The sequence below is a fragment of the Thunnus albacares genome, chromosome 22, assembly GCF_914725855.1.
Source record: "Thunnus albacares chromosome 22, fThuAlb1.1, whole genome shotgun sequence".
NCBI lineage: Eukaryota > Metazoa > Chordata > Actinopteri > Scombriformes > Scombridae > Thunnus > Thunnus albacares.
Window position 1 is genome coordinate 14,470,741 of NC_058127.1, and position 139,251 is coordinate 14,609,991.

General features: G+C 39.0%; 15 protein-coding genes and 1 long non-coding RNA gene across 33 annotated transcripts in view; 8 read left to right on the forward strand and 8 right to left on the reverse strand.

Annotated features, from left to right (window-relative positions):
- Positions 1-893, forward strand: part of polr2a (RNA polymerase II subunit A) — a 14,096-nt gene extending 13,203 nt beyond the window's left edge. The window contains exon 28 of the mRNA XM_044341001.1: positions 1-893. This exon is cut by the window's left edge and continues 3,019 nt beyond it. The gene's annotated coding sequence lies outside the window, so the exon portion shown is untranslated.
- A 3,393-nt stretch (positions 894-4,286) lies between these two features.
- On the forward strand, positions 4,287-19,036 carry capgb (capping protein (actin filament), gelsolin-like b). 4 transcript variants are annotated; one of them, XM_044341810.1, is made up of 10 exons: positions 4,287-4,394; positions 6,808-6,867; positions 9,890-10,083; positions 14,225-14,379; positions 15,011-15,169; positions 15,361-15,510; positions 16,287-16,373; positions 16,467-16,599; positions 18,298-18,389; positions 18,625-19,036. In XM_044341810.1, exons 3-10 carry the CDS (start codon positions 9,891-9,893, stop codon positions 18,688-18,690), a joined length of 1,035 nt encoding a protein of 344 aa, XP_044197745.1. In that variant the 5' UTR covers positions 4,287-4,394; positions 6,808-6,867; position 9,890; the 3' UTR covers positions 18,691-19,036. The 4 variants fall into 4 exon arrangements, with proteins under 4 accessions (XP_044197745.1, XP_044197746.1, XP_044197743.1 ...); XM_044341811.1 differs by lacking the exon at positions 6,808-6,867 and having other exon boundaries at positions 4,292-4,394; XM_044341808.1 differs by lacking the exons at positions 4,287-4,394; positions 6,808-6,867 and adding an exon at positions 6,911-7,095.
- Positions 19,037-21,805: 2,769 nt separating this feature from the next.
- Positions 21,806-28,533, forward strand: si:dkey-219e21.2 (nuclear factor 7, brain). The gene is made up of 10 exons (XM_044340551.1): positions 21,806-22,140; positions 22,763-22,812; positions 23,139-23,287; positions 23,468-23,566; positions 25,112-25,243; positions 25,329-25,454; positions 25,604-25,732; positions 26,613-26,691; positions 27,090-27,116; positions 27,230-28,533. The coding sequence occupies exons 2-10, from the start codon at positions 22,785-22,787 to the stop codon at positions 27,760-27,762; spliced, it is 1,302 nt and encodes a 433-aa protein (XP_044196486.1). The 5' UTR covers positions 21,806-22,140; positions 22,763-22,784; the 3' UTR covers positions 27,763-28,533.
- Positions 28,534-28,540: 7 nt separating this feature from the next.
- Positions 28,541-33,686, reverse strand: LOC122973214 (CD209 antigen-like protein C). Its single transcript, XM_044340552.1, has 6 exons — positions 33,319-33,686; positions 32,212-32,307; positions 31,152-31,274; positions 30,793-30,953; positions 29,688-29,812; positions 28,541-28,775 (listed from the first exon to the last, which is right to left on the reverse strand). The coding sequence occupies exons 1-6, from the start codon at positions 33,368-33,370 to the stop codon at positions 28,658-28,660; spliced, it is 675 nt and encodes a 224-aa protein (XP_044196487.1). The 5' UTR covers positions 33,371-33,686; the 3' UTR covers positions 28,541-28,657.
- An 811-nt stretch (positions 33,687-34,497) lies between these two features.
- Positions 34,498-45,425, reverse strand: LOC122974359 (fibronectin). The gene is made up of 12 exons (XM_044342323.1): positions 43,778-45,425; positions 43,579-43,672; positions 42,771-42,859; positions 41,351-42,053; positions 40,153-40,401; positions 39,278-39,529; positions 38,984-39,107; positions 37,573-37,703; positions 37,182-37,436; positions 36,484-36,747; positions 35,478-35,575; positions 34,498-35,375 (listed from the first exon to the last, which is right to left on the reverse strand). The coding sequence occupies exons 2-12, from the start codon at positions 43,625-43,627 to the stop codon at positions 35,286-35,288; spliced, it is 2,304 nt and encodes a 767-aa protein (XP_044198258.1). The 5' UTR covers positions 43,628-43,672; positions 43,778-45,425; the 3' UTR covers positions 34,498-35,285.
- A 316-nt stretch (positions 45,426-45,741) lies between these two features.
- tp53 (tumor protein p53) lies at positions 45,742-51,404 on the reverse strand. The gene is made up of 11 exons (XM_044340808.1): positions 51,256-51,404; positions 49,967-50,113; positions 49,768-49,873; positions 49,439-49,627; positions 47,992-48,166; positions 47,779-47,891; positions 47,218-47,327; positions 46,850-46,974; positions 46,675-46,766; positions 46,509-46,579; positions 45,742-45,956 (listed from the first exon to the last, which is right to left on the reverse strand). Exons 2-11 carry the CDS (start codon positions 50,053-50,055, stop codon positions 45,860-45,862), a joined length of 1,167 nt encoding a protein of 388 aa, XP_044196743.1. The 5' UTR covers positions 50,056-50,113; positions 51,256-51,404; the 3' UTR covers positions 45,742-45,859.
- Positions 48,173-53,265, forward strand: LOC122973363. Its single transcript, XR_006400001.1, has 3 exons — positions 48,173-48,640; positions 48,714-48,794; positions 53,127-53,265. It is a non-coding gene; the product is annotated as an uncharacterized LOC122973363 (long non-coding RNA).
- Positions 53,266-57,070: 3,805 nt separating this feature from the next.
- LOC122973360 (solute carrier family 2, facilitated glucose transporter member 4-like) lies at positions 57,071-69,474 on the forward strand. 2 transcript variants are annotated; one of them, XM_044340806.1, is made up of 12 exons: positions 57,071-57,694; positions 58,256-58,400; positions 59,766-59,861; positions 61,702-61,862; positions 63,904-64,028; positions 64,237-64,352; positions 64,859-65,021; positions 66,493-66,680; positions 66,834-66,938; positions 67,415-67,516; positions 67,611-67,814; positions 68,404-69,474. In XM_044340806.1, exons 2-12 carry the CDS (start codon positions 58,278-58,280, stop codon positions 68,620-68,622), a joined length of 1,602 nt encoding a protein of 533 aa, XP_044196741.1. In that variant the 5' UTR covers positions 57,071-57,694; positions 58,256-58,277; the 3' UTR covers positions 68,623-69,474. The 2 variants fall into 2 exon arrangements, with proteins under 2 accessions (XP_044196741.1, XP_044196742.1); XM_044340807.1 differs by lacking the exon at positions 58,256-58,400 and having other exon boundaries at positions 57,075-57,694.
- Positions 69,475-70,180: 706 nt separating this feature from the next.
- Positions 70,181-74,705, reverse strand: LOC122973362 (Y-box-binding protein 2-A-like). Of its 4 annotated transcripts, none has more exons than XM_044340811.1 (10): positions 74,540-74,705; positions 73,493-73,556; positions 73,319-73,352; positions 73,152-73,241; positions 72,811-73,053; positions 72,604-72,692; positions 72,316-72,514; positions 71,407-71,538; positions 71,230-71,303; positions 70,181-70,808 (listed from the first exon to the last, which is right to left on the reverse strand). In XM_044340811.1, the coding sequence occupies exons 1-9, from the start codon at positions 74,616-74,618 to the stop codon at positions 71,268-71,270; spliced, it is 966 nt and encodes a 321-aa protein (XP_044196746.1). In that variant the 5' UTR covers positions 74,619-74,705; the 3' UTR covers positions 70,181-70,808; positions 71,230-71,267. The 4 variants fall into 4 exon arrangements, with proteins under 4 accessions (XP_044196746.1, XP_044196744.1, XP_044196747.1 ...); XM_044340809.1 differs by having other exon boundaries at positions 71,230-71,306; positions 74,540-74,702; XM_044340812.1 differs by lacking the exon at positions 70,181-70,808 and adding an exon at positions 70,825-70,973.
- Positions 74,706-78,963: 4,258 nt separating this feature from the next.
- Positions 78,964-85,683, forward strand: LOC122973626 (eukaryotic translation initiation factor 5A-1). 5 transcript variants are annotated; one of them, XM_044341304.1, is made up of 6 exons: positions 78,964-79,390; positions 81,405-81,574; positions 81,718-81,822; positions 83,483-83,614; positions 83,931-84,003; positions 84,661-85,683. In XM_044341304.1, exons 2-5 carry the CDS (start codon positions 81,407-81,409, stop codon positions 83,991-83,993), a joined length of 468 nt encoding a protein of 155 aa, XP_044197239.1. In that variant the 5' UTR covers positions 78,964-79,390; positions 81,405-81,406; the 3' UTR covers positions 83,994-84,003; positions 84,661-85,683. The 5 variants fall into 5 exon arrangements, with proteins under 5 accessions (XP_044197239.1, XP_044197237.1, XP_044197236.1 ...); XM_044341302.1 differs by having other exon boundaries at positions 78,965-79,390; positions 81,402-81,574; XM_044341301.1 differs by having other exon boundaries at positions 78,965-79,390; positions 81,402-81,574; positions 84,986-85,683.
- gps2 (G protein pathway suppressor 2) lies at positions 85,616-91,041 on the reverse strand. Its single transcript, XM_044341300.1, has 11 exons — positions 90,862-91,041; positions 90,298-90,415; positions 88,811-88,920; positions 88,563-88,675; positions 88,393-88,472; positions 88,203-88,282; positions 87,697-87,868; positions 87,471-87,554; positions 87,304-87,380; positions 87,049-87,144; positions 85,616-86,790 (listed from the first exon to the last, which is right to left on the reverse strand). The coding sequence occupies exons 2-11, from the start codon at positions 90,389-90,391 to the stop codon at positions 86,698-86,700; spliced, it is 999 nt and encodes a 332-aa protein (XP_044197235.1). The 5' UTR covers positions 90,392-90,415; positions 90,862-91,041; the 3' UTR covers positions 85,616-86,697.
- An 839-nt stretch (positions 91,042-91,880) lies between these two features.
- gabarapa (GABA(A) receptor-associated protein a) lies at positions 91,881-95,050 on the reverse strand. Its single transcript, XM_044341671.1, has 4 exons — positions 94,798-95,050; positions 93,282-93,360; positions 93,043-93,161; positions 91,881-92,901 (listed from the first exon to the last, which is right to left on the reverse strand). The coding sequence occupies exons 1-4, from the start codon at positions 94,885-94,887 to the stop codon at positions 92,821-92,823; spliced, it is 369 nt and encodes a 122-aa protein (XP_044197606.1). The 5' UTR covers positions 94,888-95,050; the 3' UTR covers positions 91,881-92,820.
- Positions 95,051-98,314: 3,264 nt separating this feature from the next.
- On the reverse strand, positions 98,315-111,150 carry ctdnep1a (CTD nuclear envelope phosphatase 1a). Its single transcript, XM_044341812.1, has 8 exons — positions 110,172-111,150; positions 107,028-107,094; positions 104,997-105,115; positions 104,819-104,890; positions 104,154-104,270; positions 103,874-103,985; positions 101,886-101,970; positions 98,315-99,702 (listed from the first exon to the last, which is right to left on the reverse strand). Exons 1-8 carry the CDS (start codon positions 110,274-110,276, stop codon positions 99,642-99,644), a joined length of 738 nt encoding a protein of 245 aa, XP_044197747.1. The 5' UTR covers positions 110,277-111,150; the 3' UTR covers positions 98,315-99,641.
- Positions 111,151-112,487: 1,337 nt separating this feature from the next.
- elp5 (elongator acetyltransferase complex subunit 5) lies at positions 112,488-115,110 on the reverse strand. 2 transcript variants are annotated; one of them, XM_044340723.1, is made up of 9 exons: positions 115,028-115,107; positions 114,783-114,903; positions 114,532-114,592; positions 114,347-114,427; positions 113,746-113,957; positions 113,326-113,501; positions 113,151-113,246; positions 112,954-113,054; positions 112,488-112,845 (listed from the first exon to the last, which is right to left on the reverse strand). In XM_044340723.1, the coding sequence occupies exons 2-9, from the start codon at positions 114,835-114,837 to the stop codon at positions 112,737-112,739; spliced, it is 891 nt and encodes a 296-aa protein (XP_044196658.1). In that variant the 5' UTR covers positions 114,838-114,903; positions 115,028-115,107; the 3' UTR covers positions 112,488-112,736. The 2 variants fall into 2 exon arrangements, with proteins under 2 accessions (XP_044196658.1, XP_044196657.1); XM_044340722.1 differs by having other exon boundaries at positions 114,783-115,110.
- A 162-nt stretch (positions 115,111-115,272) lies between these two features.
- Positions 115,273-119,741, forward strand: phf23b (PHD finger protein 23b). Its single transcript, XM_044340721.1, has 5 exons — positions 115,273-115,800; positions 116,895-116,926; positions 117,045-117,137; positions 117,238-117,853; positions 117,970-119,741. The coding sequence occupies exons 1-5, from the start codon at positions 115,773-115,775 to the stop codon at positions 118,161-118,163; spliced, it is 963 nt and encodes a 320-aa protein (XP_044196656.1). The 5' UTR covers positions 115,273-115,772; the 3' UTR covers positions 118,164-119,741.
- Positions 119,742-126,528: 6,787 nt separating this feature from the next.
- LOC122973314 (phospholipid scramblase 2-like) overlaps positions 126,529-139,251 on the forward strand; it is a 15,982-nt gene continuing 3,259 nt past the window's right edge. The window contains exons 1-6 of one of the 6 annotated variants that reach the window (XM_044340717.1): positions 132,394-132,480; positions 132,655-132,881; positions 133,560-133,657; positions 136,084-136,400; positions 137,380-137,422; positions 137,631-137,851. In XM_044340717.1, the coding sequence (XP_044196652.1) occupies positions 133,645-133,657; positions 136,084-136,400; positions 137,380-137,422; positions 137,631-137,851 (594 nt within the window). In that variant the 5' untranslated portion in view covers positions 132,394-132,480; positions 132,655-132,881; positions 133,560-133,644. Of the gene's footprint in view, positions 126,612-129,351; positions 129,456-129,673; positions 129,698-132,385; positions 132,882-133,559; positions 133,658-136,083; positions 136,401-137,379; positions 137,423-137,630; positions 137,852-139,251 lie in introns of those variants that run through there. The other 5 variants (XM_044340718.1, XM_044340716.1, XM_044340720.1 and 2 more) reach the window with 5 other exon arrangements.

Sequence of the window (139,251 nt, forward strand, 5' to 3'; positions counted from 1 at the left end):
TGGCCTCTCGATTTAAAAAATAATAATAATAATAATCTTACCCACTACATTAGTGTGAACTTTGTTTTGAGTATGGGTGCTTTCTGACATGACTCTACCTAGTTGGACTGATTTTAGGGAACCGTCTGTCCGCCTGATGATGACAATGGAAACATGTTTTTCTCTCCTCGTTCCATTTGATCATTCGACACAGTTTTTTCAAAATTCTTGGACTAGCTGGGTCTCCTCCCTCCTCCCTTCTTCATCCACAAGTGATCCTCATTTCTGAAATCAGTGTTTCTTTTTTTTTTTTTTTTTTCTACCAGTGTATGTACCTGTGACTATGGGAATCATGGGGAGGGGGGGAGGGCGGGGTGTGTTGGATCTGACTGGGAGTCCTGATTGGATTAAAAAATACCACCGGTAATCTTTTGGGTTATGTTCTGAAAATGTTCAAACTATTTGTCGAGATTTTTTGTGAAACAAATGTCGCTTCCGAAATGGTCTTGAATTGAACAGACTGCCATCTTCTGGCCTTTTGAGATGAAGCAGGTTTGGGATTTGCACTTCAGTAAATATTGTGGTGGACTTCAAGCCCCCAGATATTGTGATATTTTGTCCACTTCGGTTGCATCCAATCCTCTTGTCTTAACTGTGCGCTGTCCAGTCAATTCAAGACAATCAGGACTCCCAGGTTGGTATGAATGTCTTGAGTGTGTGTACGTGTGTGCGGTCAGTGTGTGCGTCCGAGGGCGAGACAGGGTTTTCAAGCTGAGGAAGACTTCATGTGTCTGGGCAAAGGAAGGTTTAACTTAAAATTGCCACTGTATAGAAATCAATTCATTATCTCATTCTCTGTATCTTTGTTCTGTTTGTTTTTTGACTTGGAAAAAATGAATAAAAGTTTTACTACATTTCTGTCTTGTTTTTGTGTGCAACAACTAATTTTACAGTATTCGGGAAAAGGAAAACGCTACATTTAGTTATTGAGGTAATAACGAGTAGCCTCAAGCTTGTTTTATATTTTGGGCAAATTTGGACAATGTTGGAAAGTTCACACTGATGGTATTTCAAAACCCAGCTGGTACAAACGCAGGTGCACAAAGCTTGTAAATGAAAGATTTCAGTCTTTGATTTTCTGAAAACATCAGTTTTTGTGAGCAGACTAATGTCCAAAAAGGTAAATTTAATCAATTTAAAATAAAATCTACAACACAATTAAGTGCATAAAGTGAAGGGAGCTGAATATATGTTGGTTTACTCCAGTATTGGACTAGTATTGTAGTTTACTTGAGTATTACCATTTTAAACTACTTTATATTTCTACTGCACTACATTTATACTATTCACTCCACTACATTTATTTATAGTTACTGTGTAGATTCAGATTTTATATACAAAATATGTGATCATCTTTAAAACGATATGACACATTAACATGGATTTAAAGTGTTAAATTAAAGACTTAAACTATTCAACAGCTTATAAAACAGCTCAAATTAGCTGCACTTTACAAAATACTCCTTACATGACGATAAATCAGAAATAATAATCCAATATCATATTTGATAATATAACATAAACTTGTAGTTAATTTTTACATGTGTAAAATACACAAAATGTTTAATACTGGATTAGCAAAGTAGCATTAACTCTTTTCATGAACTACTAGACTAACAGACTTTTCTTAATTAATTAAACAGATATAATTAATCACACTGATCGTGCGTCATTCTTCCTACGTGTGATTGTAATTTTCTATAATGATACTAAAAGCATCCACACATTAAATACTCGTTTATTGAAGCAACAGCAGTATATTTACTGAAGTACCACTGTACCATAATGCGAGCGCTGCAGGTAAACACACTTTTCCTCTTGATGGCGCTCTCACCTAAAGCTAAACTGTCCATCAGACACAAACTGGCAGAGAAACAGGAACATGAAATCTCAAGACAGTTTGTTGAGAACAGATACTGAACATTTTCACACTGAGAGGCGAGTTTGACTGCTGAATCACCTGTTTTTCAGATTTAACTTGAACTCATTCTGGAAACTGAATTTAAGGTGAAACATGGTTTTTTGATTTTTTTTTATTGCAGTTGGTCTTTACTGTACTCTACTTTGGTATCTCTGTTTTATGCTACTTTGTACTTTTACTGCAATACATTTCAGAGGAAAATATTTACTTTTTACTCCACTTGCCACATTTTTGTCACAGTTCAGCTACTTTTCATATTTATATGTTACATTTAAAAGTTAATATACAATCCAGCCAACTAGCTAACCAACAGTATAAGTTGTTAAAATGAGCTCTACCTTGACAACAATAAAATGCTGCTTACATGTACACATCAATGAATCATCATTGATATTACAATAATAAATATAACACTCTAAAAGGTGCCATTTTGTATAGAGTGTACGTTTACTTTTGACAGAATGCTTCTAAATGTACTTTTATTTAAATTTGTGTCAGGATTACTTGTAAAGGAGAAGTTTTTTCTTTGTGGCTTTGACACATTTACTTCACTTTGCTTGAATTTTGTTATATCACAGATCGTTCAAGATAAATAACTCAAACCCACTGAATTTGCAGACATGCTGTTTGGTAGGCATCTAAAAACATCACAGCAGAACTGTAAAATAACAAAACAGTTGCTATATCGCCACCACTTAATATAATATTTATTTATGCCGGTCTGGTTGCTTACAATGAACCCTAAAAGGTTGTGGCTGTTCAAAGACGATGAGGACAAACATACAAACTCTGCATATATTTGAAATATAGATGATCCTAAATGTGTTTTAATATTCACGGAGAGGTTTTTCATTGTAGGAGAATTTATGACATCACTCTCCTCCAGCAGGAAGTGAACTGTCGTCACATTGCCCCTCCCTGTCCAAAAGTTTGGACTTGACTTTGGTGTGTTTGTTTCTTCACAAGAGGCCTTTCAGAGTCTGAGTCAGAGAACACATCAACGGTTTTCCCCGTTTTCCCCTTTAAGTTGATTAAACTTTCTGTTTCATCTTGTTCCAACTTTTCATCGTAGTTATAAGAAGAGCATGACGTTTACATGGAGGGGGAAAAAAAACAAAGATTCCATGTTTTTTAAGGCTGTACTTCCATTAAATCCAAATATTCTTGATGTTTTGTTCATAGTTTTCCCCAAAATGCAGGCTGACATATTTGGTATCTTTAGAAAGTTTGAGATTTTCACCAGAATTTTGAATTAAGTTTTGTAAGTTTGACAAATGTTTGCATTCACAACATGAGTTTAAATGACCGACTCATGCCGGTCCAGTGAGGTTTAAAGGGTATGTTGAGGTGAAGTTGAACTGTCTGTCTGTCAAAACCGCAACACAGAATAAACTCAAAACACTCAAAACTTCTGTGGAAACTGATTACCTACAACTATTTGTCTTCATTAATCGTCAACTATGACTTTTTTTCTCAGTTTGCTTAACATTTTAAAGAATTTCTTGTTGTTAAAATTGAATCCCAGCTAAAAAAAAGTTCACTTCTAGTCCATCCACACCCTGACATAGAGGTCTTTCCTAATTTGTAAGTGCACTTTTAAGGTGGGTAATCTCATAAACCTGTGGAAATGTTGAATCACAGGTTTCACACTGACCACACAGGATAAAAACCTGTGGGAGTACGTCATATACTGATCACAGCCTCCACTGTGCTTCAGGTAAGGGTGTGTTTAACTGGGAGAACCCATGTATGACGAATAAGTGTGTTTGAGCTTGTTACCGTGGTGATATTTACTGACTGTGGAGTCCTCGTGATTGAGTCATTAATGAGTGAATGATTGTTGAAAGGAGAAGCATTATCTATAAGTAGTAAATAATGATTTATTTAAAGCCTTGTGTTGATTGTTATGATCAAACAGATATTAGAAAAGAACTTTTAGCAGAAATATGCACGTTACAAAACTCAAGAAAGCAACAATCTCTTATGTTTTTGTAATTTTGTGTTTTTTAATACATCATTTTTATATTTCTGATTAAAAAAAACAATCTAATGAAGGTTTAAATATTAACAAATCAAGTTTAAGATGAGCTGTTGCATCGGTTTCACACGATAGACGATGATTTTCTCAACCAAGTCTAGTTTGCATTTCAAGTTTCCCTCCACTCGAGTTCTGATTCAATCAAGTTTCCGCACTTTTGGCGTCTTTTGTGAGTGAGTCAGAGGGGCTGGGCTTGGACCGCCGCAGACAGAGGCAGGAAATATTTTGTGTGCGTGTGTGTGTGTGTGTGTATGAGAGAGAGAGAGAGAAAGAGAGAGAGAGAGAGAGAGAGAAAAAAAATTTGTGTGTTTAGGACATGTTTCTCCTTGCATGAGCACTTTTCTCTCCACTCTTTGCTCCGACGTGTTGCGTCCCAACGCTACTTCACTCTCCAAGGTAAGCCTTAACAACTTGAATTATCCTTTTTTTCTTTGTTTTTCCTCTTTTTTTCCTTCCTCTGCCTTTTACCCAGCATTTGTTTGTTTTTTCCCCTATTTTTCCTCTCCTGCACTCTTTTCCTATTCACACATCACATTCCTTCTCCTGAAATCAGCTGAGCAGGACAATGACTCCTCAGAGAAACTCCACTTCTCTCTGAGATGCATCTCTCTATTCAAACTTTGCGCTTATCCTCTGCTCCACATTTCTGTTATCAGTAGGGAAAGTCCAACCTTTCATTTCCTTTCCTACTCTTTTCCCCATCTCACCTCCTACACACCTCCTCCTGGTCTTATTTACCGGTGTTTCACAACTTCCTCTAAGTTAGGGTGGGGTACTAAATCAACCCCTGAGCGGCCTCAGAAGAATAAGCTCAGTATTGATATCAGTTATAGGTTAAAAACATATTTTCCTTCAGCTGGAGAAGTGTAATTTAACATTTATAATATACTGTATTTCCATTCTCGTTCGCCTTTGTTCTCTGGTCCTCTCAGTTTCTCCCCGTCTGCATCAGTCTGTCTTGATTTCAGTGTCCTAATCTCATAATCATACAGTGCATCCAGCCATACAAACACACACAAACACACACACACACACACTCACTGTCAATTGACCGATTGCTCTCCAATCACTCCACGCCTGCTGCTCTGTCCGCCCGCATATTGTCTCCTCTCATATTTCTGTCTGCTTAACAACGCATGAATGACTGATTGACTCAGTGACCCCTGCAGCCTATCTGTGACCCTGTGTCTCCATCTAAAGCCCTCTGTCCAAACTCTGTCTCTCTCTTTCTCTCTCTCGGTGTCTCCATCTAACCAGGCGCCAAAGGTCGCTTCAGTTGCCAAAAAGGCCAAAAGGTCAAGTTTCTATCTTCTAACCTCTCTGGCTGCTTTGTTTTCTTTTTGGTGACATTATCAAGACTCACATTTGACTTTATTCATCACTTGTTTCCTCTCTTTGTTACCCTGCTTTAAATCACGAGATTGGATTATAGAGATTAATGAGATTAATTGCATTTTACCTGAATGCATATACCTCACATTTGCTTCAATATGGAAAACCAGTATTTATGTGCGGCTGAGGTAACCAGGCATATAAATATAGATGCATATCAGCAGTGTTGACACAGACGTAACATGTTGCTGTTTTTCACATGACTCTGACTCACCAGAAGCTCAAAATATGAAACACAAAACTGAGAGTAGAGAGTTTAAAACCTCCGGATGGCTCTGTCTGGCAATGACAGTAGATTAGAAGTAACAACGATGTACCTAGATTTACATAAAAGCTCCTTTGTCACCTCTATGAATTTTTTTCACAACAGATTATGAGGAAAAGTCACACTTCTCAGGATACAATCTTGTGGATGTCTGAAATATCATCATGGCCCAAATATTGTTCCTATTCAAAGTCTGCAATGAGGTCACTTATGTCTCTATAGTGTTTAAAGAGGACATATCATGCATATTTCCAGGTCTGTTTTTTTTATTCTGGCACAACTTTGCATGATTTACAGTTTAAAAAACTCCTTATTTATCTTATATCGACCCTTTATGAAGCCCATCAGTTCAGCCTCTGTCTTTAACAGGCCGTTTTAGCTCCTGTCTCTTTAAGGCTGCCCCTCGGCAGGCTATGTTTTGTCGTTCTTTACTCAAAATAGAAACTTCTCACATACATCCATACATGTTTGAGCCTGAATCTGATATGAAATATGCCAGTGAACATTGGCTACAATCTTATCAACAGACGGCCATCTGTGAGCATCACACGATCTTACAATCTGACATCATTTCGAGGAGGTAACGTTGCAGACGGAGCACTCAGAGCAGGCTGAAGCCCTGGATTTTGACTTTCAGGGAGCATTTTAAAATATGTTCACCTCAAGTTTTTGAACTTTAACCATGTTTAACGTAGGTGTCCAACATCATAACAGTATATAAATGACACAAGATCACAAAAAGCACATGTCCCCCTTAACAAATAAGTCCAAATTCCTTTTTTGCGTCTTTTTAAATTCTTTCAATTTCTAATATTTGTTGCTGGAAAAATAAGTTTGGCCTTTCTTCAGTTAAAGTTAAATATGTAAAAATGAAAACAGAGACAGTGTAGTGTATGATATTTGATTTCATTTTATTCATATACACATTACAGTGAAGATGATAGTTGACTGCATCTCATAGTTGATGCCGTTGTAATCCTCAGAGTCTGAAAATCATTGAGAATCTGTGTAGAAGGAGGAAAGACAGTCAAGACTGTGAGACAAAGACGAGGGAAAAGGAGGAGGAGGAGGAGATGGGAAGAAGGGGAAAGATGAAGGAGCCAGCGTCTTGCTCTCCCAGTAATTATCCGCTTGGTTTTTATCTTTAACCAGGAACCAGGAATCCGACTCTACTTCCCCCTCCCCACACGGCGTCCTATCCACAGGCTGCAGGTAGGCTTTCATCACACCGGCTCCAGTTACCTCTCACATATAAGCTAACCAGGCCAGGTGAGCGCAAACACTCCTCCTCGCCAGACCTCTCGATCTCTTACAACCACACGCACACACACACACATACACCTACACACACACATACACAGGTTCACACACACTTCAGTGGACACGCAGAATGGAGCCGGAGTCAGACAGCATGCCGGAGGTACCAGGGGAGATCATACAGTTAAGTGGACCGGGGCTTTTTCTCTGCCTCCTTACTTACTCTTGGAGCGGCTGTCCAAGCATTGTAACCCTAACCCCCGGGGGCCCCTGCATGTGCTCCCTCAAGCCCTTTCTCCCTCTTCCTTGCACCCTCACTTCCTCTCCTCCTCTATCTGGCATGTTCTGATCAGTAAACAGCAACTGTTTATTCATGACAGAGTTGTGAAAGTATTAACTGATATTAGATATCAAGGGAGGAAGTCGTACGAGTTGTCTGTAAATGGAAAACTTTAAAAACGGAAAGGGGCGGAGATGCTGTTGACATCCTGTTCGGTTGACCACAATGCTGACAGTTTGCGGTAACAGTTTCAGCTTTTTTTCCTACTGCCTACAGAGTCATTTTAACACACAGTACAGGAGCAGTCGGCAGCAGTTTCTGAGATAGTGGATTAGTGTCCTTAGTTGGCTCTAATCACTATAATCATGTTAATTGTTTGTTTTCCCGTCCTACTTTATCAGTTATAGTCACTGCCTGGCGCCTGTGGGACCAAAAATGAAACATAAACTGCTGACTTGTATGAAAGCTCTCTCACTAAGTGTAGTAAACGCTCCACCCAAGTTTATGTCAAGATTGTTATATTTATTTGTTTATAATACCCTGACAGAGTTTATGTAACCATAAGGCCCAGCGCTTTTCTTATCAAAATAAGCTAAACTTCGGGAAGATGTTATTTGATGTCACTACAACACGAGTATGATAAGGCTTTAAATGTTTATGCGTTATCCCCCAGTGAAAGGTTTTTGATTGTCTATAGAAGCATGTAATCTAAATTTAACAAGTTTTTTTTTTTTTTTTACAGCAGATATTTTGAGAAGATTTTTGAGTGAGAAACATCTAAACAAAGAGCTTTAAAAATGATAGTCGCCATTTTTCACAGCAGACATTTGACTTGTCACAGGAGGAAAAGCGCAGGTGTTACTAATATCATTAACGATGGCTCCACTCTAATCAATTGTCCCAGTAAGTCATGACAGTGTGACAGTTGTAACATGAAATTGAAGCAGCTAAATGCAAATCAGCCTTCATTTAATCTGATTATTTACAGCTGTGCTTTTCCTGCTGTGACATGTCAAAAAGGCCCATTGCGTCAAATATTTTAATATGAAGTATTGACAACAGTTGCTCAGGTCATTTAAGTCACATGATAAATACTGAGATGTGACTGAGAGCTTTGGACAGAGCTGGAAATTTTTTGTCATTCAGCAACAATTTTGATAGTTGATTAGCTGTTTATTAATCACTTGTTCCTGCTTCCCAAATGAAAGGATTTGCTCATTGTATTTGTTTTATATCATTATAAATTTAATATTTTTGTGTTTTGGACATAAGATACAGTATAACAAGTAATTTGAAGATGTCAGCTTTGGCTCTAGGATTATGATGAGCATATGTCACAACTTTTAGATGTTTTACAGACTAAAAATGGTTAATCCGCTGAGTCTGAAATGTAACCTGGTGATTATTCATGAAAATAATACCCAGATTTACACTCAGTTGCAGCTCAGTTACAACACAGTTGCCAATTTATTAGGTGCACCTAGTTAATACAACAGCCCTGCAATAAATTCAACCTTCATAAAGGTTACAATCTAGATTATAGAGAGATGTTTCCAATTTTTTTGTATCAGTAAGGGTAGAGACTTTGGGGTGGGTTTTGATGTTTGTTTTTGGTAGTAGCTTGTCTTGTGTATCTTTCCAGTCCCTGTTCCCAAGTTATTTGAGCAAAAAGTGTGATTATGATTCTTGAAAGTTTGATTCTTACCAGAAATTCAGTAAATGTATCTCAATTCTAGCACCTGTGGCCACATCACAATATAGTGGGACAGAGTGAGAAACCGAAAGAAATGAAGCATGCAAGTGACTCGTGTATCTCTACAAACCTCACTCAGCTAAACCTCAAAGATAGCAAAGCGAAGACAGGAAGAGAGAGATGTGTGGTTGGGTGACGCAATTGGTACACTGTTGTCCTTCTTCCTGTGTGATTGTGTAAGAGATAAATAAATGAATATATATATATATAAAAATAAAAAGAGGGTGTACATTAGAGTGACTCAAACAAGTCCATACTTGGCCTGTTCTCTAACTGTGACATGATCCAGCCTGCATATAGCCACACCTTGTTTTGTGCAGTGACACTAGTGTTTTGTTGGTGAGCCCACTTGGTGTTTAGTTGCATAACAGTGATGTAATGTAGCTTTAAGCTGCAACACAAGCTCTTATTTTGTGTCAAGTCATGGTGTAATAACGCTCATCACATCAACCACATCATTATCTCTGTCTTTTTTAAAGTGATTCTGGTCTTTGCAGCTAAACTGATTTTCTTCCATTTACACCTCAAGACTAACTCTCCTCAGTCAGTTGACCTTCACACATGGTGAGAAGTTTAATTTAAAAACATGTCTCTGACTTCCGTTGCTTGTCTTCTGACTGTGACTAGTTGTGGGCACTTCCCTCATTTGTCAGAACTGTGTGGGTTTAACTTCTGCTTTTAATTCACCTTACACTCACCAAAAAGCAGGCATCTTCTCCCAAATGGAAACGGTGACAAAATGCTATTTATTCATACATCCTCTTTCAGTCCAACTTCTCTTTGTGTGGTAGAGGAATTAGTGTAACCCACCAGAAAAATGTAAAATGTTTCAAACAGTCTGTGGTGACTGTAGGAATCCATCCCCCGCTATGTTCTTCCTTCTCCACACATTTGTCTTAGTTCCTTTTGTCTTATCAATCCTTCCCCTCTTCCTCTTTCCACAGCATGCTCCCCTTCAAAGCAGCACCAGGTCAGTTCAGTCCAGAGGTCCGGGAGCCGGGCCTGCGGGTGTGGAGGGTGGAGAAGATGAAGGCCGTGCTGTTGGATCCCTCTGAGGTGGGAGCCTTTTATAACGGGGACTCCTACCTGGTGCTGGAGCACCGTGGACAACTGGGAGCCGACCTCCACATGTGGATAGGTGAGAGACTGAGAGTAGCCACTGAGCAGAGAAACATCTGGATGATGTAATGTGTATCTGCTGTCGACAAAATAATTCTACCCAACGTGATTCAAAGGGATCACTGAGGGATCATAGGCTAAAAGCAAATCTGATAAATAGGTAGGACCAAGACCATTAAAAGCTTTATAAACCAATAAAAGGATCCTAAAATCAATTCAGAGCTGAGTTTTGAAGTAATTGTAATTGAGCTATATTCTTTTTAGGGAGACCAAAAAGTAGAGCATTACAGTAGTCAAACCTGCGGGTAATAAAAGCGTGCATTAGTGTCTCTGTGTTGGCTTCAGAGAAACAATTGCACTCTGTCAATGTTCTTGAGGAGATAAAATACATTCTTATTCATGTGTCTAATGTGAGGTTTAAAACTGAGGTCTGAATCAAAGATAACTCCTAAGTTTTTAACTTGTTGACGGGTTTAATGCCAGTGCTTGCAGTTTTGCATTGAGTTTGTCTCTTTGAGCTTCAGGACTAATAACCAAGACTTCACTTCCTGATTGAGCTGTAGAAAATTCACTGTCATCCATAGCTTGATATGTAAAATACAGTTAAAAAGGGCATCTATTGGCCCAGAGTCATCAGGAGACATGGCAATGTAAAGCTGTGTGTCATCAGCATAGCTATGCGGAAATTTCTGCCGGGCCACCTGATGATTTTTCCAAGTGGCAGCATGTAAAGGTTGAAAAGTGTAGGGCCTAAAATTGAACCTTGAGGAACACCACAATTCATTTTATAACTTTTAGATGAATATTCATCCATGCTTACAAAAAATTCTCAATGGGCAAGATAGGATTTTAACCAATTAAAAACAGTACCAGAAATGCCAATCAGACTATGGATGCTGGTCTGAAGTTATTAAGAATTGAGGGACCTAAATTGTTTTGCTTCAGAAAAGGTTTAACTATGGTGGTCTTAAGAGCAGTGGGGAAAACACCCATCTAAAGAGAATAGTTTACAATGTTGAGTAAATCTTCATCAAAAAAAGCTATAAAATGTTTTAAAAAAGGATGTGGGAATGAGATCTAAAAAGCAGGTTGCAGGTTTTAATTGGGAAATAACTTTGCCAAGCATCTCAGCATCAACCAGGACACATTTCTCCAGTGTTTCCTCACATAAAAACAAGGTTCTGGGGTATTAAGATTCATAGGCTGACATTGACATAAATTTGATCTAATAGTGTCTATTTGATCTTTGAAGTGGACTACAAATTTTTCACATTTGGAGTTGGTAGACACACTGCTATTAATTTATTCTTTCTCCACTTTCTTTCTGCTGTTCATCAGATTATCTTTAGTTTAATTTCAGATTAGATGTTATCCTTTGCCGTTTTAGTGGGGGCACTGTGTCAAGGGTTGACCGTAGTTTACTGTTATCAACTATCTACAATAAAATCACAAGAGGAGTGCCAAATATCTGCAGGGAATGTTACGTAAGAGATCAATAAAACTCGCAGTCTACATAGTAAGATAGCGTTTGCTGACAGCTCTTTCTGATATATCACGTTGTATAAAACACTTGACCGTAAGATAGACACAGAAATGATCAATCATACATCCACAGCTAAAGAGATGTTGGCAGACAGGCCGTGGATGATTACAAAGTCTAAAATGTGGCCTCTGAGAAGGCTGAGTAACATGTTGGATAAAATTCCTACAGTTCAGAAATTTCAAAAGAGTCTGCTTGTCCACATGCAAATTAAAAAATCAACCAGTATTGGGAGGCCACTGATATTTAATCAACTTATTTATTTATTTTTTTTACAAAAGAAAAAGCACAATGAAGACTAGTTTTCACTGAAGACTTACTTTTTCTTTTATAAATCAGAGAAGAAGAGAATCAGAAAAAAAAAGAGAATAGATAATCAAAATAATGCAAATATTTCAGAAGAGATAATTGGAGATAGTCTGATTAACTGAAGAGATAATCAGCATAACTAAGAAAGGATAATTGGAATAAAATAAGAGAGGAGATCATCAGAATCAGAGAATAGAGATAATCTAAATAATTGAGAAAAGGTTATCAGAATTATTGACGAGAGATTATCTGAATCAGAGTAGAAGAAATGATTGGAATAATTGAGAAGCAATCATCAGATTCAGCAAAGGAGAGATAATCAGTATAATGAGAAGAGGTATTGGGAATAACAGAGAAGATATAATCGGAATCAGAAAATAAGAGATAATCAAAATAATTGAGAAGAGACTTTATTCACCAAAGAGAGATTGAAATTTGACTTGCAGAAATTTACATCAACCTCAACTCACAGGACGCCACGAGAGCTAATAGACAAATGAAATGCTGCAAGAACAACACGCAGCTGGACATACATGTACACCAGAACGAGCAGTGTACATGATACATCACGTGATATACTTTGTATAATAATCTGTGAATTTTAAGCCCTTGACAGGACATGAGTGGAAACTTTGCTGCTCGTTGTGAACCATGTAGTTATGACTCTGCTGGACGGAGTAAAGTAGAAATAGGACAAGTATCGTATCCTTCTCTCCAAGTAAACAAGCTAACCAATGTCCGCTGCTTACTACACACCTAATCCTGGCCCTGCGCTGCGGTTGAAAAGCTAATAACCCTGCCACTAATGGTGATGACACACGAGACACAGCGCTGACCTGCTGCATCATTGTGCGAGGAGAGAGAGGCTGGATAGAAGAGGGACGATGAGAGAAAGAGGGGAAAGAGCTCCCGAGGGAAACGGGGATGGTTTTTGAGCAGGGCCCATTAAATATGCAGGAATACTGTTACAGTACTCAAATGTGGCTGTTGTTTCCAGCATGTATCCGGTGCTTAGGTAACACTAAGCTGATTGTCACAGCTTGGAGAGGGTTCTCTTTGCCCAAGCATGCGTCTCTCCGAAACAATCCCTCCCTCCTCCGCTTGTTTACAACCCGTGACCACCTTGTTGTCTTTGTATGTTTACTGGACGACACGCTTTTCATCTCTTTGTCTCTGTGACCGATCACTTCTGTCAGCAGCTCTTTGTCCTCTCCTTTTTTGACATTTTTAACTTCCTCATTCTCTCTCAGGTGTCTCTTCTCTCATTTTTTTTCTGTATTTCTATTTTCTGTCTTTACTTCATCTCCCTCTACCATGGAAAGAATCACAGGGTGCTAAAAATAAAGTCACAAAAGGCCACTTGACTTTCATTTTCAACAGTTTTTTGTTTGACAAAATAATCCCAACTCAAGGTCCACTTACTACCTCTTTCCAGAGCTTTAACCATATCGCACACACTTCACTCTTCATCAAGTTAATTCACAAGCTCAGTTATGATTTCATCCAGAGAAGGACTAATTGTCTGTGTTGGCTTAAGAGTTAAGCATATAAATTTATTCTTGATCTTGGAAGTATAAGTTTGACAAAACAAATCCAACTCAGAGTCCACTCACTAGCTTTTTTCCCCGGAGCTTTTAAGCATATCACATGGCCCCCATCATTTTTGTTGTATTTTATATAAAAAGCAAATGTCTGGCTCTGTCAAAGTTTACAAAAAATCTTTTATCAGTAGGTTAGTCATGAGAAAATTTTAAAAAACTACACGGTTTTGACCGTTTTTAAGTTGTCACCCAGGATCAAAGAAAGAGATAACACCTTGGTTTTACCTTTTTTGTACAAGTCAATTTATTTATATAGCACAACACATCACAACAGAAGTTATCTCAGGGCGCTTTTCCCATAGAGCAGGTCTAGACCATACTCTTTAGTTTTCAGAGATCCAACATTTACCCCGTGAGCAAGCACTTGGCAACAGCGGCAAGGAAAAACACTCCTTTTAACAGGAAGAAACCTCAAGCAGAACTGGGCTTTAGGTGGGCGAGAGAGAGACACAATAGCTCATAGACAAATATCTATACTGGATAATTAGGACAGCAGGGGAAACTCACAAAACAAAAGTTTTGCAGAAAACAATGGCAACAGAAAAGAATAAATCAGAAACAATGAACAAAAAGAAATCAAAAGTTATCTGCCTAAATGTCACCAATATGTTTTATGCTAAAGTAAAAAGGTTAGAAAATAATTTCTTTGCATGGATGTACTGTTGCATCAAGTTATATCAAAAGGTTTCTCGTCCCTTTCGCTGTTACAGGTGAGAAGTCGTCTCGGGATGAGCAGGTGGCGTGCGCCATGCTGGCCACCACGCTGGACAACTTTCTGGGTGGTGACCCCGTTCAGCACAGGCAGGTTCAAGGCTATGAGTCCCCTGAGTTTATGGCGCTCTTCCCCAGAGGAGTCAGCTACAAGGTGAGGACCAGGGATAGACCTGATCGTAGAAGCTACTTGAACCGGCAAGATGCTCAGATACCTGAAAAGTAGAAATGCCTGGCAAAACCCTATTATTAATCACTGTTAGAATTAATGAATCGTAGGTGTACAAATTGTACTGTTTTTTTTGTTTTTTTTTAATTAAGTACTGAAATCTTTCCAGGAAAGTTTTGGAAATTATTCAGAAATTACAGATATGTAAAGTAAAGTATTACCATCTAAAAACAAGTATGTACATGTGATACATTGATTGTGATTTATACTTGATCCACTTGCAAAGTCAATTCAAAAATGTCAATATTTTAATAATTTTTCTCATGTTTTAATCATAAGTGGGAAACTGAAAGCAAAAATTTTGTTTAGTCATAGCTCTCATTTTATTTAGCATCTTTTTATTGCTAGATTATCATTTTACAGCACCCAGGATATTATTGCCTCTGTACCAAAGTGCCTTCATGTTAATGAGTTTACAGAGATGCCGAGTCAAGATTGTTAAACCAGATAAAGCTAAAATCGCAGTGTCATTTAACAACAAGTCAACTGACCTAAAACATTAAAAAAACATATAAAAACCCAGTGTTTTTAAATGAATATCCCTCTTTCCTCACAGGACGGTGGTGTGGAGTCAGGCTTCAGAAGGGCTCAGGACTCTGGGACGGTGCAACGTTTGTACCAGATCAAAGGGAAACGCAACATCCGTGCCAAGGAGGTGGAGCTTTCCTGGAGCAGCTTTAACAAGGGAGACTGCTTCATCCTCGACCTCGGAGAGGTGAGGACACCCACAATCCAGCATATTTAGTATAGCTAAAAAAAGTTATGTGATCTAAAATCCATCTGTGCACAACAAAATAAACAGCTTGTCGTGAAACTGAAGCACATTTAAAACTGCAAACTACATTAAAAAAAAAGTGCAAATTTCTCATCGTTGTGCTGACCCGCTGCCGCCTCTCCGCTCTCCAGATCATCGTGTCGTGGATCGGATCGCAGGCCAACATCTTCGAGAAGCAGAAAGTGCGTGAGATCGCTTCACTGATCCGTGACACGGACAGACATGGAAAAGCCCGAATCGTAGACGCCAACGAGGGGGAGGAGCCAGAGGAGATGCTCAAGGTAAACTCACACTTTTAAAGGTATACTATGCAGGGTTTTCCTAAAAAAAAAAAAAAAAAAAAAAAAAAAAAAACAATGTATAGACTCATACAAACATAATCCCTCTCAATCATCACTTATGACCCACTACAAGTGTGTGGCAGTGTATTCATCTGCCCTGTCCTCTGCTTGTATTTTCTTATTATTTTGCTGTGTTCGGGACACTTCTGGGCGTCAACCTTTGGGCAGTGGGTGTGTAGGCCACAGCCAATAACAGTGTGCAGGGTGTGAGGTCGGGGTTCGTACCAGTTTTGTCTCCGTCTCTCTCTCTCCTCTGCTCCGCTCTACGTCTGTGTGTCTGTTTGACCAAGGGTGGGGCTGAGCTACACACACGCAGAGCAGAGAGGTCACAGCGGACAGCTATGCGGAGGTGTGGGCGTGTTTATTTGTGCTTTAGAACACAACCGCTGTGAAAAGAATCTGAAAAGAACATTTTATTTATCTCATTCACGGCTTTGTTGTCGCTACTGTCGCTCCCTCTCTCTGAGCTGGGGAGGAGGGGCCAACTTTGAATGGTGTGTTTACAAACAGCAACTGACAAATCCTGCATAGAGTGCCTTTAAGAACTATCCTCTCATGTCAAAGTATTTTATTCAGGTGACATTTGAAATTTACTTGTAGTGGACATAATTTGTGTTTCTCGAGCAAGGCATACTGCCAAAAATGATTTGAAATTAAGTTAAGTTAGTTGCTTTTTTTTGTAGTGTTTTCATGTTTACTGTTTTGTTGATGAGCAGGTCTTGGGGCAGATGCCAGAGCTGGCAGAAAGCACGCCAGAAGAGGACACCAAAGCAGACGCCTCCAACTCTGCCTCCCTCTACAAGGTAACTTCAGTGATTTATCAAACTATGATATGATTGTTTTGTTTTTTTTAAGTGAAATGCAAAATAAAACCTGTGTACCTTTTTACTCCACAGGTGTCTGATGCGACAGGTTCCATGACGATGACCAAAGTGTCAGAGAAGAGCCCGTTTGCCAAGGAGCTGCTGGTCCGTGACGACTGCTTCATTCTGGACAACGGTGCCAACGGAAAGATCTTCGTCTGGAAAGGTGAGGAAATACGACTTGACCCCAAACCAGCAGACTTCTGCCGCCTGAAATGCATACCGAGGGAAAGTGATAGTTGTTAGATGCCAGCGATATTCAGTATCTAATTGGATGAAATTTTAATGACTGTTGTGAAAAATAATGATTGACAGTTTCACAGCGAGGTAAGTTTGAGGACACAGTTGGATATGTGTACTTTAAAGTGTCCACAAATGTTTCACTATTCATTGTGCAGTACATACTATATGTTTTTATATTTTCTATATATTTCATCATTTTCAAAATTAAAAAACATACAGTCGTCAAATCTAACTTTACATTAGCTGCTGTTACTGCAAACAAAGACACATGAACTCACCTGAAAAAGACAGAAATGTCGGTTAGGATTTATTTTCTTTCGGAGACTTCAGTTTCAAAGGAGAATGTAACATAATAACATATAAGAACAACAAAACAGAGCAGCAAAGGTATCCAGGAGGCCTTAAACCCAGAGTGACTGTTATAAACACTTTTTGTGAGAGCAAAAGAGCTTCGACACATGTAGAAAAGTCCTGATCATGTTCTGGTGCTCCTGATCAATGGGGGTATTTTTTAATATTGAGTATCTGCTGATGCAAAGTCTCATTTGATATTATATATCATAATACAGCTGTGCATACTTGCGCTGCAGTAAACCCATATATAATATTTTGTATTATGTCCTGTAGCAGTGACTTTCAAACTTTTGACTTGTGACTTAAGACACTGCTTCTTAAAGAGCCTCCCACCCTGAACCAATGGATCGATATCGTAAACAGCATATATTGCACAATATGACATTCAGTTTAAGATTACAGAAAGAAAAGGGAGAAGAGTATTGGACTAAATGGGATACATACCTGACTAATGAAGAGTCTGACAACTGAAACTATAGAAAATGCAATTGTGAAACATAAAAGTGCACGTTAATTAAAGTGTACCATGCTGTGACTAATAACTCCAAATTATATCATCCATTATAACCGAGTGATGTCAAGTTTATTGTGTTCATAAAACAGAACTATAAAAAAACTTTTTCTGTCATTGAAAAAAGATATGCCTCCCTGCCCATTAATATTTTTTTTAATTAACAACAAGTAAATTAATGTAGAAATGAAAAATGCAAGAAAAATAGCACATGACTGCCAGAGTTTTTAGACACAAAAGGCATAAATCTCTCACTCTATAATGATAGTAAACATGACAGCAAGACAGGTTTCATCATATTTCAAATATGCCGTGTTTTACCTTCTTCCCTGTCAATCATCTGTCCATCTTGTACATGTCGTGCTGTCGGAATAAATCTTTACAACCCTGAATATCGCATCATTAGAGCACATTTGTTTGGTAATTGTCCCTTCATGAATCATTTAATCCTTTAACTTTACATGCTCTCCACATTCGTCTCCCTGGTCATGTGCACCCCCATTTAGTATTTTTGTAATATTTGTGGAGAGCAGAGTTAGACCGAACAGAATACCTGAAGTCCATGTGCATTTTTCAACCAACGGGAGCACTTTACAGCTGTGGTTCACCTGCAGAATGTTGCTGAAAATGATGCAAAATGTCCACTTGTCAAGGATATCTCCAACTATATAAAGAGTGTACATACTGCAGCAGGAACACAAACTTGGAGATTTGATTTAACTGCCAGTATTAACACCGTTCATTGTTACATGTCAGGTAACGGAGCAAATGCGGAGGAGAAGCGGGTGGCCCTTCAGATGGCGGATAACTTCATCGAACAAATGAAGTACCCCAAGATGAAAACACAGGTACTAACTCTTTCTAAAAATTAACCTGAGGTTTTCTTCCTGTCCTCATAAAGGAAACACTGATTCCATTCTTACTGTAAATGTTTTCATAGCAGTTATATCTCACTATAAACACCAGCTTGTTAAATGATCATTTACAGGTTTTTTTATTATCACCTCCTGTGTGTTTATTGTAGTTTCTTTATGTATACAGTAAAGCTGTAAAAGTTAATATGAGCTCTTTGTTGTTCTTCAGGTGGAGATACTGCCGCAGGGGAAAGAAACCATCATCTTCAAGCAGTTTTTCAAGAACTGGAACTAAAACATTTCATGGAAACATTTGACAAATCCTGCACTTGAGGAGGGAATACCTTCAACAGCCGACTGTATATCTGAAAACAGACAGCAGCATCCGATACAAACACAACATTTTTTATATGCATTTACTGATATGTACATATTTGTAAGGTACCATGCGGACAGAACACACTGTAGTTTGTTTTGGTAGAATCAGAGATGTGATGCCACTTTTATAAATGATGAGAGTATAAAGACATGAAGAGATTAAAAAAAAGAACCTTAAGTCAATGAGTTGAGATGTTTTTTACATTTGTTCTAGTGTCACAGATTTGCCTGCATTTGAAAAATAAATCTGAAACTAACTTGTAGAGGAAGTGGATTGTGTTGGTTTTTTTTCCTGCGTCATTGCAAGATGGTCTCAGCTTTGGTGTCGAGACTCTCGGCCATGCATGAAAGTAGACCAAAGGTATCAGTGAGCCCTTTTTATGTAACTTTGTTTCAAAGTATGCTCTCTCTGTTGCCATGGCTGTATGATTATTACCTGCACACAGTAATCTAATAAGATAACACATGGCAGTCAAGGTCGGTGGTGGTTTGTACAGTAACAATTTGAGGTGCTTTACTTGAGTATTTCCTTTTTCTTATGCTTCTACTCGATTCAAGGTATTATGGAAAACATCTATTACATTAATCTGCAGATTCAAAACCTTTTTTCAGTTTATAAAATGTTTGATAGATTAAACAAGCCAATGGTATTTAAAATATTTTAAACCAGCTCCACCTCAACCAGCTAAAACAGTATAATGCTGCTTATATATTAGGTAATAATAATAATCAAATAATATATAATATACCAATCACAGAGGCCATTTTTGTGAAAAATTAGTAAGTTTTCCTAATAATATTTAGGTACTTTTTGAATACTGCATTACTTTTGCTTGTAATGCAGTATTTTTACACTTTTGTATTGCTAGTTAATGTCTGTGTGCTTCTTTCAACATCGCCTGTAATTTTAATCGCACACTGTATAGAGTCTGGATAACATTTTTATATCAGTAGTATATGTTTAGAGCTGCACGACTAGTCAATGAATCGATTAGTCCGTCGAAAATAGTTGCCGAAAATTAATTGGCAACTATTTTTATAAGCAAATAATCATACAAGTAATTTTTTAAAGCAAAAATACCACAAGTTTGCTGATTTCAGCCTCTCAGATGTGATGATTAGATAGTTCTCTGTGTCATATATGACAGTAAACTGAATATCTTTGGACTTTGACTTTGAATCTTCCAGATTCGGTCCAGGGTGCAGACACTCTCTCTATGTTTAAGAGTAGGCGTAAAACTTTCCTTTTTGACAAAGCTTATAGTTGGGGCCGACCAGGCTCACCTTGGATCAGCCCTTAGTTATGCTGCTATAGGCCTAGACTGCTGGGGGACTTCCCATGATGCACTGAGCTCCTCTGTCCTCCTCCTCCTCTCCATCTGTATGCATTCATGTAACATCAATGCATGTCAATAACTTGGCTTCTTCCCTGGAGTTTTTTGTGCTTTCTCATTTCGCAGGAAACCTGTGGTTGCAGGCCGAGCCATCAATCCTGTTGGCATCTTTCCCTGGCTATTGACCCCCTCCCCCACCCCTTCCCTCTTTCTTTCTCTCTCTCACCCCAACCGGCCTGCTCTATGTGAAAAGTGCCCTGAGTTGACTTTTGTTGTGATTTGGCGCTATATAAATAAAAACTGATTGATTGATTGATTGACTTTTACAAAACAAGACATGTAAAGACATCACCTGGGATTTTAAGAAATTATAAAAGATATTTTTCACTACTTGAAAATAATGCATCAGTTCCCCAAACTTTACATCAATGTTCCTTTTACATTCAGTGTTTTACTTGTGGCATGTTAATGTAACCTACATTGATATAAATCCACACCTCACATGCCCATGATGATTTTGGCAAAATCAACTCAAAGAATAACTGCATTTTTTTCCAGCAGTTTCTGAGAAATTTTGACGAATTGTTCCATGATACAGAATTACCTTTAATTGAGTAAAGTTTGGGACTCTTCTGTCATATCTAGCACTGCACCGTAACTGCTCCGTAATTTCAATCTCTTGTTTATTCTGTTTTACTCCATTTTACCTTATTTTTATATTCTATTTTGCTCTTTTAAAATCCCATTTATATGAAGTGCCACACAAATAAACAACAGCAGGTACATCCAAGCTTACATGTTTATCTTACTGCAGCTCAGTTGACCCCCCACAGGTCATAAATAATGTCTACTGCAGTGTAACGTATTTATGGCCTAATAGGCTGTTGACTGCAGGTTAAGAGGGTAGAGAGATGATAAATGAAGGGAGGGCATGTTTCTTTGACGTTACTTCCCATAGAGAGGCAGTATGGTCAAAGGTTAATAGCTGGCATTCAGCATTTTTATGTAAAATGTGACGTAACTGTACTTTTTTTTTTAGCTGAGTAAATTTTTAGGATTTTGCATTGTACTTAACACACAATTGTATGTGTGCAACAGAGAGGTTTTTTCTATTTTATTTTAATTGACATTTATCGAACCAGGATGGTCTCGTTCATTGTGAAATGTCTTTTTTTATACAGTGTTTGCCAAAAATATCAGCATGAAATTAGGGAAAAGCATTCAAGATAAGGAATTAAAACACACAACGTCTGGGAAAAAAGTGTAATTACAGTCTGAAGAATCACATTAAGATTTATTTATACATGATAAAAGTAAAAGTTTTATGATAGTTTAGTCTGGCACAATATCAGTCTGAAAATATCCTTCCAAGATCCAAAATGGAAAAACTCCAAATCTATCTTTTATGGCAGTTTTGTTGGGGAGGAGATATGACTGATTAAATTACAGTAAACAACAACTGCCGACAACCATTAATATTACGGTTGTCAAGGCGGATACAGTGTTGTTACTGGAATTTAATGTGTCATAACTTTACTGGCACAATAAAATATTGAAAATAGATATACTTTATAGAACATATTTAGACCAACAATTTAAAAGTAAAAAAAAATTACTTTTGTTGTCAAATGTATATTTTTTACTTATTTTTAAAATTTTGACACATTTTGTTATTCAGTTTTTTAAAGACCCTCACATTGCCAATTATATCTTAGCTCCAGCTTTGAAGAATACCATTATTACATTTACAATAAATCAAAGCAGGTGTGTCACTGTAATATCCAGACACTTATCACTGTTATAAAAAAAATCATGCCCGCTTCACGTTCACTGGTAAACGTGCCAGCAGCCACCAGGAAACTGGAAAGACTTCGTATCAGAGATTGGTGAGTTTCATCATGCCATGTCACACAGGCCATAAAAGAAAAGTCCAAAGATCAGGAAGATGCTGAACAAATAGGCTGGACGAGTAGCGGTAGCTGCCCAGTCTTCACCACCAGCAGAGCTGCACCAACGCTCACCTCAGACGACAGGTAAGACATGATGAATATCAGGTTATGTATGATATACTGTATATATCTATGGTTCATATGACTGGACATATTTAAATATTTATGATACTTTATACATTTTTAATAGAAATTAAATAATTATTGAATTACCTTCTCTGTTTTTTTTGACCCAGTGTTAGTGTTTTATTTTATTTATTTTTTTATTTATTTAATTTTTTACTTTTTAATATTAACTCTGGGTTATTTATAATTTTAATAGTTTCATTTTAAAATAAAACATGGTTGTTTTAACGCAGTGTTTGACACAAGATGCTCAAGTTTTACCATGAAATTCTTCTTATTAAAGTTATTATTACATGTATACATTTAAAAAGTGTAAATTATAACAGTTTGCAAATATATTTTAGTTTGACTGAATAACCCAACAGTAATATCAATATTACACTGATACTGTCAGAACAAACCCTTTAATGTTAACCCATTATTGAACAGTTGCTATATTAACCCAAATTAACCAAAAAATCCAGTGCTTTATAGTGTGTAGTTACTTTATATTTCCACTTTTTATTGCTAGAGAAAATGTATTGTAAATGTGTTTAGTTATCAAACATGTCATCTTTTTCATGCGTTCTCTTCACCACAGACGTGAGGACGCCACCGTGGAGATGAAGAGTATCCTGAAAACCAACAAAAGTAGGTTTTTATTCAATCACTGTCATCCATTGCCACTTTTCTAGTGGAGGGAGATAATGTGGCATCATGGAGCTTCAATCAAACTTTCATAAATGTTTATATATATCATTCATGGATGAAGTCCAAGCTGATATTTCACCTTAATAATGGCTTTGAATGTGGTTTAAAGCCTTATGATCAAATGAAGCATCAGTAACTTATTGCTTTGATTTACTTCCTCTGTTGGAAAAGTAAATCTTCCGCTTTCCCCTCATCTTTTGGAAACTAACCATGAGAAGTGATATCAACTGTGACTCAAAAGACGTTGCTCTCTCCTGAATCTGCAGCGGCGAAATCGCTGCTGAAGTCGGAGGACGGCAGCACCACCCAGAGCAGCTCCATCGGGGCCGTACGCTGGAACCTGCCCGACGAGGACGTCCAGGCCCACAGCTCAGCCCCCACCATACCCACCAACAACGTCACCAAACACTCACAGGTACGCTACAAATCCTTGATTTTGTTGACACTTCCCTTTTGTTATTCAGTGTTTTGCCTTGAGGCTTGTGAGTATGATCAATTTCACATTTGGCTGTTTTACTTTCACAAAAACCCACTTAATGAAAAAAACATTTAAATATATCTCTCTATATATTTAATACTTGTTATGTTCCGGCAGCAACACCCTCGTCAGAATGGCCTCAAAGATCTGCGCAGCCTGCAGGAGTGTGTGCAGTTCATCCATCACTGGAAGGAGCAAGTCGACCAAGTTTGCAAGGTAAGACATGGTAGGGAAGAAGAAAAAAATGTGAGTCAGTGGCTCAGCAGGTACATATTGTTATTACTCATAAACAGCAGTCCGATAGTCCGATTCAGAGGGGAAAGAGCAAATAGGTTGTATAAGTGCCTGTGCACTGATATTGAGGGCTTTTAACTCTTAATTTCCTTTACCAAGATGGCGAAATGCCATGATTCTTTACCAAAATGGTGTTGCCAAGATGGAGCTCCCAACAGTGCGACATTGCGGTACTCTCTCAGTCACTTTTTACCTAGTTTTGTTGTTTTGTGGGTTTGATGGGGAGGAAAACAGTCTTCCCCTCAACACTGATACGACCAAGGAGCTAATCCCGGATTTCAGGAAGAAAGCTCCCCCTCTGAAACCTCTGTGGATTAAAGGTACCGAAGTGGAACGGGTCGACAGCTTCAGGTTTCTGGGCCTGCACATCACCAACATCCTGAGCTGGAGTAAATACCTCGGGCGCAAGAAGGCGCAGCAGCGGCTCTATTTCATCCCTCAGCCTCTCAACCAGGCCTACAGAGGTCTCACCAAAGGTATAACTGTGCGGTATGGAAACACCACACTTAAGGAAAGGAAGGCCCTCAAGAGGACTATTAACACCACAGTGAGGATCACAGGAACACAGCTCCCCTCCATGGACACTCACCACTACAGGAACAAACTGCGGGCCATTCTCAGAGACCCACATCATCCTGGACAATCTCTGTTTAGGTGGAAAAGCTCCAGACACCAGCTAAGAAACCACTGACCAGAGAGCATCAGAATAAACAGGAAGCAGTTTCTTTTTATTTCTTTTTCTATTTTTTTTAATTACTTGACTGAGAGATCCGCACAAGTATTCCAGTGCTGTGGTATACCTGTACCTGAGCAAATGGCAAATAAAGTTTTAAATCTTGAATATGGAGGCTACTGTAGGCTTGTCAGCGCAGAAAAAAAGAATAGTTTTTTGATTTTGAGAAAAAAATGACAATAGAAGGCGGTACAGCCCAATATGGTTGATCATTCCACCCTGTTAAAGTTAATGGCTGCAGATCAATAGTGCAAATGTGCAAAGTTTCACTGTGACATGCACAGTTACAGGTCATTGCTTTTCTTCTCAGATATGAAGCCTTATTTGGTGTTCATGTTCAGGTGAAGCAGAATTTATGACGGTAGAGATTGGATAAGCATTGCTAGGGGGAATGATTATTTTGCTTGTTCATACAGGATAATGAATCGGTCAACTGATAGGACGTGTTTATTGGCTCTTTTACAGCTACATGACTCTCTGCCCTGTAGCGCTGAAGCACAGGGCTGGGACATGTAGAGTGGGTGTCAGGAGTTTTTACAAGGGGCTCATATGACTTCATCCTAGCCCTTTGGACATCTGTCAATGGAAAGCTTCCCACATGCGCCCCATTTAATGCAGATTTGGCCTGAAAATCAGCTGTAGATCTTTTCTTTAAATTAGAATCACCTAATGTCAGGTGGTGGTAATGTCATAATGAAACACCATTATGATGTGTTTGTATTGTTTTGTAAAAGGGTGAAAGTGATCCAGATGAAGGTACCAGTAAGAAAGAAGCCCAGAGTTCAGACCGGCGTACCGAGCGCAGTCTGGAGGAGAGCAGGAAACTGATCCAGGAATGGGCCAGCGAACTCCACCATGTCGACAAGGTCAGTGCTCACACCGACTGATGTGTAATCGAGTGGTAATGTCCTTAAATATATCATATCTTACTTATTGATTTTGAATCCTTAGCTCCTGTGGGAAACCCCATGGAAATCAGAGTGTCAGGAACAAGAAGATAAGAAAGATTTGGATGCCAACGAGGAAACACAGATGAGGATAATGGAGTGGGCGAAGGAGCTGCAGTCGGCCTCTGAGGTGAGGAGTCCTAAACCTAGAACTGAAAGCCCAAAGCTCATTGAAAGATTTGAGTACTCTTAACTGTTAGCAGAAACCAACACCTGCAGAGGAAATGCTTGCTGCTGTCATGGGAATTTAAGTGATTATCGGTGCATTCGTGTATACAGAGCTGTGGCGTGCATAGCGAGGAACTGGGCAAAGTGTTGCGTCTGCTGGGCCTGAAGAAGAAACGCCTTTTCAATCTGCTGCCTCTGCTGGAGCTCATCACCTGGTGTCTGCTCAAGGAAGACAGCACGGTGAGTCCCAGAGACTAACATTTTTACAGTTTCTTTAAAAGAAAAACAGAAAATAAGAAAAGAAAATGTATTTAGCAGAACTACACATTCAGGAAATTCATATCTTTAAGAAAAACAATAATTAGCAAGTTTCTTCTGTAAAATTGTGAAAAAAAATTGATTCATTGGAAGGTCAGAATGAAACAAAAATGGTGGGAGGAGACTTGAAAGAAAAACATTTTAATTTCTCAGAAAGCCATAAAAAACAAAATTGGCTTCAGCTCAAAAACCAAAACCAAGCAGTTGTTAACGTTCAATGTCACGCCGTGCAGGCATGACCAGGTTATGAACAGCCTTTACGTAACGTCATTTGAGTGAACCCTGCTCTCCGAATGCGTGCTAAGCATCCATAAATGAACTCCTTGATCCAGTTTATGACCCTGATCTATCAACGTGCTGATAACCTACAACAATCAACGTTCTTTAGCAGATGATAGTGCGGTTTACATGAAGAAGTTCTTGAATCAAATCTGGAGGAATATTTTGTGGTTAAAACCCTGATTTGACTTAATTCAGTTTGAGATCGGGCATGAGTACTTCACGTGACTTTCCGCAACTCCTGCACTAATAACCTGCTCCTTTTTGGCTTTCAGAGCACAATGAGCCTATTGTTCTGCATTATTGCCCTAATAAAGCCACAGGTCACCACAGCCACCTAAATTTAGCCATACACTAGCAGTGAGGGAAAGAGTTTCCTGGTTCAAACAGTTCAAGAATTTGCTGTTTAAGACTAATGGTTATATCTGTAAACAACTCGGTCATAAGGAAATGCAGGAATTAATATATGAGAGTGCTGCTCCTGTGAAACACATTTTTTATCTTTCGTTTCTGTCCCTTTTAGGCGATGATTCCACAGTTATGGTTACTGGCAAAGCAACGCACCTGGAAAGCAGGACTTCCAAGATACATCCCCAACTCAGGTGTGCATTTTTAATATCTGTTTATTTGAATTTGACATCTGAATCTTAGCTTTCAAAATGACACTGATTAGCCAGAGGAGGAAGTACCATTAAAACTCATAACAGGGTGACATACTGTTGTTTAGACCACTTGTTCTCAACTGTTTTGGCTGGTGATGCCTACTTGTGAGCCCTTTTCACAGGTTTCATGTAATCTTGTGCTCCTCAGGAGGTAAAACGCTCCAGGATTTGAGAAAAATCAGAAAAAAAGAAACTTAAGTGTAATCTTGTTAATAATCTTCCTCTTGACAGGGCCCCAATGCCCAGGTTGGGAACTAGTGGTTTAAACAAAGAAAATAAAATATTTCCCTCATTTAACACCTTTAGCTATATTAAAATGTATGTTTATCTATTTTCAGTTTGGAGTTGGATTTGCAAAGCAGCAGGTAAGATAAAAAAAAAACCTAATCTTTTCTCACATGCAACAGAAAAACAGCAAAAATCACATTCACAGTATGACACGCTCACTTGTGCCATCTGTCTCTCTTTCTCTTGATAGCCGATGTGATTCTTGACCCCATGACCAACCACGCCTGGCTGCAGCTGTCAGATGACCAGCGTCAAGTCCAGGAGGGCCGGTCAGAGTCCGACCTGCCTTACAGCTCGCAGCGCTTTGACAGCTGGCACGGCGTGCTGGGCTGGGAGGGCTACAGTAGCGGCCGCCACTACTGGGAGGTAGACATAGCCAACCATGGCTACTGGCGCGTGGGAGTGACCACCACCGACTCCAAGCGGCATGGCCGGTTCCCCATGACCCCAAAGATGGGTTACTGGGTCCTGTGGCGCAGCACACAGAACTTCTACGCCTGTACCAAGCCGGAGACGCCACTGCCTGTCAGCCTCGTACCAAGAAGGATGGGGATCTACTTAGACTACGAAGAAGGCCAGATCTCCTTCTACAACGCAGAAACAAAGTCTCACATCTACACCTTCAGTGGAAACTTCAGAGGGAAGCTGTACCCTCTGTTCGCCCCGCTGGATGGACGCACGCTCATGAGTATCATCCCGCCACACAAAATCTCAGTAAACTGAGAGAGATGGACCCTCATAACTGGACACTTGAAAGAATTCAATTTCAATTTAGGAACTGAGGATAAAATTGTTAAAAAAAAAGAAAATACAAAAAACAATTCTGCAGGAAGTTAAAGATGATATTTTTGAAAAGCGAAGTAGTGTCATCAGTTAAATTAAGTGTTTAAAATCTATTTACAATCTCTTCATCTTTAGTTACAAATTGACTGTTGACACGTAGATAAAGGCTGAACTATATCAAAGTGCTGGTGATAGTGGTAGTAAATAAAAACATATCCAAATACAATCATAGCACTTTAAAATATATATGCATTTCCTCAGAACAATGTTAACAATGAGAAAAACCCAAACTTTGAAGAATTGACCTTAGGTTAATCTAAAAATATTTATTTTTAAAAGTAGATTTAAATGAATAAGCTAGCCTTTAAGTATTTTAATGCCTCACCAGAAATGAATATGTTGAGTAAATTCCTACAATATCTAAACTTGTATGTGTAGACATGAAAGCGTAAACATACTGCATTTACATACATGCATGCACCTTACAATGCACTCTCAGATATACACATAATAAATGTTTTATGCACGTATCTTATATTGTCTTATTTACCTTTACCTATTTTTTTCTGACTTCTTGTTACATGCACATTTCACAGTCTGAAAGAAAAATCTTAACTTAGTCAGCTATTTTTTTTTACCAAATATCAAAAAAACTCTTTGGACACACATTTCCTCAATGTTTGCCTTTTGCAAAGCTGACTTTCATGCAAGAAAATACATAACTGTGCATCACAAAGTGTAGCTGGAGTGCAAAATTATGTAACAGATTTTTTTTTGGGGGGGGATATTGTACCATGACAGCATGAGCGGACTGGGATGGTGAGTTGTATTTACATCAGGACTCCCTCTTACAAACCCAGGGTCCGTACGCTTCACAGTCAGCAGCAAAGAGTCTCCCACCCCCCCTCAGGTCTGCACAGTCCCTGTGATCAGCATCCCACTCCACCGTCACCCTGCAAAACACACACACACACACACAGAGTTAGGTTCACTTAGCTGTTGGCAGTTCAGCATCTGAATCTAAATAAAACTCATTTGTATTGACATATTTAGAGTAAATGGTGATTGGTGTATAAAATACTGCTATAAAAATACATTATGACAAAGATTAAAGTTGCATGTATGTATCTGCATGTCACTGTATATATGTGTGTATATGGACCATAATAGTTGTATTAAAAGCAAATTAAACTCAATTTTATGAGGGTTGTGTGTTAATATAAACTTCGAGATTAAATATTTAATGTGTTTTCTGTCATTATGTACTTGACTCACACTACTAAAGTACAGTATATTACTGGGAACTACTGCATGTATATATACAATATATATTAGAGGTAAAGATTATAATCCTGCTTTTATTCTCTTGTCTCAGATTTTATTCCATTCTATTTATGTCACTATTTTTAGATTATGTGGCTTTTTTTTATTGTTGTTGTATTGTTGTTGTATTGTTGTTATTTGTTTCTAACCTATGTCATTTGTTTTTTGTGTTTTTTGTGATGTGGATGCTTCAGTACTGCTAAAGTACTCTATCTATCTATCTACAAATAAAATTACTGCTTCAAAAACACTGGATAAATAAGTACTTTGATCACTTGTTGTATTAAACGCTGTAATGGGCTCGAATAATGTGCATGTTACCAAAATGATGTCTTAAAATCTTAAAAATAAAAGAAAAAATGAAGAAATCGTTTTGTGAGCAGATTTCTTTCTTCAGCAGAGCTTTTTTCTTTCTGTTTGTTGACCTGCAGAAGGTTCTCCTCTGATTGTCTTCTCCGGTGTACTTCTCACCTCACATTCAGGTGTGCTACCCTTCTGATCTTGCATTTTAAAGACTAATGTGTCAGTGGATGTAAACTTACGGCATGTAGTGATGGACGTCGGCCCCGTCCGACCACAGCCACTGACCCTCCTGCTTGGAGTCGGTCAGTCCCACCCACAGGAAGGAGAACTGACGGAACTTCTGCAGCACTCCTAGAATAAATTCCTGAGGAGGAAACGACATTTAGAGGACATTATTTTAATGTTTCTGTCTTTTCTGTACATACGACTTCTATTGCATGTTTCTCCATCCCAAAAGACGTCTCCTCTAAAGTTTCTCTTCCTGATGTTTATTCCCTTTTTTTTTGGTTAAGGGTAATTTTGTGGAGTTTTTCCTTATCAAAATCAAGGGTTTAAAGATATAAGATGTTGTATGTTGTACAAATTGTAAAGCTACTTTGTGATTCTGGGCCATACAAATAAAACTGACTTGACTTGATTGCAAGATTATATTCAAGATGAAACTGAGAAAGGTTTTAATTGAGGACCACAGAGAGCTTGTGACTATCAGGGCTGCAAGTGTGAGCTCTTCAGATCCCTTTTCTGATGCCTTGGACTTGGACTTATGGAGTGAAACCTATAGAGTGTAACGATCTTCAAACTTGGAGGTGCTGATTAGTAAAAATGTCCACGTGAAACTTCATCTTTTTAAACATTATTTTTCTATATTTTGAAAAACATTAGGGCTGCAACTAGTGATTTTCATCATTATTGATAATTGTTTGGTCTATGAAATGTCAGAAAATAGTGAAAAATTACCATCACAATTCCTCGGAGTAAAAGATGACATCTTCAGATGTTTTGTTTTTTCCAACCAACAGTCAAAAACTCAAAGATATTCAGTTTAATATCATAAATGACAAAGAAAAGCATGAAATCCTCACATTTGAGAAGTTAAAAACAGCAAAAGTTTGGAATTTTTGCTTAAAAGATGACCAAAATGATTATTTGATCATCAAAATACTTCCCGTCAATCAACTAATCATTGCAGCTCTAAAACATATGTATGCTGTTTCCTAATCTTAACTTGAGCTCCATTTGATCTGGTCTTGGACTCTTAGGTGGTGTTTACTAGTAGCCCTAATGCTTCCCACAGGGTGTCACCATTAAGAAAAGTACATCTCCCCCTGCTGTGCACTGTGTTACCATCTCTGCAGAGTCTTTGATCACCACCAGGCTGCTGTTGTGTCGCTGGCAAAACTCGGCGCTCTCATTCCACTGACGATTCTCCTCAAGTCCCCTTGAGAGGAAGTAGCAGTGACCCCTCCACCACCGCCAGCCGTCGGGACACAAATTACACCTGGAGTCTACACACAGCAGGATAGGAACACTGATGAGAGCTAATACTCCAGCTCTTTGTTGTTTTAAACAGATGAAAGTGGGATACAGTAGGTTTTTGGTAAGATAATAAGTGAAGAATATGTCTTACTGACAAAATCCAGTGGGCTTGAGACGGTAAAATGTTATATTTAGCAGATGTGTGTGTGAGAGAAAATATAAATCACCTTGAGTAGCAGCGTGGAGCATCAGGTTCAGATCACTTTGTTCTTGCTGGCACTGCTGTAGTTGCTCCATCAGTTCTGCAGCTTTAGAGGTCTGATCCACTTCTGGTGACGCTGTCCACTGGACTGATAAAGGAATTTTATTACACAGGTTTTACAAAGTCAGACTGATGGTTCATTTTTAGGATTAAGTTTGTGTGATTTCAACAAGAAATGTCTGACAATGACAGGAAATGATGTTAGATGGAACTACAGACGAACGTGACTTAAAGGAGCCCGCACGTGCACACGGGTGTTTTCACTTATTTTGATGAATTTGATTTTTGCTCAGTTAGAGGTTGAGCTTATAGCTCCCCTGAAATAATGTGAAACCACCAAACTACATGGACCAATATGGTGCAGTCAGACTGAAATTTGTAGAGAGACTGACCTCTCATTGAGGAAATTATGTTTGTTTATATTCATGTTTTATAACTGCGAGGCAAAGTAATACAAGAAGCAGAGAAGAAGAGGTGATCTGTGACTGGATACTAACAGTGAAATGTCTGATAAACGCTGGTTTCATATTATTATCGTGCTAGTAATTCTGCCGGAGTTTAGATTTACAACCCTAACCATGCTATTTCCTGTCCCTGTTCCTCTTGGCCACGCCGCAGAATGTTAATGTCTAACTTCTCCCGCCCTATTAGGTGCAATAAAACTAATAAGAGGGTCAATCAATCACATTTTGAACACGACCGCACAGTCCTGAGAAGAGGTGTAATCAGGCAACAGATGTGAAAACACTTGTGTGGGTGAACTTTGACTTAAATTGAGATGTGAACAAAGACGGTCATGAGATGAACATACAACTACATGCAAAAGTGATAAAACATGTTCACACTTAGAAGACATTAGAGGATGCAGTGAAACTTAACGGTGTGTAAAAACATTTTAAAAGGCATATTGAGGTTAAACTAGTTTTATAAAGCTTCATATAAATACACTGAAAACATATACATACTGTATATAACATGTTATATGTTTAGGTCTGCATGTTTTTCTATTTCACATTTATACTCACCAAATAACATCAAAGACAAAATAAGTCCCATGACCAGGATTATTGTTGTTATAGCAACAGCCACTCCAGTGGTCCGATGACAAGTGTGACAGGATCCTGCATGTGGTAAAAAAAAAAAAAAAAAAAAAATTAAAAAAGGTTTTCTGGGACATATTTCAACCTGATGTCTCTTTGATCAACATGCATTCATTTTTAAAGTGAAGTTTCCAATAAAATGATCATTTACGCCGTCATCATTGCAACCTTTTTTAACTTTCAACTTATATAAAATATTATCTATGTATCCTTGTTAAGAATCAGATCAAAAATATTAGTTTTTGTATAATTTTTGAATCTTCGATGCCTCTGAAAGAACCTCAACATCTTACAGTAGGTTTATTATTCAAATTCTCTAAAATGCTAAGAATGTAATCAGTGTTTATTGCCTATATACAGTAAATACTGTATGTAGACCATCACCTTTTAACCTCTGATGACTCCTTAAGATAAAACTGACATTTTTTCAGAGGAGGAAAAGTAAAGTTGGACTTTGAAACCAGAGAAACTATAGTTTTGCTTGTTATTGCTGCGCAGTCAGATGATGAATCTTCTACTTACATCACTGTCACTTTAATCCCTGCTGATCCGAAAAGTGTCCCATTTTTCTAAAGCTTCATCTTTCTGCCTCATATAGTGATGAATAATTAGAGCTGCTCAGAACTGTTGATTTGAAAGAGACAGGATTGGCCAAAAAGTTGGCGAAGATGGAAATATTCGAAGACGATACCCTCTCCGTGTGGAAACTGTTCTTGTTTTTTAAGCTTGTTTGATCATTTTTATTGGATTTATGTTACTGTTGTTGCAAAACAACATGTATCAAACAAGTATCAAAGTTATTTTCATTGTAAGTAAATCTACCGATTGTTTTCTCACTCAATCAATTAGTCTAAATTGCCCGTCACAAGTCCCTAGATGTCATGGTTGCTTTTCAGAATTTCTTGTTTTGTCTGCTCAACAGTTCAAAAAGTTAAGTAGCTTATTATCATAGAGTGTTAAACCTCAAAATATTCACACAAAAGTACAGTTTATTTACAGTAGTCGTGTTATGATATGCTGTTAATAACTAACCTCCAGATGTTTCCCTCTTGGTATCATCTTCCTGGCTCAGAGACAAATCCATCCTGCTGCTTGATGCTCTTTGCTCTTTTTACTTCGACTGTTTAACAGTTTTTGACTCGTGATTACATTTTCACGCATCTAGTTGATCAAAATGTGACCAGTCCACCCCTTCCTCATATTATAGCCGCTCTCCTCAACATGGGAGCTAAAATAAGCCCCGAATTGACTTATGAGCACTTAACAGAGGAAGCTGGCAGGGTGTGCTGAAACATAGCACATTTAGTTATTATGCTACCATCGGACGCTCGAGCGGTTATACGCGTCACATTTGCATGCATGTTGTGTTATTGCAGAAATGCTTCACTGGAAGCAGTGGTGGAAAGTAACAAGTATTTCCATTTGATGCTACTTTATACTTCCTCTCCACTTTATTTCAGAGGGAAATATTGTACTTTCTACTCCACTACATTTATCTGACAACTTTAGTTACTTTCAGATGAAGATTTGACATAATGGATAATATAACAAGCTTTTAAAATACAATATAGTGTTAAAGATGAAACCAGTGGTTTCCAACATTTTTGGCTTTTGACTTCTTACAAAAAGCAGTGTGTAGTTGGGGTCACATTTCAGATGTCTATAAGTTAACAGCTCCACCAAATAGTGATTTTTCCCTCTAAACTTCTCACATGGTTTCATTTCAATAAATGTTAAAAGGATCCAATATTTCACCAAAAATCAAAGATTAGAGAAAAAGTCCAAAAACTGAAAACAGATTTGTTTATCAGAACTTTGTTTTTTCTTCTTCTCTCTCCCATTAATCATCTCACGACCCCTCAGGTTTATCTGGTGACCCTTTGGAGGGGCCCAACCCCTAGGTTGGGAACCGCTGGACTGAACTAGCTAACAAGCTACAACAATAACATGCTGCTCTAACACTGACGCTTCAGTATTAATAATCTAAAGATGTCATATATATTGATATATCAATCAGAGGGACCAACCCACTGCAATAATTTAACTAGATAACTTCCGTATGTGTTTATCTGCTGACCTGACCTGCTCTGTCTGCTGCTTATCTATTGATTATCTTCATAATCAAACAAAGCCATCAGGTCAATCTGATTCTCATTTTGAGGTGTAATAAAGTTGGTTTCTTTTTGATTTAACAAAAAAAGCTAAAACTGCAACTGTTAAGACTTTATTTAAGCATAGTTGATGAAAAATATTTTCTCATTTACAGCTTGGAAGAAGCAGGAGAGTTAGTGTAAAACATACATAAACACAGTTTTTAGTGTGTTAGTATTGTTATTCTATCAAATGAACGTTCAACGACTTTTATAAGGACTGTGTGATGTAAAATCAGCTAGAAAAATAAATGATTTCCAACAAAGAAACAATCCCTCAAAAAAACTTGACTTTTTAATTGTTTAATTGTTTCTTTAGTCAGATAAGATGCATATATGGAAGCCCATTTCTGCCTGGAAAATTTAAAAAACTTAAAGGTAGACATGATGAAAATACAAATGCTCATGGTTTATTATCTTATAAATTTATTTAGTTTCATAATTTTGGACTTATTGAATCAAACTGTTGACCTACTAACTATTAATTTTGACTTTTACGTGTGTATTTTTACTTTGTCATGACTTTCTTTTTTTTTTTTTTCTTCCTGATATGGGCTCCCATACACAAAAACCAACAAGAAAAAAAAAGTAATAAAGTAAATGTAAAGAAGCAATAGTATTAAATATATTGTAAACAGTACTTCTGAAAAATGTTTATGATTATAATTTTGAATATGAAACACAGTCAGTTGATGCATATTTGATGAACTGTAACTAGATTTAAAACCACACCAAACAAAATGATAACTCTTATTCCTACTGACTAAATATCACACACACAGCTGCTTGATATTCTATTTTCTGAGCAGCAGCACGCTGCCAAAAGCTTTTAGCATGAACATGTTGACATTATGTTTCTATTGTCCCTGAGTTTCCAGTCATCCGCGCCAGGGTCCAGTTAATATTGTCCCCCAACACACTATGGAAATGTTGTGTCAACTGCATCAAAACACACACAAAAACACAAAAATGAAGAAATCTGTTAATAGACAATGGAAGATATCTGTTAAAACACATTTCCCCAAGTGGTGACTGACATACCTCTTCAAACACATGTTTCTTTGTGCCGTTTCTATCACAGAGCAGAGACTCTTTTGAAGAGCACATCATAGACAGAGTGATCTCCCTAAAGTCAGCGACTGGGGAACAAACAGAGTGTTAGATGTGTGATGAGGAAGCTAGAACAAGCTATGCTCATGCTGTAAAATTTGCAAATGGAGGAATGAATAATAGTTACCAGTTATATTTAGTACAAACTGTATAAATACTTCCAAAGAACATCTCACAGTTGTCATAAAAGACCACAGTGGTGAATTTGCATGTTTGGCTCGTTAACTCCAAGTATACCGCAAACATGAATATAAGAGTTTATATGAAGATAATGTGAAGCTTCGGCCAACCAAATGAGTCAAATCAAGTAGATATCTTTTAAGGTTACTGTCTTTTTAGTGCCAAATTCCCCGTTTGTGTTACAATCCTTTCACTGCAGCCGAACATAAGCAGTCTGTCATTTGTTTTTTACTGTAAAAAAGACTGTAAATGTGCCAGATGTCCACTTTATTTGACTAACTTAGACTGCTGAAGCTTCAGATAAACTTTTACGTACATTTTTGCTAAAAATTACTGTTCCTCATCCCTTACATTGAAAGCACATTTGAAGTGGATCTTTTAATAGCCAGATTTCCATATCAAAGTCGGACTCAAAACACTAGTATCTAGTAGCTGTTTTGAAAATTCTTGTTGCATAAACGCAAGTTTCAACACTCAAGAATGGAGAGTTGGTGCCAAACTACAACCTTTTCAATAAATAACCACCAAATTCTTTTTCATGTTGGCTTATTGTTTGTCGTCTCAGTTGATTTCCCAACAACAGAGTGTGTGAATGTAACGTTTTTGAATAGCTGACTCTCGAACCTCAGATGTTGGAGTTTCTCAAGAACATCTCTACCAGTTTGTTTTAACTTAACTGACACTAATGAAGAAAATCAGTCTGGAAACTTATGGAAAGCTCTGGAAAATGTAATGTTTGTAGGTCAGAGTGTCTCACCTGTATAATGTATCTTAGATGCAGGCTCGCTTAGACTTTCAGCGCTTGTTCGTACTTTGAAGTCATACTTGGTCCCTGACTTTAAAGGACCTAATATGATGCTGGTTTCGTCTTTCACAGAAACAGTCCAATTCTGGCCCCAGAAGCTGGAGGTGACAATGACACTGTAGTTGGCAGTCGCTGTGTTATTAGGGGCCGTCCACGTGAAGTTCACATGGGTTGCATTGAGATTTGTGACATTGGGGTTAGTAGGCGGCTGCGGCACTAAACAAAGACAAGAGAGAGAAAATGAGGCAGTGATTTATCATATTATCTTGCAGTTTAAAGACTTTCGTGGTAAAAATGTTTTCAATCAGGGAAAATAATGAGAATGACTCATTTTAAAGTTATGATCTGTACATTTTTTTCATGAAATCAAGCCCTGTTTTTGACACTATTCATTTTGGTATCTTTTTAGCAAGAGCCATTTGAAGTATTTACATTCTGTAATTACTTTACACTTTATTAGACCAGATGCTTATATTTTTATTTATGTATTTCTGACAAAGTAGCTGGTCAAGGAGTGCTTACTGTAGTATTAAACTGCACTTGCTGCGAACACGGTATTTGCAGGTGTTACCAAATCAGTCATGACCGAAATCTGAAGAGTTATTTCGTTAAAACACACAAGTGGGGGAAATACAATGAAAGTGACTCACAGGTGGAGACAGTCTTTGACACTGGTGAGCTGCTGATATGTCCGCTAATACTGGAGACCGTCACTGTGTACTTGCCTGCGCTCTTCAATGTGTCAAAGTTCGTGTATTGTTGTGTTACGTTGCCCACGTGTTGATTTTGGCCATCAAGACAGAGCTTAACATTGAAAAATGAACAACTGCCCGAAGGATATTTCCAACTGGCATTGATGTAGTCAAATCCTGCCTTCAATTTCAGGTTTGAAATCGGTTCAGGTTCTATGAGGGAGTCACAAAGTCAGATTATTGATATTCAGCAAAGCAGGAGAGAGTGTTTGTTCTCTTTCTGTCAATTATGGATTTCTCTCCCCACCAACATAAGCAGTAAATGTCAAGAGCATGAATCCAAAGTTACCAGTGTAGTTGACCACCGTCACTTCGTCTCCCTTCACAGTGTCATTGGCCAGTGCCACCACGCTGAGCGTTATTTCTGTGCACGTCGGCAGCCCAGTTACATTAATTTCGTTCTTATCCGTAAGTAATGGTCTGTTTGGAAGAGAAACAGTTAGTGATTCAAACTGCTGCTGGCAAAGCCAACCATGCATCTCCAGAGTGACATGTTTTCAGAAATTAAAAGATTTATTACAAGTTGTTACAACAATTTGTGTTGTATCAGTCTCATATGTACATCGCTGTGGATAAAAGCGTCTGCTAAATGAAAAATGTAAATGTAATGTAATGTAACTCGTGTCTGATTTTCATAGTTCGGGTCATCATTCCTATTGCATTTCCAAGCATTGCTCAAATTAAGTTGATCATACCAGTTTTAAATAAACTCAAAGTTAGACATATTTGGAAGAGAAAATAAAGGCGAACAGTAAAGTTATAACCCAAACCGTGCGCTTTGAACATCCATCACGGTTTACAGATTACCAACTTCTGGTTCAACTTTGATCCACTGTAGCTGTACACATTTTTGGTGCACTCACTTTCAGTTTTACCTCCAAATGAAGTGGATTATAGATAATCATGTTCATCTTTTTGCCTTGTTTACAATCTGCATGATCGTCTGAGTGCTCATGATTCTTCCCATTGGATTTTGTTTTAGCTGTATCATCATGTTCCCACACCTCAGGAACTACTTTGGTGAGTATTATTATCACTGATAGAAATTATAGCAAATACAAATAAACTGTAAGGCCATCTGAGGTCAGGAAAAAGACTTTTTATAAGGGAAGGAACAAGTGTTTTGTGAGTCCAACACAACCAGAATGCAGCGCTGAACCAGTTGAATTCCAGTGCTTGTGAAACGGATGTAGTGATGTGTGATTTAGGTTAAACTTTGTTTATACAAATCTTAGATAGACTTAGTGTCTAGAGCCATGTGGCGGCTATTTGAGCTAAATGCTAATGTCAGCATACTAACAGGCTCACAACGAAAATGATAACATGCTAATGTTTAGTAAATATAATTCTAACTAAGTTCACCAGCTTAGTTATCATGTTAGCATGCTAATTAGCATTTAACACAACATACGGCTGAATCTGGTTATGAGTTTTGTAGGTATTTGGACATAAATCAAAGTATTTGATTATAGTAAAAGTCAAGGTATCACCAAAGTTAATGAGATTTATCCTGAGTGGAACCAAATTTCATGGCAATCCATCTGATAGTTGTTAAGATATTTCAGTCTCGACCAAAGCGATGGACTGAATGACAGGCCTACAGCCATGCTGCCAGCATGCGTAAAAACAAACATCACTGTAAATATACCTGAATTTAATTAAGTAAATAAAGTCTGGACTATTCATCTACAAACACATACTTTTCAGTGTGATTCACAGCCATCACCCGGAAACCTGTGTAATTTCCTTTGGGCGGATCCCACTGAAGCAGCATTGAGTGTTTGGTACTGTCAGACACTTTCAGGTTGGTCACTTTCCCGGGCTCTGAGAGAGAGAACAAACAGACAAATGAGAAACGGTTGCGACATCATTTTGCACACTGCTTTCGCTGCTCTGTAGTCTGTAGAGAAAAGTGCAAGAGGTGTAACATACAGCTTACTTAGCTACATCTCTCCTGTCAGGCATTATAACCATTTTATGTAATATCAACTCACTGGTATATGTTGCTCTGTCAGTTGCTTTGCTCAGTTTAGGATTGTCTTTGTCGATTCCTGAGTAGACTTTGAATGTGTAGCGGCTTCCAGGTATCAAGTTGGTGATGTTTGTGGGTGCTGTGGAAATGTTCAAATGCTTATCCTCGTACTCGACTTGATAGAATTCCACGTTTCCATCTGGTTTGCTCCAGTTCAGGAAGACAGAGGTTTCTGTCACCTTGACGACGTCAATGGATTTGATTTTGTTAGGTACTGAAAAAAAAAAGAGAGATGTAATCAGGGTTTATAAGCGTGTTATATTATTTTCTGCTTTTCATAAAAAGCAAATAAAGTATCTGGGAATTTATCAGTGCATATTTTGATTTTTAAAATAGGAGTGAACATCTGATCGATAAGACAGGAATCAATTAGAAAATGTATTAATTTATAGATAAAAAACGATTTGCAGTGAAATCTTCTCTCCTCACCTGCTATTATTGAAAGGATTTTCTGAACTTTGCTTGTTTCTAGAAACTGTGTTGATCAGTTTTCTCTTGCAGTGCGAAAAATCTGGATGTTTGAACTCATCTACATCAGTAAATCCCATAAATATCACTGTGTAATGAGTCTGATGAATATGTGGTATTAAAATTATGAATAAATTATATCCCTTGAGCCAATAAGATTTAGTCAATTGGGCGGAAAAAAATAATTTATGCTTGAAACATTCGTGAAGAAAAAAGATGGAAAATGGTCATGTGGCCTTCAGACATGTTGTGCGCTCATGTTGATGTTTTGGCTCAGAGTATAAATAAGCAACTTACTTATCTTGCTCTAGTTGAATCTGAATAACTGTAATCTTAACAGCTAAAACGATTGTCAGCTGCCGAACTCACAGGTGTGGATGTGGCGCTGCTGTGGGTTGAGGTCTCTCCCACACTTCACAGGGAACACCTTGATTACGTAGGGGGTGCCTTCTGTCAGGTTTTCAAAGACATGCATCATATCAGTTGCGTTGGCTGTCAGATTCTTGTCACCTTGGATTTCTACACGGTAATGGCTGATGTCACCAGGCGCTTCCAGCCATGTGAAGCTGACGCTGGTGGAAGTCAAGTCGGTCACGTTGACTTTACCAATGAAAAGATCTGTGTTTGGAAATAAGACAACGATTGTGACGGGGAAGTAGAAATACACAGAAAAGGAGTAAAAAAAGCTGCAAAACTTGAGTATATAATACTGAATAAAACGGAGCACATCATGGATTAGATGATAAATCAATACAAGTTGTACATTTATCCTCTAATTTATAAATTAGTGTGGACAACTTCAGTAATAAGGTCATTTTTCATATTGCCCTGCATGTAAAAGCAAAAAATAGACATGTATCCCTTTTTTTTTTTTTTTTTTTTTTGGCAGGCTGAAAATTGAGCCATATTTAAATCAGTGTTAGATTTAATGGTTAATTTTAATCCTAGATAGCAGACAATGCAGGATACTACTTATGATTACTTATCTCATAGTCATATATAAAGTATATATAAATGAAGGCTGTGTTGCAAACTCGAGAGCTGTGGTTGCCGGGTCCGTTTTGATGTTGTATCTCTTGATGTATGGAGGATGAAATATGTCGTATTCATAAATAAACAAGTGGCAAGAAAAAAACAAAACAAAAAAAAACAACAGAACCAATTTGGCTGAAATTGAAGTGCTGCCTTAAAAAAATGGGTGACTTCCTTTAAATCGAACAAAGTTACTGCATCATCACCAAAACTAGGTGATGATATCTGTAGAGAGATGCGCCATTTTGAAAAACCCAAACAATATCTTTGTGAAACTGTGGAATTATCTTATAATAAATCTAAGAAAAATAGATGTAAAGAACAATGGGATTTACATTTGCATGTATGGTTGTATTTTAGAATACCGTTTTAACATTAAAGTAGGGAAAATTAATATAAATAAAGGTAGATTTAATTTAAAAGATACTGTTTGGGTGCAGTGCTGAGACTGGTGCAACCTCACCGTCACATATTTTGGTTATTTTTGAACTGTGTGAGATAAACTAAACTCAAAGTGGCTTTAAATGAGTCCTACCTTCATAACAAATAAAACGCAGAGGTTCTGAGCAGTTTCTTACAACCCAAGCCCCAAAGCTGAGCATGGCCACACAAGAGTCTTCATCGTTGTCCTCATCGATGTTGAGTACCAGTGGTATTATATCTGAATTACAAGTTGCTTCTTCTGACGTCTGTGTGCTCATCGGGGGTGGAGCTGAGGTTTTATCAGAGGTTGTCATTTCTGAGCGCGGCGTCTCCGAAGTCATGGTGGATGGAGCTGAGGTGTCATAAGAGGTTGTCATTTCTGAGTACGGCGCCTCCGAGGTTATCGCAAATGGAGCTGAGGGGTCATCAGAGGTTGTCATTTCTGAGTACGGCGCCTCCGAGGTCATCGTGGATGGAGCTGAGGTGGCATAAGAGGTCGTCACTTCTGAGTATGGCGTCCTCGTGGTCATCGTGGATGGAGCTGAGGTCATATGAGAGGTTGTCATTTTTGAGTAGATGCAGGAGCATCTGCACCCATAGACTCTGGCTATCTTTGGCCAACCAGGGTACCAGTTCTGGAAGGTGAGGGGATCCTTGTTGGCCCAGTGGGTCCAGTGCATACTGGAGTTGCTGGTGGAGTTGCCGGTGGAGTTGCTGAAGCTCTTGCGGAGGCCGATCCAGTAGTCAGAGGTGAGATCCTTGGCGATGGTCTGGATGTTATCAGGGGTCAGTGTTACCAGGTCTTTGAAACAGACCTGACAGGATGTGAAAGGCTACAGTTAATCTCTTATGTTTAATACGCTTAAAGAATTTGAATCTTTTCAGATTCTTTATTGGATCTACTTGGGTTTAGCTTTTGAACAAGAGCTTTAAGTAGTTTTAGTCAGACCAGACAGACATTCATGGTTCCCAGAAGATGAATCCACCTGTCCCCTGACTTGGTTCAAAGTGAAATATCTATAGGATGATATTTGGTCCAGACAATTAAAGTTCCCCACAGGATGTATTGTTATTATTTTAGTGAGAAGTAACTTCCTGGAGTCTAGTTGTCACCTTGATGTTGCCAGACAACCAGGAGAGACTCAAGAAAGTCCTGGTCAAGAGATAGTCCTACTCGTAACCCCCTACTGTCATTTTTAAACTTTTTACATTTTTAAAACTGTTTTTTGTACGGATTTAAGGAGATACAACATCATAATTGTTTTTTGAGCTTTTGAGGTGCTGGTAGCTGGAATTTGTTACCTTTGGACAAATCCAGGCTAGGGCCCCACCCCAGCCCAAACCCCCTAATCCTGACCCTCAATTCAGTACGATATCAGTTTTTACTGTACTGTATAATTAAACGCAGCCCCCCCAACCACACACACACACCTTAAAGATAAAAAATCATGACCTCATCAGCTTTTTTTTTTTACATTCTGGCCTCAAGTTTCAACATCCTCGTGTACATTAACCCGCCACCCATGTTTTACCTGGCAGTGATTCCTGGCATTATCCCAGGGGAGAGTTTGGTCCTGGTGGAAGTACTCTCGACTTGCGACACTGCACATCAACAGCAGAACTGAAGTGAAACATACAGACAGGAGTCAAAAGTTATTCTATAGTTTTCTCTAATCTGTCAGCAACTGAACAAATTTCTACCATTAACCAACAAACAGATTATTTACTATACTCAACAGTGAGAATTTGAGTTTTTCAAAACTGGCAGTAATATTTTAGACATAGCTTCAAATTAACTGTATCTTGCACCCTAATTAAATTATCCATGATATTCTTTTATGTTTGACTTGCAGACAATTTTACGGAGCCCCTGACATTCCTCAGTCTGGACTCAAACGGATGACCCCAGTGTTTGAATTACTAGAATAATTTAGTGAGAATGTTTACATAGTTAACAAATCTGCTAGACTGCCAAATTAGCTTCAATTTTTGAGTAAGGGCCCTTTAATTCCAAAATCTTACAGTACTTTAAGATTGTTGGTTCGGACAAAATAATTGATCTAATCTCTACATATTCGTAATGTGACAGGCGCATCAGAAGAAAGCTTGAATAAAAAAAATGTAAAAACTCCTGAAATGTGTCTTGATTTCTGCTGGTATGATTATTATTCATGTTTCAGTTTGCTCAATTTTCATCAAGTATACCGAAGACGTCACCTGGAGACATTTTCTGCACCAAATAAGTAGATTAAATGAAAAAACCCAAAAACAACTAGATGAACTTTGACCTTAAAAAGTGCTGCATACAAAATGACAACAATCACCATTAAGAAAACTCACCCCAACAACTTAAAATACAGATTTTAACCTGGAAAGATAACTTTCCCATGTTGGTTTCCAGTGGATCCTACACAATTTCACCAGATCACAGCTACTGTATTGACAAGAAACAACAGGTATCAAACAATATAAATATATTTCAACCAAATCCAAAAATATTTTTAGAAAATTGTGCTGAAGTTGACATGTCACTACTCACCGAGGCTACAGGTGCATCCTCTGATCTGTTGCTCTCAACAGAAGGAAATGATCTCTCGGTATAAGATGAGATCATATAAAACACAAAACACACCTGTTCCAATAACAGGTAATAAAACAGCACATTTGACTAGCAGCACAAGGCTCCATTCAACTCAGGTCAGATGACTACCCATCAACCTGGTTTTGCAGAAATGTAAAGGCAAAATAAACAACATTTGCATATGTTGTATTAACAGAGGACAAGGAACAGTTTCACTTTACGCATTTATTTTTTCCTTAGAGCTTTAATTAACAAAATGAAAAATTAGTACAAAAAAAATCCATGAAAAAAAAAAAAGACAATGAAAAATAGAAATACCTCTTTTAAAAAACTAAGTTCCCATAATAATCTATACGGATACAGAAATAAAAACAAAGAAATGCCTTAAAGTAGTTTTTTTTTTTTTTTTTTTTTGGCAGTGTAAAAAAAAAAAAAGAAAGTGGTTATATTAAAATGACAGAGGGGTCACAACAAAATGAATTGCTGGGGCAAACTAATTAATGACACAGTGATTTCTTTTTAAGGCCTGATAAGAACTAAACTACGTCCCTCCTTTAAAAGAACAGGGGATTTAGCTTGTGGGGTGATCCAGCCAGCCCCTCGGCCACCAAATCTAGTGTTGATTTTAACAAAAATAACAACAGTAATTGTTCCCTGCGAACAGCATCACTGCAATGGAAGAAGTGACACTAATGAGTTTCAGTATCCTTGGAAATAAAAAAAGAAATAAACTTACAGCTTTGTGATGAAAATAAAATTTTAAAAAATGGGAGTAAGAAAAAAAAAAAAAAAAAAAGCCCCACTGACAACGTGTGATTTCTGTTAAACCTGCATTTTTCACTACATTTGTTCTTCTGTTTTTATCTTTAATTTCGCTTGCATAGCAACTCTGATCAGAGCTGGACAGAAACATTTAGGGCCTATGGATCTTACCGACAGACATGCAAATAAAAACGTCTGAATTTGCATGAGCTATGGCAGAGTAATACAGCAACATTAATGGAGGTAAAATACCATTCAAGTTTCACAAATTTTGTTTTTTAAACAAATGAATGGCAGTGACTTGTGTTAAAAGACATGGTCCTTGGTAATAACGTCTTCCTTAATTATTGCTAACAACCAACCAAACTGGAGCTCGTTTTAACCCAATTAAAATCAGAATTACTATTCAGACAAAACATAAAAATAAATGTCGTTGAAAACCAAGAAACAAATTTCAGTTTTTGTCAACAATTTGGCAGCATGACTGACATCAAGTTTAAAAATTAAACCATTAAAAAAATCAAAATGAACACTGATTAAAATGCAGTCCCTCTCAATTTTAGGCTCCACTGCAGCCACAGAACAGATGATCTCAAAACCATTTTTACAGGACTTTTAAATGCAACAAGAGCACTGAGGAGGATGCAAAACCGCTAACAGCTGCTCTACTCTGCATAAGCCCCTTTATTCATTTGCATCAGTCAAAAACAAAGAACACTGTACAGTACTTTCAAAAGGACCAGGATGTAGGATTTAGGGGATTTGAGCAGTGAGGTTGCAAATTTCAACCAATTGACAACCCCTCCCCTCCCCTCCCTTCCCTCCCCTCCCAAGCATGTAGGAGAAACTATGGTGGCTGCAAAACTCATGAAAACCGCAAAAGGCCCTCTCTAGAGCCAGTTTGATTTGTCCATTCCAGGCTACTGTAGAAACATGGCAGTACAACATGGCAGGCTCCCCATGTAGATATAAAGGGCTCATTCTAAGGTAACGAAAACACAACAGTTCTTATTTTCAGGTGATTAGACACTAATGAAAACATACTTCTGAATATTATATTCCATTTCTGCCGATTGATCCCCTTAAATCATACACATTGGTCCTTTAAGAGCAGTAACCGGTCAGGCAGTACAGTGATGGATCAAGTTTTTTTTCGAACATACTCAGGCAGGACGTGATTTTGGGGTTCGAATGACGAGTAAGAACCTGAAATAAACGTGATGGTTTGGAAGGGGTACGAGATTGAGTTTGCTCGCATGATCAAGGCAACAAAGCTTCTCAGTCGCTGTCACTCCTCTCTCCTCTTTGCAGGAGTCTCTTGCCGCTGGAGGGCAGAGGAACCTCTTGTTTCACAGACGCGCTGCTCTTGGTTTTGCTGTGGAGACATTAAAGCACATGTGACTCATTCGTAACAATAATAAATGTTTTAAAATTGTTTAATCCGCATCCTGATGTACATCAAAATATACACAGACTGAGACTGGGACGATGGATTCATGTTTCATATCGACTTTTTCTTTATATAAGAGCAGCAGCAGTTCATGAGAAACTAAACTGGATTAACAATCAATAATCCAAACATATCTTACTAGTGATTATTTTCACAGTGATGTTACAATAATATGCACAACACCTCTGTTGATCGGTGTGCAGCAGGTTTAACTTAAACACACACAGCGACCTCTAGTGGCAAATGATTTCTACAAGACACAGCAGTGAAATTCAGACAAACATGCTGCTGCGCAACAAGCTGCAGCTTCTGACGTCACGTCATTCTGGGACTTTGGGTTCAAACTCTCAATAATGTGGCCAAACTAACGACAGAGGGTCTGTAATATGTGAGCCAAGTTGAGATGTTTTGAATATTTTGCAAAGTTAGAAGTTGTTAGGGTCGTTTTTAAAGGACGGTTTCTGTTGTACTTCTTACTTCTCTTTCTCAAGCAGGTCCTGGCCGTCGTTGATTCTCTTCAAAAACTCATAACGCTCACGTCCACGAACCTGCAGATGAGATCAACAGGAAAATTTTAGCCTAGTAAATTTTGTGATAGTATCCTGCTTTATAATAACAGATGTGTGTGTGTGTGTTTACTTACATATAGAACAAACACCTCCTTGTCGTCCTCCTCTGCACTGGAGGCAGGTTTGGACTTCTTCACAGAAGTGGTGTCAGAAGCAGGAGCGCTCTCTGCAGGGACGAAAAGGAGGTTAACTGGGATCAGCGAGCAGGGACAGAAAATTGAATCTACTAAAATCGCAGCAAAAACCTACTTCGCTTTTTGGTTTGTTTGGTGCCGTTCTGCGTCTTGGTGCTGTTCTCCTCCTCAGTTTTGCGGTCCCTGCCTGGACAAGCGCAGACACGCACCTCAAAACACCTCCGCCCCAAAACCAGTCCCCTAGAAAGTAGATGAATATTAGTAAAGGTCTCAGAGCTTTCCTGGGCAAATACAAACTGTAAGACTTATGTGGAGCATCCTTAAAGAAATAAACCCAAGACCATTTTCAACAAAACGTTAACCAAGATATCCAGTTACTCCACATCCCCCCACCTCCACCTCTTCTCTATACCTAAAAAAAAATGCAACAACTCTCCACCCTCCCCCCGTCACATCAATTAAAAAGAAAAAAACAGGACGTACTCTGGAGTCTCGAGGGTCAGGATGGTGAGGATGGGTCTGCGGTTCATTCCTCCCATGCATGAGCTGTTGCACATAAAGCTCAACAGGATGGTTGTCATCTCAGAGCCCAACTGAAAAAAGGAAAAGCGCAATTATTTTAATTATTGCAGGCTGAAGTTCATATGTGGAGAAACAGTCTGACCACCTCTTGCTAAATTGTGTCATGTTGAAAAATGTTTTTTAAGCATGACTTTTTTGGTTGTTTTTTTTTTTTTAATTCTTTGTCTCCTAATTGACTCTTCTGGACGTCCAGTATGCAGCTGCTTTAAGGCCACATCTTAATTTGGGGGACGTTATTTAAGGATTTCAGAATTGCTGTAGTAGATGTGTAGTTTGTGTTCACGTTATGATTTTTTTCAAGCTAAAATATGATGTGGTTGGTTTAAATACTCACATAGAAAATCTTGTAAGATCTGACATCACAGGACATGTGAATGACAGGTAAAAAATAACAGCGCTGTAAAAAGTAGAACTGTGAGTAGAAACATTCGCCTTCAGACAGATCACGTGTGACTGGTGTACCTGCGGAGGCTCGTACGGGACGGTCACACTCTGCCTCTTTGTGTGCAGATCTTCGAAATACAGAGCTCTCTGGCTGCCCTCCACTCTGATCAGATGGCTGCGATGCTCCGCGTCTATATGGGTGAGAAAAATAAAAAACATGTTATGCTGACAATCGGATTCTTCTAATAACCACCTTACGTACAAAGTCACTCTTCAATGAAACTTTCTTACTGTCTTCATTCTGGTGGTGGGGACATCTGCGGACCACATCGGCCACGTGCTCAGTCTTCTTGTAAACCGCTGTGGCCCTGAGTATAGCACCCTGAGGAGGCTCCTTGCTCACCAGCACTTCGACAGGGCTGGTCTTCGCCAGCTGGCAGTACAGTTTGTTGAGAAGCTCCGAATACTGAGAGGAAGCACAGGTAGAAATCCGACAGCTATTATCAGTGTGTTTATGGAGCAACAGAGCTGTGAGGATTCAAAAGTGAAGCACTGGTCTGAGATCAGTCTCAGGAAAACACGAGCGCACCAGTTCTAAAACTCAAAATACTAAAAAGGCTTTAAGTCTTTAAGTCTCTTTCTTCACCAAAGAACCAAAAATAAACAACTTAATTTTAAACTAAATCTTCAAAATCATCAGTATGACCAGATTTATCAAACTAAAAGATGATTTTTACCTTCCTCTGTTTCATTTTTAACCCTTTGGGTGCTGCCCAAAGACAGGAAGACAGTGCAGGAACATGTCCCGTCATGTCAGAGCTGTGCCTTATAACCAGACTGCTCCTCTCCCACAGTCCGGAGCACAAGTCGCAGCGGGCGGGAGTTTGAGTGCAGACCACCCTAACATCAACTAAACTGGCCAACTGCAGAGCGCTGCTGGGTGAGTCATCGTAGACGCATTAATATGATTGGTTGTTGAAATGCAGCGACTGACTCTAGACCTTAAAATTTAGCAAATCGCCACAAAAGAATAAGATTCCACTTGAACGCCAACATGAGAGCTACGAAAGAACAGATTTCTAACGCACACCAAGGTAAGAGATTTTATTTTACTTGAATTAAAAAAGTTTTCAAACTTCTACACACTGTTGTGGTTGATAAAAACTTCGGAGGCCGGCGAGTGAATTTACTAAATAGTAACAACTTTACATTTAAAAACGTCCAATTTGAAAATTCTGTGAATTTCCTTTGAATTCAATTTAGTGAATTACAACAATCCCCATCAGGAGCAGAGTTCCTGCATATAAAATGTATACTGTAGTGAAAGAAACTGAGCTGAAGAGTGAAATAGCGCCTGGACACTGAGCAGCTGTTGAAACACCTTTTGTCTCAGTCGAGGGGCTCAGACAGCAGACTTCTACATTTTACCATGTTAAGTTGCAGGATAATCTGCTGCAAGTCCCGCTGAACTTTTAACATTTGTGTTGTGGCATTTAGATTCTTTGTCTCCATTAATATTATACACTATGAACAGTATGTACAAGATATTTATAGCTGTGATTGTCAGTAATTAGTCTTAAATTGATCTGGACAGATAATCTGGTAAATATACCATTTGTAATTTGTGAGATTTATTTGTATATTTACTAATCACTTTAAAAGAAAAAAAACAAATCACATAAATCAACAAACAAGTAGAATTTCTAAATTTTAAGAGCTAAAGTCTGGGGTTGCTTACGGTGGAAGTGACGGACTTGGCGGTGCCGGACTTCTGAAAACGCAGCTGGAAGCCAAACTCCCCCGGGTAGTCAGTTGTGACCGGGACGGTGGAGGCTGGGGGAGTGACGCCATCTTTAGTGGACACCTCCGGGGCAAGCTCAAACAGTTTCTCATCAAACCCCTCATGCAGCACTTGGTCATCCATAAGCTGTAAAAAGGAGAGCAAAGAGAGTCAGTCTACTTAAATATATAAATTTATCATATGAATATCAACAATTATCTGAGAGAAAACCTTCTCATACAGCAATTCAGACTCATGTTACACGGGGGACATGAAGGCATGCTTACCATGATATCATCTGTCTTCCATCCCTCATGAGGTGCATCATTCACCGTTAAAGCGGATAAGATGGTGGGAGTTACAGCTGGAATGGTGGAGAGGGAGGGTGCACATCTACAAAACAAACATACAAAGAGATGTTGACTCATTCTTTTTTAAACAAACTGAAATATCGAGACATTGTCTACTATTAAAAGCACGACTTACACACTCTCCCACAGCTGCTGAAAGGAGTCCTGGCTCAGTGGCAGGGTCTGGCTCAGAGACAGATTGTCGACACTTTGCTCTTCCATCATTAATTTCCCTCCTTTCCCGGCTGAGAGAAAATGAGGAAGAGCCGAGATGCAGGAAATGCTGTGGGGATAACCCGGAAGAGAACACTCCAGTTAGACAGACAGGGTGTGTATCTTCATTAAACTATATGTTAACACTTGAGTATCAATGTGTGCAGCTAAACTTTAGAGCTGCAAGTGAGTCTTCCTTTAAATATCCTACCAACGCTACAAAATTCACCTATGATTCATTTACAATTATATCGAACCAGAGAAAATCAGACATCGTCACATTTCATTTATGTTTTTCGATTAGCTGATTAGTTGTTTTGCTGATAATGTCAGAAATGAGTGGCAAATGCCATACCATGATTAACTTTTAGAGCTCAAGGTGTCTAAACAACAGTCCTGACCCAATAATATTCAGTTTACAATCAAATAAAATGCAGAAATATAGCAAAACCTCATATTTCAGCACGATTAATCGAGTATCAAAACAGTTGGCGATTAATGTTTGGTCAAAAAAGTCGTTTAAGCACCGCTAAAATTGTAATAAGCAAGGTCAAACAAACAAATTCAAAAGCTCGGACTAAATGTGATACATAGCATGATGGAAAACGTTTAACTCTGGAAATGCAAGTTCACAAAGTTGATTTTTACAGGCCTTCAGCCCTACGAGCTGCTAAATAACGTCAATCTGCGTAGCTACCGCTTGTTAAAACCGCCATTATTCTTGTTATTTATAAAAACAGATGATCATAATTCTCAAATACACTGTTTGCACGTTAGTCTGTCATTAAATGACTTCACAGTAAGCTGCACCAAAACAAACACGAAAAACCATCCAACATGCTAACGTTAGCTTCCACCATTTTCTCTAAAGCAGGCCCACAAACACTGAATGAAGTTAGCTTCATTCGACCGATTTAACTACCGATAACTCGATGAATAACAGCACAGCTTTTCAACTAGCTATGCTATGTTTATGACAAACTATATATCATCTCTGGTGCTAGGTTTCGGTTTTCATTTTTAGCGAATAAACGTTTTGTGGCGAGCTAGCTCTGCGTTAGCTTCATTGGCTAATTACGTTAGCTTTACGTTCTGAATTCCAACGGACTAACGTTGGTTGGCTAAACTGCCGTAAAACTTTCTTTATCGGACAAAATAAGTTGCTTTCGTGGTTTGTTTTGACGAATGAGGTGTGTGTGACCATTCAGCTACCTTGTATATCCCGCTACGGCTGTCCGAAGGAGATGAGTCACTGATGAGTGTGAGGGAAGCGAGCTGAAACGGTCGAAAAAGCCAAAATATTTTGGACGAAGCTGAGCACGTTGTTGTTGGGGATTTCCACAAAGCCAGGGGGAGGGGCAGGTCTCCTGATGCGCTTAAACGCAACAATGCGGCCTTCATGACTATTGGAATTATTGCAACTCATGAACGACAAAACGTACAAAACAAAATTATGATTACAGGTTATGTTCTGTACATAACAAAATAAACTTTATTCCCAAATTCTAGCGATAGATAGATAGATAGATAGATAGATAGATAGATAGATAGATAGATAGATAGATAGAAACTATCAGCACCTGGACACATGGATAAGTGATGTGCACGACAAAAACACAAGACAATAAAAACTCCACAGAGCAAATAAAGAGTAAAAAAAGACCTAACAGACAGCAGTAATAAATAATTATAAAGGCCACTTAACTCAACTTTATTTTTCACATACACATTATCAGGACAATGGCAGTGAAATGTTTTCCCACCATATGAACAGGCAGTATAAAATTTTAACACAGATAGTAAGACACATAATATAAACATACAATATAAATGTAATATAAACATATAATATAAACATACATATGCAACATATAAATATGATATAGACAACTCATACTAAATTTACCTACATAATTTCACGGAAAAACTTCACCGCAGCAGGCACAAGGACCTCCTCAATCGTTCTGTTGAGCATCGGGGCAAGAGCTGTTTAATCCACTAAAGAGTTTATTGAGGGGTGTTCTTCATATTTTAGGATAACTTAAATGTTATGTCCCCTGCCTCCAAGAATGAGTTGATGTCTTACCTAAAGTTCCTCTTCAGCAGATGAATGTGAAAACAGCCTTCTAGTGTCAAACTCTGCACATACATTATTCTGTACAGTGAAGCTCAAGCATCCAACTGTAGAAACAAGAAGAAAAACATATTTTTGAGTGTAGACAGACTTGAAATAAAGATAATAAAAATGCTAATTTCTTCTATAACATATGACACACTAAAGAAAACTACAGCCTTCTGATGAGCACCTGAATGCAACATGATGACATCATGACGTACCACTGCTCAACTTGTTGTGAAGATAGTTTGTGTGTAATATATCAGTAACCAGTGGAAGTTATTATTAGTGGAAGTGCCATTTCAATGCATGGGCTATATACGTTCAACATAAAGAGTTACATACAGTATAGTGGTTAATGACCAAGCTGTGAGGGAAATATTACTGTATATACATCAAGTTTCCAAGTATCAGACTCTCCAAGATCATAATGATTGTATTCATTTTTGTGCACTCACAGGAAACAATTACATGATCGTGCCTATAGGTAAAAATACTTACCACTATGTCTGTACTGTGTGATATTAGTATATGTATTTGTGCCCTGCACCTTCTATTATACATCTGCAGTGACCAAAGCAATGCTGATACTTTGATACTTTAGGGTTACCATCCCAACGACAATTTTGTACCTTAAAGTAGCAAAAGCATAAACAAACACCAATATTGTACATGAAAGTTTATGTTTTGATGTCAGAAATGTCATTTTGCCTTGAAATGCAACAATTTCAAGCCAAGATCTATAATCAGTTTCTCAAGAACCATTGTCCTGTACATTTGATTGCTGTCAGGATGATGTATCACCAATTTCAGGTCCTAACTAACATCAGAGCGGGCAGGGTCTCATTCAAGGATTGTCATGGATGGTTTCCTCCAGTACATCTTCCTTCCTTTAAACCATGTATGTTGACATTACCTGATTCCACACCTAAACACTGTAAAAAGACTTCATAATCTGCTCTAACAGGCTGGATGACGTTGCTTCTCATCACCCTTCAAATGCCCCTTTGCTGATAAGATAAACCTCTGCACCGGCGGGGCCTGGAGCTGTGGAGAAACTCCGGGAAGGACCTAGGTGCTGCAGCCAAGTGGGGCCACTTTGTGCTCGGCCGCTGGTGACTTGTCGTCAACTGACAACTGGAGTCACATCAAAAGCCCTGAAGGTTGGTTCTTGTCCATCTCTCTGAGTGCCACTTTGGGGCTACGTAGCTGTTTGACCTTTGAATGAATGTGCTGATGGTGCCAGCGAGTCCACTGTGAACTTGATCCCTGTGGCACTGCATATAGATACAATAGTGAGGTCTAACAGAACGGGACCAGTGCAGAGAGGGAAAGAGGTTTTGCATTATTAGGTTGAAAATTTGTCATGTTGCCGGAGAAAGTTGAACTAATCTGATGCTATGTGTAATTAAATCGTCATAGTGTGCTTTGCATGAAGCAGGAGAAGAAGGCTGCATGAGTGTGCGTGTGTTTTGAACCTCTTCCAGTTGTTACCTAAGGCCGCATGGATACAGTCCAGGATGACTGCAGGAATACAGCAGACAGCTTCATATAACATTTCACATTTCATATCGATCATTTTTCACCACTGGAAATAGAGACTCTTATTATAATCTGGTGGTCATAAAGTGTCTTTCTGCATGAGGCCAGACGGAGTCATACGCTGTAGGCTTTTGAAGACGAGCCCTTCTGTCCTCTGGTGAAGGCCAAAATACAGCCTGAGCGACATGCATGATCTGGTGCCAGTCTGTCATAGTGCATTTATAGGATTGACTGCAGTGTGTAGACTTTATTATTCATTGCACAACCTGTGTACGTGCCAGTCTACAGTGGCTTTTATTAGTAGGGTCCAAGTGTTTTGTGTATAAGCTACGTATAAAGATAGAAAACCTACATGTTATAATAATGAACCAACTGAAAAGTCGGTCCTGTTAGTACAGATACCAAATATTTAAATTGTTTTTTGTTCCTGCCTCCCTCACTTAAAACAGGGAGAAACACTGCAGGGAGTAGGCTCGGGCTTTCACTGCATGTAGGGTGGTTAGCATTAAAAGGTTCATGAGCATTAGCAGCTTGGCAGAGTTAACAGAATAGTTTGACATTTTGGGAAATACCTTTAGTTGCTTTCTTGCAGAGAGCTTGGTGAGAAGATTGATACCACTTTCACATGCATACAGTAAGCGATATTTTTTTTCCCAGGATGGCGAAGTCATTCCCCTCCGTACTCTGCCTCTGATCGGCTTGCCCTGATATTCTTACCCTAACCCTAACCAATCTCACTCCTCATGCCTAAACCTAACCCACCCAATCAACAAAGGCAACGAGTACTAGCCAATCAGAGGCAGAGTAAGGCAGGTCATGACTTTGCCATCCTGGGGAAAAAAAAATTGGCGTACGGTAAACATGAAGCTAGCTAATACCCCTGCGAAATCAGCAAAGCGTAGTGTTTAGCGTCCTTTTGTTGATTCTGGTAAGGACAAATCTAAAGTAAATTAAAACAATATAAGGTTAGAAAGGTAAGAAGTTATACTTCACTTTTACACTATTAAATCAGTTGGAAACATTACATAGCCATTTATAACAGTAGTTAAAGTAGATTTTTATAGAATGATAGCAAAAAGGTGTTTGGCTCAAGACACAGTGACGTTACCTCTGCCAGCAGCTGGTTAGCTTAGCTTATAGCATAAAGACTGGAAACAGGGAAACGGCTTGCCTAGCTCTGTTTGAAGGCAACAAAATACACCTGCCAGAACCTATAAAGTTCACTAATTAACATGTTATATAGTTTGTTTAATCTGTACAAAAGCTGAAGTGTATAAATGACAAGTTGACATTTTATGTGTTATTTTTTGGTCTTTTTTTTTTAACCTTTAGGCAGAGCCAAGCTAGCTGTTTCTCCCCCGTTTCCAGTCTGTATGCTAAGCTAAGCTAACTGGCTGCTGGCTGTTGCTCCATTTTTAAATTACAATTAGGAACGTGGTATTAAAATTTTCATCTAATTCTCTGCAAGAAAGTGGATATACAAATATTTCTCAATATATCAAACTATTCCTTTAAGTTTGTAGCAAAAATTACTATTTCTTTAATAATTATTGAAATAAAGATACGTGTTGAGATTTATTGCTTTGCCCACATTTTTATTTGGTCATTATAGAAACTTTTATGAAGCGAATGTATGTTAAATTTGTGAAATCATGGTTGGTCATTTAGTTAAATCTAATTTAACTACACTTTTTCCTGATTATCTTCTGTACTGGGTCCCATATCATTGCATGTATGTATTTCTGGACTAGCTAGTTGATTTGCTGACATTTTTCCCACCACGTAAAAAACTGAACACATTACTTAATATTCATACATGTTAACTATACAATAACCCTTATTACTAATGTTTGTTTCTGAGGTTTTTAATCATATGAAGTCAGAATTTCTCTCCCAGCAAACAATCGGAAAAAGAAACGTGATGTAAATGTCATTGCCTGTCACACACTGACCGTGATCATACAACGCAACACCTGCCAACCATCACACGACTCAGTTTACTGTAGCATGATTTTGAACCAGCTGACCCCACAAACCACACACACACACACACATGCACACACACACACACACACACACACACACACATGCATACAGGGTCATGAGAAGGAGGAACATTATTTACATTGGTTGTTTCTCGTTATGAGGCGAGTATTAGAGGGCAGTCACATGCCGTGTGGTGGTGTGACTTTTTGTTTCAGATAACAGTAAAACATGCGCCGGCTGACGTCTCCAGTTTAGCTTTAGATGATTGGGTTTAAAAAGTTTCACATGGGGCGAAGTTGTGAGTGCAAGCTTATTTATATCTTTTTCTAAGTCGGTACGTGTAGTTCTAACATTGTTCTTGGCTCTCTCTGTATGAATTCATGTGATACTTTTTGGAAATGTAATACTATCATCTGGCTACGTACATGAACCCCCAAACTATGTCTGTAGGGGCTCTACGCCACTGTTCTGATGGTGTAAAGTTTCTCTACATTTAGTCAGAGTCACATACTCACACATACATGCTTGGGGCCCCCTGGCTGCAGTTGAGAGGTGTCAGGTTGTCCTCTTCTTTCTCAGTGTGCCTATGAGGGAAGGGAAAGGCAAAAGGCAAAGGCGGTGAGCTCCAAGGAGAGAGTGGTGTGAGGTGGGGGTGTGTCTGCGAGGGGTGGGATCAAATTATTTTATTGAGAGATCTAGAGCACATATTTTTCCACTGAGCCTCTTGGCCGACCTGTACATTTCCCGCTCGCGGTAACCCTCCCACAGCACACCCCCTAATCCCCGCCTCAGTCACACCATCACACCCACCTCCAAACTTCCCCTGGCCACACCTAAACTGCTAACTCAGGTGGCACAGTCCAAATTTAGGGTCCACCTGTTGCCTGGTGGAGGAGGATTAGGCTTTGTTGTGTGCAACAGGGGGAAGGGTTTGTGTGGAACGGGGTGAGCTTTGGTGTGTGTGACCCCTTTGGCATGCGCTCTGAAATAGAAAGGGATTTATGGATGTTGGGAAGACAGACAATGGCAACCAGAGTGACAGAGACGAGCCCCTCTTCGCTGGCCATGAGAAGTGTTGAGTCATGGCTGGTGGTGCTGGTGGTGCTGGCAGACTCTTGGGTTCGTCTGAGGTCCAGCACCTGTGAAACTATGTAACCTCTATTATTTTAACTTTCGGAGCTGATAGCATCAGAGAAGTTGTAGCTGGAAATCTTGCACCTCACGAGCAAAGAAAAAGAGTGAAATACACCACATTCTTGTTGTGAGGTTATTCAAATTTGTCTCTTTTTTGTATCCACACAACTGAGTTTATCATTCTTTACAAGGGCAGCACACATAATATAACAGGACTCATAAAACTGGATCAAATTTGGCCCTCAGCAAACCTCCTGCACATGATTTCCAGGGAAATTGTTGATTTAAACAAGAATCTTCAACTCTAATTACACCTCTAGCACTCCTATGCCTCATCTCTTTGCCCCCAAAATAAAAAGCGAGACCCCCTTGACTGAAAGACCCCCTTGGTTCTGTGTTGCACGGTCTTCTTCCCGCACACATGCTCTCTCCTTTTGCCTTCAGCCAATGGTAGTTAAGGTCAAGAGAGCTTCCTGCTTGCGTCTCGACCTCTGTTGCAGGACCTCAAGATCAGTCAAGTGGGCCTCTCTGGAGCTGCAGCCTCACCCTCTCCTCCCCTCCCTCCCCTCTGGATAGAGGCGTGCACGTGGGTGTGCGGGGGGTGTCGCTCTATCCCAGCTGGACGGACACAACACAAACTTCAAAGAAGGGAGGACACCCTGCAGCACCGGACGCACCAGATTAATCACTTCGAGCTTCTCTTTTGGATTCTACTTCTTCTAAAGTGCTAAAGGTTTAAGTCCGGTTTTGTTGTCCTTTTGGGGGAGTTTCACGTGTCTCCTTTTGGCACCAGACGCATCTGTCACCAACTGCTATTGGGTGTCTGGAACTGCCAAAGTCATGCCAGCCGGGTTTCACCAACTCGGGGGGGAGGTAAATTTCTTTTTTTTTCTACAGAGCTTTTCACAGCTCATAAATATGGCTGTGATTGCTTTTTATTCCCAAAAAAGTTGTGTGATGAATTATGCGGTGTAAGAAAAGCTTTTATTTTTCTCTGTGCGCATTTCTTTGCTCTGTTTGTATTTTTTTATTTGGAGAGATTTTACGCACAAGTGTATCTCTGTTATACACCAAAACTCTTAGAGAAATTGCTAAAAAAAAAAAGGTTTAATATGTGTTTAATAATTGCCTGTTTCAGCAGGGAGAGACATTAACATCAGCCTCGATCTAAAGGGACGTTGGCCCTTATTTAGTTTCTGAGCGTTGACCTTGACAAGGCAAATATGTGAGTTTACAGGTCAGAGCTCAGTATTGTGGGTTTTGTTAGGCCATCTAGTTGGACTGGTTCCTTTTCAGCGCACTCATAAACAATGGCTGTCTTGTATGCTACCTCCAGACAAAAACCATTTCTAGGCCAGATGGATGTAAGTGTCTGTTTTAAGTGTTATTCCTCTGATTGTGGACAATTCATTCTCACCATATGTTTGAAACAAGAGGATCCGGACTGTTATCTGTGATGCCATCAAGAAACAATTCCCGAAGCTGCTTCCTTGCCAATAAACAGGAGACTGACTGTGGACTGTCTGTATCAGGGCAGGTTCCAGGGATGTGGGAGAAGCTTAGAAGTTTTGGCTTCGATGTAAGATAAATCTCTTAAGCATGAAAACTCAAACAAAGCAAAAAGCTGACACATTGTATGAGCTTTCCCTTTTAGTGCCAAGGTTTTTTTTTTTAAAAAAAAAAAAGATACCACAGAAAGACTTAAATAAAGCTTGAAAATTGTATTTATAAAACTGTACCAGATGATACTTATGTCTTCATGAATGAACCTGTACTTGCTTTTGAAAGCTGTAAGAAATAATAGAAGTCCACATTTCTATTATATCTTACAGTTTGTTAAAAGCAGGTACCGCTTCATTCATGATAAGCAACAAGTAAACTGCACGTTTTCCTGAAATGGGGTTAACATGGAGTGCAACAGAGCATAACTGGCTGCTTCTGATGTTTTACCTTTTCTGCAAGGACACGTGCACAGACGTGCGCGCAATCACAAACACACACCCTTTTGTTTTGGTGCATGAATACTAAACAGCCCTTATTTTGAGACTCAACACAGCAAGGTCGAGTCACAGCGTCACAGACTCAAACAAACTTAGAGTAGAATAAAAATGAAAACAACAGAATGGAAAGCTGAATACATACAAAAATACTTTCTTTTAGATGTTTTGTCATTATATTGGGTAAATTGTCCAAATAGTAAACATTAGCCAAGTGTGTATGAACTGTGAAAACATCTTTCTATATTTGGGGCCAAACATCACTTTAAAACTTGAAAATTGCTTCATATTTCTGTTGTCAGGTGAAAAACCCACATCTGTCACATCTGTCAACTTTTCAAGAAGCCTTGTTATCACCACAGTGTCTTTTTCTTCTCATTCAGCAGGTCTTGAAAGAGTTCATAAGCCACAAACTTGTAGACTGATGCCCTAAAAAAGCATAAAAATGACTAAATCACCATGAAATCACTGTAAAAAATCAGTTTTCAGCTTTTATGCCTTTAGCATCTTAATGCTAGGTAACCAGTCTGCCAGTTATGAAATGGCTTAAACACAGTTCGCTGGAGGGGAAGATCTCAGCTCCCCAAGGTCGTCTTGTCTGTCACCGTGGAGACAGGTGCTTGTGGGGCCTGATGGGAAACTGGAGGGAAGTTAAAGTTCAGACGGGTGTCAGCAGTAAAGAAGCCAGTGAAGTCATTGACAATGAGATTGTCTCTCATCAGGATCACAGTTATATATAGTTGATATTAGTGGATAAAGGCTATGAATGTGTATGTGTGTGTGTGTGTGTGTGTGTGTCCGTGAGTGTTGAACTCTCAGTTGTCCACCTAAGCTCACTTATAATTTGTCACTATTATCTTTACAAAAACAATTCTCAGTATTACTCACTGTTCTGAAAATAGTGTTGTTTTAATGTGTGTGTGTGTGTGTGTGTGTTTCTACTCCAGACAGTGACAGGAACCCTTGCTCTCTCAGTCTTCACCGCTGTACTGGGATCTCTGGAGTTTGGGTACAACATCGGTGTCATCAATGCACCTCAGAAGGTAAGATTGATCACTAAAATAATGTTCAAAACCAGCCAATAGTAACAGAAGTCAATCTCCATTAAAAAAAAAGAAGCGTTTAAAAGAATTGCAGAAGTAAGATGCAGGAGCCTCACACACTGACATTTAACATGACGTCAACAAGTCTTTTACAAGTTTACAAGGTGGCATGTTTAAAGACACAACATCTTGACGTGCTGCTTCAAATAATATTTGGAACATAAACTTGGAAGAGGGGACCAATCCCAGGCGTGGGAAATAGGAGATCTGTGTGATGCGTAGACAAACACTTGCTGTTCAAGAGGGCAAGTCTGTTGTTGTGGGAAATAGATATTTCTGTCTGTTTTATGTCACATTTGGACAGAAACATTCTGCTGCACACGTATAAGAAGCCATTAAACATTGCATATACTGTATAGATATCTATATCTACATATATCCATCCATCTATCTATATAGATAGATAGATGGATATATATATAGATCTATCTATCTATCTATCTATCTATCTATATATATATAATATCTATTTATCTATCTATCTATCTATCTATAAAGATATAGATATAGATATATATATAGATGGACATATAGATATAGATATATAGATAGATCTATATAGATCTATCTATCTATCTATAAAGATAGATATAGATATAGATAGCTAGATACAGATATATATAGATAGACAGATATAGATACAGATATAGATATATAGATATAAATATAGATATATATATATAGATAGATAGATAGATAGATAGACAGAGACACATGATTCTGAAAACCTGACTTGCTCAGCCCATAAAACGTTGCTCCTCATATTGCAGGCACATCTGGTCTTCCAGTATGGAGGAATGCTTGAGTACTGCATGTGAGACACGTATCAAGATGATTTATGACTATATGTATACAGTATGTACTGTATGTGTCTTACTCTTTCATAAATACTGAAAAACGTATGTCGGTACAGAAATGCATCGCAAAACGACTAAATATAAACTAAACTCTGTTGCTTGGTGTGTTGGAAAGTGTTTCTTGTTTTCTGACTCGGCTGCTGGTATCCGGGCATCACCTTGACTCTCAACATCAAACGTGACTCAGCTGACGTAGTTTCACAGTGACACTACAACCAGAAGAGACGCTGAGCTGTTTGCGTGACATTTTGAGATGGTTTTGTTGGTCATTACAATTGAATTGTTTAAAAGCTACAGAGTGTTGGTTTTACTGTTACCTAAAGATTATCCCTTCATCATGCATGATACGCATATTCAGTTGTTTTTTACATTAAATATTATTATCAATATTAGAGCTGATACAATACCTGAATTTCAATATAAAAATGATACAAATACCCTAATTTGAGAAAATATGAGCATGTTTTTTTTCTATGAACCCATCTGTTCAGAGAACAATACTACAAATTTGACCAGACATTCAAAGCCAGCTTTCAGTACTTGACAGCTTTAAATACTTTGACCTACTTTACTAACACATTTTAGTTGGTACATAAAAAGTATTGAGTAAAAGTAAAGAGTAAAGTTCAATATTCATGACTAGATGTGAATAGGATGTGTTAAATCCAGAGATTTTGCCAAAAAAGAGCACAGCAAGTAAATCTTCCTCTGATTAAAAAAGGTGAATTGAGTTTTTTTTTAGTTCTTTAAACTTTTTATTTTTGTGCACTTGCACAGTGTCCTGGGATATTTAAAATACGGTAATTCATTTTAAATATCAATTATTAGTTTCACAAGCCCTGAAGGTAAAAGCTATTTCAAAAACTCTTTAAATGTAACATGTTAAACATTTAAAAGTAACTTCTAACATGTTTCTCGTGCAGATCATCGAGGCGGACTACAATGAAACATGGGTGCAGCGGTACGGAGAGCCCATCCCCACAGGGACCCTCACCTCCCTCTGGTCCCTGTCTGTGGCCATCTTCTCCATTGGGGGCATGCTCTCCTCTTTCTGTGTGGGGTTCCTCTCTGAGTGGCTGGGCAGGTAGGATGTCACACACCCCAGTTTGAGTATTTTCTACTGGAACCTGCACGGTGCATAAACACAAGCTTTGATATGCAGCAGGCGTCAGCTGATTAATCCTATAATTTAAATGTGGAATTTTAGGTTCAGGTTTGGATGTTGAAGCTAAAAAGATCTTCTAACAATCCAAAATCTATCCTACAATGTGTTTTTGCTTAGAGATGAATCAGAAATTCACTTATTTATCTTACTCCTAGTTGAACAAAACATTTCAACCAAACAGCAGAATGTTTTAAAAGTCTTATGTGGTTCCCAATCAGAGGGTCAGGATCCCCCAAGTGGGTAACAAGGTAAATCCGGTATCGTGAGAAAATTCACAGGATAGGAAAGCCAAAAAATGTGCTACACAAAATATATGTTTTTCAAATGAAAGTTAATCTAATCTTGGCTTATTTCTTGTGAATTATTAAATAATATTTTGTCTTTTGGTCTCTAAAAATGACTCAAATAATTACTTTTTGGTTGATTTGGTCATATTTCATAAAACATATGACAAGAAAAAGACTTTGGGAACCACTGGTCTTATGTAAGGGAACTTATACATACTTGTCTATTTTGTTTGAACATATTGTAAAATTAAAGCTTCTAGCTGCTTCATCCATGAAGTCTTTGGGGAGGCAGAAATGAGAGTCAAGCACTCACAAACTCTACATGCATCATGTCACAGTCTGATTCACTTGTGCAGAAACACATAATGAGGACAATGCAGACAACTTACTGTTGGACAAAAACTTAAATGCACTGTGTCACATCTGAATAACCTCAATAACTGGCATATATAAAATGGATCCTGTCGTCCAGTCTTAGTCATTCAGGGGGAAACTCTACCCAGGATGTTACTCGTCGACCCAATTTCCCGCTGTAACCTGAGCTGGGATGCAAACTGGACTACAGCCCACAGCTTTACTGACTAAAAGGGGATCTTGGCTGTGGAGCGGTGGGGGGTCGGATTGGGCGTTGAGCTCGAGTGCACTCAGGACAAGGTCTTCCGAAAAAAGCAGCGTTAAAGACAGCAGGAGCTGCGCGACCTCTGAGGTCAAAGCGATTTAGATGCAACTCAAGTCTCCTGTGCACAAAGAGTTCCTCGTTAACATTAGCTCTGACTGTTTGGTGGGAGACCCTAGAGTTTAAAGTAACAGATGTGAACACAGGCAGAACAGTAAGCAGTGCTGTTAAAAAAATATTCTGGAGGTTATTACAATTATCTTGATGTTGATAATTAATTTTAAATGTAGGTGGCCCTCTGTGATAACCATAGTAACAGGAAAATATGTGGGAAGCATACCTTTTTGGCACGATTGGCAATGATCAGGGTCCAAAAATAACTTCAGATGAAATGGAGTGATGCCAAACTGCAAGGTGGACTATATTAAAGTCCATTGCTTCACTGTGTGAATCATAATTAGGTTTCCATAAACAGTTAGTCAGCATAAAATATTTGCTGACCTTCTCTTCCTGCATCCACTTTTCTATTCTATCTGTGCCTTCTACAACATTTTACATTTTATAAATAAAGAAACATTTCTGTTTTCAGTCAGGTTGAGCAGCCAACTTCAGTGTTTTTGTATGACACTGCCCTCTGGAGGCTGAAATGTCACAGATTTATGATGTGTGCACATCCAAAGGACCTTTGTGTAGACTATACTGTACATCTAACTACATACAAATATTATAGTCAAAGCTGTTAATAATGTTCGTCTTTCAAATACTACAAGGTGTGTTTTTAGCATTCTGTATATCAACTTTAGACAAACATCTTTCCATCTGTCTGTAAAAACTTTGTTTTGTCCTAATATTTACACTACTAGCAGTAATTTGTATGTTGATCATGATTTAATGCTGTAGTGATTGTGTAGCGAGTAGTGTTTTTTAAATTTATGTACTCAGAGTGTTTGTCAATGTCAGATTTAATATTTCAAATATAACTGTCATTAAAAAAGTGAAGGTATGTAACATCTGAGAAGTGAATGACTCCAACGATACCTTGTTTGTGTTTTTCCAGGAGGAAAGCCATGCTCATAAATAACTTGTTTGCCTTCATTGGTGGAAGTCTGATGGGGCTGGCCAAGCTCTGCAGGTCCTTTGAGATGATGATCCTCGGACGTTTCATTATCGGTGCCTACTGCGGTAAGAACTACACTTTTTTTGAATTTGAAAGTTGGCAGACTTATGTATGATTGAAAGTTTATCTGACTACATCTGGACATCTTTTCCATGCAGGTTAAACATACTGCTAACAATTATTTGCAGCTACTTTTTGTTGTGTTGCAGTCACTCATTTCCCTCATGCCTGATAGACAGTTTCTGACTCTCACCCAACTTTTTCTCCCTGCAGGGCTGGCATCAGGCTTGACACCGATGTACGTGGGTGAGATTGCTCCTACGAGTCTGAGAGGGGCACTGGGCACGCTGCACCAACTGGCTATAGTCACTGGTATTCTCATAGCACAGGTATGATAGTGCACCGTGATGTTTTTTTCTCTTCCTGTCTGTACAAGGACTGAAATAAACATGTGAAAACAGCATATGTGCACTTTTATTTGCCATAAAAACCACAACAAGGCCATTTCTCAAAATCATATTGATGATTCTGGATCCTCAAACTTGCAGCTAATTTGTGACGAAACATCTTAAGATTAGTCAGAACTTGTTTTTGTCTCCTCCTTATCCTTCCATCCTCTGTTATCCTATCTTTAACCATGAAACTCTACATACAAAAATACAGTGATGAGGCCTCTACAAGCAGAAAACAACCCAACCTAGATCTATTAAACCCATTCATAAGAACATCTTGAAGCCTTGCAGCCAATTTCTTTATGTCCATGTTCTATTATACCAACAAGGATAAGAGTTTCATGTTTTATATTAATCTTTTGTAATAGTTTTTTCTGATATGTTTTATTTTAACTTTTAAAATCTTATGCCATCTGTTGTATCTGTCTCCTGTTCCTGGGCAGATCCTCGGTTTGGAGTCATTACTGGGCGGTGAGGACTTGTGGCCCGTTTTGGTGGGTTTAACTGTTGTCCCAACTGTACTTCAGATGGCTCTTCTGCCTTTCTGCCCCGAGAGCCCCCGGTTCCTCTACATCGTCCGTTGCCAGGAGCACCACGCAAAGAGTGGTAAGTGAGGCTTGAGTACTCCAGACTGGTCTTTAAAGTCCAACTGAATTTTTTTTGTCTACTACAGCATACATACCTGCTCTGTAGATCACTTGTCCTGTGATCTCCATTGAGAAGAAATCAGAGACCAAAGGGGGAAATTTACATTTTAAATTTGGTGTTTTCATGATGGTGCCCCCTAGTTTTGCATTAATTCAATCTGACTACATAGCTGGAGTTCTTATTTCGATACAGCAAATCAAAACTTGCATAAAGCCATAACGTGGCGTTCTATCATAGGCAGAGCAGACGGTCACACTGAGCCTGATAGTATCCTGCTACACAAGAGCCACAGAATCTGAACAACAATCCACATTAGCTTTCCTGCTAAAGTCTCCTTCTTATATCACTAACAAACATGAACACACCTTAGCTTGCAGAACCAGCCGCCAAACAAACATTCACCGGGGAAAAGTGTACCGCTAACATCATTTAGCAGGCCAGATAGCTAATTAGCTGCTCAGCTACAGCCCATTAAACAGCATGTAAACATACCTGCAAGTGTCACTTCTGACCTGTTGGTTGCTGGTTTGGTCATTGCTCTTCATGACCAATGACTCGATGACTTGTAGCTACAGCATTTTGTTTACTTTATCTCCGTTCAGTATAGTGCAGCACTTGTAGCCTACCAGCTAATGTCAGTCAAACACACCAGCCAGCCAGCTGAGACAAAAAGGAACATTTCTGATATTTCCCCAAAGACCTTTTTTTCTTTTTTTTAAAATTTTGATAATAAAAAACTATTAACAGTATATTTAAAAATATATACTGTTTTACTTTTACTCAATCTTGGACAGCAGACACAGAATCTGTGAAATAAAAGGATGCTATTAATGAAACATGATGTTATTTTGTTATTTATTAATAAGGTTAAATCTATCAAATCTAATCTATGTGACTAGAATCTAAGGGATGGTTGAATGTTTCACCAATCAGCTCATACAGAAGGAGATACACAAGGAGACACCCTTTTGACACTTTCAGAATCTTTTTCTCGATGTAAAATATGACTGTTGTTCATAAAGAAAGGCTGAGATGAGTTTGGATCAAACTGTGTATTTGTTGGTTCTACAAACCTCAGAAGACATTTGACATGAGGCTGAGGATTTCTATTTTGGGGTGAACTAACCCCTTAAAAAATCAGTCAGATTTACAACACTACGTAATCACTACAGTACAGTATCTTGCTATTTGTACTTAAGCACTCTTGGGTCACCTTATGTAACATTTATGGAGCTGATTGTACTAGAAAAGTGTCTTGTAAGATCTTAAGATACCCCTCTTAACAAATTAGGGCCTCTCTGTGGCCTTCAGCATGATTTTTCTTCACTTCATGGGTCTAAAACTCAAACAGATTCTCAAACTTTAAAAATACACAAACATACCTACAGCATATCTTGATTCTTACTCCTCACATCCCTCCCTTTTGCAGGCCTGAGAAGGTTGACAGGCAGGCCGGAGGTGGGGGACATGCTGGCAGAGATGAAGGAGGAGAAGAGGAGGATGGACATGGAGAGGAAGGTGTCCATCCTGGAGCTCTTCCGCTCTCCGCTCTACCGCCAGCCCATCATAATTTCCATCCTGCTACAGCTCTCCCAGCAGCTGTCCGGAGTCAATGCAGTGAGTTGAGGCTATTTCTGCATCATTGTATGAGTGTCTAATGACAACAATACACCTCACATGAAGCCCCAAAAAAGGAAATCCGTGAAAAACGGGAAATCAGTGATATCAGTAATATTGACATAAGCTAATCTTGTTTACTCCTCTGCACAGATTTTCTACTACTCCACCAGTATCTTCATGAAGGCAGGAGTCCAGAGTCCAATCTATGCCACCATAGGGGCTGGCGTAGTGAACTGTGCCTTCACTGTGGTCTCGGTCAGTAATCAAACTAACACACTATCCACTTGGCTTTTTGATGTGCTCCTCCTTTCTTGCAAAATTATTTAACTATTCAGGCAGTGTTCAATCTTTTTAAATATCGCTTTTATAAAGTTTACAGTTCTGCTATATACCAAAGTGTCTCTATTACTGTTTAACATTGTTATCAAATTGCAAATAAGATAACAGACGAGGTTGGTCACCCAACATTCCTGCCTCACAAATAGGCCAACATTGATAAGACAGGTCAAGATGTTTCAATGTCACTTAATGGGTCAAGAAACATGAAGTTTTACAACTCAATTATTTTGACATTGCTGCTTTTTTTCGTCCTAATCATGGAGAAAATATACTTTTAAAATCATATTTCAGTACACCCTTGGTGAAGTTGTATGATAACATCTCTCTGAGTCATTTGTTTATCTGAAATAGGATAGCTCCACTTTGCTAACCTATTCCGCTCCTATCAACAGCTCTTCCTGATTGAGAGGATGGGTCGGCGGACGCTCCACATGCTGGGGCTGGGTGGGATGTGCATCTGTGCCATCATCATGACCGTGGCTCTTGCCTTATTGGTCAGTCTCCCAAAAAGATGCAAATGTTTGGTACTATTACAGATAATTCCCAGTTTTTATGAACACCTGAATCTTGTCTTCTTCCACCTAACAGGACAATGTTCCTGCGATGAGCTACGTCAGCATGCTGGCCATCTTTGGTTTTGTGGCCTTCTTTGAAATTGGTCCGGGCCCCATCCCCTGGTTTTTTGTCGCTGAGCTGTTCTCTCAGGGTCCAAGACCGGCTGCCATGGCTGTGGCCGGCTGCTCCAACTGGACTGCCAACTTCATCATTGGCATGTGCTTCCAGTATGTTGCTGTGAGTATTTTTTTTTTTACCTTTCCTAATGAGGTCCTATACAATCATGAAAGTAGTCCACCAATGATTTAATTATCTTGATGCTGGCTCCAATTTATATGGCTTAAGTAAAAAATTAGTGCAGTAGACAAATATCTCAGCTTCAATCAAGTGTAGTTCTAACAATTTCCGCAAAATGCCAAAGCTAGCATGGTTCTAGGGATGGTAACGTCGGTCTGTCCACTACTTTAGACAGAAATGTCTCAATTACTGGTTGGATTGCTGTTAAATTTGCTAAATACATTCATGGTGCCCAGAGGATGAATCTTAATGACTTTTGTAATCACCTGAAACTGCCTGTAGCGCCACCATGAGGTTGACATTTTTTGCTTTGAGTAAAATGCCTCAACAACTATTGGATGGATTATCATGAAATTTGGCACAGACATTCACGCCCCCCTCAGGATGAATTTTACGAACTGGTGATCCTCTGACTTCTCGTCTAGTGTTATCATTAGGTCTGTTTGGTTTGTGTTTACTGCTAATTAGCAAACGTTAGCATGCTACCATTGATTTTTTTTAATCGTGACTTCCTCCCATCCTTCCCCAGGATCTTTGTGGGCCATATGTCTTCCTGATCTTCGCAGCACTCCTCCTCTTCTTCCTCATCTTCACATTCTTCAGGGTGCCAGAGACACGGGGCAAGACCTTCGACCAGATTGCAGCAAATTTCCACCAGCGCTCGCCAGGAGGAATGATGGATATGGACTTGGACCTGGACAAGCCCAGCACCGAGCTGGACTACTTGGGGGAGGAAAGCATTAACTGAGAGTCCCAGCCTGAAGGAGGGAAGACAGGCTGGCAGACATAGATGGGACAGCACCACTTGGGGTGAACTGTGTATAAGGGCTTTACTCCAAAGTTTCATTTTCTGACATGTATATTGAGGTCTATTGTCATGTTCTTATAGATTGCGGTGCCAAAGCAGTGTTAAAGGTGTGTGACAATTTGAGTGGAGGATCATTTTTGGACTGTCCTGTGCTGGTGCCACTGCAATACAAGGTTAACGGTTATGAATTAAGCCTTAAAAAGAAACCTGTGGATTACAAGTTGACTTCTGTAGTTTTAAGGAATAAGGTGCACATAAGTGTCTTGACTGTTGAGGCATTAACTGCCAATGTGGTAGGATTTTATTCCATGGTGATGCACTCGGTTGCAATATTGACAGACAGGAGGTGGTGAGACTTTGGAATTCCTGCACTTTATCTACAAAGACATCCAAAGTTTTCAGAGCTTGAATGTTTAAAGAAAAACTGTAGAATAAACAGCCATGGAGTTGAGCATGCTTGCCTATTTTTTTTTTACTAAAGCTGGGAACACTCTTGAAGACGTGTTAAGCAAGAGACAGCACATCCAGATCTACACAACACCTACATGATCATATCCTGATTTGTAAAAATGCAACGATGATGTAATTGTAATGGCTCTAACTGGTCTAAAGTTTGAATCCTAACTCTTTACGTTACACAATAACTAGCGCTGGGTATCAAGTGGATACTTTTTGGTAATGACCAAACTATCAAGTACCAGAAGCTGCTCAGATTTTGTAATCCTCATACTCTTGAATCTTATTTTGTCAATTTGAAGCAAAGTTCTGGTATAGCTGTTCAATCTTTGAGGGGAAAAAAAAAAGATAAACAGCCTTCAAGCTTTCATTTTCAAATTGAGTTGTGTAATATGTTCCCAGCTTAAGTAAAAGGCAAGTGCCAATACAAAGTATTTTTCTGATCACGAGTAACTCATTGCACAGCCTGCAGAAATGCTACTTTAAAGAAACAAAAATCTATTTTACTACGTCATGTGTACATAGTGTGTGTTGGTTGTCGATATACAGTTTAAAATGGTATGAGGGTCTTCTTTATGCACTCCAGTAGGTGTTTGGTTTTATAAACAGAAGCCCAATTTACTAGACTAGAGCAAGATGTGCAATCACAAGGGCTGCCTGTAAAAGAGATCTTCTTGTAGATTAATTTTGTATCACACAGGTATCATGTTTGTGTATTTTTTTTTTTCCTGGCATCTGTTGTGTGCTGTTTGCCATCTGTTCTTTAAACGGTGTTTATCACCACCTTCTGAAAATTTGTATGGAGATTGTTCAGAGAGAATTTGTATAAAGAGTGATTGATGCCGTGGTCATGATGTGACTAAAAGATGTACTGTAAATACTGAAAAAAAGGCCTCCACTAATTACTGACTAATGCTGCACTGTTAACTTATATATTCCAAGTAATCCAGTTCAAAAAAAAAACAAAACAACAAACAGTCAAAATGCAGCATCTTATTGGTATCAAGTCATTGTCAGACATGAAGAAATATAGACTGAATCCTGAGATTTGCAAACATGATTTATTAATTAGTATTTTTAAGTACTGACATTGCACATATTCCCCTCCAAAGAAAAGCACACACACAAATAAAACAAAGAAATAAAGTTTCTTTTCATCAATCCATCCTGAACTGAGGAAAATGAGTAGGTTTTAAGAATTGATCGAGGTGGTAACAGAACTAAACTGACTCCCTTAATGCACCACCAACCTCACACCTGCTTGGTTTTCCCCTCTTCAACCAAATTAAAAAGTTAAATAAAAATCAAGGCTGGTTCCTCTAGTAAACTACTTGATGTGGCCCATCTTGTCAATTAAAGAAAAATGTTTTTAAAGGGGGGTTGGAATAACTGGGCTACCAAGCAGATCATCCATTCTTTCCCATTTTTCTTTTAAAAAGATGTACTTTTACATTTCTAAATATGTTCCCACCACCCACCTGTATCCCCTTCTTCCCTACCCCGTCCCTCTCCAAACGTCAGTGTCTAGACAACACATGACAAGATGGGAGGGGGTGAAGGGGGGTCTGAGGGATGACAGCGAGACAGGGTGGGTTGGAGGATGGGGGAGTGCAGGGAGGGGAGAGCAGTGCATGTGTTCTGAAATAGGTCCAGTTCTTCAACCCTTGGACCTATGAAAAACAAACAAAAAAAAAAAGGAAATAAAAAAAAATGCAAGAGACACAGGGATTGACAAAGAGACAGTAAAGAAAACGGACATTAAAATACAAAAGACAAATCTGAAAACAATTTCAGTCCAGGTTCCCAGAGTCTGAGATTTCACTCAGTAATGTTCCCTGGATTTAAAAAAAAAGACCAAACATAAGTGGACAAGTCCTGAAAGACTGCATAAAACTATCCCTTTAATATCATCCCTCCACCTGAAATCCATTTACAAGAAACCTTAACCAAACTGCCCGTTAACGTCCGTCATTTAGCCCTCTATGAAAGCCAGCCAGTGAGGCACCTTTAGCACAAGTTATGTCACCCTACACCCTCACGTCTCCCACCCCGCCTGACCCAGTGTTGCACCACTTTAGTGTGGGGTCCCACCTCTTGCCAAGGGTAACATGACTGTTTTCTTGCGAGCGTCACTCTGTTGGTGCCGGGACTGTTGTGGCAGCTTCCTGCTGCGGGGAAGAAAACAAGTCACTTGTGATTGTATCAACACAACCAGTCAAGAAACAGAAATCATGCAAAGATCAGAAAATTGCCATTTTAGCAACTTACCTCGGGTGATTTTGGTGGTTTAGGGGAAGTTCTGGGGGAGGACTTTGGTGATTTGGATGTGGATTTCAGGTCAGCTTGCTTTGAGGTCGGAGGAGGGGTACCAGGCTCCGATGCAGACTTCTCTGTATCGTTCTACGATATGCAGAAACAGAGAAATAGTTTAGTGTTCAACATGAAAGTGTTCAGAAATCATCTGTGTAGTAAAAACACACATCAGTATTAACCTTTGTTTAACTTTTTGGACCCACAGATTTGCATGGCTGCCCAAAGGAAACAATGATTTTAACAAAAATGTTAAAAATTATAAACTGAACACTGATTCTAGCTGTGTCCCATCTCACCATTTTGTACAAATACTACACTACCGACTTCACACTGCACACTAACAGTTAAACTCAGGTCAGTGTCTTGATTGGCAAACCCATGATTCCAAGTGACGAAGCTGCTTTTCAGCAGAGAAGTGAGTAACATTAGGTGCACCGAACGCCATTAAAAAAACAAACAAACAACAATTTAACATGATTGGTGATGGATCACTTGTTAACTAGTCATTTAAGATACATTTTTACTGAAACAAGTCCACATTTACATACAAAATGTGCCAAATTAAACAATTCCTGTTTTAAAGTTGTGTATTTTTATACAGGAGTTTGATATGAGTGTTGTTAAGACTGTTTAGTTGGGCCGTGCTTTCAGCGCCTTCAGCAGACACACCCCCAGCATTTCAGAGCAGAGAATATGCTTTTTCTTCCATGATTTTGAACCCTTCATTCAGATTTTTCTCTAGTGTGACAAACTCAGAACACGATTATTGCTTTACACGGACTTTAAAGAAAATGTCCACTGTAGGTTCTGTGTTACTCATGAATACCAAACTGCTGTAGTTTAATACAGAATAATCACACTCACTTTAGAGGTAGAGGACTCGGAGTTCCTTTGTCTACGTCGTCTCGACTGGCGCCGTTGTTTTTTCTGGTCTTGGCCCTCAGCTGCTTCTCCGTTGGTCTGGGGGGCTTCAGAGGTCTCCGTCTGCTCCCGGGTCTCCTCTGGAGCAGCTGCCTGCTGGCCCTCTGTTGGCTCATCAGTAGCTGAATTTGGGCGGAACGGCCTGCGGATCCGAGGACAGAGTATATTAAATAAGCTTTGCATTTGTGGAACCACAATAAACACAAAATATAGGTAATGATGTCAAGTCACCTGCGGTATGGGCGCCAGAATCTACGCCGTGGCGGTCGCTGCGTTTGATTGCCTTCTGCAACTCCGTTCTGTTGCTCTTCAGCTTCCCCCTGACAGAAAAAAAACAGACAAAACTTAAATCTGGTATGACACAGAACAACCTCACCCTCAGTTTTCTGCTTCATTCTAAGCTCCACTCGATGTTTTCTCCCTCATACTTCTACTTACATCTTGTCCCTCCTGCCGTGGTCTGCGGGGCCTACGACGGCGCTGCTGAGGTCTCGTACCATCGTTCTCCCCTGATCCCTCGCCCTCAACAGAGGGGGCTTGGCCATCAGCCGGCTTGCCCTGGTCGCCGGGCCGAGGGTTGCGGGGGAAGAACCGTCGACGGAAGCGGCGTTTGTTCGGTGCGTAACGGCTGCCTTTGACTGGAATACCGCCAGGGCCGGTCACATTTGCTGCTTCGGAGCCCTGTGGGACATCAAAAAAAAAAAAAGGGAGGGATTTAAGATCATCGGACATTTGTTGCAATAATCACATTATTGTCAAATTGATTTCACAACTCTCACCTTAGTTGCTTCAATCACATCAAACTCCACAACCTCCCCATCTCCTACGCTGCGGAGGAATTTCCTAGGATTGTTTTTCTTGATAGCAGTCTGAGGAGACAGATTAAGCATCAAAAGATGGTACTAATCCATAAAACATTAAGTCCCTTAATTTGCCCTCACCTTACCTGATGAACAAACACATCTTCTTTGGTATCATTCCTGTGAGGAAATAAAACCTGATTAAAAGCAAACTCTGCTCACAGGGATTTAAACCATTGATTTCATTCAACCACTGCTACTAGAAACCTGATTGTGCACTCAAGTCGTAGTGACGTAGGTCATTAAAGGGAACATAGTACCTGTTTATGAAGCCATATCCGTTACGTACATTGAACCATTTCACTGTGCCTTGCACCAAGGTGGCTGCAACAACAGGTAGCACACAATTATAAAGTTATATATCTAGACAATAAAAGGCAAAGAACATAATATACTCTTATCTTGCTTGTATTAGTGGCAGATCTGCTAACAAGAAGAAATGGGAGCGCAGTGGGTCAATCATTAACAGTAAGACTTTGAAACCAGGTCTACACTAGGTCAAAAGGGAGGGGCTGCAAAACAAGGATACCCGTTTTTTTACCTCGGAAAAAAACCCCTGAAACTTTTTCATCTTCCTCATGAGGCAAAAGCAGTGAGTGGTTTCTTTTTTTATTTTTATTTTTTTTTAAAAAGCACCTGATCGCATTTAATTGGTTCATTTGCTTCTCACAAATGATTTGCACCTGTGTGAGAGCGCGTGCACGTCCTGCTTGGAGCGCGTGGCAGCTGATAAAGACAAAATTTAGATCATGTGTTCACATTCTTAATATATAAATAATACAGATTCGTCCCGTTTTCCCCAGTTAAAAAGGAGAACTCATAAAAAGTTGAATCCATTAAACTCCAGATGAGCGCAAACATGTAGAAACAAACACATTCATGTCCAGGTGACCTTTTTTTAAAAAAAAAAAAAAAATTAAACTAACTTTTCAGCTCTATGGCTCTGGAGCTGATGTTTAGTTTGTGGACGCATTGGCGTCATTGGTATAAATAGTTGCGCCCCACAAAACCCACGCGTAAAACACCTGACACGTGTTGCTGCCAAAAACGAAACTCACCACGGTGTCAACCGAAGAAGTGATAATAATGACTGATAATCATTTGTCGATATTAAAATGAGTGACAGCCTGTAGTTTGGACAACAGACAACCAACACAGTCACACACATGAAGAAGCTTTACGTTCCTGAGACAATATCAGTCAACTTTACGCAGCAACAACACAGTCTGTATAAGTCACTCATCCATAAGACGCTCATGAACGCGAACCGGTACAATCAATGGACCATGATGACTTTCTACACCCACCTATGACTTTCCTCTCCGGCTGAGGCTTGTCTTCCACCGGTGCCGATGGTGGAGCGCTCTGCGCCTCGGCGTCGGTCATGCTCGCTTGTCGGTTTATTACTCTTTCACTCCTGGTGTCCCCCTCCCTCCTGCTCTTCCCGAAAGTTTCTATCCGACACGGCTAAGTTTTTATCCCGACATCCCCTCTGTTTCCCGGACGAAAGCCGCGCCCTCATTGGTTTCAGGAGAGCCCGAGGCGGAGTGTGATTGGCTGAGCGCGGCCGGCAATTGGGAGGGAAAAATTGACAGGTGGAGGACAGGTATGACTAGGAGGAGCCTGATTTTATAACGGGAAGGGTGTGTTGTTTTTTTCTCCAGGATGTTATCATAACGGTACATATTAAACAGGAGCACAAAGCAATAATCAGTTTAAAATTATTGTGTGTTTATGATAAGCCTTAACAGTTTATTTTAGTGGTTGTGAAAGACAAACAATCATACAGACAAGACATTGAATGCCTCATATCTCAGGCTTGATTTAACATCACATGGAACAACTACAGACTCCTTTAACTGAAATGATTATGCCTTTGGTGCAAATTTGACTCTAAACCTGTCAAAATATGTCTGCAAGACAGTAGTCCATGCAATAATACCACAATTACATTACAATCATTCACTTGTGACACCAGTGAGTGAGAAAAACAGTCTTCACAATAAAAAAGATGAGAAAAACACGACATAGTAACAGTTTTATCTGCTGCCAAGGTAATATACGAATGATGTTTTGTTATTTAATTGTAATCCAATTCATGATAGATCTATAAATTATTGTTCTCTGCAGGATGCTGGTTTTGGCAACATGAGCAGCTCATGACTGTAACAGCTGGAGAGTTATTTGACTGGGTTTATTACAATAAATCAGACTGTTGTGCTAAAATTGCATGAGATGTAGTTCAGTGCATAACAAGTCAGCTCCAATCTCACCAATTTGCACTTTCAGACGTCGATGCTGCAGCACAAATATCCCAAAACATATTTGTGCTTGTTATATATAAATATTTTCTCTCTTTTTTGTCAGTTTTTGCTTTTTATTTGTTGTCAACAAGTCTTGACAACCTGTTGCTTTGGTTCATCAGACAAATGCAGCCAGTAGAGGCAGAAAACTGTGTGTGACGAGATGATGATGACTTATATTTGGATGAAAATCTGTCCGGGGATGAGAATATGAAGCTTGGATAAAATATGATATGCTAAGTGAGAAAAAAATCTCTCACCAAGCAATTACATCATCGTATTAATACTGTATTATATTACTGGAAAAACTGATCAGGAACCACTTTCTTTGCCTCAGTCCTCTTATGGTTTTCTGCTGCTCTGCACTGGATGAAGCTTCGACAACATCTGGATTATTAAATGAGCATTTTATGATGATTATGATCTTTAAATAAATATCCCTTCTAACTTTTAAATGCCGGTTTGCCCCGAGAGCTGGCTTGCTGTGGTTTCATGAAATTTAATAATAAAATTTCAGCTGTCGTAAGATTAAGAAGGTAATTTCTGAATATTTATTCTGGGGTTAACCGTGCACTACAAGCCTGCGCATATAGGTCATACCCCTCCAGTTTCAAACCACTACATTTAACCCAGCAGCTTTAAGAACTGCCAAGTTCATCAATAACATTTGCTGAGCACAGAAGCCTCCCTCAGTCTCTGAGCAGAAGAAAAAACACATTAATTAATTAAGTGTAATTATAAGTAACAGAGGGAATTACAGCCAGTGGAAAGACACACAGTCAGGACGATAGCAAAGTATTCAAAGATATAGGGAAGATTTCTTTCACCATTTCACCATTTCTTAAGTTCACTGAATGGAAAGTCCTGTGCAAACCCTGACCTGCACTCTCTGTATGCTGCATATGGAGGAGAAGAGCTCGTTTTCCCCCCTTTAATATGCAAGTAAAGACAGTTTCTACCAGACGTGGTGTGCTATTATTATGGTCTCAATATGGCAGCAAACTTTGTGGAGCAAAGTGAAATGAATAACAAGGAGATATAAGTGTCTAAATGAGAAAAGCATTAATTAAAAAGCACAGCTGAACATTTTTATTCATTACAGACGCCTGTGAACAAAACAAGAGATGTGTGGATGAATCAGCTGCGTACAGGGAGGGCTCCTCTCAGAAAAGTCAATAAGTTCAGGACAAGAGATGATCAGTACATGATGCACTAGAATGAAAAGTCACGCATGCGCACAGTGTGCTAAATTGCCGAGGTTTGCGATTGGATGGAAGTAACGTCAAGCCCCACACAGTTAGCCACGAGGAGACCGGAAAAGTTGCAACTTCATCTTCAATGTAAAAGTGTGTTTATGTCACTTAAGGGGGAAAAAGAGAATATTTCTGCGCACATTTAAGTTTTCAAGAACAAGACAGATTCTCTCTTCTGAGCTTTAAATTCAGTCATAATAAGAAGACGTTCAACAATTAAACAAATAAAAAAAAAATAAAAAAACTCAACATCTACAGAAGACTCTTCATTCCATCACTATGTTGTACAAAATGCCTGTGAGGGTATCGAATCAAAATGGTCATATATCACATTCAAATGTTTACTCAAGCAAATAAAGTAAACCAGTATTAACAGCAAATTGTAGTTCCCATACTAAGTCAAATGAATTCAAAGCTCAGTTTTGTGCTTAAAATGTGAGCAAACAACCACCAATACTATAAATACACTTTTTATCTCTAATTGAAGCACATCTAAAACAGGTGAAACCAAAATAATGTTGTATACACTGTATACAAAACAAATTAAGTATTAAAAATGAAGAATAAAAAGCTTTCAGACAGTATCATAACTTTACATTACTTACATATATTATGTCACATTGTACTCTGTATTAGAGCATGATCAATATAACAGCACAGTTATTGTCTGACTTTAGTTTATCACAGATTTATCAGTATTGCTGTATGCATCAGTGTTTATGTAACAAGGTGCAACATGTTTGAGGTGATGTTACAGACGGTGTTACCATTACATGGTTTGTTCATCAGATAACATGGTCACATTTTTTTTTTATAATAAGGGATCATTATCAAGAATGTTTTTTTATGTTATGTGTTAAACATACATATCTGCTGTCAATCAATAGCTTATATAAGAAAAAAAAAGAAGATAGAAGAAAACAGACTTTATTCATCACAACTAATTCCATTTAATCACAGTCCAAATATTAAACAGTGTAAATTGAAATTATAATCAGGTCTTGTGACAGGAAATATAAAATAGAAGGACAATGACAATAAAATACGAATAACAATTAAAAAGAAATTGAATTATATATATTTCCAATTACCTATACAATATCTATACTAATTACCTATACTGCAATATCACACATTGTATTACACTGAGATTACATTTATATTCTGGAGTACGATGTAGCAAAATAACTGACATTAAAGGGGCAGTTTGTAGAATTTAGGGGCATCTAGCAGAACAGACTTGGCAGAAATGGAATATAATATTCATATGCATGTTTTTATTACTGTATAATCACCTGAAAATAAGAATAGTTGTGTTTTACCTTAGTGTTACCTTAGAATGAGCCCTTTATACCTACATAAGAAGCGGGTCCTCTTCCATGGAGGCTGCCATGTTGCACCACCATGTTTGTACAGTAGCTCAGAATGGACAAACCAAATACTGGTTCTAGAGAGGGCCTTTTGAGTTTTTTGCGAGTTTCACGGCCACTGTAGGTTGTCCTACATGCTTGGAGGGGGGGGGGTATTTTCCCAGGATGGTGTAGTCACAACACGCCCTACTCTGCCTCTGATTGGCTGACCCTGCACCCCAACTCTAACCAACCTCACTCCTCATGCCTAACCTAACGAAGGCTATGAAGTACTAGCCAATCAGAGGCAGAGTAGGGTGGGTCACGACTGTGATCTCCTGGGAAAAAAAAATTGCAAGCTCGCCACTTGATGCCATCAAATCCCACACAATGCACCTTTAAGCTTACAAACTGCCATCTCCATGACAACTGCTCAAACTGCATCCTCTGACGAAAAGATGGGATGTGGGTGAAAGCCCCCGAAAAAGCTAATAAGTGGACATTGAGTTATGTATTGAGTAATATATTTTGTGTAAGAAGATTTTTTAAAAAATATTTCTGTAAAATAAAAAAATAAAAAAAGCAGGCTACAGACGATACACGGGATGTCATGACGTCATAATACTGTTGTATTTCACGTCTTATAATAACATATTTAATTTGTACCGCGCTTTTCATTCATAGTGAAACTCAAAGTGCTACAGTATTGATAACATAAAGATAATAATATTAAAATCCTCCCTGAATAGACGCTTTTCAGGCAGTTTTTTGGGGGGGTTTTACTCTGATGGCTCTGACAGGAAAAGGAGTGTTAGACGTGCTCGGTGTTGTGACAGTGGTGAGGAGCTGGATGAGGGAGAGCCAGAGAAGGTGGAGTGCAGGCTGCAGACATACATACATACATACAGACACTCAGACATACATCCAGACATTCATAGCGGGGTCCAGGACTGTGCTGACTGCTCACGGTTGTGCGCCTCCGTAGCTACGAGGTGATCAGTACTCTGGATTACCAACCAGCAGGAGACGAGAGGAGAGTAGGAACGACTGCAATGAAAGAGGAATAAAGAGAGATAGCTTAAAAAAAAAAAGAAAAAAGAGGGGGGGAGCAACATCGCAAACGAGCCAGCGAGCAGGAGACAGACCCCGGCCAGACGCACGAATACAGGGCGGTAAAAGAGGAGGAAGAGGAGGAATTAAAGGGGAGAAAGGCTGCTAAGTAACACCAGAAGAGGAGAGCCATTATCACTAGGGTAAGTTCCCTATCATAACATCTAATAGACGGGGCGTGTTTGCGCCTGAGCAGACGAGTTATCCTATGCACATGTCTGTCTCAGGCTGTATTATGGTATATTCCCTTTAAACGCCCCCCGATGAAGTAATAACACCCGCCTGCTGCACAAGAGGAGCGGCTCCGGTCAACTTAACGAGCGCGTCTTTATGACCCAACCTAAAATAAATGGAAAATACCGCTCGCCTTTGTTTCATTGTTAGAAGCTTCTGAGTGTTTCCAGACTTGATTTGTCATTCATGGAGACTTTGTATCGCTGTCACACGCATGCCACTCAGCCCACAACATAACTAAACTTCACTGTATCGCCTCCTCTGTGCGCTGCTGCGCGCCGTAGCCATCGAGAGTATTATTAGCTTAGTCATTACTGTACAGCAGCGGGCCAAAAAATGCAACCAATGCACACATATCTGTGGGCGTGTTGACGCTCAGCGGGGAGTTAAAATAACCAGAGTCATTTAAACGAGAGTCTGCATCCACATTGGGGTTTGATGCATTGAAGGTTGTCATTTTGCCTTGAATCTCTTCGTCAGGAGGGCCTCGGCCTGAGTGCAGTCAGTCAGTGCGCATGGATGCGCCTCCGGGACACCGTCCCGTTTTTTATGCGTTACCGACGACGGGGCCGTGGCACGTCCTGTGCGCACTAGGCCGCAGTCAACACTGCGGACACACTGTACAACAAGCTGTCCCGAGGTGCGACTTTTCGCCCCGAGCATGAAATGTTTCATGTGTTCGTTTACACATCACGGGAGGTCGTTAAATATAAGTCACGCCTGCTAAACGTTTGATTTATGGGTCATTAGCGAGGATTAGCGGCCCCGGTTTAACCCGGTGACCAGACGTCCTAAGTGGGCAGTAAAAGTCACAACTTATTAGTCAGGGATGTGTTTATCTTTTAAACCCTGTCAGGTAGTTGTTAAACTTTTTACAGTGAAGTGTCAGTTATATTGTACTCGTGGCAGGTAGCTCTGCTGATCCACCGGGACAACACAGATATATAAAAAAAAGTTGGACTGTGCAGCTTGTAACGAGCAGGTTTAAGGCGCAGCATGTTCAAAAAAGTGCAGATAAATAAGTTCAAATTATAATGTTTACTTTGTGATAATGTTATGTTTTGCTTTTACAGCGGGACGAGGCTTGTAAAAGCACAACAGCATATGAATTAAAGTGTCATTTCCTCTGCAGCTTTGAAGTTTTAATTGGTGTCACTGGACAGCTCTCAGATTTCTTCTTCTGCTGATCTACAGTAGCTGACAGATATTCACCAATGCAGCTCTCACTGCTTGTCTTTTCATTACTAAATTAACATTGTGAAGTTGGATCTGACCTGTAAGTTTTTTTGTGAAGGTGTTGGTGCTTTCATGCAACATTTAGCTTATATAAACACAGCGGCTGGTGATTCGCTCTCAGTGGGAGAAAGTCATTAATATTGTGATTGTTAAAGACAAGCTGGTGAAGACTTGGGCTTGGTATTTAACCTCAGTACTTTTTTTTTGGCACTGAGTATGGAAAACTACAGAAAAGTACCAAAAGTTAGCATTGAATGCCTGGTCAGATTTGCAGTTTTATCATCTTGTTTATTTATTCTTTAATTTACTGTTTCAAATGATAATTTTTCCCATTTTAGACAAATTTCTAAAAGGTTTAGGCAAGGTTCTTGTTAGACAACTTTTAACATTTGAGAAGATTGGTTGATTTTGTTTAATTGGAAAGGGGTTAATTGAAAAAGTATCAAACTTTGGGATTGTATCGGCACTAGTATTGAAAAATGTAAAATACCCAGTTCTAGTAAAAGCATTCAGTACTGGTTTCACTCAGAGGTCAGAAATGTGTATCACTGATTTGTGATGCATCCATTCAGAACAGTTAAAGACATATTTCACAGTATATCCTGATACTACAGTAATCATATCTGGCCTGATATCACAGTCGATATGAACTGTATTAATGTGTGTATCCTGTGACCTCTGCAGCAGGCATGGCAGATGCAGAGCTGGACTTCCAGACGGGTGATGCCGGGGCATCCGCCACCTTCCCCATGCAGTGCTCGGCCCTGCGCAAAAACGGCTTTGTCGTGCTGAAAGGCCGACCTTGCAAGATCGTTGAGATGTCCACCTCCAAGACTGGCAAGCACGGCCACGCTAAGGTCAGTAATGGAAAACAAAAAACCCACTAAACGGTGCCAGATGATGATGACTCTACAGCTGCATCGATTTAAATCAGTCAGGTTACAAATGACTCCATTAGAGGCCTGATTGTTGGTCCTCTCTGCATTTTGTGCTCGTGCAGGTCCACTTGGTTGGTATCGACATCTTCTCTGGGAAGAAGTATGAAGATATCTGTCCCTCCACCCACAACATGGACGTCCCCAACATCAAGAGAATGGATTACCAGGTGAGACAGCTGCAGGACCGAGGAGGACTGCTGTTACCTTGTAAAAATAGTGTTTGTGTGCTCCGTACAACTTCTTTCAAACTCCACAACACCAGTAGAAGCTTTTTATCCAGATTTAAGTCATATTATGTCATGTTACTTGGGTCATTTTCTCAGATTTTCTGTCTAGAAAACTGGGTCTGCATCCTGTATCGATCAGTGATAATTGTTTTTATGGTCTCCCTTTGCAGGGAATGAGTTATAACATTATAGTCACGACTTTGATATTCCGGTAATATTCACAAATACGCTCTGGTCTTTGATAAGTCCTAGATTTGGCTGCTGAGGGACAATTAGTGGTTGGATGGTAATTAGAAGAAGCCTGATGATTATTAGTCAGCTAAGAATCTCTTTAGTGAGAAAAAGCCCCAAGGAAGATGAGCTTTGCAGACATAAAGAAAGAAAAGAGAAGCAACAATCAGTAAATCTGGTACTCGAGTGAAGGGAAAAGGCTGGTTCATCTAGAAGTGACTGTTGGAAACTCTCATTCAGTCTTTTAGGATGTTACTCAGCTTTAGCCGAAGCTTGATTCACTGTGAAACAGTGCAACAGAGCACATGAAGAAACCATATTAACATGTTTTAATTTTTTGTCAAAGTGATCATTGTGCAGTTACGCAGCTCAAAGCACAAATCGATCTGAAACGTCTCTTCTTATGGTGCGTTCACATGCTCGTTAGAAGCAGTAAGAACATCGATATATTAAGAAATGGCTGGTGAACAGCGTTGCATTCATGAGCGAGGACAGTACTTCTTAAGAACCACTCAGCCCTAGAAACCAAAAAGTCACTATTAAAAAATATGAAAACAACAGAGGAAGTGTTTCCGTTTGTAAGAAAGTTTCTTTGGTTGAGCAGAAACAAGACAGATGCTCACATAATTAACATACTTTTAATGACTTACAGCTGATCTGTTTATGATAGTGAATTTAGGGCAGCAAATTGACAGTTGCAAGTCAAAAATGGAAAAGCCTGTCATACCAATGCTGTAAAAAAAACATAAAGATGATGATTTGTATTATAATCAAATATTTTTTAATTAAAAAGTAGCCAACCTTTAAATCCACACTGACTGATGTATATAAGATCATTTTTCCTTCCCTTTGTCACCTTTGAAAATCCACTTATACACTTATGAACATACTGTATCTCTAATATGTTCATCCCAACCCATCATGTAATTTATACCAACATACTTCAGAGGAAATACAGATTTCAACTGCTCAAACCAGTAGGATTAAAACAGTACCAAACAAACTGTGTTTATCACATGTAACATAATATGCATCCTTGTATGCCTGCTCAAGGGTAATAAAAATGCTGTTTAAAATGTTATTTCTGCAGTGTAATATCACGCAACATTTAATTTCAAGTGTAATAGTGGGAATAGTTGTTAATGGTTCCAGGAGGAAATAACGTTAGTTGTATTTGAAATGGACGTCAGCTGAAATGTTTGTTCATGAAATCAACTTTATGCATGCTACATAAAATTTATGAATCGCACATGCATACTTAGAAAACTACCGGTTGTATATACATGTAAGGAATCCAAAAAAGATACACTTGATTAATCCTATGCTCTGCCTGTATCACCCTTCCTCCCTCCTCCCTTTGCTCTCCTAGCTGATCGGGATCACGGATGGCTACCTGTCCCTGCTCCAGGACAGCGGGGAAGTGAGAGAGGACCTGAAGATCCCAGAGGGAGACCTGGGCAAAGAGATAGAGAGCAAGCATGATGCCGGAGAGGAAATCCTGGTCAGTACTGTAGTATTTTGTTATGTTCTGAAAAACAGGCGTCAGTTATGAACTTCTCTTGAAAACTAAATGAACCTTTCTGTTCGGTTAGGAAAGAGACATTTCAGTGTTCGGGAAATTGTAGCGACGTTGAACGTGTTGACATGTTTTACAAGTGCATTTGCTAGAAAATTAAAGACTATGAAAAATATACATGAATCTGGTAGTTTGAGACTTTAACTTTCAATAGAAAAACCAAAACCATGGTGTGAAGAGCATCTTATCCAAACCACACACACACACACATTAACAAATCCGCCTTGTTTTGACTCCTCAGATCACTGTTCTAAATGCAATGGAGGAAGAAGCTGCAATCGGCATCAAAGCGTTGGGTAAATAAGCCACCGCAGGTAAATACAGAGACACAGCTGTATCGACACACAGCTGTCCTCTCACACCCCCCCCCCCTCTCCCTCTAACCACCGCCTGACCCAAGCCTGCCTGAGGAGGAGCGTGTGTGTGTGCGTCATATAAAATTATATATGTGTGTGTGTGTGTGTGTGTGTGAGTTTGGGTGTTACACCCCAAGCCACCAGCATGTGCCATGCCAGTGCAGTATGTATGTGTGTGTGTGTGTGTGAATGTGTGTGTGTGTGTGTGTGACGTCATGCAGTTCATCAGTGGAGCAAACGGGGGAGGTCGAGAAAAAGAAAACGCCACTTTAAAATGTTACATATATTTACAATTATACATTTCCGCTATACTGGAAATAGTTTCTCCATATTATTGCATTGCATAAGTATGTTTTTTTTTTTTGTGTATATATTTGTTTGAACTGGACATATCGGTGACGAGCGGGAAATTTTATAACTGACGAAATGTAACTGAGTCAAAATTTGAAGCTTGTATGAAAGGTCGCTGGTTACTTACCTGCCCCTTCATTTGTTTTCATGTTAACACTATTATGAGCATGTGTACCTTTTATTTTTTATGTAGCACTATGGAATATAAATGAGAACTATTGTATTTTGGAGCAATGTTGTATTGTTTTTTTTTCCTGTGGCCAGCACTTCATTTTACAGCCTGATCTGATAACGCGACGCTGAACGAGTAGCCGTTCGCTTCCTGTATTTCCTGCTACAACTGTTGAAACTGTCTCCTGCACTTTCTTACCTGCAAAACTGTGGGGCTGTAGAATAAAGTGTCCACTAAAAAAAAAAAAAAAAAGAAAAGCTGTCGGTTGTGCAACGTTTCCTCCACAAAGGCTAGTTGAAACACTAATTGTCACTTTAAAATATTCCTTTTTTTTCCATTTTCTTTCTCTGATTTCTCACTTTTCTTCCTTTTTTCTTCTTCTTCTTCTCTTTTCTTCCCCTTGTAATTCTGTTTCAGGGGCAAAAACGAGATGCACTGGACCTGGGGGGAAAAGGAGGGGATGTTGCCTCGTCAATGCTATCCTCCCTCTTTTTTTTCTTTCTTTTATGTCTTTTCTTTGTCATACTCGCTCTCCCTCACTCTGTTTTCTGACCCGCTTTCGGGTTCAATTAGAACTTTTAATAATTGGAAATGTCAAACTGTAAAAAAACAAAACAAAAAAAACACCCATGTACATGCACACATAACTGTAATAAAACAGTCCAGATGTATAAAGAAAATAGGTCAGACGTGTCAGAGGAAGGTTTCTAATGATTGAGTAGCGATTTGCCATCAGGGGAAAACTGGTGATAATGTCACAACTGTATTTTTTTTTTTTTTTTTTAAATATGTTCCCCTGTTTTATGAAGGGCTTCAACTCTAAATCTGTATTGTTCTGTTGAGGCTTGTTCAGCGTGTGTGTGCCATCCAGGATTGGTACTGAATACAAGACTAGATCATGTCTTTTCTGTATGGCACTTTTCTCTTGGTGATTCATCTGAACAAGCCTTCCTTGTTGTTTATTTTCTGGAACATGTATCACCTGAAACTTGTCTATTAAACAAAAGGTTACCAACATGGCGCACAGAGGTTTGGTTTCTATTTGTCTCAAGGCTTTAACAAAAAAAAAAAAAAAAAAAAAGAAAGTGTCAAAGAGAAACAAAACCCTGCTTCAAGAACATACAAATTCAGCCAAACCTCCATTTAACTTCATTCACTTCTTAGAAACTCCTTGGCAGAGACACCTCAGCCCAGGGGGCTTCACACTGAGCTTGTTTGGAGAAAAAAACGACTGGATTGCAGAGTATTATTTGGAAGTACTCTTAGCAGATAAGTTGTGGCAGTTTGGTATCCTTACTTTGTGTTCATACAGCAAGTCCAAACTGTGCAGAATGTCTCCATGGCTAAAAACAATAAAGATGACACAAACTCTTGGATGTGGCGTTTGCTTATTTGTTTTTTTTATTAAGCAACACAAAAGCTTTAAAACAGCAGAGACTTAAACTGCATTTTTTTTTTTTTTTTTGCTGTGGAGGATGATGTAGAAACACTGAAAATCCTCCATGGGTTTTGTCAGAAAAACAGTCATGTTAACTGAATTTAAGGTAATGAGATTAACCAGAAGTCAGCAACACATTGAAATTGGGTCTTTCAGTTAAGCTGCAGTGTTTCAGCTGTAGTAGTGTTCATTTAATCCACATACGCTAACTAAGTGTTGCTGTTTTTTTTTCTTCTTTTTTAAAAATTTTTATTTACTGCCGAGACACTGAACCCTCTGATGTTGTGATTATGAATGCTGGTATACAAACAATAGTCTCTGATTCATGCTGCCTTTGCTTTATACAACATATTAACATTTTCAGTGCACGTGAGCACCTCCAGAATGGCTTTACAGTGTAGGTAAAATAAGCTATTTTACAAATTCACATTGTTTGAAGTCATGTAGAAAAAAAAAAAAAAAAAAAAAAAAAAATCAAAGCTGGATGTTTTACAGAAGCGCACGAGTTTAAAAGGGACAGCTGATCACTCATGAACAAAGTTAAAACAAAGCTCAAACAAGATACTGTACAAGAAATAAAACACAAATCTTATTATGGCAGAACTCATCCTAATGACTTTATTCGTTTTGAAGTCGTCGGCCCGTTTCCGATCCGACTGGGACGACGATGAAGGTTGACTGTGGCTGTGAGTTACTTGCTGTGGTGGTAGAACCTCTGCCCGCTCTGGGAGTGGGGGAGGAAGCCGTGGCGAGGAGCGCCCTGGGGAGAGCTCTGGAACGGGGCCTGGCAACGGAAACGGACGACAAACGTTGACAAATCAGGCGACAGATCTTTAGAAGCGTTTTTAAACAGTTTTCCCGGTAAAGGACGTACATCATGAACACAAACACATGGTGGCGGTAAAGGACGTGTGCGAGAGTTAAACGCTCACTTATTTTTGAATTAAATACCAACTGAGCTGAGATAAATTGTCCAGAATCAGAGCAGAAGTGATGAAGAGCTGTACGTGTGTTTTGAGGAGGAGGGGGGGGGGGGGTTCACCTTTGCAGTGGGGATCTGGACCGCCATCGATGGTGTGGGCAGCAGGCCTGGAGCAGAAGGATGCATGGCTGAGGGGTGCATGGGCCTCAAAGCACCCTGGGAGAACATCAGCGAGACACAGCACAACATATTTATCATCACATATGAATTCGACTTTTACTATTGTCATGTTCAGTTTAATATTTTCAAATTAGTGCATGTTTATGAGTCTTCAACAAGACAACACTAAAGCATCTATAGTTTAAAAGCTCTTACTGCGTCAGTGAAGCCTGACTGTTGGTTGGCATGTTCCAGCTGCTTCTGGAGGGGTATTCCTGCTCCGGGGATGTATCCTGCATGAGATATGAAAACTTACGTCAACTACAGAACCTACGTTAAGTTATTTCATAATTCCTTTGTAATATGACAACATGGGAACTGACCAGGCTGAGAGGTGAAGTGATTGTGGACAGGGTAGCCAGCCTGCTGGTGGGGGAGATACTGCATCGCCTGAAACGCAGACGCACCTGAAGGAGAGGGGTGCAGAGTAAGGAAGTGATCTTTGAGTTAGACAAAACAAGCACAAATGACTTTATAACAAATGACAAAGAGCAGATAACTGTGCATTAGTTTCTTGATGTTACAGATGTCGACACACACGTCCTGTACCTCTGATCTGAGAGCTGCTTGCGAAACTGACTGGTACAGACGGTCCAGGGGCGTAGGTGGAGGGATGCTGGGCTTGGGCCACTCCGTATGGCTCATGGACCCCCTGACTGCCGCTGAACTGGCCGTGCTCCGCTGAGCCCGAGCTGAACCCTGGCGTCTGATAGTGACGTGCCTGAAAGAAGATGAAGTTTACTTCTACTTCTGCAAACAGTTGAAAAAGACTATGAATATCAGAAAAATCAGAGAAATTCAACACTCCAGCGTTATCACCTGTGGAGAGAAATGCACTTTAATGCACTGTGCTGCTAAATGCTCTTCTTTTTGTTGTTTTTTTCTCTGGGGAATTATATGTTTTTATAATTTCTTAAAGGGAATTTTTAGATATACAGTAAATCTTTCCTTTCTGTTGTGGCAGCACTGATGTGGGCTCGGAGGAACAGCATTACACAAGAAAATGAGAATTAACTAAATCTTGAAATCTTGAGATGAAACACTCCTTCACTCACTGGAATCACAGCAGCTGGGAACAGCTGTTTGCTTCGTTCTCCGAGCAGCGCACCAGGTCGACTGTGACTGACCGGACTGCCTGAAAGAGACGAAGAGGATAAAAAGGATCAGCTGACTAATAATAATTATGTCAAAAGGATAATGACTATTTCTCCACATGAGAAATGATTGTAGGAACTTAGAACGTACCTTGAATGCTGAGGAGGTGCTGCCCTGCGTGCATGGGCAGACTGGGCTGGTAGCTGGCTGACGTCAATGTTGTGATGTCACTAGAGGACAGGAGGCTCGTTAACATCCTCACACAACATTTGCTTTTAACTTTGGGAATTTTAAAACAGAGGCACTGACGTCCTGATTACCTCTGCTCCTTTCTGCGTCTTTTCTCCTCTTCATGAAGTACTTTCTTGAGTTGTAAGAACAGCTGGTGTTTCTCTTCTTGGAGTCCCTGAAGCTTCTCCCCCATCTTCATTACCTGAAGTTGAGATTTGAGTTCAGAATGTAAGAAAACATACTGCTGTATATCATTTCTCCCAACCCAAAGTCAGACAGCAAACGTCAAACTTCTGAGCAGTTTGTGTGTGTGTGTTTTTTTAAGTAGTTTTCCAACCTGTTCTTTGGTTTCCTCCAAGGACATCCTCTCCTCTATTTCTTTTGTCCTCTTCCTCTCTTCCTCCTCCTTCATCTTCTGCTCCATCATTTTGTCCACTTCTTCCTCCTCTGAAAAAAGGATTTTTATGTTGTTCAGTGGAAGAAAACATATTAAAATCCCTTACTTTAAACAAAAAGAGGCAACAACACAATACAGAAATACTCAATTACAAATCCTACCACTAAAGTAAAAGTAAGTGTTATTAACTATAAGATTTACTTAAATATAAAAGTGGACATATTAATTCTTTAGAGCCTTATTTTTCAGAGAGTAAACTGTTTATTTACTAACATGTTAGTTCAGTTCAGTTAATCTAAATCTAAACCTAATTGAATCCAATGCAAACTCTGCAATAAAGCAGTTTTTGGTGAGTTTTGCTGTTCTTATTGCTTTATACCAAGAGGAATTTATAAAAGATATTTGTTTACATGTAGAAAAAAATACTAAAAAACACCTTTAAACATCGCATTACACTATACTAAAAGGATTTGTTATGTTTTGTCCACCAACTCTTAATTTTGGTGGGAAAGTTTTATATTACACATCAATATAACGTACAAACTTATAATTAACTGTATTTCTGGGGGAACAGAGGGAACTGTATATTTAGGAAAATGATGCATAGATTCTGGTGTTTATGCTAGAGTTGAGAGGCTGCCCTCATTTTTGACTTTCCATATATTAAAGGATAGGTTTATGGTTTTTCAAGTCTTTCTTAAAACAACAGTCAGGTGTCCATATGAACATTAAAAGAGATTTTTCTCACTGTAATAATTTCTCCTGTTCATACTAATATAGACTATTAAAAGATTCCCGTAAAGTGTACTTTCAATGTAAGTGATGAAGGCCAAAATCCACAGTGTGTCCACACAGTCGTTTTGTGCAAAAATGTATTTAAAAGTTTATCTGAAGCTTCTATGAGGCTTCAGCAGTCTGAGTTAGTCAAATCAAGTGGATATCTGACAGATTTACAGTCTTTTTTGTATCAAAATCCCTCTTTGAGTTTCCCTGTTAAGCTGTGGTGGAAGTATAGTAAAAAAAGAGGAACTTTGATGGTAAAAAGACTGTAACGTTGAACGATATCCACTGGATTTGACTCATTTGGACAGACTGAAGCTTCACATTAGCTTCAGATAAACATTCAAATATATTTTTTGCACAGAAGGAGGATTGTGGATTTTGTCATACAATCACTTACATTATAAGTGCATTACAAGGGGATCTTCTAATGGTCAGTATGAACAGGAGGAATGATTACAGCAAGAAAAGCACGTGTCAATGTTCATTTGGGTACCTAAATATTGTTTTAAGACAGACTTTAAAAACTGTGAATCCGTCCTTTAAATGCCAAATTGGAACTAAATTGCAAAACAAAAAGATTATTCAATACTTGTACACTTCTGGCATTTTTACACCACACAGACACACACACAGTGACAGCACACCTTGTCTCTTGCGCTCCCTCTCCCTCATGATGTGTTTGTGGAGGGCTCTGGCCATCGCGTTGGACAGCTTGGGTCTCTCCAGCAGGGCGGGCATGGTGACAGGCAGTGGAGGGGCCAGCTGATTTTAGGGTCGAAATGTCAGTTTACAGTTGTGCAAATTTACAAGGAATAGCTCAGATACAGTTTACAGAGTCAAGAGAGGTATCAGTAGTGAGAGTAACCGGTAGAAATGCCCGCTACAAGGATGCAGAAGCATATTCAGTCTCACAAATGCAGCTATCAGTTAGATAAAGGCCTAAGTTAGCTGCTACTCGGCTAAGACAGCATTACTAACTCTAGCTGCTCTTAACTGATAGTATGTTGTAGTGTCATCTGTCAGTGGACACAAGATAAAATTGCATGGAGCTTAAACATGCAAATTGGCGGCAACAATGTTATTTTCAACTGTGCAAGGGGGCAAATATGAACTGTAGTTAGCTTGTCGATTAGCATCAACGCTACGCAGTTCATACCATCTGTTCTAACGTTTCTTTACTGTGATGAAATACGAGAAAAAAAACTTACTTTTGTTGCTTTGTGGGTCGTTTAATAAGAATTTAACCGTCTTGCGGTTTAAATTTGAGGCGACTTGGCTGCGTCTGGAGCAGTTAAACAAATTAAAATCAAAACTTCTCCCTTAAAACATAAACAGACGGGAGAGGTTTTTCTGCCCGGGTGATAATGTTGAGCTTCCGGTGCCACGTTTTTTTCCCCCCTTCGGATTGCATTCTGGGTCTTGTAGTTTATCATTAGAGTCGTTCTTAGATTCTCCAAAGCTGCCCCTAATTACTAAGACGTTTATATTGAATATTATATATATTGTATATATATTTTGATCATTTTACTGCGTAACTCACATGGAAGATGTCTAACAGATATCCCTCTTTATATTAATTTCTGCTCAAATTTAAAGCAAAGATGAATAGAAAAACAAAAAAACTTCATCCTGATATGTTGACCTATATTGAATTATCTCTTGTACATTTAAATTTACTATATTTATTTTTGCCTAGCTCGTTTTTTTTCCTCTATATATCTTGTGCCTAATTTCGTCATCTCAGTTGTTGTTCCCCTTGTTCTGTAAATTGTTTAAGTAATTTTATATTGCTTAATAAAAGCTGTAGAAAAAAACTCTCATGCTTAGTCAAACCAGCTTCTTGGACAAGAAACAACAAATAGGAGTGGCCTTGTGTAAGTAGGACAAGCACACAATATTTGAGCAGCCAGAGTAGTTGATATGATAACACATCTTATTCAAATACGGCATCAAAATCTATGAAAGTTAAACTGAACCACCAACTCAGAATAACACAATAAATGACCTTATAGCACTGACACGAACCGTATCAAAAGTATTATACACTTGATTTTGGACAATATAAATAAAATGGATTTGATTTATGTAAAGACTTGATGTCTTTATCTAGCCAGGTTGCAGTCTATACCAAAACTATATGCAAACGGTGAGCCTTTCACAAGAGTAATAATTAAAAAAAAAACAATAAACAAAACTTTTAAGATATGCAATAAAAACAAGAAACACATTAGCTTTTCATCACATTTTATCATGTATGGTCATGAGTGGAGAGAAAGAGCCAGTAATGCAGCTGTATACAGAGTTCAAATCTTTTTTAAAAAAAAAAAAAAAAAAAAAAAAAAAAGGAGACAAAACTTAAAAAAAAGAGAAAATTGCACTCAGCTTTACAATACCTTTAGAAATTAAGCCATCTAAAATTAACAATAATAACAACAATAATCATAGTAGCAGTCAACATAATAGTCTTACCACTGAAAGCAGAGGATGATTGTTAAGTCTGAATTCTATGATACTCCTTTGCAAAAAAGATGCGGGGCAGTACGCTAAATCCTCATTCACCAACTTCATAGTGGCTGGTGACATCAGTTTCTTCTAGGAAAAGAACTGCTGCAAAACAGTTATCCTTTACTCTGCTAGAGACAAAATAACCCGCCGTCAACTGGTGGATGCTATCAAATTCATACCCGAAACTCAAAAACACACTTTTATCTTCCTGCAAGCTTGTCAAAACTGAACAACCAATACTTGAACTATCGTCATTATCAACAAGAGCTGATTTGAACTCACATACAATGTCTTTTTTTTTTTTTTCCCTTAACCCTGGAGTAACTATAAGTACGGCCTAGTCCTAAAATTATTTCATCATTCTTTCTCAGTTTTTTTTTTTTTTTCTCAGTAAAGTATGATCAATGATGACACTAGAAAAACAACTGGCCATGAGACCACGTAACCAAAGTCGCTATTAAAAAGAAAAGTGGAGGCAAATACAATTCAGACTGCAGAATAATAAAGACGTAAATGGACATGTTTTACTCTGGGAACTCTAGGCTGCTGAGCTGGATTTAATATTTAAATGAATGAATGGTTGAGGTCTCAGAAAGGTGGGTAGTGGTTGGGGGTGTGGGGGGGGGGGTTGGGAGAAGGGGAGGCGGGGGGTAGTAGCGGGATCAGATTTCCCTTTGGCTGTTCCCATACACACTCTCATCACTGTAGGCAATGTAGAGGAAAAAGTCCTCTTCATGATGCTCCTGAGAAAGAGAGTTAAGAGAAAAAAAGATGTTAAAAATGTAGAAGGAGGCTCAGATTAATGTAAGTAAGAAACAAAAACATAACACGCTGATAGAGATTTAGTCTGAGAGCGGTTTAGTGAGGTAGAAAAAGAGTCTCACCTGGTACAACAGGCCCATGGTAGCTGAGGTGGGTGGAATGACATTGTTTACAAAGAAGAAGAGAGCATCCTCGGCTCGCAAGTGGATTCTTTTCCGGATGAGGAAGTAAAACTGGCCCACTGAAGGAAAAAAAGGATAAAATATTGTGGAAAATTCATATGTTACTGTGACATAGTTCTGACATTTCTCAAGAGATTTGGCACATGTTCATATCTGTTTAAAACTGTGCGTGTGTTTACCTGTCAGGTCGGAGGGGACAAGGTATTTCTTCTTGTCCAGATCTCCTATTCTGGCTTTGGGGGCTTTCTCCACGATTACCTGAACAAAAGAGGAATAAAAACTGTTGCAAAAACATGTCCCGAGCAAATAAATCTTTTACATTTTCCACCGAACAAAGGCTGTATATATTGAGTGAGAGATACTTCAATAGTATGTTTCACCTTTCTCAGAAAAGGGATCTGAGAATGCACTACATTTTCAGTCAAGCGAGACCTGAAATATATTTAATCCAGATGTTAAAGAAAAAAAATCCCCTGGTATTTTGTAGTTAGTTAGAAAGAAACCAGGTATATTTCTATGTTCACAGTTTATACCTAGGATTCTATTACAAAGGACTGGAGGAAGGACAAAAATGAAATTATTAATAAGTTCCCACTCTTTGGTCTAAAATTAGGAATTTGTAAAATACTTTCAGCCCACAAACCAAGCAGTGACACACTGTAGAGCCTAAAAGATGAGCCGATGGGCAGAAAATCATCAGCATATTTTTGTTTTGTTTTGTTTGGGATATTTGATTTATTGTTTAAATAATTTTCTTAAGCGTAAATGTCAAAATCTGCTCATTTCAACTTCTTAAATATGAATATTTTCTGTTTTTTTAGTCCTCTATGATAATAAAATGAATATCTTTGGGTTTTGGGCTACTGGTCACACAAAACAATTAATTTTAAAATACTATTTTGAGTTCTAGGAGCCTGCAGATCAAATGATTGATTAATTTAAGATTAATTGACAGTGAAAAATAAATTGTTATTTGTAGCCACACATAGTATGAAGTTCAGTCTAATCTGTGGCTGATAACAGCTGTAAAACATGAAAGACAGTGAAACTAGATAACTATAGAGACAAGTCAAGCTCGTCATACATTACAAAAAGCCCCAAAGCACATTAATCTGCTGACAGTTTGATTTTTTTTTAGACTCTAGACAGTCTAGTCCGGCCAGTTTAAGGGGTAAAAGACCAAAGAGTGACTGTGGTGCTGCGTACAATCCACCTACAAGATCCCGAGCGACGTAAACAAGTATCCTGTCTGTCTGTTGACAACAACTATTTTAAGGTGCGCTGCTGTTAGCATAACGTTACACCCAGCCACCTCTCCATAGTCACTTCAGATTGTATGTCTTTCACTATATCAACCACCTAAATCGTTATAACCTAAAAGATGTTAAATTATTTAAGACAAAGGCTATTTCTCTCCAGTTATTTAGAGTATATTACAATAATAAGTCAATCACAAAAGGATTACACGAAGCTAAATAACGCTATTACTAGCTGGCCTGTTCAGTGCGGCCATAATTCTCGATGGCTAACATCTAGCACTGTTTGTTTACTAACGTGGCAGCCAAATAGAGACAGAGATAAGAATATTATCAGTATGTAGGATTAAACCATACCACTATATTTCGAAAATAAGTGCGTACACCATCTGTCAAAAACAATCAACCGTGCTCCCCCAAGCTAACGTTAGCTACTTACTGGTACCCTGTCCGGATACTTCTTCCTTATTTTCTCGCCCTCGGACCGCCTTTTCTCAAAAGGGTGCTCCTCTTTGTATTGAAACTTCATCGTGACAAAAGAGATGACAGACAACAAGTCGTCGGTCACTCCAGGGGGGTCTTAAGATAGCGGTAGATTCGCTCAAGGGACGGCTGGAATCGCTGACACACACACACACGACAGAAACAAAACGATGCTAGCTCGCTTTAGCTTGCCACAGCTGTTTTCCTAGTGCGACGGCGGCGGAGGGATACAATAACAATATGACGTAGAGGGGAGAGTCTAGTCCGCAGGCTGTATTTAAACGCGATTACAAACTACTTTATCGACCATTGTGAAGGAATAATCAACATGTATCTAAGAGTTTTTGTATTTACCAATTTCTGGGATTATTTAAATGCAACGCTGATATTTTTTGTGGGACTATTTTATTTTGATCAACCGCCGCGCGTAAAGACGCAGGGTAGGGCGGTGAGGAGGCATCTGTCCTTGTCATATGACCGAGGCCCAGCTAGTTAGTTAGCAGCCACAGGGAGGAAACTCAAAAACATGCGATATGGAACTGTGAGCGTGGCAATACAGATCATTGGTGGTCTAAATCTGTTCCCAGATACATCCAGTAGAAAAAGGTGTTATTGTAAGTTAACGGTGTATTCGTTCATTATCCGAGCGCAGTGCTGATTAAAGACTCAATTTGGATTGAAGTTTCGAAATTTCCACTTTTGCAACAACACCAGACAAGTAATAACAAGTCACTTCATCCTGTGAACCCGATTTAAGAAAAAAAAATATAAATGAAAAAATTCCCTTGCTGTGTCATTGGGGAAGGCTCTCTTCCAGGTTCAGTGCTGTTCTGTATCTGTGGCTGACGAAATGCAAAATAATGTCATTTTAAGTATCACAATAACTTCCTAATTTAGTTCCTCACCTTTTCATATGGCTAAATTCACCTGATAGGGTTAATAGCTAATGGGCCCCTTTTGTTCTTTCCACTCTTTTACCAATTTGTAGTATGACCATTTGATAAAACACTCAATTCATTTAAGCACAAGACTGAAATAATTGGCACAAATCAGTTGACACGCAATAACAATGGAGCTTTCAGGGGCCTCTTGAGTTTTGGGGCCCTAATTTACCTGGTCAGTAAGCAAGCCTTGTCCTTTTTGGCATGTGACGCCAAACCAAAACAAAGAAAAGTCTTTACTGACTGGGTAACTTGTATAGATCTAAACTGCTGAACAAATTCTCTTCCTTAGCAAAAAAATAAATAAACGGTTTAATTAGATCCATGATGAACCTCATAGTTCAACACAATGAGAGAGAGAGACATCTGTACAGATTTTGAATTGGAAAGTCTTAGTGCCGATATAAAATGTAATGACAAGTTGATAGATCTATGGCAGCCCAATGATCTAAGACACACTGGACACACAGTGTTTCTATGTCATACATATCATTCAAGAGTGATTTTCCTCACTTGAATCATCAGTCCTGAAGATGTTAAATCACTCAGTAACCCACAAGAAAAAAAAGATTACATAAAAGTCTGAATTTGTGAGGCAGAAACATAATTTTCTGTAAAGGTTGTACCAATTTACACCACAGTTCAGTCACTACTCACTAACAAAATACTATCAAGAATTTTTAAAAATAGTGACATATATTTTCATACAGACTAAAGTAAGTCTGAAAATGTTTTAAACCAGATTTTCAATGTTTTTTCCTGAAACACTCCGGGGAAAATTTGTTATTGAAAAAGTTTATTGCGCAACAGACCCGCAGCTCCATACTCGCTCATGTGACATCTCCACCTAAACCGCCCTCTATGCTTCATACTCATATGACAGTTTACGCTGATTAAGGTGACAATCAGATAGATTATATAACTCTAAAAAGTCCCTCTTGTGTTCACACGCTGTTCTCTCTCACAAAACAGAGGGTGAAACAAACCTACAGATCATTAACCATTTTAGATGATACAATTTGTTTGTTTTTTTTAAATTTACTAGGCTCTGACCAACATTATTCTAACTAATTTACACTCCTTTCATCATAGTAAAAATGTCCTAAACTCTTCCATGTCAGAGATTTCTGATTGCAGGCGTTATTCTGCTCTCACAGCCATATTGTGGATTTTACTTGAATTATGAGCACACTACATCATAAACATACATTTCTGATGACGGAGTTGGAAATAAACTGTCCCAAAAAGGCTCACATGCTCTTTCTCCTTGCCTGCTTTCCATATTTCACTGGTGGTTCATATCTAATTCAGAGGACCACTGTTGGCACACCATGCAACCGACAGCACACAGGACAACCTGTCCTACTCTTCCTATCTCAGTCTCTTCCAAGATTACTTCACCCCTCCAGCAGTCCAAACCTGAACTCATATGTCGGTGCCAGGAAGGATTTTCTTACTTGACGTGTCTTGATTTATGATGTAGCACTTGTTTACATACCACTCCTAATTTCTTTTCATTGCAGCAACCATTCTGCTGTAGGTAACCGGAGCGTTTATTAAAATGCCAGATAGGGACGACTGGAAATGCCGCATGATTCACCTGCATCCCCCACATGGTTAGTTTCCACAGTAATGGGCTTAAGCTGCAATGAAAGTGTAGGAGGGAGAAGGAGGAAAGAGTCTTTCCCCCCCGGAAGCCCCTTCTCCTGGGAACCCATTGACGCACACGGATCAGGTGAGATTTAAAAAAGGTGGAAGGTGTGACTGGATTGGAAATGAGTATGTTTTCATATAAAGTAAAGCGAAAGAGAAAGAGGGCATGTTTGCCATTTCAAGCTTTTGGTTTTACTTTAAAACCGTTGTGAGGAGGTTGAGGTGTTGAAAAACACCTTATATACTAGTAAACACTTTTGCCTGTTCCTGCTCCAAGGTGCCTGAAATTTCAAGAACATATATGCTGCTTGATCAGTTTGGATGCTAAGACTGATGCTAGGTGTTGGGAAACTTACCTGTTATATGTCATAAAGGGATTGGAAAAAAAAACAAACAGTGAATGGCATCAGTATATTTCCTGATTTTCTTAAACAAGGTGCGACCACAGCAGGTATGACTATTTTAAACACAAAAATCACCAAGATGTGCAATATCATAGAGAGACACTACAGCTGATATGACAGTACAACAGCCTTAAATTGTGAGGTAAGAGTGTGTCCATGTAGATTCTTTCAATAAGAGGAAGGGGACAAAAATGCCACTCTTTAAACTCTGGTGCTTTTTACAAAACAAAATAAAATTAATTTGTCTCTTGAACAGAAGAGAAATACTGAGCAGACAGATGCAGTTTTCTGTTACACCACATGATGGCAGCAGATTATCAGCAAAAAAAAAGCCCAAAAAACCCACAAGCAGAGGCTCAGTCTGCCTGAGCTTCTCTCACCCCGTTAAAGTCAGTTAGAAGCAAAATGTTACGCCTCAAAACATACAAAAAAAGACGGCAGAATGAATTGCGATAAAAGAAAAAGGAGCTGGATATAACTGGTCGATACTGACAAGTGTTTTTATTAGTAACACAGACCTGGAGACAGAGCCAATAAGAAGCCGCTGTGAGCCTTGACAAGACTGACATTGTTCAGAAGGCATTTAAAGACGGAGGGTCTAACAGTTGAACCCATACAGTAAAGAGGAGCAGGTAAAAACTGAACGGGGAAGGCTGCAAATATGAATCAAATACAAAAAACCAACTGCAACAAAAACAGAAAGGGGGCGGGGGGGAAGAAAGTAAGTGCAATTCCTATCAGATGAAATCAGGATGGCATCGGATGGCAAAGGGGGAGAGCAAAATGTCATGGTATGCAGAAGTCATATTATCGTATATTATGGTAATAGAGAAACAATCAGATATGGAAAGGTGACACGGCAGTCCACATATCGTTACAAGTCATTCTTTTCTTCTTTTTTTTTTTGTAACTTGTAACTTTTCAGTCTTTATCACTGAGTCCCAAGAGGAGCTTTGGGGGAAGAGTGATGGTTATGGCTGAAATAAAGAAAAAAAGAAAAAAAAAAAAAAAAAAAAATCTCAGGCTGCTTGGCTGTTTGTCCAGAAAACGTCTATGGAGGGCATGTTGCAATCAAAACTCCATCAAATTACATCGTTTAAATGGATCCATTCATGTTGGGGGTGGGGGGAGGGAAAAAAAAAAAGAACCGTACCTCAGGAATCAATCAATCATCGTTGAGGTATGAGGTTGATCTTAAAAAGGGGCGGTTTTTCTATTGTCCCCTACTCAGTTGCTCCGAGAGGTTAAGACAGTAAATTGAAGAGTTTTCTGCTGAAGTGCAATATCTGGTAATGATGGAGAAGAAGAAGAAGAAGAAGAAGTAGAAGAAGAAGAAGAAGAAATAATAATGTAGAATTGTCTTTGTTGCTTTGCTGATCCTTCTCCCCCTTCCCGAATCGTCAAAAAAGTTTAAAAAGGACTAACGAACTCAGCAAGCATACTTCGACTCACGTACACAAGCTCACCTCCATACGCACAGTCAGTATCAGGAGCGATAAGGCAGAGAGGCTCCGTTTTGTTTTGGAAAAAAAAAAAAAAATACAAATAAAGAACCAAGAGGAAAAAAAAAAAAAGAAAAAAAAAGCTGGCTCCCTTCCCTCCCCAGTAGTTTCTGGGCTCTGGTGATCCCGTACTGTTCATCCCGTGTTAGGCGGTCACCCCAACCCTCCTCTCCTCAGGACGCGTCTGAGAGGCTCAGAGAGGGCTGGTGGGTCGTCTGAATGGGAAACGGAGGACAGGGTGGAAGCCGGCAGAGAGGAAGAGGCTGGTCAACAAGCCCCACCTCCTCTCCATTCAGCCAATCACCAGAGCCGGTGCTGGTGGAGGTTTCGACTGAGGACGGATCGGACATCAGCAGTGAACCTGGGACAAAGAAAGAGAGACAGTCAGGTTAACTGTTTGAAATTTAAAAAAAAAAAGGAATAGTTCAACATTTTGACCAACACGCTTATTTGCTTCCTTTCTGAGAGGGATGTAAGAAGACATCAATCTCATGTTTGTGTATTCAGTACAAAGCTGGAGTGGTTAGCTTAGCTTAGCATAAAGACTGGACGCTAGCCTTTTTATCTAAAGTGAAAAATTGTGCCTACCAACACTTGAAAAGCTCACTAACACTTTGTATCTCATTTGTTAAATCGATGTATAAACAGAAATGTAAAAACGACAGTTGTGTTTCTTGTCAAACAGTTTATGCACAGCTACTAAATGTACAAAGTGTCATTTTTTACACCTCTGTTCACGAGTGGGTTAAACATATGAAATGTGTTAATTACTCAGCTTTGTTCGACATGTTTTTAAACTTTAGAGAGAGCCAGGCAGGCGGTTTCCTCCTTGCCTCCAGTCTTTATGCTAAGCTAGGCTAACCACATCCTGAACCCAGCTCCATACTTAACGCACAGACATGAGGTAGACAGATCTTTTGATCTCACTGGAAAGAAAGAACATAAGTGTATTTCCCAAAATATTGAACTATTCCTGGGAACGTCTTGCAAAATATTCCCCAAGATAGCCTTCAAAGTGAACCACGTCTGCAACATGACAGACAAGTCAAGTTTCAGTTTCATTAGTATTTTAAGGGAAACTTCAAACAGTATCATTACAATGTGGGTTTGATATGTAAATGAACAATGTTCAACTTCCCTGCATGTCGCCTGCACACAGAGCTCCCCGCTCATTTGCAACAAGTCTGCCGGGTGACGCAAAACTTTTGGAGATCTGCCTTCGGCTACAAACTACGTTTCCGCATTTTCTGTAGTGGTGCCTTCAAGGACGATAAAATGTGGGTCTCCCAAAACACTCCCGCCTACCATGTTACACTAGCAATAGGGAGAAGCTGAAGTATCATACTACTAAATGCTTTAAAATATCAGTATATTTGGAAGAAATCTAGTTTCATGATCCGAGGCCGAATATTGCGCTGTTGAATCAGACATATCAGAATCTGGAAGAGGAAGCGACAACCAGAGTAACGTTACAGCCGCGGCCTGACTTTCAGCTGCTGAGTTTCTCTCAATAACACAAACACACAACTATACAATATGTCAGAGCTGAGATGTGATATTGCGCTGTGTGATCAGACAAAACCAAGTCTGGAAGAGGAAGTGACCACTGAAGCTACGGTAGAGCCACAGCTGAAATAGAGGGGCTGCAGCCGGGTTAGCTTTGCATCATCAACTGGCGCCTGCTTGGTTATCATCGTCAGAGATAACGGGATCAGAACAGAAAACCCTGCGCTGCAACAAACTTCACGGTCCTTTGGTAAACCTGACTTGTTTTCGGACTTTGCTGACTCTGAATACAGAACACAACAACAGCAACTGTGCGCTGTCTCTAACTTGCGGACGGCTGCATTCAGCTTTGACCGCAATCTGATCCGGCTTGTTGTCGTCCAAAATAGGTCAACGAAACAGTGTTTATTTGCAAACTGTTTCGATGCACTTAGACTTAATGAGGAAAAACGTTTTTGTAAATAAAAATAAGCCTCAGTGAAGAGGATATAACGCTGCACTAACTTTGTCTTTGGTGCTACTCTGGCTGGTAGAGTGAGTCAGTCTGATTGGACGAGACGCGCACAGTGCATTCTGGTTGTTGTAGGATTCCCCTTTAAGAGCGGTGCGGGGGGGGAATCTACAGCCTTTTTCTCAGTTTTCTGTTGTTATAGGGCACAGATTTCCAAAATGACTGCTCATCTCTACTACAAAGGTGACCTAGTTTTAAGAAATCGTCATATTCACTGCAGGGAATTTTTCCTTTAATCAGACTATGCACCATATTATGTAAAAAAACATTTTGGGGCTATAAGCAACCAGTGTCAGTTACTCAGAATAAGGTCAATAAGTTGTTCCCTGCAGTCAGTGTAAGTGTAGCCACAATTTGACAGGTGTTAACATTTACCAAAGACTAAAATCATGTGAGCCAGTTGCAGCCATTAGTTTGCACCTCTTAAAATACCACAGACCATTTAAAAACAGGCGATATGCGCAAGACATGAAACGGTGGCTGAAGTAAAAAAGTGTTTTCATGACAACTTTTTTGATGTCTTTTACCTTAGTGCGTCCAGCATAGGCAGCAAGTTAAGAAGTGCTGTGTCACTAGGGTCGCTGAACCAGGACTTGATGGGTATTGCATTGTCTGGAGGGCAAAAAAACAAACAAAAAAACAGCCGGTCAGTCATGTCAGAGAAACGGACATGGTTGTGATTTTACGCTGCTCTCTTAACGAGGCCACTGAGAGTTAGAGGAGCTGCGGATTTAATGTGCTGTTTCAGCATTTACAATACATGCCTTGTACTGAGAATAAACTGCTCAATTATTTGTCCTGTTCCTGGCGCAGCACATGATGAGTGTAGGACGAAGCCTCGTTTAATTTTGTTGGAGAGAGAGATGAATGTACACAGAATATAAACAGCTGAATATACACTCCGACCTGTTACCGACAGAACCTTTTTCACAGCAGACGTTTTGACTTGTCACAGCACGTTTAATAATAACAACGTCAGTAATGGCTCTGTTCTACTGAAGTGTCTCAGTAAACCTTGACAGGAAGTGTGTTTCCACCCACCTCTTCTATGCATCTTTTCAGTTTCTGCATAAAAATACCTGAGTTGAAACCCTGGAAATTAAAAAAAATGCAAAACCGACAACAGAAATACTGCAAAAAAAAAAAAGTTGGTGTATAGATAAAAACAAGATGCAACCAAGTACAATGAAAACGAGACTTGTGAATAAATGAATGAATAACTGAATAAATCATGATGTCGCTCAGGTCTCCTCCGCTACACTTACCTTGCGAGGCAGCTGGATTTGCGAGATCACGCGAGAATCCATCTCCAAGTTATTCGCTTGTGTCCAAACCACCGGCGGTTCAGATGCGCTATGAGGATTCTCGCATGATCTCGTGAATCCAGCTGCCTGGCAAGGTTAAGACGGTGATAGATGGTTCATCCGATCACCTGCCAAGTTTTTTTTTTTTTTTTGAAAGTGTCTGCTCAGTTTCCGAGGACGACTTCTCAGATGGTTCTGTGTAACAACAGGTCAGGTTATCACTACGTGGAAGAGCTGAGAAATGGCAGCAGACTAAACTGCGTTCTTAATTATGTCATCTCATTGCCCCCCTTTTCTTCTGCAAATGTTTAATGACACTCGACTGGAGAATTAGTGCCAACTGTTGATGTTGATGTGCTCAACTCCTGATATTCACGTTACTGTGGTCGATGAGAACACGCATTAATACACATTTTTTGCTGATTTTTGGGAGGTTCAGTTTCAATTTGTGCTAAATTTGAATAGTAACTTTGTTATTGTGACAGTGAGCAGCAATACCAGGACCCTGAACCTGAAGCTGCTAACAGGAATTCAGCCTTCATTCATTTTATTATTATTATTTATTATTTACACCTGTGTTTTTCCTGCTGTGACATGTCAAAATGTCTTTGTGAAGAAGTTTCAGCTGTGCCACTAAAGGCTTCTTTATTTTGATCCCCAATCAGTGACTCATGGTCAACTTTGAAGGCATGTTTATTTTACTGTAAATTCAGAGACTGAGTGAGTCAGTGGTTCCCAAACATTTCTGTGGTGTCCCTCCTCCCTGTAATTCAAAAATGAATCAGATTCATAGACCTTTATAACAGAAACATTTTAACTTGTAATAGAAAAAGCAAAGGTGGAACTAATAACATTAACGATGGTTCTGTTCCAGCGATTATTGCAATCAAATAGTGCAATAATTGCTTCATTAGCAACACCTGTGTTTAACACTATCAAAACGTCTCCTGTGAAAAAGGTTCATTCAGTTTAACGTCGTATTTAACCTCCTGCTCATGTGTGACCCCCCCCCCCCCCCCCCCCCCACACACACACACACACAAAATCAATCTGCAGCCCCACAGTTTGGGAACAACTGGTGTAAGCGCAGCTATTTGCATCATTTGCACAAACATAGCATTTCACATATTTGAAATTTATCCAAACAGTATTTTCCCCATGGAGACTGATGTACAGTGCTTCTAAGTGACTCTGTGAGGTTTATGTCTTACCTGGATGGCTACGATAAGCACCAGGCGAGTTGTCCAGGATGACAATACTGGACAGGTCATCGTGTACTACAGACAGGTCTTTAATATAACTACCTAGATCCAATGTACAATGCTGAGAAAGAAACAAAAACAGGTCAGTGACACCATCAGAAAGGTGTTCAATAGAATAAAGAGACTAGTCTGAAACAACAATGACATTTAAAAGACTCAGTGGGACCAAAGAGCCTCATCAATATAATGCGTCCTGTATAAACATATAACCGTGTTCACGCTGCAGTACCTGTCTGTAGTATCTGCGTTTCAGGATGTTCCTGTTATTGTCCAGCTTGTCTGCCACCGCTGAGCCGTAGATCTCCATACTGGCTGTGAAAACCACCAGCTCATACCACTGGCTCACCTGTGTACACACACACACACAGAGTACAGTGCACACAATAGTTTGAGTACACAAGTTACAGTCAATGCTTAAGGATCAACATCCAATGCAAACACAGTTTTAAGTAGGGCTGGGCAATTTACCGATATTATAATAGATATCGTGATATGAGACTAGATATTGTCTTAGATTTTGGATATTGTAATATCACGATATGGCCTAAGTGTTGTCTTTTCCTGGTTTTAAAGGCTTCTTAACAGTAAAGTGATGTAATTTCTGAACTTGCCTTTACCCACTTAGTCATTAAATCCACATTACTGATGATTATTTATCAAAAATTCCAGTGTCGCAACATCAATATCGAGGTATTTGTGATATTTTGTCCATACGGCCCAGCCCTAGTTTTATGACATCATGTTGAGTGAGAGAGTGATGGGAAAGATGACAGACAGGATAAAAGGTGAGAAAGACTCGAACAATGTGTGCTTTCATGTTCTCGAACATGTTGATCTAATATTCAAACACAGACAGTAACACCGATCACAGCAAACTGTTCGACCGACACTCACCACTTCTAAAAAGAAGTCAACATGCGGCCTTTTATGTACGAAGAATCTGACTGGGTGCTTATCGATGACGACCTGCGTGGAAAAGTTAACAGAAGAATGTGGTTCATTTAGGGGAAAAAAACAAGTGTTAGGGCAGATTTGTGTTCAAACATGCACGTGTACAGGTGAGCGCCCGTACTTTGAGGATGAAGTCTGGCGGCGTGCCAGGTCTCACTGTGGGTCTGAGGACCCCGTCATGGTGAGAGTGAATCAGCGTCTCATCCAGGTCCAGGACCAGAATCTTCCTCTTTACTGCATCTGGAGTTAATTAGAGAAAAATGTAGACGTATGTGATACTTTATTTAGTATGTTGAAATGCACACAAGAGACCAGTTTACAGGGAGAAACCGGGTCACACAGGAAACTGCACAACATGTTTACATGCGCTGTCGCAACCTGGTTACTATCACATCTGTATATACACAATACATAAACTAGGTCAAAATTCAGATTTCAGTTCTACCCCTGACCCCGTTTTTGGAATGATGGCTAACTTAATTGCTGCTTTCTGATTTTTTTTTTTTTCCCCTCGAGCGTTTGGACAGAGACAACAGGCTCTGACTTTAGTGAGAGAGTTCACAGTTTCACCTCACAGCTCAAATGCTTCCAAATTTTTACAAACAGACAACTCTTCATCTGTGGAAACTGACTTCTTCAAACTTATAGAGGCTAATTTGTGGCCGAGTAATTAAATTAATAATTATTTCCCTTCTTCCTTTCTTATTTTTAGCTGCTGCTCTACCGCAGCTAATTCAATTCAATTTACGTTATTCCATGCTCACAATGCTGTCAATAAAAGCCACTTTACGACTGAAGGAATCAGTCTTTAACTGGAGACTGGACCTGGCTCTCCAGCCGAGGTCACTGTAAAAGAGTTTAGAGAGGCGAGTAAAGTAGAACTGAAATACAATCCTTCCTCCGAGTCAAGAAGAGTGTGCCTTTGAATGAGCTCCCTGCAGACAGAAGGGAAGCTCATTCAGAGCACGCACACACACACACACACACACCAGTCCATGTTAGTGTAAGGGCTGCCTGTAACATTTGCATTTCCTCTCTACTTCCACACCACAGACATGTCAAGTCAGGACAGGACAGGAAACTAAATTTATTTTACTTCTTTTGGTCAACATGCCAGACAGTGACTGTTTCACTCAAATGTTTTTGGGGCAATTGCTGGTTACCTAATACAGCGGCTTACCATCTACAGCCAAATTAGGCAGTCTTTTAATATAGCATTATGGTTGCAGGTCTCTTAAAAAAAAAGCTGCCTTTTCATTAAGAAAGGTTTGACGAGGAGCGTAACTCTAAATGTCATATATTATTTACATTATGCAGTTTTCATACTACATTCTTTTGGTGTTTTACACTAAATACAAAGCATGAATGTTATAAATGACGTGTGGTTTTGGCGACAGATATTCATCTCATTGCACACTGTACATTTACAGCTGTCCGACAGGCTGACATTTCCTGTTAAGTGCTGATGTTGTCTTGAGGCAAGGTCAACTGTAATGATATGAGGATGTAAACTCACTGTACTGTTGTGTTCTCAGTAGGAAACATACCTTCGTCAAAATGCCTTAAACGCAAAGCAATCTTTTCTTGGTATGCAATTAAAAAGTCTCAAGACAAGACAATAACTGACAGATGTGCAGTAACACAAGAGTCTTGACTGTGGTTTTGGATCTAGACATCTGATCCGCCTTAATAAATACACAACTGTAACCCAGACGAGAAACGCAAATTACAGCTGACTGCTCGTCTGACTTTCCTCACACGGAGGAGAAATGTCTTGTCGAGTGTGTCTGAATTCAACAAACGGTGATGTTGGTTTACTGAGGTGAGGGGCAGTCGTGAGAAAGGGGGTCAAGCTGTGTGTTTGTGTGTCTCTGCCGTATTGTCGTGTGGTTGATAATGATTTTTCTTCCTTGACAGACTGGTTTAACTTCTACTTGAATTTCCACATTACAAATATTACGTGATAGTGTCTCCACTCTGTGCCATCTGGTATCGCAAAAATTCAAAAAAAAAAAAAAAAAAAAAAAAGGGAGTCCAGGTGAGCTGTATTTGTCGTACTTCCCCAGTTATCTCTGGTAATTCTTCACAAACTCACACAGGGGCCTTGACAATTTACCAAAGCAGTCATATCATAAAACAACTGTGTACTCACTGAGTCTGTTTCTGGAGATAGGCGACAGAGGCAAAGTGTCGTATCGCACCGTCTGATATTGGATTATCTGCAAATGAACAAGGCAGATGAAACAGTCAGACGACGCTTTGCAGCAGAAAATCAGGCTGCTGCACAAACAGTAAACCACACACTGAACCATATTTTATTAATTATACTGTAGACAGATTCCTAATGTGTTTTGTAACTTTAACTGTGAGAAATTTGAAAGAAAGAATGAAAGAAGTGAACTAAACCCTCCAATCATATAATTTCTTACTCTTAGACACTCCGTGTCTGTCTTCATTTCAAAGGCAATAAAACTTTGTGTAATTTCTCACAGATGGACAGTCAGGCTCTTTTGGGGTATGAGGAAGTGGCTTATGTTATCTTAACCACTAAGATCCACTGTCCAGTTTTTAAAAAACATCACGATTGAAACTTAAAACTGAGCTTAGGTTGAGTAAGACCAAACATGATTTAATATTAGAACAAATATGTTCATTTATCACCATCCTAAAACTTATATTTTGAACCTTTAGACAATAAATTCTTGGCAAACTAGTTCTCTTCTTCTGCTATACATCAGAGATTTAGAGCAGTGGACACCGTACTGGAATCCTGAAATGAACTCAGCTGTGTCCACTCTATGACTCCACCACTCTAACTTCCTCGCTCCGCTGTGGTCAAAGTGACTACAGAGAGGATCCTTTCCAGTGCCGCTCTTGCCCAGGGGCTATGCACTTTTCTTCACAGGGCTATTTTTATCCCCCCCAGCTGTCAGTGGGTGTCAGCGGAGCATAGGGCACACGTAGAAAGGGAGACTTGCAGGGTGACTTTGACTGAGCCTGGGCTGCTTGGTACCTAAGCATTGGACAGGGCCTCCCTGTGTGTCCCCTCCCACTGCTGCCTGGCAGAGCAAGCTTGGGGGAAGCCTATTGGTGGTGGCAGCAGCTGCTGGGCACTGCAGGGGGACCTCACCCTCGACTCAGCTCAAGAGCGTCCATCTGGACCCCAGACCTGCAAACTTGGACTGAACCCTCTTGCCTCCTGACTTAGAGCTACGACTAACATTTCAGCTAGTTTTGCTTTAACCCCAAAAACCCAAAGAATTCGACTCATAATTGAGATAATGAGTGAAGAAAAGAGGAAACCCTTTGGCGTAGATGTAACTACGGCTGAAACTAACAAAAAGAGCACATTAGATTTTCCTAAAACCAAAGCTGATACCTTAAAATTAAATGTTTTGTTTGCTCCAACTGTCTAAAACCCAAAGATATTTCATTTATGATGACGTAAAACTAAGAAACGCAACAAATCCTCACAACTGAGAAGCCGGTTATAGGAGATGTTTTGGCATTTTTGCTTGAAAATCACTTAAAACAATTCATCGATAATCAAAGAGTTGACAATTAATTCTCTGCCAACCAACTAATCTACAAACTGTTTCCGCTCAAGCTGTAACCAAGATACAAGTAATTTTACTTTAGAAATGGCTGCAAACTTGATTTTGGAGTTTTGTGTTGATTATCTAATTGTTACTCAGCTACACATCTGTCGTCTCCGTCACTGTATCGTTCGGGGAGATAATGTGCAGGACCATTACGCAACATCGTGGCAACAATCTCGTCATCTGTTTACACAGAGTAGGGTGCGCAGTATTATGACCTGGTGCCAATATTTATAATCCAATAAAGCCTTTAACGATCCAAAAGTTTGGATCTGGTCAATGTTTGCATTGGTGTCTACTCGAATGGAAAACACTTTAAACTTGACTTGATTCACAGACAACAGAAGACGGAGTTCAAAGAGGATAATTAGATTTATAAAAGGGGTTATTATAGTTATAGTGAGGCAAACCCGGGCAGCTACAGACTTGAAATTCATATAAATATTTTTGTTTTAGAGGTGTTAAACGGGTCCTAAAATCCTCTCCTTACAATATCTTTCATCACATGCACCTGTCACGGTTTACCTGCCTGCTACCTATAGGATCACCTACATCGTGTCGCTCGTGTACATAAGCGCTTGCTGGATCATGACATTGTTCTAGTGCATCACACGCTGTAAACAACAGAGCTAAACTGTGAGTGAAAACGAGAGAAACAGAGGGAGAGAGAGGGAACAGTGCGCTCTCTGTGCTGACATAATCCCTCTCACTTCAGCCATAACATGGACTGGACTACTCACTCTCAGGGCCTGTTGACAACCCGCAAGTGTTACTGCCACACAATAAACTGCAGACAAACCTCGAACAGCGAGATGATTACAACACGCAGGGCGCTCCTCCAAGCTTTGTTGGCTTGACACAGAGTTGGAGTCGAAGTCCACTCATACATTACAGCACATATGCAGGTCTATTAACGACACCAGTGACACCTGTGCGTGTGTCTAAGTTACAGGCTTCTGTCACCTTAAATGCCATGTTTATTATGGAGGCATTTTGTGAGCAACTGAAGGTGACCTGCAGGATTGCGCTGGCTGCTCCACGAACATAGGAGGTTGGATGTGGGAGATTTTCCACTTGGATGAGCCAACATCTTGTCACACCAAAACAAAACAGCCTGATGCATTAATTTAGCGCTGAAACAGTAGAATGATTAGTTGATCAACAGAGAACTTTTTGTGATAATCGATAAATTGCTTGTCATGTACAAAAGGGGGAAAAAAAGTAAAACATTACCTGATTCCTGCTACTCAAATGTGAGGATTTGCTACTTTTCTCCATTTTAAATTGATATCTTTAGGTTTTGGACTGTCAGTCAGAGAAAATAAACTTTTTCAAGCTCTGGGGCAACGGTGATAGACACTTTACACCATTTTCTGCCTGTTTATATACATAAATAATGGATTGAATTGCAATAACCATTAACTGCAGCCCTATATGACACATATATATTGTGATGCACTTATTCAGTTAATGGGGATTTGTCCATACCTTCACATGTTACACTTCATTTTGCTAAATGTTCATAGCTGATGGACACGTTGACACGTGACACTTCATGAGAAACACAGACAATATAACAAGAAAGTAAACTGTGCATCTTTCATGTTTAGGCATATGGGAGCCATGGCAACGTGAATACTTTTTTCCTCACTTGTCTCAAAAGCAATAAACCAAATATCTTTTAACCCCATTCTCACCGTCCGTAGGTGCTTCCTGAGGATGTACATGATGAAGCCCCATATTCTCGACGTTACGCCGAGAAAAGTGCGGATGCCAAGTAAACACTGCCGGGTCTTCAGCATGTTGACGAGCACGCAAAGACCCCTCAAAGAAACTCAACTTCAATTCTCAGTTGATGGCACGCTTTTTGCCCGATGTTGTTGAGACAATCAAAGAAGTCAAAATCCGTTTTTTTTTCTTTTCTGTGGCCACAACCGCCAAACTAGCAATTGTTCAAATTAAGAGGCCAAGCAAACGTGTGAGTACCTCGCTCTGCACACTTGTGGCACAATTAACATTTAAGTAGAGTGCATTCGCATCATAACTGTGAAAGACAGACGTGGTGAAAAGAAAAGCTGCTGCACGACGGCTGGCTGCTGCTGCTGTGGATCTTTAGCACGCAGCTAGTTGACAAGCTAGCTCCAGAGCTAGCGCTAGCTCGACGGGGTGACCACCTTGAACCTCGGACAAAAATACCCCAAAAGAGCTGCGGGGCCGCTCGCTGTCAAGCACCGGTTCAACGCTCCTTCTCTCTGCGCGGCGCCCGAAGAGAGGCCGTTTAAAAAAAAGTTCCCCAAAGTGTAACCGGCCCGGGTAAAATCAGCTTGTAGTCCAGTGGAAATCCGGAATGAAACTGCGAGCCGCCATCGCCGCCTTTGCCGTCACTTCCGCGAGGGAGTCCTGAGGTCGCGCGCAGCACGTCCACGTGGAGAGAAAACAAACCGACGTGGACGAGCAACAGAGTGCCAATGTGCTAAATACATGAACCAGTTTTCTAGTTGTTTTTTTTTTTTTTGCTTGTTCCGTTGTTTCTCTGATACTCTCGCAGTGCATTTTACCACAAACACGCTTTCTGGTTTTACTTTTATGTAAATAAATGAAGTTTTGTTCTAATTTTTACAGTCAACAAGCCTCATTAAGCCACTGTGGTTTAAGACATGTTTTAAGATGACACTCTACTTTGAATAATAATTTGCGTCTGATGTTTTTTTTCCAAGAAAAAAGTATAATTACCACATTGCCGGTTATTTCTTAGGCTTGTTGTGCTATTTCTTAAGATTGTTGTGTTGTTATTTTGTGTAACTTCCCCTTAATGCCACCAAACTGTGCATTCCTTGTACAGTGGAATCCAAAAGTCTGACACCACTAGTCAAGATACTTCTATTTTTCATTTGTTTTGAATGTAATACTATTTTTTCATTACAAATGATAATATGAGCTTAACACTTTGAGTGAAAAGTTGAATCTTTGAACATGAATTTCAGAATATCTTAGTATTTAGTATACCCCCCTTTTATATTAGATAAATATTAGACTTTCAATGTGGTCTCACACTTTTGGACCTCACTGTATGTCTACACATACTTGGCCAATATAGATGATTCTGATTAAAATCCTTAAAATGACATCTACTCTTTGTTCATCCTTTTGTCACAAATCATGCTTGTAACCCCTTAAATCAGATTTTCAATGAGAACAGAGAAACTTTCTACTTTCAGCCTTCTAGCGTCAAACTCTGCACATACAGTACCTCATTCTACACAGTGAAGCTCAAACATCCAATTGTTAGGAACAAGAGGAATTTTTTTTTTTTTTATTGGAGGGGGACTTTCAAGTTGTAAAACAATATATGGAAAAATCCCCAGGGTGCGGTCAAATACTTTTCATAGCAACCATATATCTATTTGGCAGAGACGGCTTTTACAACTTTTATCAGCTGTTAAGTTCAGGGATTGCCAACTACAAAGTCAATGCGAAAAAGTTTATGTCCAATGTAGTATTTGAAACTGTTAGGAAGCTAATAAACAACATCCATCACTAATGATTTTGTGATATTTAAAAGTGGAAATGGTTTAACTGGAGATTAATAATCATTTGGGGCAAGTGGACTTGGGGGGAATTCAAATTTTTAAACATAATTTACGATAAAACAACCTATTAGGAAAAAAACTGCATTCTGAGTAATTCATTTTATGAGTTAATCATACCTCTAGTTATGGCAGGGTTCTCAAAAAAGACAAAAAAGTATCCAAGATTTTACAATAAATAGAAAAACTAAAAAAACATTTTTTTGTGTAATGAAAATATACTGTGTTCTTTCTTATGACTTCAATCATCTTGTGACCCCTGAGGGTTTATCATGAGACTCTCTGAAGGGGTCCTGACCCTCATGTTGGAGACCACTGCTATGTAAAAGGCTACAGTGATAATGCAATAGTTTGGACACTGAACTGTACATTAAATATCTACCCTACTCATTCAATTTAATAAATAAAACAAGGCTGTTAGTCACATCAAGTGATACCAGCACAATTTTATTCAGTGAGAAAAAAATAACACTAAAAAAAAACAACTAATGTGATCAATATTATTAGTTAAAGTTCTTGGATAAAATCATTTTATAAACAGAATACAGATTTCCAACAGAAATATTAGGCATCATTTTATATCTTCAAAGCTTTTTAAGACGATGTTAAGGCGGTCGTTCTGCTCAACTTGAATGGCAAAGAGGACACGAAATGTATATTTTTTGTGCCCTAAGCCTACACGTCAAGATCATCATCAGGATCCTCCTGGTCATAGTCGTCATTGGCATCAGGCTCGTACAGAATTCGTCCTGAACCCGGGCCTGAGTGAAGCAGAGCTGTTTTCCTGTCAAAGGGAAAAAAAAGGGGACAATTTTAACACGGTGAGTAAAAATATCAAAACATATCACTGAAGAAAAAAACACCCATTGTAACGGCGGAAAATGTTTCTCACTTCTCTTTACTGAAGACAAAGGGAAGTGCAAGTTTTTCCTTGGCCTCGCGCTCTGTGTCCGATAAGCGAAGGTTGAACGTTAAGTTGGCTGTTGGGTCCGTCTACAGAAACACAAAAAGGAAACTGTTCAGTCCTGCCGTGCTTGAGCCCTTTCTTTATTAATCTGAGTATGATGTGTAGATAAACATCTGTTGCACCTCCTGTTCCTCAGGGTCAGTCTGTTTGGATCCAAGATGGCTGGGCTTACTCTGTACTACGACTGTAAGATCTTCTTTGATACAGAAAATCGCCTCCTAAGGACAAAGAAACTTATGAATAACTTCTGACAGTGCAGGAAAACAAACCAGTCATCCCCATGGAAACACTACTTACTTCTTGCATAACTTTCCCCGATTTTGAGCGTTTTGTAGTCTTTGCCACTGCTTCATCTCCCTTCATTCCTGGTGCCACAGTAATGACTGAAGTAGCCAAGTGGCATACGCTTCCCACAGTACCCCACTGATGCATATCTGTATGCAGCAGACCGATGATAGCTCTAACAGCTCCCCCTAATGAAAACAAAGAAACACACCCTTAAATAGTTGAATTACAGCATAGGTTCTCAGTTACACTTGACTCAAAATAAATCAACCAATATAGCTTGACAATCAGATGGTGCACTTTGCAGTTTTCTACTAACGTCTCTCATGACAGATAATCAAAACTAAAAGCCATAATTGCTGAAGCATCGTCTTCATGCTTTCCACCCAGTAAAAGTATATAAAAACATAAACATAGAAGATAATTAGTCACCTTTTTTAAGTTGCTGGAGAGTCTTGCAGACATCGGGAGAGCTGCGATGTCTCAGAATCCACGAAAGAGAGTCGATCACTAAAGTAGCTGGTTTGTGTTGTGATGTTTGCTTGATGAGGTGCGTAAGTTGCTCCAAACAGAACTGGTGAACTGTGAAAGCAGGGTGATCAGTCCAGCCGAGGGGGTCGGTGTAAGCATCGTGAAAGTGTAGCCTGAAGACACAGAAACAAGTGATTAGAAGTCAGTTTGGTTATGAGTTAAATAAAATGCCTCATGCAGGGAATTTTAATCTTAGGGCCACAACATATTTTTTATCATTGATTCATCTGGAGAAATCTTTTGTGTGGCAGTTAAATTTTTGAAATAAACAATATTTATATATACATAAGAGTAATTTGTAATATAAAGAGTTTTTCACTATGTAATTGAACATGTTTTGTTAGTTAAACTGTTAGTCAAAGCTGAGTATTTTCATTTCTAAAAAATATCTGAAGGGAATCTTCTATTTACAAAGATACAAAATAGAAAACATATCAAAATTGTTGGCCATTTATTTTCTATTGACTAATCGATTTATTGTTGCAGCACTAATCTTGGTTACCTTTGAGTAGCTGATCCTTTCAAACCATCTTTGAGCTCTTCCTCACTGACCTCAAAGCCAAGTACATGGACAGCTTCCTCCCTAAATTCACAACATAGGTACAGGCAGGTATTTATGGTTATTTTTCAGCAAATAAACACAGTACATACTGTATATAACCAAGCAGCTACTGTAAGCATGACTACCTGTTCAGTGCAGCACTGATGAAACTCCTCAGGAGATGTCGACCAGAATAATTAATAGAATCTATGAATACAAGTAGAAATCACATAGTTCAGTTTGTTACTGTGAGCCATTTGAAGTCTATGACAATAACAACAATACAATGCACTGGACTGATAAACACTGTCAAATCAGTGGCGACACTCCTTCAAAACTAACGTTAACGCTGCAACAGCAGTGCAGCAGATAAGTTTCACAGGTAAAACTCATTTACCTTGTATTATAAGAAACCCTCCGCCATCAGTTCCTTGCAATAATTCAGGCAACATGATATAGCAGTCAACTGTATAGAGTCCAGATAGCTTCAGCTACTTAGCCTGCTTCTGATTCACCACCTATTCAAACTAGAATATCATGATAAACATCGGAGAACTCATAACGGCAGAAAGCCTGACATCTCTCAAGAGCGACAATGGCGAAAAAGAAGTAATATTGTTACGAGAAAGAAAGCTTTTTTGCCTTATTCAAACTCAACATGTTTCACGATGTAGCATGTCAAGTCTAGGTTGTATCGAGTCGAAGACTTCATATCCCAGGGTTCACTTAAACTACAATATCATGAGGGAAATGTAGTTCGGTAACGTTCAAATCTGTGCTTATGCCGGGGAGAACGACTACTCAATAAACTACATTACCCAGCATCCCCATCAGGCAACCACTCCGCTGGCACACTGAAGAGGCTTCGGCTATGCTTCTGCCGCGCACAGAGAAGACAGTGGAATTACACCAGTAGTGTTGTATGCCTTCAACGAAAGAATCGGGGAAAAAACTTAATCTGAGAAGTTCCCATCATGGACCTATATTAACTAGCATTCTCGTAAATCTAAAGAGGTTTTACAGTTGTGCCGTATTTTAATACTGCGCATTGCATGTATGCAGTGACGAAGAAGAAGCTTGTTAAGCGACAAGGGAATTAACGTTAGTATTTTGTCGGGCTAATATCGTCAAGTGTGGCGACAGTTTAGAGGCGGTTTGCCTTGGGGGACGTTAGCGGACTTTAACGGATCTCCAACGAGGGAATATTACAACTTCAACACCAACAGTGGAGTGTTTTTTTTAAGGAGAGTTTCTTCTGCTGCTGCTAAAGTTGCCCGGCGGTAAGGTGCAGCCACGCCGGGAGAAGGCACAGTGCGACGGCCGCCTCTCCGGCTAGCTCGCCTGCTGCTTCTGTTTCTTGGATCGCGGCCTTGTCGATGAGGCGACAATGCTTGACATAATGTCTGAGCACCAAGGTAACGTTATGTTTTGCCAGTATAAGTGACAAGTATGTTTAACAAATTGCTTCTGTACGACGCCGAAATGTGGCTGCCGTGTTTTGCGGATATTATGATTGCTAACTTACCGTAAGTTATGGCTAACGGTAATGCTACGTTTGGTTGCGTATGCCTCCACAATTACTTGACTTGCTCTATAACTACCGATGTTTGTCATTAAAATACAGTGGAAGTAAGTAAAGTAAGCCCTGTAATGTTTAATGCAGCTAATTTAATGTTAACGTTGTATTTATTGCAGAGTCAAGTTAACGCGCCGATCCATCTCATCAAATAGCTGCAAGCTAGCTAACGTTAGTCAACTACCTCGGTGAAAACACACCAACTTGTCGGTTTGAAGTTAATGCAGCTCATGAAAAAACACCATTTTCTAAATTAACACGATATTTAACGTTGACAACACCGTCGGTTAAACGTTACGCCTTGCTAACGCCAAGCTAACTTGATGGACGGTGTTGAGCAAGCGTGATTAGCCGCTAGTGGCTGATGGTTAGCACCTCTCAACTCTCCCTCAATTCAAAAATAGATGTTACCAATGCACCACTATCCTTCTGGCGTTTGAACCAGACTCGTTGAATCTACATAAGCTCGCATTAGTCCAAACTATATTTTGTTATCGTTGCTCCTGTCGACATAACGTGTTAGCTTCCCCTCTAAATGTCAGCTAACGTTAGCAGCAGGTAGCATCAAGACAATACAAAACTGACAAGTTTAAATCCAGACTTTGCGTAACGTTCAGATGGTGACCAAATGACACCGGTTGCGGTTGTTGGGAGACGTAATTAGCCAGTTAACCAACTGATGACTGATCTGTTCATTTTCTGCTTAAATGGTTATCAGTAAACTGTTAAATGAGCTCAACATGCACATCACTAATAACCCTGATTAAGTTATTGAGCCGTGTTAGCAAGCTAATGCTAGCGATGGTTCACTCGTGTCTCATCATACCCAAAGACAACCGTGTGCTTGCTCTTTCTCTGTGTAGGTTTTTTTCTATGAAATAAATACGAGTGGCACACTTGTGACTTACAGATTTGTTTTTTTTTCCTCACCAGATTCACTGTTGACGTGCAAAACTGAACCTTTGGTGAGTACTCTGTAACGTTGCTTTGAAAGTATGAGTTGTTCATTCAGTAGGTTTTCTGTTGTTGAAGCTTGTTTAGATTAGTTGAACCTTCTTTAATAAAGGTGTGTGTTTTATGCAGCCCCCAGAGAGGAAAAAGAGGACCGTTGAGGACTTCAATAAGTTCTGCAGCTTTGTCCTGGCCTATGCTGGTTACATCCCCAGTCCAAAAGAGGTACGCTGCCTAGAATGTCACTGTGGATTTTAGAAATTATGTTATTGTCTTGTTAAATTTGTGAAGAAATAGCTAAAATGTGCTTCTTGTTATTTTGCAGGAAAGCTCATGGTCACCAACATCGTCCAGCTCTGCACACAGTTCAGGGCTGTCAGCAGATGGTGGTGGTGGAGGCAGCAGCTCCATGGGTAATACTTGGGCAGATGGAAGCTCCGATATCCACACCATCCACACATTCGTCCGCAAAGCTCGAGCAAACAAGGGCAAAAACATTCGCCGCATGCACTCTGATAGCACTCTGCTGGACAAGATGCGCCTTAAAGACTCCCTATACGAGAGCCAGGCCAGCACTAAGGCGGAGCGCAAAAAGGACAAAAAACTTAAAAAGTTGTCACTGGGTTCTGCCATGACGGCGGCAGATAGTGGCAGTAGCGAAGGCGAGAAGAGAGCCCGCATCAAGCGCAGCAAAAACTCAAAACAGCCAAAAGCTAAGAAGCTTAAGAGTTCAGCAACTCAAAGTGAGACAGACTCTGAGGCGAGGCACACACACACAGAGGTACGAGCCGGGACGGAGGAGCTGACGGCGCATGGGGACTCAACCCCGAGCGAGCAGGGCCTGGGGAAGATGCAGCCAGAGGAGTCCATAAGGGAAGCAGAGATGAGCTCCAGCGAGGGCGAGACCTGGATCGCCGATGAAGACATTATGGTGGAGTCAGGTGTGTCTTTGTGCTTTTGTCCTTTGAAAATAAACTCTAATTTCTTCACATGCCAAAACCCTCTTACTTAATATCCGCTATAATATCCTGTAACTCTGTTCTCTTTATCGACACAGGTGACGATTCGTGGGACTTGATCACCTGTTACTGTGGGAAGCCATTCGCGGGACGGCCGATGATCGAGTGCAACCAGTGCGGCATATGGGTGCACTTGTCGTGCGCAAAGATCAAGAAGTCCAACGTTCCCGACATCTTTTACTGCCACAAGTGCAGGGACGTGCGGCGGTCAGGACACAAAAAAGACACTTAGAAGTGAAGCGGACGGGAGGGACGAGGAGCACCCGCCCTGTTTTTTTTTTTTTTTTTTTTTTTTTTTTTTTTGCTGTCACACTCGTTTTCTTTGATGCCTGCAGCCAAAACAGCCTAAATTATCACCTGGATGGCAACTGTATTGTCAGGTTGTAGGATTTCTTTTGACAATCACAACCATTCTTATTTATCCCTCACTGTACTTTTCATTTTTCCCCTTTTTTTTTTTTTTCTTTCTTTCTTTGGCTACTGTGAAGAACTGGATAGAAGGCAACAGTGACAGCGGAGAATCATTTATTTGTTACTAATTAATTGGCTTTGTTGTGTACTGTGCTAGTGACGTGAACATAAAGTTTTCATATTCACTGAAGGTGCATTTCGACTTATAAATGATTTCTTGAGACGACAAATCAGTGAAAATTTTCATTTAGCGTCACAAGGAGCAGCATTTTCTTCTTGATAGCCATTTCCGCTCTTCTTTAAATCAATGCAAGTTTTACACATTGACTCAATGTATAAGCTTAAGAGATGGAAAATGTCACTCCTGTTATTTGTTTAGAAGTACGTCATGATGCTAGACGGGCAGCTCATTTTTATTTTTGATTGTATTTTGGCGATTTATTCCTGAGTTTGCTTCGGTCGTCAGTGGTGATCACTGAACCTTGCGATGTAGAGATCTCACTACTCTAGAGTAAGTGATCCTTGATTTAATAGAATCGGCTAACAGATATTATTTTTGCAACTGCATCTAAAATTTCAAATTGCACACAGACAATTCTTTTAGCAGTGCACTTTTTTTAAACCCAAATACGATTTCCACTGCATATATGGGTGGTAATTGGGATTTATGATGAACTACAGCTGATTAAATCTGTACTTGGCGTGTGGCTGTGTACATTCATGATTGAGCGCTTAATGTTTCTCCCTGTCTGGCTTGTTAATCAGTCACTGATAGCCATTCACCATGAACAACATTTACAGTGAAAGCTGTTCAATTTTGATGTGTTTCATGTGTTTTTTTTTGTTTTTGTTTTCATGTTTAAAACCTCATCCGATACGAGGGAGGGTAACGTTGCTGTAAGATGAATGGTTTGGCAGTGCTTTACGATGTCAAAAGTGGCTCTGAGGCTTGTTTTTGAATTGTTGTAAAATATTTGTTTTGTTTTTGTTTTTTTGTTTTCTATTTCACGTAATTGTTTTATTTCTTAGCTTTCTGAAAAGCAGGATTTAGATAAGCGCCCCGCATCAGAGAACGGACATAAGATTGTCTCACATCGAGAACAAAAAGTTGTAGTGTACAGAAAATAAGTTGACGCCACGTAGGTCGTGGCATTTGTTTATGTTGTTTGGTTTTACCATGTGCTTTTTCTTTTTGTTGGCAGGGAGAGTCTTGGTAAGTCCAGTAGCAGTTGCACTCTCTCTACAACTTCAACTCTGTGTACATATCCTTTCTTTTGACAACTGTACATATGTGAAAGTGAAGAGAGAAAATACCCAAGCAAAATCTATATTTTCTGCAGTCTGATATTGTTTTCTTTAATTGTAGCTTGAAAATAAAAAGTCTTTGGGATCATACAAACGGTTTTCGGAGTCATTCACACATAAAGAGACGTTTCAAGTTCGGTTTTTGTCACTTTTTATTAAATGTTGGCACACAGCAAAAGTGTTTGTCATGCTTGTCTTTCACCACTAGAGGGAGACGGTCAACAGTCACTTGTTAGTATGGCAGTGAGTTAAATAGGAGTTCATGAATAAATATGGAAGATATATGATGATTTTGCAGATGAATTGATTTAAAAGATGAGGCACTCTTTATTCCTTGTAGTCTTCCTGGGAGGCATTAGGTTCATCCTGTAACACAAATAAATGCATGTGTGAAGACTCAATTCTTCATACCTGACAAAACAAGGTCTTTATGAATTATTAATGCTAAACCATTGTTATCGTCTATTTGAGTGAGTCTACAAAGGGGTAATTAATGACATGGAAAACCTGAGTAAGGTATGCAAGTTTAAAATGGTTTATGCTTTCACGACTGCTATTGTAACTGAAACATTTAGACATTGATAGAGATTGATGATGCTCATTAATATTGCACCGTTGCTTTACTAACTGTAAAGACTTAAAAGTCATTGTGATGAAGGTTGATTTTCTTCAATAAAGTTATTCAACATTTATGGAGTAAGATCGAATAGGCTGCAATATCGTCCATTTGTCTCAGTATAGCCTCTAATATAGTGGTTTCATCAACATATTTATAAGAGAAATTTTAAATCGTCACTCACATTTCGATTTCGGAAGCCGCTCATCTGAAAGCTGCCGATGGAATCCAGACGAGCGACCTTCCTCCTGTAGACGCAGCGAAGGCAGAAAGACAAGTTCAGTCCAAAACACTTAAGTTCTGTGATGCACATTAGCCAAAAATCCATTATAATACATTCATATTTTATTTATTAACACTGTCTCAAATAACCTACTGTGTTCATATGAGCAGTCCTATCAATGAATATCACAAAAAAAAGAAATTTAAACACATTAAACCTGTTTTACTTTACATGACTAAAATCCACAAAAGCAGCAACAACTTCTCATAGTTACTAATTATCAAAAGAATAAAGCAAACATGATTTCTAAATGCAGAAAACAAAATTTAAAAATGTCTACACATTTGTTGTTGAAAATTATATCATAGTAGATACTGTTTATATTAAATATATTTGATTAAATTAATCCAAATACTTAAAAACTCTTGACGACGCATCTCTCACATGTCTAACACTGCTCCTCTGATTTTGTCCTCACCTCTTTTCGTTGCTTTTACGCTTGTACTGGTATTGGTTCTGGTTCTGGTTCTGGTTCTGGTTCTGATGTTGGCGCTGGAGAGAGAGTTCTGTTGGGGTGAGGAAAGCCTCTGACTGAGAGGGGCGGCCGTCCACATCCCTGCCCATGTCCCCTGCATCACCCACAGAGAGGTCTCCCTGGTCTGAGTGATCAGACTGGCGGGCAAAGAGCTCTTGGTCCATCCAGTTGACCTCCTGAAGACAGTAATCAAATAGTAAGAGGCCTCACAGGATACATACATAGGATTAAATGCAGTCATTTGAGTTATTCGTAGGCCTTTAAAGGGTGCAAGATTTTCGTGTGGTAAGGCCTACCCTTTTATTTCTGAATCCGCTTGGCAAGACAGCTGCAGATATCTTCTCCAGTGACAGGTAAAAAGCCAGGAAAGGTATCACACATCTGGAGCAAAGCATCTGAGCAGAAGAAGAGTGAGTTTAAAGTCTGATCCAGTGAAGCGACACGGTAAAACACAAGCAAAAAAGTAAATTATAAAAGCGACCACACGCTTACCTTGAGTCTTTGGTTTTTTTTCTCTACGAAGTTCTTGCCCTGAAAGATGCTGGTTGGTTGAAGCTCTGTGTCTTTGTGCTGTCGACCAGTTTGGACTGGAGGGTATTTGTAGCCATGCATGTAGGGTGGGTTTATATTATGGGACTGCCATCATGGGCTGTTTAGGCTAAGTGTGTGCCAATTAAATCTGCCGCCTTGCCGCCTGGCATTGTCATCATTAGTGTCGAACCTCTAAAGCCACCCTTCAGAGATTTTATGTGCTGACAACATCCCTTGACACACGCACATACATATACACATACCTCACCGCCTCGCCCTTATCCATTTTCCTTGGAGCTGATACAAGGAAAGATGGGAGCATGATAAGGTCATTGTTGAGGATGTTGTAACTGTTTACAGGATTACTTTAGGGTTACCCTGTGGCTGGTTTCAACGGGTTTGCCTTCATCTGGATTGAAATGCTTTTGGTTCAAACCTGTATTTAAATGTATATTAAATATACATTTAAATTATATTAAATTATATTATCTTCTCATATCACTTATAAAGGCTAATAAGGCTGAAATCAATATTATGATATTAATTATGTGATTTATGTTCATTGCAATAAACTGTCTTGTTATGCATTACATTACAAGACTTTTACATACATACATAAACTTTTCACTCATGTAAAAGAAAAAGCTTAAAGGACAGGTTCACAGTTATTCAAGTCTGTCTTAAAACAACAGTCAGGTGTCCATATGAAAGAGGTTTTCCTCACTGTAATCATTCCTCCTGTTCATACTGGCTGTTAAAAGATCCCCTTCAAATGTGTTTTCAATGTAAGTGATGGGGGCCAAAATCCACAGTCATTTAGAGCAAAAATGCATTTAAAAGTTTATCCGAAGCTTACATGAGACTTCAGCAGTCTGATCATCAAGTGGATATTAGGGAATGAAATGCAATGTTTGTATTTGTATTTGTTGAGGCAGCAAAATTATTTGTATTTGTATTTTAAATAAAAGCAGAAAGAGGCTTAAAACTCCTGTTTTTGTTTTTATTACTCTTTTTATTTTAGAAAATTAAAGTGTTACAATAAGTGTTCATGAATAAACTACCTTAAGAAGGAGGTCCCCACTCTCGAAATGGAGTCTCCCAGATCATAGACGACTGCGCTGACTACTGAGCTAAAACTTTACCCGCTGCCATTGCAGACAGACCTCAACCTATTTATACACCCATAACTCAGCAACAGCACGCTGTGTAATGTGTAGAGAAGAACTTGAAAGGCGATTATTGCTTTGCACTTTTCATTTATTGCCTATTTTTTACAACATAATTTTGTGGGAAGGAGAAGGGGAACAACAGGTTATGGAGAGTCCCTTGGGAGCACTTTGAGTGTGTCAGAGGCTCAGCTTTATCTCTGGGGAACACCCCCAACTCCAGAAGTGATGTCCAAATTAGGAAATGTGCGTCATGTAGCAGGTGGATGTGACTCCCCTCATTGAGATCTGCTGATAGACGTTATTTGTGCTTCGCCAAATAATGTATTTGTTTTCGAGTGCATCCCTGGCGGATATCTTCCACATTTACAGTCTTTTTAGCATCAAATTCCCTCTTTGTGTTTCCCTGTTGAGCTGTGGTGGATGTAAAGTAACAAAAAGAGGAACTTTGGCAATAAAAAGTGTAACGTTGTAATATATCTACTTGACTTGACTCATTTAGATGCCAAAGCTTCACATTAGTGTCAGATAAACCTTTAAATGCATTTTTGCACAGAAGGAGGACTGCTGATTTTGTCCCCCATCACTTACATTGTAAATGCATTATGAAGGGATCTTCTAATGCTCAGTATGAACAGGAGGAATGATTACAGCAAGAAAAACATGTTTCAATGTTCATTTGGGTACCTGAATATTGTTTTAAAACAAACTTGAAAAATTGTTAACCTGTCCTTCAAAAACTACAGTAATTTTGTTCATTTTGTAATTTTAACTTGCTTACAATCATTAAGTTGGACAATAGAATTTTAAAAAATGAGGGCTTTCTAAAATATTCTTCTAATCAAGTAACTTTTGTTAATTTTAACATTAAATCCTCAAAGTCTTATTTTCTCAAAACAAGGGGGAAAAGTTAGCTAATTCTGTAGAGTATCTGCAACTTTTCCCTAAAACAAATCAATTTGTTAAAAGTAATTGTTAGCAGTTTGAAGTTCCCCTATTTAGCATTTAGTATATAAACATTTAATGAACAGTTTATAACGCACTATAATATAATTGTTAGCAGACATAAGGACATTTCAAGTGTTTATTAATGTACAGTATGTGTCAACAACTATAACTTCTCCTATGAAGACATATTTATGTATTTATCACAACTGTGTTTCACCATATTGTCATTCATTAAATTAACACCAGCCACAGGTGCTCACAGGAGAAATGTGTTAGTGTTACCGAAATTTAAAATTTGTTTAAAAAAAACAAACTGTTTATTGCTCAATATTAATATATGATTCCATTGAAAGTCTCTTAGTCATTGTCCAAACCTATCTGTAGTTTAGATTTGGCAATAGGTTCATTATATTTTGTTCTTAAATGGTTGTTAAATGGTCTTCTAAAGAAAAAACAGTCAATGCTCCTTATTAACTCATCCAATGGCCCAAACTTGTCACTGTTACTCTCTAACCTTGAAGAAATTATTGCTTTTATTAACTAATTAATCTATAAAATATCTAAAATAATGAGAAAAGCCATCAAAAGGTATCGGAGCCAAAACGACACATTTAAACTGCTTAACTATGTAACAGAACAACCATAAAAACCATGAAACTTATTCAGTTTCAAACAAAACCAGCATATGTTTCATTTTTTTACTAACAGACCATCAGAGTTGGAGTTGATTATTACTAATCAATGAATGACAGTTTTCTATCTGCACTAATTCAATAGGTTTTGGTTTGAAAGACCAAAAGAAAAGCGCAGAGACAGAGATCAGAGATAGTATCAGGATCCCAGTGTGTGTGGTCATCTGGAGGACTTGATCACTCTGTTACGCCCGACTTCACCGGCGGATTGCCACCCAATCCAGACCACACACAACCCCCCCTTCCACCCCTCCTCCTCCTCCGCCTGCCTGCTGCCTCTGTCTCCAGAAAACAAAACAGAGAGGCGACAGTGAAGCAGGGATGGATGGAGAGATTGGCTGAGGATGGGGTGGATGGTGGATGAGTGGGTGGAGGGGGTAGTCAGCATGGAGAATATGCGCTTTCAGACACGTTTTCACTTTTCCTCTTTTCCCGCCCTGTCCTAATTATTTCTATTTTGGGACACTGAGGCTCACCAAACATAGAGCTATTGCTGATAGATCAGGCGTGTATAAATAAACCGAGGGAAGGCTAGCAGCATGTCAGCAGGGGCAGAGGCCAGATAGGCTGCACTGATTACCTCCATTATCAGGGACAGGGCTCATTAGGGGCCTCTGTGTGGGTGTGTGACTATGTGTGTGTTATTTTATTGTATATATAATACAACAAACTTGAGGAGAATCCTTCAGAGTGGGGACATTTCGTTGCCAAACAATTCTGTTAGGGGTTAATTTAGGGTTCAAGATCAGGTTTATGTGAGGTAAAGGTTATAAGGTTAAGTTAAGAGGCTGCCAGCATGATTTGTCGGCACAGGTTTTCTCAAATTGCACTTTCAGGTGTCTCATAAAAATATTTATTTGATTATATTCAAAAGTATGCTATGATTTCTGTAGTTAAACTGTGATATTTTCTGACTGTGCTTCTCTTTCAGACACCATTACGCTAAAACTAGCTAGTTGTTGTATACTCAAATAACTGTTTCAAGCATGATACTTAAAATAAATCATATTAAACATGTATCTCTGTATATTAAATTTATGTTAATATATCCCCAAAATGTATTACATCTTATGATTTGTGTACACAAAGCACAAGGAAAAAACATCCACCATTCATACAGAAAAAGTGTACTAAAACTCAATAAATTACAACTTTGCAGTGTCTAAAAATAGCATATTAAAGGGCACTTAATTGTAGTAGAGTATTATATATTGTTAAAACATTAAGTACATTTTTATTACATCATAAATAGCATACTTTAAGTTCATCAATCATCAGTGCAGTGGACATGAAAGTATACTTTGTATACTACATTTAAGTACAATTTATACTTTTTCCCCCAGATTATCTGTTAGGACAGGAGAAAGTTAGTTTAGGGTTACTGTCTGGAGTTCTAGTGTTAACTAGAGTTGTAAATAAATAATATAATATAGTAATATAATAATAAAATAATATACTCATTGATGGTCTTGAATAGTATAGCAATACAAAAATGTGCATTTATGTGACAAAATCTGACGACGCCACAGCTTCATCCATGGTTTAATATGTGCGGTGTGTGTGTGTGTCTGACATAGGCTACTTTTGGGGACATATTTCAGACTTAGGACCAGTTAATTGGGGACGGCTTATCCAATTGGGGACAAAAGCCGTGTTCGCAACTGGGAAAAAGCTGATTTTGGGGTCAGTGGTTAAGGTTAGGATTAGGTTAAGTCTCCAGGAAATGAATCTAAGTCTATGTAATGTCCCCAAAAGTGACCATGGTCTGATATATGTGTATGTGTGTGTGTGTGTGTGTGTGTGTGTGTGTGTGGTGAGTAACTTCCCTCATACCCCGCCCCAAGTCCAGTGCCCTATAAGTATCAGGCATTACAGCAGGTGCCAAATATAGACTCAGCAGAGACCGTTTCCCCCCCAAGAAAAGTTTGCAGACAAGATTTACAGACAACAACGAGACATTTACCAGATTGAATCAGTCCAGAAATTCAATTCCAACTCAACCATTTATGTTCCTGTTGATCACAGACACCCTGACTGGTCCTTGTCAGCGGGGATAAAAGAAACAGCAGATATTTTGACTTCACTGCCATAGCAGGAAAAGCGCAGGTGTAACTAATAACATTAACGACATGTGTGTTGTGTTTAGGTGTTCTAGTAAAGCTTCACAGACCGCCATTACTATTATTCATTATTATTTTTTGTTATTCAGAGAATCAGAGTTTTTATCCCAACACCAAACGACTCATGAAAAAGGTAAGATTTAAAGTTGACTTCGAGCACATATGGTTTTATAAAGGAAGAGGAAGGTAGGGTTGTAATTAGCAATCCTCTCCCTTTATCAAGAGCATAACATCCAACCCGGCAGTTTATCAGTCTTCAATCAGTCGTTCAATCAGTTAATTATTTGCATACTCCATTTGGTGACTAATTTAGAGCAGAGAGGAATTCATTAATTATATCCCGGTGTTCATATCGGATCCTGTGAAAGTCTTTTTTTAAACCAGCTGCACGTTTCATCAGGTCTAGATACACTAGTTTTAAACAGTGGTCCCTTGTACTATACTTGAGTATTTACATTATATGCTATTTTATACTTCTACTGCACCACATTTTGAGTAAAATATTGTACTTTGTTGTTAGAATTGTTACAATTACTAGTAAGTTTTTTCACATTCAAGATTTGACTGTGTTTCAACACTATGAAAGGTTACAGATGTTATTAATCTTTGCTCTTTTTAAATAAAAATAATTTCATGTCTGTTAATTCATATTTGAGATATTGATATTAGATCACAGTGGGGATTCACAGTGGTGGTTTAGGTGTAAAAATTTGCCGTTTTTGTGTTTTGTCCGGTCTAGGGGGGAAGTAGGCGTCTTCAGCTGGGAAAAAATGTTCTAATTTTCTTTGTGTTTAACTCTCTTTCAAATAAAATATTGCTAAAAAAGAGATGTGACATGCAAAGCAAAATATGATCCATTGTTACAGAGTAATCTACTGCCTTGACCAGCTACAACATTAAAATGCAGCCATAGTATATCAATAATCCAAAAATACTTTATACTTTTATAAAAATTACTTTTTATACAGTTTTTAAATACAGTTTGCTGCTAATACTTCACAGTGGTGGAAGGTAACTAAGTACATTTACTCAAGTACTGTACTTAAGTACAATTTTGAGGTGCTTGTGTTTTACTTGAGTATTTCCATTTGATGCTACTTTATACTTCCACTCCACTACATTTCAGGGAGAAATATTGTACTTTCTACTCCACTACATTTATTTGACAGCTTTAGTTACTTTTCAGATGAGGATTTGGCACAATGGATAATATAACAAGCTTTTAAAATACAACACATTGTTAAAAATGAAACCAGTGGTTTCCAATCTTTTTGGTTTTTGATGTCTTTCAAAAAGCAGTGTGTAGTTGGGATCACATTTCAGATGTCCATGAGTTGTTAACAGCTGCACCAAATAGTGATTTTTCCCTCTAAACTTCTCACATGGTTTCATTTCAATAAATGTTCAAATGATCCAATATGTCACAAAAAATCAAAGATTAGAGAAAAAGTCCAAAAACTGAAAACAGATTTGTCTATCAGAACGTTGTTTTTTCTTCTTTCCTCTCCCATTAATCATCTCAGGACCCCTCAGATTTATCTGGCGACCCTTTGGAGGGACCCGACCCCTTGGTGGGGACCACTGGACTCAACTAACTAACTGTATATAAAATAGTTCAACAGTTAAATGCTGCTTACACACTGATGCATCAGTATTATTATCAATGTTGTGGTGAATGCCAGTCCTTTGTTAATGTTAGCGAGCGAGAGAATCACAGAAAATCCGACCGGTTCCTTCATACAGAAATCTGTCCACACGAGAAATTGAGAAAGTCGGTGAAGGTCTCATTTTTCAAGTTACGTTACAACGCGTTGACTCATTAGCAATAAAAATGATTAATAAATGTAAATTGCTTCATAATAGAACTTTTAAAACTGCATCGGTGGAGCTGGCCGCTTATGACTGGGTCCTCTAGAACCCCCATACATTGATATTTTTAAACAGCACTAATTAAAGGGTGTCCGCAACTACGGTCATTTTTAAGTCCCAGCAGTGAAATTTTGGATTTAAACGGTGAATCCGGCTGGTCGAGGCAGTAGATTAAAACGGTACTGCACTAAAATATGTTTTTTGAGCTGTAAACTAAATTACATGACAATACTATAATGAAACACATCAGCGCTGGTGTTAATACTGACATTGACAGCAAATTTATTTAAAAAAAAAAAAAAAAATCATTTTATGGGTTGAAAATGGCTCAACTCGTCATCTGCAGTTTAAAATCAGCCCTGAAAAGGCGGGGCCAATGCTGACGTAGAGTCGACCGTTGGGAGGGCCATTTTAGCTTCAAGAGCTAACAGCAGCTAACAGCTATGCTAACCTGATGGACGGGGTCTCTGTCTGTGACTGTCTGTGGGAGGAAGAGCTGCTGGCAGCCACAAAAACAACAGAAATCCTCGCATCTCGCCCTGCAGCTCTTCAACTCTCCGGCTGTCTGTTCCTGTAGTTATCAGCTGGTAAAGTCTTATTTTAAAACGTTAAATCCCGCCAAAACTGTCCGTCAGCTAAACATGTCCGCCTCGGAGCAGAGCTGCGGGGACAGGTTCAGCTCTGGTTACAGACCGATTTAACGTTTTAAAACAAGATTTTACTAGCTGACAACTGCAGGAACAGACAGCCAGAGTTTAAGAGCTGCAGGGAGAGATGCCAGGAGTATTTCTGTTGTTTTTGTGGCTGCCAGCTCTGACTTCTGGCTGGTTTAAATGTTGTTGCACTGTTTGTCTTCCTCTCATTGTTATTATTGTTATTATTATTATTATTATTATTATTATTATTATTATTACATGACACTGTCTCTTGGTTTTTTTTCTGATCATTTATATGATTTTTTCATCTAAATGCGCCTTTCCCCCACACGAACAAATGCCATAAAGTTTTTTTCAAAGCCAAATAAATCTAGTTTCCATGGAAACAGAAGTTAGCAAGTGAGTACATGGATGACAGGATGACAAGCTCAAGAAAAACAAGGTTAAACAAGGTAAAGATAATCTTGTCTCCTGAAGTATTTATTGTGTGTCCTTACCATACAGCTCAGTAACTGTATTTTGAACGACATTTAAAAAATCAATAAATATCACTGTTGAATTCATGTATATTAGTTGCTAAGAGTCAAAGCTAACGTAGCAGACCTTGCTAGCTGTCGTTTATCTGCAATATTAGAAAAAATGACATTTCTTCAACAACAGCAGCTTTAGGTGTCACAGTAGAGACAAATTCAAGGTGAGTTATATATTATATTGCAAACATTAAGTCAAACTAAACATAAACATGTCATTTTTGCAACTCTAGATGAGACCAAATTCATCTACAATATCCTGGATCATGTTCATACCTTTTGAAAATGCTTATAAATAATTTTTGTATGTCAGTGCTTACACAAATTTGTTTACACACATCAGGGATGTCCAAACTAAGGGCAAGTGTGGGTGTATTTCAACCAAGCAGAGACACACCTGATTCCAGTGTGCCAATTAGTGGTGAGGTCACCTGTCACTGCTTGGTTGTAATACAAGCCTGAACACACAACAGCTGACATTATAGTATTATCAGAGAACAGAGCTCATTTTTAAATATCATATGATGTATGAGGTAGGATGTGTGTGGTAGATGCATGGACTCTACCTTCAGTAGCATCTAGTTTTTGTTTTAGTGTGGAATTCAAACTCAATTATGATCTACTGAGTAGACCAGAAATTCAATTAATATCCTTAAATAACTATCATACAGAACCCTTAACATTGTTATATTTTGTATTAAAATAAGTTGAAGGCATCTTTAGGTATTAATGACCTGGTCATATATCTTTTAATGTAATGTGAAATAGGCCTATTTATTTCAGCAATCACTCTGTCACTTATGTGCTTTGGTCAAAACAACACACAGAGTTGGGGTCAGTAGTTTTTATTGGCCATTGAAGGATGATGCGATCTAGTACACAATGTGAATGTGGTTGGATTTGTGCCAGAACAAAAAGCAGTGACGTTCAGGCACATGATGCTTAATCACACAGTGTGGAAGGAACTTCTCGTTCCCGTTTTAATTAGTTACCTGTACATGTGCCAAAAGCCTCAAAGTTGGAAGGAGTTCAGGTTGAAATGAGAAATAGTTGGACTTGATACAATAATGTAATGTTGTGGTGAGATGCTGGTAGCGTGTTAGTATTTGACACAGTCTGTACTGCCATACCTCTTATCTCTATAGTAGCTTATTGTTAAGGTGACATTATTAACATTTATTATTAACATTATGTCCTTACTGACAAAAGATGTCATTATCGCAGCAATGCTTTATTTTAATTATTATTATGATTTTTATTTGCAAAAAGTATTTTAACACTTAAGTAGAGATGATTTACACATTAGAACTGCAATATCGCTCATAAAAAGCAACATATTTGATCTTTTGTGTGTATAAAGACATTTGACATCTAGGGTTACTGTCTAGATTTTCCAGTGTTGAGAAAACCATGAAATCCCCTATTTTTTAAAATTATTTTTCTATATTAGTATTTACAATGATGCACAAAGCTTAATGAAAATGAATTTAAATGTATTAAAAATTTATAGAAATAAAGAGAGGAAAATGTATAAAATGAGCATTATTGTAACGTTGCGGTAAGGACATTTTGTAAGAACGAGTGATGAAAAAAAAAACATGTTCCAGATTAAAATCTTAATGACTATATGCAATGTTTTGCACCTGTTTATATGTATTACAGACTCTGGTGGTTAAAATTAAAATTCATAGAGGTTGATTTTTTAAATTTTTTTTATTTGGGAGAGTCAAAAGTGAGTGTAGTTGCAGAAACACCCTAAAAGAGAAACAGAAAACAATGATATAATGTCATAAGGAACAAATTGAGGGACAAGATCATGAAAAAATTACATTGATAGAATAAAGCACCTGTGAGATATGACAACTAGTACACTTCTGGGGTCTGTGGGGACCCCAGTCAGTAGGATTCATGTTAAGAAAAGAGTTTGAATTCCCCTTTGACACATTTAATGTCATTTTTAAAAAAATGATTATTATCTTAGTCCAGTCCATTATATATTATATTATATTACAGTTTTTCTCGATCGCTTACACGCTATAACTGACCCCAAACCATGACACCATCTACCAGAAGACAAACCAATTTCCCAAAACTATAAACACTATTCCCCTGTTTTCACTCACCAACATCCAATATCATTAATCCAGGTCATTACAGCTAGAACCCAATTTACACACAAATCCCCAGATGGAAACACTCAGAGTCAAAACTGTTCACACACCAATCAGAAGCTCAGGATAGATAATAACAGGGTCATGAGTCAGTTCACTGAGGCAAAAATAAATGTGATTTATTTCTTTATGTGTAAACTGTTTTTTTCATTGGTTTCTATTAGTGAATGCATGGAAATTATTTTACTGTATTCTACGTAATTTATCAGCTGCATATTTTTTACAGTACATTTACTTTTTCACTCAGTTTCAGTTTATTTTACTACAGTACACAAGAATTAGAAAATGTTGAAAACATATACGAGTTGTGTCTTTATATTGTATTCATCATGAAAAGAGGTTGTTCTGAGGGAGAAACATAAGCACCATTATTCATTACAGTAGCAGGTTTTTACAGTAGTGTTTTGAGTGTAATGGCTGTTTTTTTTAGTGTATTTGACGACTTTTGTGTGACATCTGAAGGCAAAGTTTGGTTCAGATGTGACATTACATGGTTTTGAGTGGAGAGTTTGGCTTTGACATGGAAGTTTGTGAAGATGCAGTTGTTAATTTGTGTTTATAGTTTTGGTAAATGGAGCACAAGTTGAAGAATTAATTATATGTTTGGCATTGACTGTATGTGTCATTACTGAAGAACTGGCGCCCTCTATTGGTGGTCGCTGCTAAACGTCTAAAAGACCCCTCCCTGCCGGTACATACACTAATAATAGCATGTTGCACTTTACTGGAAGCAAATCCTCGTGTGTAGCCTTTTGTAAAAAGAGCAAATAAAAACGGTAAACCCTCTTAACATAACAAATTGTTAAAATGTCTGTATCAGCTGATGTGGGCTAAATAGTCAGAATATACGTGCAGGCTGCTGCTTTAATGTAAATCCTGCAGCTTTTTCGGGCGTTAAAAGTACAATTGTTTGTCTATTTCTGCGCCACCTTCATGATAATCCTGTTTAGGTTTGGCTCACCCTCATGGAAATACACTGCAAGGGGAGGAGATTATATTAAACAAAAATGACGAGGGGGGCGGTGACAGCAGTAAAGAGAAGCAGATTCGTGTTAAGAAGACGGGAAGAAGCGCCTCCAACAGGCTCCGAGGATCAGCCTTTTTCTGCACTTTTACTTCACTGTCTTGAAAAATCGATTTTGTAGCTGTATTAGAGGAGAAATCGGCTGCCAGAGAGGTGAGATTTCTGTGTCATTTCTGTGTTTTTTTTCCCCGTTGTGTCTTGTCAATTACGCATGCATGAGAGGGTTTTTATCAGGCTTTAACCAGGCGCAACGAGGGTTTATGAGCCGGAGAGATACAGCTAGACTACAGCTATGGAAAGTGTTTGAAACGAGATAAAATGTCGTTGACCTTATGGGGGATTTTGGTATGAGTCAACCGGAAATTCAGTATTTGTAATATAAAAGCTGCATGAAAAGCTGCAGGGACCCCCTCTCCTCTTCCTCCTCCTTCTCCTCTTCTGCAAAACATGTCACACCTACTTGTTTTTATTTTCATGCATCTAAACTCATAAGTGAGATTTGTTGACCTTTAGTTTCAACTTTCATTGTCACATGATTTCCCCCTGCAAGCTGACTAACCAGCTGGACTTTTGCACTGTGATGGTTATAAACCAATTAAACCACTGAAGTGTGAAGACAAAAACATGGCTTTTGTTTAATGGGCAACACAGGTCACATACAGTCAACATGATTGTGTGATTAAATGAGGCTGTTGGTCTTTCTTGAACTCATTTGTTGTTATTTTTTTCTGTTTCTGTGCAACCCCTCCTCACTCTTTTTTCTGTTTTTTATCACTGCGCCCCTCAACTCCTCCTCCTCCTCCTTCTTGTCCTTCCTCCTCATTCCTCCAGTTTCCCATAGAGATCCCAGGGAGTGGACCAGGAAGTGTGACCTCCTTTTTAGTCAGTGCCCAGCAAAGTTGCTGCCAGCTACACTATGTCTGCCCCTGGTAAGTTGTTTAATACTGCAAAAAGGAAAACACAACTATATTTCTCTTAGTTAATTACAAACTGTGATGTGAGTTAAACATGATGGCTTTCACTTCCTTATTTCCTTCTCACACTATGTCAAACTATGCTGCTATTGTGAAATCGAAATGTTTCCAGTTCTGTCACAAACTGAGCATCGTGATGTTGTGAATAAGTAAATGCACGTGAGTAATTTCCATCCTCCACCCAAGGAGGTGAAATTTTGAAAGGAATTCCTTGAATGCATGTAATTGCATTTAAAGTGAGGTGCCTGATTTCAGCCGTTGGTGGAGGTGAAAGATGCCATTGTACGATTTCTCTGCTGCATAGGTCGTGCGGGGACGTCTCTCTTTGCTGATGAGGGTAGCCTTCCTTCATACGTACCGGTTTACATTTTTTGTGTTTATTTCCTGCAAGTAGAGAAAGGAATGTGGAAAGAGGTGGAGCAACAAAGAGCTTCAGAGTTCACTGAGCATTACACCCTTCTTTTTGATTTCAGGCTTTGTGTGTTAAAGACAGAAGCATAATGGATTGTTTGCTTTCTGGCTTTAACCCACAGTTGTTTTGAGACTTAACTACATTAAATAGAAGCTCAACCGAGGGAGTGTATCGCTATGAAAAAGTCCTGTGACCTTTCGGACAGTTTTACTCATGTTGTGCAATGACAACAAAAACCAGTTTGGTCAGCTGTGAGGCAAATGTGATGCCAGTACGTGACTCCTAATTCCTCAATAGCAGCACTGATAATCATCGTGATGAGTGACATTTTACAGGCAAGGCCAGGAAATGTTATGTAGTTTATGAAAAAGAGAGTCTTTGATCTGTACATTAGAATATATATTTGCATACAGCAGCAATGAATGTAATAAATAAAATAGAAGAATCAGAGCTCACACTTATTCCACAGACATGCAGCCACAAGAACACACCAGCCAATCACAAGCTTGAGAAAATAAGTCAGGAATGGGAGTGTTCGGTTTGATCTTGAATGCAGTCAAAACCAAAAGTGTTGTTGATCAATTTCCTGTCTATTGACCAAGATGTTACTAACAGAAATGAAAACTTTAACACAACCGTTGTGCCGCCTATTCCCTGAATTTGTTTATGGGAAAACAAACATATTAGAGCGTTTTTTAAAAAAAAAAAAAACGAAATTCAATGCAGGAGAAGCCCACATGTTTCCTCTTATGAGCAATTATAGCATCCGTTTAAGATCCAGCGAACACACAAGAAAGGAGCCGTTTGTTGATACCTCTGCTGAGACACTTTAATTGGGAAAACGTGTATTCGGCTTCGGGAGGGGTTGGGCGATCTGAAATAGGGCGATACTTCTGGCTATGAGAAAGAAAATGATTATTAAAATGAACCTCATGTAAACTTTAGGCAGCAGGATCATCTTAAATCACTGTTTCTGAGAGACATTCCTTGTATGGTGTCAACATTTAGCGAACACATGACAGCCAGCATTCCAGTTGATTAAAAACAGAAATCCACTCGCAGTTCTCGGTAACCATTTAACATCTTTTCCAGACAGTATTTGTTTTCTTTTATATTATTTTTGAATGGCTATGTATTGAGTGAGTGAATAATCTTGTGCAAACCCATATTATAAGATCAGAGTGGCACACTGAGAAAATACTGAAGAAATCCAGACCACTGCTCTAAACCGCCAGCTGAAAACCTCAGTGATTATTGTAGTTTCTTCTGGTCGGATAAAAATCTGCATCTGTTGAATTCATGCTCAAATAAACAGTGTTGTCAGATTAATTGTTTAGTTTCTAAAACCTTTTTTTTTTTCAAACAAATATTGAACCAGGAAGATGCGGCTAAACAGGTTCAAATGGCGAGACGTATTAGTTGTTTACGTTCTCTCCTGTGAGCACTCAGGTAATAATTAGCTTATTGGCTCTGTGGTCCCAGCAGGGAAAAGCAGGATGATCCACAGTAAACACACAGCTGCTGCTATCAGCCACATACACACACACACACATATATCATGACTTCACCCGTCACTGTGGTGCAGTAATGAACTAAATGCGTGTTTCTGCATTATTTCATCGGAGACAATTGATTTGTGTTTTTATCTTTGTTAGTATTATATTTTTATTTATGTTTCTCACTTATTTTTATTTAATTTGAATGGATTTCATATGTTTTCTTTTTTGGTTATTTATGTTTCATGGTTTAAATGAATCTCTCTTGCTTCCCGCTTGAATGTCATCTCATATAATATGCTAAAGAAACACTGTGTGTGTGTGTGTGTGTGTGTGTGAGAGCTGCAGCTTCATTATACACAGTGCACGTACTGTATGTGTGGACTCTTATCAAAATATTCAAAATTAGTCAAATATAAGAAAAAGCCTGTTAAGGACAACATTTTGAAGTAGTATCGCTGTCTTTTTGCCAGTTTATCCAGGAATACCCAACCAGGGACCCTACTCCATGCCTCAGCCGGGCCAGTCGGTGGCCCCTTATCCAGTTCCTCAGGGAGGGTACGGAGACCCCAGTCAAGCGCCTCCGCCAGGGTTCAACATGGGCTACAATCAGGGTCCGCCTCCCGTCATGTATCAGCCGGGGCCGGTGGGGCCGGGTCAGGCTCCAGGGCCAGAGTACGGCGGGCCGCCGGGCCATGCTCCAGGGCCGGAGTACGGTGGGGCTCCAGGAGCGATCTCCCCAGCCAGTGCTCCTGTTGGGGTCCCACCAGGGCTCGAATACCTCACACAGGTAGGTCAGAGACATATAAAAACACAACTAAAATTCTTTACAATCAGTGAAAAGTGGTGCAGTCAGGTGATTTTGTTCCAAACGCAGCATCACCTGTTTCAAGATTTTTCTTAGAAGATCTTGATCTAAGGTTGATTATTCCTGCACCACTTCTACATTTCTATTTGTTGCCTCTCTGAGTGTACTTACAATGACTCCTTGACTCAGATAGATTTAATCATGAGAAGATACTCTTGAGATCACTTGACTGTGTGTAAAACTCACCCTTGTAATCAAGTGTGAATCAGTTGAGAGGAAACATGCATTACTTTGTTTTTTACTGTTAGTTCCTCATTTAGTGCATTTTGCATGAAACTTTGTTGTCTTTACATCAAATAAAACGATGCACTTCAAATCCATCACAGTGTACAACTGTCAGGTTTCTGTCAGGAATGGGAGCCAGTTAAAGTGAATAGTCAGTCAGTCAGTCAGTGAAGAAAAAAGGACTAATCTGGTTTTAATTTGCCATTTTTAATATGACTTCTCAGCTTTTTGAAATTTTTCAGATCATGTACAAAGACCTCTTTAAAAACAAGAACTCAGAAAGTTTCCTTTGTGTACATATGGAAGGAGCAACTTGCAACAAAAGACAAACAGAGTTTAAACAAAGGCTTGGCTTTCCAGCAATGTATGTTTCAGGTAGTCACCTGTAAATAGAGACTCTGTTGGTATTGCTTCCACACCCTCAGATGTGATTCAGGTTGACTCTCCTCCACTGCATCTGGTTTCAACACAGTCGAAGGGATTTTTATGAAAATAAATCAAGCAAGTTACTTTGCATTGCAAACAAGTGATCATGGTTGCAGTTTTTTCACTTGTTTAAAGAGAAATAAGACTTTCAGACTCATCTCACACTTACAGCTTGATGATAGATGTATTTTGTGATTATTATGATATAAAAGTGTTACTAAGTTTTGTCGTTTTTCTCTTTGTGTTTTAGATTGACCAGATTCTGATCCACCAAAAAGTTGAACTCCTAGAAGGTAAAGTTTATTACTTGTTTGTCTAGTCTTAATTCCTTTGGCAAATAACCAGCAGCAGTTTTTGCTACACTGGCGACTTTTAAACCTCCCAGTAATAAACCATAATAATAAAATGACACCTGCCCTTGAAATTCCTTACTCATCTTTACTGTGCTATTCACCATTTCCACCCTCTTTCCTTTTCGCCTCTCTTTCCAACCCCGCCCAGCATTCATCGGGTTCGAGACCAACAACCAGTACGAGATAAAGAACAGCCTGGGACAAAAGATCTACAAGGCCAAAGAGAAGAACGACTGCTGCACCAGGAACTGCTGCGGTTCGCTGCGCAGCTTCGACATGAAGATCAAGGACAACATGGACAGAGAGGTCATCCGCCTCATACGGCCTTTCCGCTGTGTCTCCTGCTGGTGTCCCTGCTGCCTGCAAGAGGTGTGTCTCCAAGTGTCAAAAACAGTTCTTAATAACCTCATATCACATTGATTTATCACACCAAGACTAATATTGTACTAAAGTCAATAGTTAAGTCAGTGCCATATCTCCCTGAGTACTCACACCAGTTATGGATAAACACCCTGATATCTGTTTTATAATATTTGACTTAAGTGTGTCAAGATAATGTGCCATTATTAGTCTGTAAATATTCAACCATATTGATCATTTGAAGATTTTCAAATGGAGAACTATTACTTTTCACAGTTTATTGGTTAAGAAACAGCAATAATCATCATTCTTAGGGGGTAGTTTTGTTCTTCCTAGAGTGAATGGGACACTTTATTTGCTGTATATACTGTAACTCTTTTTAAAAAACAAATCACAGATTGCTTCAAAACAAAGAAATACATAGTGTCAAAAAGTTTAAAGAAATACGATTCAAATAAAGTGCAGTTTGGCAAATGAAATCAAAGGAACAAATGCAGTAAACATGCAGAGTAAAAAATAATATAAGAAAATGTGACTAATGTGTTGCTTTATGTGTTTTTTTAAAAGCAACCTAAGCAAAAAATATGCTAATTTAAAGTCTTAGGAAGCAGAGTTGACAAAATAACATTACAAACGAAAACATTTTCTCAGTTACTCCTGATGGTATCTAACCATGCAAGAGACCACCCTGATGTAAAAGAGATGAATGGAAGTTTGTTTGTGATGCTCACAGGATTGAAAAAGTTCATTAGACTCAACAGGAACACGTCTTTTCCAAAACAGTGTGCTCATTACTCTGGATGATACAAATAAACGTACAACTTTCTACAAAAACAAGTAATCTCTATGAAAACTGTGTCTGCTGAGAAATGTTGTTGCTCAGATAGATATCTCATAATCTAGGCAAATAAAACCAAAACTATCTGCATGTCTAGATAACCACTAAAAGTAAGTTTATTTTTAAACTGACCCTGGATTTTGAAATGGCAGTTTGTGTGCAGGTTTTTCTCTAAAGCAAAAGCATTAAAGCAGATTATTTCAGATTAATCCACTTTCATCCATCGAGAAGAAACATTATTTCTGATTAGCATAAAAATCTGCAGCCTCACAGCTCTCAGAGGCCTTGTGTTACTGTCGAGTTGCTGAGTGGCGTTTCGATCGTCTTTGTGCGCCAGTCTGCTCAGGCGGGGGTTTGTTAAGACTATGAATGGCCCTTTGTCTGTCCAAACTATCTTCTGGACTCCCCCCCCAATCCTCTGCCATCCCTCCACCTCTGAGACCTTCCTCTCTCCGTCTACATTTAATCACATCGCTGGCAGTCTGGCTACAGCACATTCCCATGGACCTGAACCCAAACGGCTACACTCTCACATACTGCAGCCCTCTGTTTACTGAGCAGACAGGAGCCA

Coding starts and splice junctions, on each gene's coding strand:
- capgb (XM_044341808.1), top strand. CDS start 7,046: ATGGAGCCGGAGTCAGACAGCATGCCGGAGGTACCAGGGGAGATCATA. Junction 7,096..9,889: donor GTACCAGGGGAGATCATACA/GTTAAGTGGACC, acceptor CTCTTTCCACAG/CATGCTCCCCTTCAAAGCAG. Junction 15,170..15,360: donor TCATCCTCGACCTCGGAGAG/GTGAGGACACCC, acceptor TCCGCTCTCCAG/ATCATCGTGTCGTGGATCGG.
- si:dkey-219e21.2 (XM_044340551.1), top strand. CDS start 22,785: ATGAAGAGTATCCTGAAAACCAACAAAA. Junction 25,733..26,612: donor TGCTCAAGGAAGACAGCACG/GTGAGTCCCAGA, acceptor TGTCCCTTTTAG/GCGATGATTCCACAGTTATG. Junction 27,117..27,229: donor TTGGATTTGCAAAGCAGCAG/GTAAGATAAAAA, acceptor TTCTCTTGATAG/CCGATGTGATTCTTGACCCC.
- LOC122973214 (XM_044340552.1), bottom strand. CDS start 33,370: ATGGATTTGTCTCTGAGCCAGGAAGATGATACCAAGAGGGAAACATCT. Junction 31,275..32,211: donor TTTGTCTTTGATGTTATTTG/GTGAGTATAAAT, acceptor TTCCTTTATCAG/TCCAGTGGACAGCGTCACCA. Junction 29,813..30,792: donor TCAAAGACTCTGCAGAGATG/GTAACACAGTGC, acceptor TTTCCTCCTCAG/GAATTTATTCTAGGAGTGCT.
- LOC122974359 (XM_044342323.1), bottom strand. CDS start 43,627: ATGGGAAAGTTATCTTTCCAGGTTAAAATCTGTATTTTAAGTTGTTGG. Junction 40,402..41,350: donor GCGTTTTATTTGTTATGAAG/GTAGGACTCATT, acceptor TTCCAAACACAG/ATCTTTTCATTGGTAAAGTC. Junction 37,437..37,572: donor GACGGTGGTCAACTACACTG/GTAACTTTGGAT, acceptor ACTCCCTCATAG/AACCTGAACCGATTTCAAAC.
- tp53 (XM_044340808.1), bottom strand. CDS start 50,055: ATGATGGAAGAGCAAAGTGTCGACAATCTGTCTCTGAGCCAGACCCTG. Junction 49,628..49,767: donor GGAAGACAGATGATATCATG/GTAAGCATGCCT, acceptor TCCTTTTTACAG/CTTATGGATGACCAAGTGCT. Junction 48,167..49,438: donor CCAAGTCCGTCACTTCCACC/GTAAGCAACCCC, acceptor GCTTCCTCTCAG/TATTCGGAGCTTCTCAACAA.
- LOC122973360 (XM_044340806.1), top strand. CDS start 58,278: ATGCCATCAAGAAACAATTCCCGAAGCTGCTTCCTTGCCAATAAACAG. Junction 58,401..59,765: donor TTAGAAGTTTTGGCTTCGAT/GTAAGATAAATC, acceptor TTTCTACTCCAG/ACAGTGACAGGAACCCTTGC. Junction 64,029..64,236: donor CATTATCGGTGCCTACTGCG/GTAAGAACTACA, acceptor TTCTCCCTGCAG/GGCTGGCATCAGGCTTGACA.
- LOC122973362 (XM_044340809.1), bottom strand. CDS start 74,618: ATGACCGACGCCGAGGCGCAGAGCGCTCCACCATCGGCACCGGTGGAA. Junction 73,557..74,539: donor GCCGGAGAGGAAAGTCATAG/GTGGGTGTAGAA, acceptor CTGTTGTTGCAG/CCACCTTGGTGCAAGGCACA. Junction 72,515..72,603: donor TTCTGGCGCCCATACCGCAG/GTGACTTGACAT, acceptor TCGGATCCGCAG/GCCGTTCCGCCCAAATTCAG.
- LOC122973626 (XM_044341304.1), top strand. CDS start 81,407: ATGGCAGATGCAGAGCTGGACTTCCAGACGGGTGATGCCGGGGCATCC. Junction 81,575..81,717: donor GCAAGCACGGCCACGCTAAG/GTCAGTAATGGA, acceptor GTGCTCGTGCAG/GTCCACTTGGTTGGTATCGA. Junction 83,615..83,930: donor ATGCCGGAGAGGAAATCCTG/GTCAGTACTGTA, acceptor TTGACTCCTCAG/ATCACTGTTCTAAATGCAAT.
- gps2 (XM_044341300.1), bottom strand. CDS start 90,391: ATGCCCGCCCTGCTGGAGAGACCCAAGCTGTCCAACGCGATGGCCAGA. Junction 88,473..88,562: donor AGACGCAGAAAGGAGCAGAG/GTAATCAGGACG, acceptor CCTGTCCTCTAG/TGACATCACAACATTGACGT. Junction 88,283..88,392: donor GCACCTCCTCAGCATTCAAG/GTACGTTCTAAG, acceptor CGTCTCTTTCAG/GCAGTCCGGTCAGTCACAGT.
- gabarapa (XM_044341671.1), bottom strand. CDS start 94,887: ATGAAGTTTCAATACAAAGAGGAGCACCCTTTTGAGAAAAGGCGGTCC. Junction 93,361..94,797: donor AGTATCCGGACAGGGTACCA/GTAAGTAGCTAA, acceptor TCTTTTGTTCAG/GTAATCGTGGAGAAAGCCCC. Junction 92,902..93,042: donor CCATGGGCCTGTTGTACCAG/GTGAGACTCTTT, acceptor TCTCTTTCTCAG/GAGCATCATGAAGAGGACTT.
- ctdnep1a (XM_044341812.1), bottom strand. CDS start 110,276: ATGCTGAAGACCCGGCAGTGTTTACTTGGCATCCGCACTTTTCTCGGC. Junction 105,116..107,027: donor TATCTCCAGAAACAGACTCA/GTGAGTACACAG, acceptor AATTAACTCCAG/ATGCAGTAAAGAGGAAGATT. Junction 101,971..103,873: donor TGCTTATCGTAGCCATCCAG/GTAAGACATAAA, acceptor TTTGCCCTCCAG/ACAATGCAATACCCATCAAG.
- elp5 (XM_044340722.1), bottom strand. CDS start 114,837: ATGTTGCCTGAATTATTGCAAGGAACTGATGGCGGAGGGTTTCTTATA. Junction 114,428..114,531: donor ATCAGTGCTGCACTGAACAG/GTAGTCATGCTT, acceptor TTGTGAATTTAG/GGAGGAAGCTGTCCATGTAC. Junction 113,055..113,150: donor CTGACCCTGAGGAACAGGAG/GTGCAACAGATG, acceptor GTGTTTCTGTAG/ACGGACCCAACAGCCAACTT.
- phf23b (XM_044340721.1), top strand. CDS start 115,773: ATGCTTGACATAATGTCTGAGCACCAAG. Junction 117,138..117,237: donor ACATCCCCAGTCCAAAAGAG/GTACGCTGCCTA, acceptor GTTATTTTGCAG/GAAAGCTCATGGTCACCAAC. Junction 117,854..117,969: donor AGACATTATGGTGGAGTCAG/GTGTGTCTTTGT, acceptor TTATCGACACAG/GTGACGATTCGTGGGACTTG.